This window comes from Eumetopias jubatus, unplaced genomic scaffold, assembly GCF_037043125.1.
Source record: "Eumetopias jubatus isolate StellerSeaLion01/CBP00866 unplaced genomic scaffold, mEumJub1_p1.0 scaffold_7, whole genome shotgun sequence".
Lineage (NCBI taxonomy): Eukaryota > Metazoa > Chordata > Mammalia > Carnivora > Otariidae > Eumetopias > Eumetopias jubatus.
The window spans coordinates 73783843-73908488 of record NW_028274813.1 but is presented as its reverse complement, the minus strand read 5'-3'; the positions used below and the strand labels follow the sequence as shown (position 1 = coordinate 73908488).

The following is a 124646-nucleotide window of genomic DNA, read 5'->3' as shown; positions in this document are numbered from 1 at the left end:
AATTGATACATTTTAACTGATATCCAAATATCACCTGGCTTTGAATATAGCCACAGTGGAAAAAGAAGGATAAAACAGGACAAGTGGCCTCAGAGGAAACAGGTACTTAAAAGTAGAAAAGAAAACAATCTTTAATTTTTCAAATTTGTATTAATAATATAATTTAAATTTTCATAAATCAAGAAAAAGTTGTTATAAAAATTAGATTCTAAGAAGCCAAGATTTCTTTAATTAATAATAGAATTATCAAAATTCACATAATATAAACATATACCAATTATAAAAGGGATTTGGCTGAAGACAATTTTCTACAACACAGAACTAAGATGAAATATGAGGGGAAATGTTAGGTGACATAAAGGTAGACAAGTATCTATGAAACAAATAGAGGGTGCAGGGGCCCCTGGGTGGCTCAGTCAGTTAAGCATCCGACTCTTGATCTTGGCTCATTTCATGATCTCTGGGTCGTGAGCTTCACCCTGGGTGCCTGGCTCCTTGCTCATTGCTCAGCGTGGAGTCTTCTTGAGATTCTCTCCCTCTCCCTCTTCCTCTCCCTCTGCTCCTCCCTCCACTTGCGTGTGCTCGCTCTAACATTCTCTCTCTCTAAAGTAAATAAATAAATCTTTAGAAAAAAAAGAATAGAGGGTGCAGAAGTAGACCCAAATATACATAGCCACTTGATTTTCAATAAGAGAAAAAGATTCACTGCAAAAAGTATAGTCTTTTCAACAAATGTTGCAGAAATATTTGGATATCCATATTCATAAAATGGACTTTGGTCTACACTTAGACCATATACAAAAGTTAAGCTAAAATGAATCATACACTTAAATGTAAAACTGAAAAATTTTAAACTTCTAAAAATAGAGAACAGAATCTCTGTGACTTTGATTTAGTCAGATTTCTTAGAAACTAAATCAATGCTCAGCCCACAAAAGAGAAAATGATAAACTGAACTTCATCAAAATTAGAAGTTTTCTGGGCGCCTGGGTGGCTCAGTTGGTTAAGCGACTGCCTTCGGCTCAGGTCATGATCCTGGAGTCCCGGGGCCGAGTCCCGCATCGGGCTCCCTGCTCAGCAGGGAGTCTGCTTCTCCCTCTGACCCTCTTCCCTCTCATGCTTTCTCTCTCTCATTCTTTCTCTCTCAAATAAATAAATAAAATCTTTAAAAAAAATTAGAAGTTTTCTTTCTCAAAAGAAGCCACTAAGACAATGAATAAACAAGCCACAGGCTGAGGAAAATATATTGAAATCATATATCTAATAAAGGACTTGGATCTAGACTCTATTTAAGAGCTCTAAAAACTCATTAATAAGAAAACCAACAACTAATTTTTTAAATGGAAAAAATATTTGAGCAGCTCTACAATAATAGTTGGAGACTTCAACACCCCACTCTCAAAAACGGATAGATTAAGTGGACAAAAGATGACGTCAGCACTGTAAACCAACTGGGCTTCCTAGAACACTCCACCCAACAACAGGTTCACATGGAACATTACCCGGAATAGACCATCTGTTAGTCTACAGAGCTAGTCACCATGAATTAAAACCTTGAAATTATATAAAGTGTCTTTTTTTATCACAATAGAATGAAACTACAAATCAGTAACAGAAGGAAATATGAAAAATTCACAAATGAGTGGAAATTAAACAACACACTCTTAAGCACCACTTGGGAAATTAGCTACCACAAGGGAAATTAGAAAACTGCCATTCCCCCTGCTTGTGCTCTCTGGCACACACACTCTCTCTCTCTCTCTCTCTCTCTGTCAAAAAAAAAAATCTCAAAGTAATCTACAGATTCAATGCAATCCTTATCAAAATCTCAACTGCATTTTTTTTCAGAAATGGACATGCTGATTTTAAATTCTTATGGGGTTGCCAAAGACCCCAATTATCCAAACTAGTATTGAAAAATAAAAATAAAGTTGGAGGATTCATATTTCCTGATTTTTAAAACCATCTACAAAGCTACAGTACTCAAAACAGTGTGGTATGGGCATAATCATAGATATATACACGAATGAAATAGAATTGAGTTTAAAAATGAATCCATACATCTGTAGTCAAGAGTGCCAAGACTACTCAATGAGGAAAGAAAAGTCTTTTCAACAAACAGTGCTGGAACAGATATCCAGTTGTTGCAAAAGAATGAAGAATGCAGGGGCACCTGGGTGGCTCAGTCGGTTAAGCATCTGCCTTCAGCTCAGGTCATGATCTCAGGGTCCTGGGATCGAGCACTGGGTCCTCTGCTCAGCAGAGAGTCTGCTTCTCCCTCTCCCTCTCCCCTTCCTGTGCTTGTGCTCTCTTTCTCCCTCAAATAAATGAATAACTTCTTTAAAAAAAAAATGAAGAATGAAGTTGGACTTTTAGCTCACACCATATGGAAAAATGAACTCAAAATGGATCAAAGACTCAAATGTAAGAGCTAAAACTTTAAAACGGTTAAAAGAAAACATGAGGGTAAATCTTCATGACCTTGGTTTGGCAATAGATTCTTAGACAAACACAAAAAACACCAGCATCAAAAATTTAAAACAAATAGATCTATTGTACTTCATCAAATATAAAGACCTTTTTTTTTTAAAGATTTTATTTTTAACTAATCTCTATACCCAACATGGGGCTTGAATTCACAACCCTGATATCATGAGTCATGTGCTCCACCAACTGAACCAGCCAGGTGCCCCCAAATAAAGAATTTTGAGTATCAAACAACACCATCAAGAAACTAATGCCCTTAAAATATGGTAAATTTTCATGGGTTATTTTTGCACTTTCTATGCCTCCACTTTTTCCTTCTCCTTTTTATTGATTGGAAATACAACTTCCTCTATTGATCCTCAAATGTTCTTACCTTTTCTATCCTATTTTCTATTAGTAATCATTTGCTTTAGTTGCCCTTACATTAGGCCATATATTGAAAATCTATCATATTTTTTTTAATTCATAAGAGCTCTTTTTTGTTCTCAGTGGATCTGTTTGTTTGGTTTTGCAATACCCCTTTTTGCCTTATGATTGCAAATATTATCATTGAGAACATTAATGACATTTTTTGAAAAATGAAATTATCAGGGTGCCTGGCTGGCTTAGTTGGTAAGACATGTGACTGTTGATCCTGGGGTTGTAAGTTAGAGCCCCAGGTTGGGTGTAGAGATTACTTAAAAATAAAACCTTTAAAAATTTTTTTAAGTAAAATTATCTTCTCCCTATAATAGTCACTGTTTCCTCCAAGTTACCTTCTCCTGCTTACTTGTTTCAGACAAATAAAATCACATTAGATGATTCTTTTCACAGCAATTGGCTGATCCTTGGTTAAATGTTTATATTTAAGAGAGGGAAACTAAGTAGCTGTTTGGAAGCTCTGAGTGCATGTGATGTGGGAAACAAAGGCAAAAGAAAAAAAAATTAACTTTCCTTACTGCCTACAGCCAAGTCCTTGAAACAGGTAGAGTGACCTTCCTCTGGGAGCTCAGCTGCCTCAATGTTGAGGCTTTGCTAAGGCAAAAGGCAATCTTAGCCTGACCTCCAGGATCTTGTAAGTCTTCTTTAAGATATAAATATTCATTGGAAACTCCTTTATCTCTACCCCCCAAGATACATGTTGGCAGTCATCCTCCAAGCATATGGTCCACTGATATACATCTGAAGGGTCTCATGACTGAGGGATTCTTGACAGTAATAAATGACCTTTTTCCTAACAATAGCTAGCTCCCTCAAGGTACTAGAAACTTGTTGCCAAAATACCTGGGAGGCTTATGCTGTATGTAACCCCTTCCCAACTTGAAAGTATATAATCAGTCACCCGTCACAACCCCAGGGCAACGCTGTCTGCCCACAGGTCCTGTCCCGTGCTTTAATAAAACCATCTTTTTGCCCTGAAGACATCTCAAAAATTCTTTCTTGGCCATCAGCTCTGAACCAACCTTCAAACAACATCATATGGATGGTACTTAATGATTCTGGGCCTCACTCTATGGTGATATGGCTGGCCTGTGTTTTACGAAGCACCAATGCTAGTATCCTCATACCTTTCCTTTTGGACTTGTCAGATAATGCAAAGAAAATTCTTCAGTTTCCTATCTAGCTGCCAAATATGTGGCATCAAAGTAGGCATCAGTAACCAGTATGCATAATTGATTTAATCCCTAGTTTCAAAAGTAAAAGACCCTATGCTCTACCTGTTCCAGAGACAAATCATCCAGTCTCTTGCTGGGAGTGGGAGAGGGACAACAATCAGCCTGGGTAATGAAGAAGGTATAGAGAATCAAACTGCTTCTTAAATGTTTTCCAGCCAATTCTTAATTTAGCCTTCCATTCTTTCTACTTCCAAATATGTAGAGACCTCTGAAACAAACTGAACTGATTCTTGGTTTTTCTCACTGCTTGCCTAAAATTCATCTTTTTCAGCCAATTATTCCATGTCATTTACTGCTAAATTATCTGCTTTTCATCTTCTGAAATTTTGTTGCTATTGCTTCCTTTTCCGTGCTATAGTTTTAGTGGGGCTTCAGGAAGAATTGGGTATAGATATATGTATTCAATCTACCAGATTTATGCCAATTAAATAAATTTTTTTTTACCAATTTCTTTGTTGACCTTTCCTTTTTGTATCTCAGTCTCTCTTTCAAGGCTCATTTTCATTTTTAAGGTAAACTTTTTTGGATGTTCCTTTAATAAAGATCTGCTGATCATTAACCCTTTCGGTTTTTATTTATTAGAAAATGTCTATCTTACCCTTGTTCTTGATAGTTTTTCTGCATACATGATTTTATGCAGTTGTACCAGGTCCTCTTCCCAGATTCTCTCCTCTGCCTCCCACTTCCCAGCCAGTGGCATGCATTATTAATTTTGCTGTACCGATCCAGTCCTTCCTCTCCATCTCCCTCACCAGTTCTCATCTGGTTTTAGCTGTCTGTGCTTCCGGTCAGACCCCCAAGCCTACTCTTTCATGCTGCTGAGAATAGCAAAAATTTGCCGATAGGCTGATTGGATCAGGTCAGGTTCCAGTTCTTTTTTTTTTTTCTTTTTTGGTAAATTTTTTAATTTTTATTTTTAAATTTAAATTCAGTTAATCAACATATAGTGTTTTATTAGTTTTGGAGGTAGAGTTCAGTGATTCAGATCTGGGTTCAACAGATCAGCCTTATGTAATACCCAGTGCTCATTACAGCACGTGCTTAATGTCCACACCCTCAGGTTTCAGTTCCAATTTAAAAGCCCAACTGTGGGGTAGCTCCATTTGCAAAGGACAAGATTGTATAAGTTTCTTCCAGTGGGACTCAAACCAATGACCTAAGGATTCCTACATAGATCAAACTATAGTCCTGCACTCTACCAGCGAAGGCACATCCTGAGAGTGTCTGGAAAATTCTTTGTTCACCACAGGCAGGAACCTTGTTTGGAAAGGATGCCTGGAAAGATCTACACACCCTCCTAGAGTGCCACAGTCACCTGTGCCCTTCGGGTCCCACTGGGCCACTTCTCTCAGTCCCTGGCTTAATGTTATGACCATCAGCCACCCAGAGAGGTGAAGAATGACTCTTTTAGAACAACTCTGGATTTGAAGAGCAACAGTGGTGAAAAAGGTCCAGAAGAGGCCAAATTCTGTAAGCTCAAGGCTAATGTCACCTTTGCCTAAGGTAGTGTCCCCTGGCAGTGTGTTTAATTGCAGTCATCCCTTCTCAATAGTCTCCACCAAGTGCTGCTTCCTCTCTTCCGTGCTTATTGTTCTGACTTGGTGAAAACGACTGAGAAAAGAAGTCTCTGCTCTGAAGGAGCAGGAGAGCTGTTTGCCAAGGCCAGGCCCTTGTCAGAGCCCCACTGCAGTCCTGCCCCTACCCTTCAGTCTCCTCAGGCACTCAATTTTCTACTGGAGGTGTCTGCTTCTTGCAGCAGGTCAAGGTTTAATAGCATGATTGAGATGGCAGTTTGGATTTCTAAGGTGAGAGGGTTACAGTGGCAGGATTTTTTGTTTGGTTCAGAAGACCTTTTGCAAAATCTCCTGGGGTTTAACCCTGGGTCTTAAGGCATTCCAAGCAAGAAACATACCCAGATCAATGACCACCTGACAGAGCTGCTGCATTAATCACTTTTAAGGCTTCTACTGACCCTGCCAGTCATGTCAGGAACCCACGGACCAGCAGAAGTTTCCCTAGGACCTCCAGTACTGCCTTCTCCTGGAGGACAATGGTGGGTTCTCTTAGCCCCTCCAAACTTACAAGTCAAAGCTCTCTGAGCTCTGAGGTTGCCTATAACGGTGTTTCTTCAGTGTTGCTTTCTCTTTCTGTTTTCCTTCAGTCGTAAAACTATGCTGACCCAGGATTTGACTTGGGCTCTTTCATATCCAATGCCAGAATTATTGACCATAAACCCACAAGGACAGAAATAGGCCGGCTCCTCCTGGGCATCAGATCATCCGCCCATGCACTCTGTACCCTACCCACCCTTTCTTCCACTTTTTGGTATTGCTCTCACTTTCACTGTTATTTATTCTTGAATCTATTTTGCTGGTCACTGAGGCCTCAGCTCCTTCTGAAGACCATATCTGACCTGTGTTCTACATCAATCACACCTGACAGGAGCAAGAAGCCCCCATCTCTTACCAGAAGGCTTCACATCTAGAAGTAATGATGTTTGTGAATATTCCACTGAGAGAGATTCATCTCTTTCATGAATGTGTGGACTCTCTCTTTGGTTCCCAGAGGCCAACAGGGTCTCTGTAGTCAAGGTTCAGCCTCCTTAGTCTCCCTCATAGGAACTATAATAGAAAAGTGAAGACTCTTCTGTCTGTTCCCCAAGCCAGTACACAGGAATCCAAGTGAGTGTATTTAGCAGGGATTCTAGGGGAAGGTTTGGTTGGTTCAAGGCAGTCTACCCCAGTGAGACTTACAAGGTTGCCACCTTATAGGTCTTGCATTCCCAGGGGAAAGAGTGATCACTGTGGCCTGCTGATTCCCAGTGTCATATGGGAGTCTTGCTTGGCAGGCCAGGGTTTCATTTGGACCCAGCTGTCTCTCTGTGCTCTAAATCTGGAGTTGCAATTGTTTGCACATGGTGGGCAAGTATTCAAGTTGGGTCTACTCTATCCTAATTTGTTCTGAAGCTCAATTTAGAACCTCTCTCAAATGGTGCTTGTAAAGAGGCTGTATGCTCAGAAGTTAGTGATGGCAGTGTAAATCAGGGCTCACAAGTTCAAATCTCAAGGGGGCCTTGGGGGCTGAACTGTGCATTAACTGCCAGATACTTTCAGCTTCTTAACTCTCCCCTGCTGCATTTGACAGAAAGGAGTAAGCTCCTTCTTTGCCGAAAAGGATTTTGCACGTTAGGATTTTGGCTAGAAAAAAAATCATTTTGGTGCTCTCTCCTTGCTGTACTGATGTAAGTTGATTTTGGTGGACCACATTCTGGGTCATGGGACACATGTTAACAATTCTAAAAGAATAGAAACTATATAATTCTATCAGATCACAATGGAATTAAACCAGAAATCAGTAACAGAAAGTTGGAAAATACCAAAATATTTGGAGATTAAACAATACACTTCTAAGTAACTCATGGGTCAAGAAAGAAACATAAAAGGACATTTTAAAATATTTTGAAATGAAAACAGCTTATCAAAATGTGTTGGATGCAACAAAAGCAGTGACTAGGGGAAAATTTATTACACTAAATACATATATTAGGAAAGAAGAAAGATCTAAAATCAATAATCTAGGCTTTTGCCTTAGGAAACTAGAAAAAGAAGAGGAAATTAGATCCAAATAAGCAGAAGAAAAGAAATAATAGAGCAAATATCAATGAAATTGGAAACAGGAAATTAATAGAGAAAATCAGTGAAAACAAAAGATGGTTCTTTGAAAAGATTAGTAACATTTATAACCCTCTAAATAGGCTAACCAAGAAAAAAATAGAAAAGACATAAATTACTAATATCAGAAATGAAATAGAGGTATCACTACTGATTTCATGGACATTAAAAGGATCATATGAACAACTCTATGCCTATAAATTTGATAACTTAGGTGAAATAGGCCAAATCCTTGAAAGACACATTTTACAAAAACGCACACAAGGAGAAGTATGTCATATGAATATGCCTTTATATATTAAAGAAATTGAATCAAGAATTTATAATCTTCTAAAAAAAAAAAGCACCATGGTTTCACTGGTATGTTCTGCCAGACATTTAAGAAAGAAAACAGAAACAGAAGGAATACTTTCTAGTTCATTCCATGAGGCCAAAATTACTCTAATATGAAAACCAGACAAAAACATTACAAGAAAGGAAAATTACAGATGAATATCTCTCATGAGCACAGATACAAAAATAATCAACACATATTAGCAAAACAAATCCAACAATGTATTATATACATCATGACCAAGTGGGATTTATTGTAGATATGAATGTTCAGCATTCAAAAACCAGTTAATGTAACCCATTACATTAGCAGGCTAAAGAGGAAAAATCATATAATCATATCAACTGATACAGAAAAAGGCATCTGACATATCCAACATTCATTCGTGATTAAAACTCTCAGTAAACTAGGAATAGAGGGGGACTTTACTGACTTGATAATGAACACCTACAAAACCTATAGCTAACATCATACCTAATTGTGAGGAACTAGATGCTTTTCCCCTAACATCAGGAACAAAAAACAGTGATAACCTCTTTCCTCACTCCTATTCAACATCATACTGGAAGTCCTAGTTAATTCAATCAGATGAGAAAATAAAGGTATACACATAGAGAAGGAAGAAATAAAACTGTCTTGGTTCACAGATGATATGATTGTTTATACAGAAATTCCCAAATGGACAAAAATAAATAAATAAATAAACTCTCCTGTAACTAACAAGCAATTATAGCAAGGTTACAGGATATGGATTTAATATCTAAAAAGTCAACTGCTTTCCTATATGCCAGTTAGTATATAGGAACAGGTGGAATTTGAAATTTAAAACACAGTATCATTTATATTAGCACAACAAAAGAGAGAAACCTTTAGGTATAATTCTAACAAAATATGTATAAGATCTATATGAGGAAAACTACAAAATGCTGATGAAAGAAATCAAAGAAGAACTAAATAAATGGAGTTATTCTTTTTTTATTTTTTATTGTTATGTTAATCACCATACATTACACCATTAGTTTTTGATGTAGTGTTCCATGATTCATTGTTTGTGCATAACACCCAGTGCTCCACACAGAATGTGCCCTCTTTAATACCCATCACCTGGCTGACCCATCCCCCCAACCTCCTCCCCTCTAGAACCCTCAGTTTGTTTTTCAGAGTCCATTGTCTCTCATGGTTCATCTAATGGAGAGTTATTCTATGTACATGGGTAGGAAGACTCAATATTGTTAAGATGTCAGTTCTTCCTAACTTGATCTATAGATTCAACACAATCCCAATAAAAATCCCAGCAATTTCTGTGATATCAACAAACTGTAAATTTTATGGAAAGGAAAGATCCACAATTCACATAGTACTGAAGAACAAAGTTGGAAGACTGACACTATCCAATTTTAAGACTTACTGTGCTGCTACAGTGATCAACCCACTAATGGTATTGACAACAGAGTAGACCAACAGGTCAGTGGGATAGAATGGAAAACTCAGAAATAGATCTACAGGAATATAGTGGACCTTGAAGAAGTGGCAAGGGCCATTCAATGGAAAAACAGGATAGTCTTTTCAACAAATGGTGCTGAAACAAGTAGACATCCACATGCCCCCCCCAAATGAATCTAGACACAGACCTTATACCTTTCACAAAAATTAACTAAAAATAGATCATAGATCTAAATGTAAAACACAAAACAAAATTTCTAGAAGATAACATAGGAGAAAATCTAAATTACCTTGCATTTGGCACTGACTCTTGATATAACACTGAAAGCACAATCCATTAAAAAAAATTGTTACAGTGGACTTCATTAAAATTGGAAGTTTCAGCTCTGTGAAAGACACTGTTAAAAGAATGAAAACACAAGCCACGGACTGGGAGAAAATATTTGCAAAACACCTATATGTGGTAAATAACTTGTATCCAAAGTAAAGAACTTATATCCAAACTAAAGAACTTGTATCCAAAATATAAAACGAACTCTTAAAACTCAACAATAAAATAACAAGAAGCCTAGTTTAAAAAAATGGATAAAAGATCTGAAGAAACGTCTCACCAAAGAAGACATACAGATGGCAAATAAGCATATGAAAAAGCATCATGTATCATTAGGAATTGCAAATTAAAATAATGAGATACCACCACATACCTATTAGAATGGCTAAAATCCAAAACACTGACAACACCAAATGTTGACCAGAATGTACAGTAACAGGAACCCTCATTCATTGCTGGTAGGAATGAAAAAAGGTACAGCCACTTTGGAAGACAGCTTGTCAGTTTCTTACAAAGCTCAACATGGACTTACCATATGATCTATGATCTAGCAATCATGCTCCTATGTATTTACCCAAATGAGTTGAAAACTGATTACACAAAAATCTGCACATGAATATTTATAAAAGCTTTATTCATAACTGCCAAAACTTAGAATCAACCAAGATATCTTTCAGTAGGTGAAGGGATAAATAAACTGGTACCTCCAGACAATGAAATACTATTCAGTGCTAAAAAGAAATGAGCTAGAGCGCCTGACTGGCTCAGTTGGTAGACTGTGTGACTCTTGATCTCGGAATTGTGAGTTCAAGCCCCACATTGGGTGTAGAGATTAAAAATAAAATCTTGAAAAAAAAAATAAAAAGAAATGAGCTATCAAGCCATGAAAAGACACAGAAGGAAAGTTAAATGTCTATTGCTAAGTAAAGGAAGCTACCCTGAAAAGGATACTGTGTGATTCCACTGTATGATATTCTAGAAAAGGCAAAACTATTGGGACAATAAAAAGACCAGTGGTTGGGGTGCCTGGCTGGCTCAGTCAGTGAAACATGCGACTCATGATCTCAGGGTTGTGAGTTTGAGCCCCACGTTGTGTGTAGAGATTACTTAAAAATAAAATCTTAAAAAAAAAGGTCAGAGGTTTGGAAGGGAGGAATGAATAGTGGAGCACAGGACATTTGGGGGGCAGCAAAACTATTCTATGTTACTACAGTGATAGATACATGAAATTATGCACTTCTTTTTTTTTTTAAGATTTTATTTATTTATTTGAGAGACAGAGAGAATGAGAGAGAAAGCACATGAGATGGGGGGAGGGTCAGAGGGAGAAGCAGACTCCCCGCCGAGCAGGGAGCCCGATGCGGGACTCGATCCAGGGACTTGATCTGGGCCGAAGGCAGTCGCTCAACCAACTGAGCCACCCAGGCGCCCTGAAATTATGCACTTCTTAAATCTATAAAACTACACAACACAAAGAGTAAACTCTAAACTATAGACTTTAGTTATATAATAATGTATCGATATTGGTTCATCAATTATAACAAATGTATTACATGAATGCATTTGGCACTGGCATTTTAATAATAGGGGAAACTGTGGGGAGTATAGTGACTCCTTGTAATTTCTGTGCAATTTTTCTGTAAACCTAAAAGTGCTCTAAAAAATAAAGTCTATTGAATTTTTAAGAGGTTAAGCCTCCAATACCTAATAATGTAAATTAAAGGTGAAGAAAAAACTAAGTTTCCAGACTTTATTAGTATGTGTTAGATTTTAAAAGTGATACTTTTTAATTGCCTGTCTTTACAATATCAAACGAATTATGTATGGGATATCAATGACCTCACATAACTTAAAATACTCTGCAAGCCATGCATTTCCTTCTGACTTTTTTTTTTAAGGTGTTATTTATTTATTTGACAGAGAGATTGACAGTGAGAGAGGAAACACAAGCAGGGGGAGTGGGAGAGGGAGAAGCAGGCTTCCTGCGGAGCAGGGAGCCCAATATGGGGCTCGACTCCAGGACCCTGGGATCATAACCTGAGCTGAAGGCAGACGCTTAACGACTGAGCCACCCAGGCGTCCCCCTTCTGACTTTTGAGTGACTAGAAACAGTGGCACTTATGTGTTATTGGCTTTTTGAGCTATTGAAAGCTATAAGGTAGTTCTTTAATTTGTGAAATCCGAGCACCTTTGGCCCCAGGGATAGTTGAAAAATGTGATTCATGTAATTTCAAGTTTTTAAACAGAAGTACTTTGAGAGTTTGTTACAGATAATGAAATAGTTTGTGTTTCTCTTAGGTAGAAGATGATAAAGAAAAGCACTTTTTTTTATGAACATTCATCTATCTTTAAAAATAATTAATTTTAGTATCCTGTTCTTTAGATATCAAAAGTTATTTTCCTGAAGAAGCTAAATATTTCACATAAAAACTCTTAAGAAAAATTTTAAGGCTTTTAAAATGCTTTTTTTAAAAACTTCAGGACGTAGATATATTATTTGCTGTTTTAGGAGAACCCATTTGTTACGAAACCTGGACTGGATTGCCCGACGGAAGAACCAAGCGGCACCCGGAAATCTTGGAGGATAGGAGGTTTATTTATCGCCCTCGGGCTCAGAGGAGAGTGGTCTCCAAAGGTCTGAGCCCTGAGCACAAACAAAGGGGGCAATTCATACACATCTACTTCTGCATACTTGGCACTTTTGGTGCCTGCGCGAAGCGGGGCAGGGAGAAGAACCCGGATTGGTCCACGCAGGAAGCAGAGCAGGGAGAAGAACCCGGAAGAGCCCCGGGGCAAGGACTGGGACACTCTCCCTGGCCCGGTCGACCATTTTAGGACACAGATTTTCCTTATCACATTTTTTCTAGATGAAATAAAAGCTTATCAAAAAATTATTTCAGGAATGACATTGCTTTAAAAACTGATGAAAGAAAAAGCATTTGGGATGGTTATCAATTGGTTTTCTTATAAACTTGTACGCATTCTTCATATATTTGGGATGTAAATCCTTTGTCGTATATACAAATACATTCTCTACTCTGTGGCAGGACTCTTCACTTAATGGAATTTTTAATTTAAATTTATTTTTCAATGAAATTTTTAAATGTGAAAATCTTACTTTTAATGTAGCCCAATTTATTAGTTTTATCTCTTTATATTTGTTTTTGTATATCTTGTTTAAGAAATATTTGCCTATCTCAAGGTCATCAAGGTATTCTCTTATGTTTTTTTTTAAATTTTTAAAGATTTTATTTATTTATTTGAGAGAGAGAGAATGAGAGATAGAGAGCACAAGAGGGAAGAGGGTCAGAGGGAGAAGCAGACTCCCTGCCGAGCAGGGAGCCCGATGCGGGACTCCAGGATCATGACCTGAGCCGAAGGCAGTCGCCCAACCAACCGAGCCACCCAGGCGCCCCTTCTCTTATGTTTTTTAAAATGAGCTTTACTGTTTTACATTTCACAGTTAGGTTTATCATTTATCATTTTACATGTAATATGTGCTTTGAATCAAGATTCATTTCCCCCATTGTGTTAAGTGAATGATCCACCACCATTTATTGAAGACATTTCTCTACCCGACTGCACTACAGTGTAAGCTTTGTCATAAATCAGTAGCTAACCATTCACCTATTTTTTTTCATTTTTTTAGAGAGAGTGAGGCAAGTTGGGGAGGGGCAGAGGGAAAGGGAGAAAGAGAATCTCAAGCAGACGCCACACCCAGTGTGGAGCCCGACACAGGGTTGGACATGGGGCTCAATCTCAGGACCCTGAGATCATGACCTGAGCCAAAATCACAAGACATACACTTAACCAACGGCGCCACCCAGGTGCCCCAACCATTCATCTATTTCTAAATTTTACTGTTTCATTGGTATATTTGCCTATCTTTATTACTACCGCGCTGACTAAATTGTGTTTTCACAGCAATTCTGATTATTATCTGATACAGCAAATCTTCTCTATTTGTTCTTTTCCAAGAGTCTATTAATTAGTTTTGGCCCTAGCATACCCATACGTACTTTAGAATTGTCAAGTTTCACTGCCAACTGTGGAATTTTTATTGAATTTTAAGATCATAGATGACTTTGAGAGATTTGACATTTTTATAGTATTGGTTTTCCAGTCCGTAAACATGGACTGCCTTTCCAATTTGTGTAGATTTTCTTTCATTGTCCAATAATAGATTTCTTTTTCTTTTCTTTTTTTGGGGGGGTTGCTTTATACAGTGAAGATTTTTTTTTTAAAGATTGTATTTGTTTGACAGAGAGAGACACAGTGAGAGAGGGAACACAAGCAGGGGGAGTGGGAGAGGGAGAAGCAGGCTTCCCACTGAGCAGGGAGCCTGATGCAGGGCTCGATCCCAGGACCCTGGGATCATGACCTGAGCCAAAGGCAGACACTTAACAACTGAGCCACCCAGACACCCCTATACAGTGAAAATTTATTTCTCACTCATATCACAGTCTTGTGGGCTGCAGCAGTGGCTTGGAGAGCCAGGCTTCTCAATGTGAGGTCTGCACAGTGACCAAGGATGAGGAAGAGGGGACAGAGTTGGAACAGTGGACACTTACATCACTTGTGCTCACACATTTCTGGCCAAGACTGCTCACCTGATCAGCTTAACTGCAAGGTATGGGGTGGGGGGGAAGGTGTATGTGAGCCCTCAGACCTCACTACCTCACCAGGGAGACTAGAAGGAAGAAAGAGGGGAGAAGGGAAGGTGCTTGAGACTAACTATCATCATCAAAAGCCATCCTACCCTCCAAGAGGGAGAAACACCTAGGAGGGAGTTCATTCATCAGTTGGCGCATCGTAAATCCTACAAATGGTGTCAACGGTATTGTTACTTTGTAGATTTCTTGAAATTTTCTTTTTACACAATCATTTCTTCATTTTCATTTCTTCTACTGAAAACTTTCAGTATAATGTTGAATAGGAGATTAGTGGACATCCTAATCTGGTTTCAGTCTCAAACAGAAATCTAACACCATTTCAGCATTAAATATGTTGTTAGATACAAGATATAATGAAATATTTTTTTGGAGATACACTTCATCAAACTAAGTAAATTGTCTTCTATTCCTAGTTTACTTATCATTTTTATCATGACAGATATTGAATTTTATTAAATGAATTTTCTGTATCTATTAAAAATAGTCATTATTTTTCTCCTTTGGTCTGTTAGTGTGGTGAAGTACATTGATTTTTCTAATGTTCAATCATTCCTACTTTTATCTAATAGCTCCTGTTCTGTCTTTATATATATGTCTATTTAGTGTGCTAATTTTTTGTTTAGGATTTTTATATCCATGTTTATGAATGAAATTGGCCTATAGTAATTCTCTTATGTCCTTGTCTGCTTTTGATATACAATTCACACTCGCTTCATAATATGAGTTATTTCCTTAAATGTGGGGATTTTCTAGTTATTTTCACTCTGAATTTTTACCTCTCTCATATTTTGGCTGAGTAACAATTCTCATCTTTGTGATTTCTCCAGTGCCATCAAGCAGATGTTTTTAACTTTCAGGTTTCCTCAGCAGTAGAGTTAATTTGAATATCTTACTGTGTAATTCCCAGACACTTCCTCTTTTGCTTTTCATCACAGAAAACCCTGGGCTCTTTACATGGGATATGTGTCATCTCTGGTTGTTATCTTAGAAGAAATTTGGGCTTTTTTTTGTCTTCCAATAAAGCAGGTCTCCTTACTTCAAGATGTAATGATTCACTCAGAACCCTAATCTTTCTTGAGCTGATGTTAAAATGCCTTAGACCAGTTAATAATTTCACATTAGCTGGGTGTCTGTCCTGTGCAAGGCACTGTGCAAGGTACTGATGATACTGGAAAGAATAGAGCATTGCCCCGGATTTCAAGGAGCTCAATCCTGAAGAGGATGTGAAAGTATACTATCAGTATTGTGTGATAGGTGGAAAGGCGAAAATAATCTAAGAGTACCAAAGAGACAAAGAGGAGGAGAACCAAATTGAGACTTGGGGAGCTAGGAAAAGATTCTGGTAAAAGATGATCCTGAAACGAGTAAGAGAGAATAGGAAAGAATTTGATGAAAGACAGGCAGAGGGATGAAAGCAGAGTGAGAACCTTGTCCTCACCTGGTGTTTATTTTTTTTAAAGATTTTATTTATTTACTTGAGAGAGAGAAAGCACGAGTGGGGTAGGGGGCAGAGGGAGAAAGAGACACCCTGCTGAGGAAGAAGCCTAACTCAGGGCTTGATCCCAGCACCCTGAGATCATGATCAGAGCACAAGGCAGACGCTTAATCGACTGAGCCACCAGGCACCCCCACCTGGTGTTTATAAGCCAGGAAACGTGGCACATTTTGACTGAGTCACAGAGTTTGGGTGCAGGTGGGAGTGGGGGGAATGGAATTAAGTTAGTTACTTCAGGGGCACCTGGGTGGCTCAGTCAGTTAAGTGTCTGCCCTTGGCTCTGGTCATGATCCCAGGGTCCTGGAATTGAGCTCTGAGTCAGGCTTCCTGCTCAGGGGGAGCCTGCTTCTCCCTCTCCCTCTGCTGCTCCCCTTGCTTCTGCGCTCTCTTTCTCTCAAATAAGTAAATAAAATCTTTTTTAAAAAAGTTAGTTACTTCAGACGTAGCCCTTTTGGGGCCTCCAATATTTTCAGTAAAATATTAAGATGAGAGGAAGAAACACCCACCTGTAAAAAGAGCAATACTTCCCATCTTCTGAGGCAGCATTGGCCTGCCGCTGAGGGTGGATCATGCTACAGGACAGAGAGGCAGGGACTTGGTCCCCCTTTTTGTGACTCAGATTCTTGCCCCATTATCTGACATACTGAGGGGGACAGTGAGGCTGCAGGGATGAGAAAAGCCCTGGGAAACCAAGCTTAGGAAGAAACTGCTTGTTTTTTAGGCGTTCATTTCAGGTGTGGCGCCTCAGAGCCTGTTCTTCTGCCTGGTCAAAAAGAGAGGGGAGGCTGCCTTCTGATCTTGAGTCACCATAATATTTTTCATGGCTACCAGCCTCCAGGACCATACCTTCCCCTATTTTAGAAAGTTCTATTTATTGGAAAGTGCTCAGTGACTTTAGGTGGAGGAAGCTCTGATTTTATCTGATATCTGACTTTTTTTTTTTTTTAAGTAGGCTCCTTGCCCAAGGTGGGGCTTGAACTCACAACTATGAGATCGAATCTGACACTCTAGGACGTTCTACCAATGAAGCCAGTCAGGCACCCCTCTGATATCTGATACTTAATTAAGGGAACTGTGCCACAAAATGCCCCAAGATATTTCAGTCTGTGTACAATATGGGACTTAGCAGGCAAAAGTGCACCTGAGAGGAAGATAGCCTTCATCCTCCATCATGAACATCATGATGCTGACATTTTTCCACTCTCCCTTTCACCGTTACTGATTGAAAATATATCCCACTTGAGGCTGGGTCTTATGTTTTCTCATTTATGGATTTTACATGCCAATAGTCACTCTTTTACCAGTCTTCGACTACAACCTTTTTTAAAAAATTTATTTATTTTAATGTAGGCTCCATGCCCAATGTGGGGCTTGAACTCATAGATCAAGAGTCATACACTCTATCAGCTGAGCCAGCCAGGCACCTCAGGCAATATCCTTCTTGATTGCTGGTATTAGCCTAGTGCAGAGATGGAGGAGAGTGACAAAAGCTTTGGTTTCTAATTAATTCCATTATTGAAAGGTAAACATTTTTATTTGTATCCTGTTTAGAGCCATTTAGTTGACACTGGGGATGGCTTGCATTAGAGGATTATATTGATCCAGGCATCAGGAACCCAGCTAGAGACAGTACTTGCTGAAAAAGTCTCCCCAGGTGGTAAAAAGATGGTGAGGTTTGAGGAGAGAAGACAATTTCAAGAGATCTTTTTTTGGGGGGGGGGAAGGTGGGGAGTACCTGTGTGGTTCAATCAGTTAAGCACCCAACTCTTGATCTCAGGGTCCTAAGTTCAAGCCCTGTGTCCTACTTAACAAAAAAAAAGGGGGATTCTTTTAAAATATTATTTTTAAGCAATCTCTACACCCAAACCAACATGAGGCTTGAATTCACAACCCTGAGATCAAGAGTCGCATTCTCAACTGACTGAGGCAGCCAGGAGCCCCTCTAGAGATCTTGAATGGAAATTTCTCGATTCCCTATTCTTGTCAAATCTAAAAAGAAGCAAACCCTTAATTTGACATAAGATTTTTCTCTCTTGGCATCTGCAATATTTCTGCCTTTATCTGTCAGCTGACCCAAGCCAGGCAGCGACAAAAAAAGTATGTGCAGAGAAAATGATAACGAGTGGAGGTGAATGTTGAAGTACACGGACATTATCCATTTTCTTCTGCTGGCCATTCTGGTAGAATAATATTCAGATCAAGTGATAAAGCCATGGTATCTTCTTTATGAAGACTTGAAAGAGAAATCTTCCCCTTGCTTCTGGGGTGGGCAGCAATTAGAACTGTAGGGATATGATGAGATTGGATAAAATTTCATGCATAATTATTGATATCTTCATTCCCTGCTAGTCCTGGGGTTCTATGTATGCTCTAGTGATACCATATATGGTAACACACAAAATCAACACTCTTCAAGTGTCTGTTTATTTTTCCTAAAACTGTTCTGCATCCAGTGAACTCACCTGATCACAGATCTACTCTCCTTTCCTAAAACTCAACTGAGTTCAGTGCACTGGAGCTACCAGGAGACCTCCCATATTTTCTACTCTGACCTCCACTCCAGCCTGAATTAAAACTTTCCAAGGTTGATTTTAGTTTTAGATTTGCATGGAATGTTCTATTTACCTCTATTGCAGTTTTCAGGACATTATATTGTAATTATCTGCTTCCATCTATCTGCCCCCTACAGACACTAAACAGTTTTAGGGCAATGCCTATATTTTAATCTCTATTTCCCTGGCACAATTACAGTACCTGAGGCAGATTAGGTGTTTATTAAAAAGCCTGTGAATAAAACATACCTGAACACCAGTCCTAAGGAGTGACAGCTCTTTTGAATCAATATGACATAGGTTCTTGAGCTAAGAGGATGCAGGACTTACTATGTACCCTTATTGAAGGATACCTGTCTCAGTTCATAATTCTCAGGGCACATTTCTTAGTAGACAAGAAAAAAAAATCTAAATGTAAATGTAATGGTGGAAACTCAGTGCATGATGAGGTAGAATTCTAGAATGTTGAAGAGAGGCCAAAGATTCCATCCTTGATTGCAAGACCCTAATTTTTGCATATGGTAACATTCAAACCTCAGGTCTCTTTGTGGAGAAAGAGCTATAAAATCCTCATGAAGATCACCTGTGTGTGCCAAATGGTGTGAACAGAGCAGGAAAGATTATTGCTCTTACAACAAGAGCCACAAGCCTCCAGAGGCAAAAAGTATGATACAAATAAAACCTGTGTCTCCCAGGAGCAACAGTTGAGACACGAGGCCAGCCACCTAAATAGGCCACTGACAGTTATAATCAGCCCTCTCAAACTGCATTGACAAAACTGCATTTGCATCCTATCAATGTCAGCTAAAGTGCAGTAGAGAATTGGCAATTACTTGAAAGTTCTCCAATGGCAATTCTGTACAAATACTAGGTTAAGCAGGAAAATGAGCAATTTCTGTCTCTCTAGGTCAAATATGTGTACAGTATCAGAGTCAGGAAGCAAAAACACACAGAGACAGAGAGAAGAGAACAGAGTACAACTGGTGGACAGATACAGAGTGAAAGAGTGAAGTCTTCAAGAAGGATGCCATGGTTGCCGGTGACCCCTGTGATGGCCTATATGCTTGTGTGCCTCCAGGGCTTGCCCTGGGCAGAGCCTGTTTGGCCACCTCTTTGGCAGGTAACTGTCCATTTGGGCAAATTGGTGCTGGTGGCAGAGTCCAGAGCACAAGTGGTGGGTGCATAAAACTGTAAAGTGCCCGGAATGATGCGGGAAGTGGCTGGTCTGGGCGGCTCCAAAAAGCAGGAGCAAGGTGGACTGTATTGTGCTGCAGGCCATGGGTCTGGTGACTGCGGGAAGACGGTATGGTGCAGGTGTGTTCCCCGGGGATAGCATACGCGTAGCTGTAGGAGTTCCGGAAAGTGTTTTCCTGGCTTCGGCTTGTGTTGCTGGCCCTTGGCACTAGCTGGCGGGGAGGTCTTCATGATGACCAGCAAAAGCATCAGGCACCTCCTTCGAGCCGGAGTCGAACCAGCGACCTAAGGATGTCCACATGTGTCTAGTCTACAGTCCTCCGCTCTACCAGCTGAGCTATCGAAGGGTGCACGACGCAGCGGCTGAGTCATTGCTCTTTCTGGAAATGACGGGGCCAAGACACCCGCCCGCCCCAGGTGCACGTTGCCTCGGATTGGTCGGAAGCCCCCTTTGAAGAGAGCCAAACACACGCTGAGACCGGACGGTAGCCAGGCACCCCGGGGCGGCGATTTTCAAGACAGCTGGGCCGGGCTCTCACCTGTTGCCGCATTTCTCCTCCCCGAGTTCCTTTCTTCAGTGGGGAGGGGAGTACGGCCGACCGTCGCGGGGCCAGAAATCGGATAAGAGAGGGAGGGGAAGGGGCGTCGGCGAAAGGGATGCGTGAGTTCGGGTGGGGCAGGGCTTGCGGAGGAAAGGAAAGGGGAAGGTCCCGCGTAGGCGGCCGCGAACCGCAGGACCTCAGGCTCAGGTGGAGGCCCCTCAAGGAACGCCCCCTCTCAGCGCCCTCGCGCCTGCCCCACCCCGGGTTCCGACGTGCCCGCACCCACCCCCATCCTCACCCCACCCACCCACCCACCACGCACCCGGCCCGGCTGTCCCCCAGGACCTCGGGTCACTTTCGGCGCGGGGACCCTTATTGGGAAGTGGTGGGGAAAGGCTCTGGGGCTAGGCGGGGAGACCACGCCCACAGGCCCCGGGAGTCGCCGCCAGCCTGGCTCCGCTCCTCTTGGAGCTCCCCTCCTTGGCTCCATACTCAAAAGTCCTAGATGGAGAAGCCCCCAGAAAGCTTGAACTTTCTTTTCATCATTCTTTTAAGGACACGGGCCACCTCCATTTCTTCACCCCCTCCTTGAAATGAAGTTTCCCCCTTTGCCCAAAGGATCTCTCTCCTTCACAACCTCTCTAAAGAGACACAGAGAGGTGTGGCTCTTAGACTCTAAATGGCTCTTAGACAACTCTTAGAATGAACTTGGGTTGCAGTGGACACCAAATTCCACCCATCCACTCTTTGGGGCTCCCAAACTACATGCACAGATCAGGAAGTTCTTACAATTCAAGAGGTGAAAATGTCTTATAGGAATTTGGATGTGGGGCTCTTTGAGAGCAAGCATGAGCTAATATTCCAAGTTGGTTGTCAAGGATCCCTGACTCAAGTCACAAGAATTGAAACACCTCCTTCCTCCCGTGGGTACCGCCTCCTTGCTGACAGCTTTACTCAGACCCTCTCCTTCCTTCTGGCTTCCAGGTACAGAAAGAAGACCTGGAGGGAAGGGGAGACACTGCATTGAGAGATCAGAAATGGGGCTTGGGTGTGGGGAGGCAGAAACGGGAGCAGGGAGGCTAGAGCTAACAGGTCAATGGGGACCTGAGGACCAAGGAGCCAGCTCTGAAGTTGCTGGTATGCGCCCGCAAGAGTACAGACCCATGGGTCTGAGCCCTGTGCTCTCGCCAAAGGAGTTGCCTCGTGAAGTTTGCTCATATAGGCTAGCTGCAAAGCCTCTGTGCGTTCCCATTTATGAGGGGGAAATGTAAAACAAAAGAAAAAGCATTCCCTGTCCCTTCCTAGCCCTTATATCAATCCTCCTATCAATCCGCGTGGGACAGCTACTTCTGTGGACACACCCACCACCGTGAATTCTTAAAATTTGTTTCTTCCCGACCCCTAACCTCCTGGTAAACTTGGTCTTTGAAGATTTATTTCAAGACATTGCCAAATGGCAAGGCTTTCCGGAGCGTTACCTGGTCAGAAAACAGGTGCCCTCTGCACTTGAACGGTTTGATCTGAAAAACTCACCCTCAATCCTCGTGTGTTCACCAACTCACCCGACACCCAGTCCAGCGCTACCCTATCAAGGCATCGGAGTGATTATTCATCATCTTTTGACCTCAGTTCCTCAACTGGCAAAAGTTACACTTGGCAGCGGTGGGATTCGAACCCACGCCCCCGAAGAGACTGGAGCCTTAATCCAGCGCCTTAGACCGCTCGGCCACGCTACCGCCGGTGGAGGCATGCTCTGCCTTTTTTTTCTGATAGTAACTACCTTTCTTTACATCTCAGCCCTATTGCATAGATTTGTGTTCTGAAGTCCTAACCTTAAGAGCAAGTGGAAGAAGGGTTTGGAGAACAGCAGGGCTCATCGAGAAAGCTTACTGTCCCCCATAGGCTGTGGATTGTTCATCCCCCCACCCAGGGCTTACAAGAGGAGTATTTTACTGAGTGAATGAAATTTGTAACACAGTAGAAGGCTGTGGGCCTTTTGAAGGTGCCGACTATGTTTTATTCCTGTTGGCTTCTTCTCAGTCTTGCTACAAATTTCTTAGGAAGATAAAGGAAGATTCAAGCTAATTAAGGCCACAAAATCCTACCCACGAGGGAGCATGACTTATCAAATGGAGATTTAGGGCATTTGCAAATGTGTGAACACCTACTTAGAGCTGGAATCTGACCAAAAACCTAAAGATGCCCGTGGAACTCTTCAGTCCTTCCTTTTACCAGATGAGATAGCAAAGAGTTCACAGTTGCGGCTCTGCTACATTATTTCTTCAGAGAAGGCGAAGCCCTTATATGGTTTTACACTCTATTCCTAAAACACTTGGAGATGTCCCCTTTCTGCTCTCAGAGAGAGAGAGAGCAAGAGCGCAGATGCTCATTCCTTTCGAATTTGATGGGTTTAGGACTTTAGGGGTCTTCCAGATCTCCATATTGGCATCTCAGCGTTGTAGTAGCGATCCCCTGAGACTTCTCTTGCTGCTCCAGAAGTTACGCTGGGAAGTGTCCAGGTGAACAGAGAGCAGCGCTCAAGTTCCCTGCAGACAAATTCTGCCTGTCTCAATGCACCCCTCAAAGCCATGGCCAGGGCCCCGGAAGGAACATCCTCTCGAGGCCTTCCTCCAAGCCCAGTGACACAATGTGCTCATTGTTCCGAGAAAGACGTTTTAGTGAGAAGTGACAGGAGAAAGTCCCCCAGTTGCGCAGACGCCAGACTGGGGCTTCCAATCCCTGCAGCTACCCTCTCCCATCAGGCAGATTTCATAGTCGCAGAATATTCTGACCCTGTTTACAAGTCGCCTTCATTTGCTAGCTGACGCCATTTTTCAAAAGCATTCGGGTTCCGTCCGGTTTTTGACCGGGCACGTCACGTCCAAAAGAATCACTATATTCCTAGATCGGTAGTTCTTAACTCTGTCTGTTCATGAGAAGCATGTGTGGAATTTTTAAAAATTCTCACATGGAGGCCGCGCTCTAGACCAATGACACCGTGATCTCTAGGGGTGGGATCCAAGCCTCGGTATTTTTTAGTTTCCCAAGTGCAGCCAACAGAGAAAAGCAGTGCCTGAGGAGATTTCAACAAGCTGTTCTATTCCTTTTAAGGACATCTCACTTGTCCTGCCGGTCACGTCAGACCGGCTGGAGCCAGAGACTGTTTCTGGGGACACCTGCTGTGACACAGCCAAGAAAGGTCTTCGCCGGGTTCAATGCCTGGGTTACAGTTGCCAAATGCTGCTTGGCTGCCATTACCAGACCACAAACCACAGCACGTGGATTGCAAAGGACCACAGATTACAATGAGAAGCCACGGATAAGAACGGCTCTTCCCCAGTCCCTCTAGGTTCCTCTATTTGTCTTTCAGTCTGGTATTTTTATGCATCTCGAGATGAACGAGGGCTTCTCACTCCCTTATCTCCTCCCGCACACCTGGGGGTGAGCCCTGGATCGAACACTTTAGTTCTAGGAGCAAATACATCCCTAAGTGACAGCTGAGAATGGGCTTTCCAGTACATGATTGCATGGATCTTAAATGGCTCATTTAATCCTTGGAGGCTATCAATATATTCTAAAGAATTCACTTTTCCGTGGCCTTTTACACAGTTTGTAGAAGAGGTGGGACAGAGAAGCCTCTCCCAACGTCACTGCGCTCTTCCCAAAGCTTCAGCCCAGGAATCTGGGAGACTGTCGGAGGCCGGGAAGCTTGAGGGAGAGTCTGGAGCCACTCTCGGAGCGGTCTGCACCGACACTTTAGAGATTTTCTAGGTTAGGAGAGACTAGAAGTTGTAGTGGGTATTGTGCTGGATAAATTCAAGGGGATGGGGGTGGGGGGGAGAGGGGCGCTGTAGCTGGGGCTGCCTCCAGACTCAGACACGAAGGCTGAATTTTCCCAGATTCTGTTACTCCCTTGCGGGGCGGGAGGCGGTGGCGGGGCGGGGGGGAGGGGGGGGGAGCGGTACGGGCAAAGCCCGGGGCTTTATTTTGGGGTGTGATTGCCTGGGGAGGGTGAGTTGCAATTACTTGAGCCAAGAACAAGTATCTGTTACTTCTTCCTTCTGCCAGTTTTGTTGATTGTGGATCAACAAATGAAGGTCTCTCTTAGAAGAATACAATAAGAAGCTATAACTCAGGAGTTAGTGCACCAGGCGGGGGCTAAAATGTGAAATCCAGTCCCCTCCCCACCTAGTTGAACAGCTTTAACAAGTTGAATCCACAATGTATAAAATAACAATACATCGGAATCGACTGGTATTTATCCCAGAAAAGCAAAGTTGGTTTAATATCAAAATCAATCAATGTAATTTATTGTTTCAACAGACTAAAAAGAAAAAGCATATGATTTTACTAAAAAATGCAGACAAAGAATTTGACAAAGTCCACTTTCATTCCTGACACAAACTCTCAGCAAATTAGGAAAAGAAGGAAACTTTCTCAACCTGATAAATGGAAACTATGAAGAACTTCACACTTAAATGATATAAGACTGAATGTTTTCCCTGTAAGATGGGGAGCAAATGTAGACATCTGCTTTCATCACTTTGTTCAACATTGTACTGGGGATTCTTGCCCAATCAATAATGGAAAAAAATTGAAATAGAAGGCATCTAGGTTTAAACAAACAAGTAAATCTATTTTTTATTCCAAGAAAATGTGAATGGCTATGTAAATCCCACAGAATCTACAGAAAGCTATAATAAGTGAATCTAGCAAAGTTGTTGGATACAAGGTAAATATTAAAATTAATTGCATATATTACTGTTTATACTCTATCTACATATGTATAATTGTACCTAGCAATGAACAATCAGAAATTGAAAATTTAAAAAACAATTCAATTTACAAAAGAATCATTAAATATGAAATACTTAGGGATAAAATATGTCCAAGATTTGTATACACACACACACAGAGACACACACAAATGCTGAGATGGGTGAAAGAAAACCTAAATACAAGGAAAATCATTTCACATTTGTGAATGAGAAGACAATATTGTTAAGATATAAATTATCCCTAAATTGATTTATAGATTCAGTGTAATTCTAATCAAAATAACAGTAAGACTTGGTTTTTATTTATTTTTAAGACAAGTTTTTTACTTTAAAGCATATTTATTTTTAGTAATCTCTACACCTAATGTGGGGCTTGAACTCACAACCCCAATATCAAGAGTCACTTGCTTTCCAACTGAGCCAGCCAGGCACCTCTGGCTTTGTTTTTAGAAATTGACCAGCTGATTCCAAAAATTCACATGGAAATTCAAAGACATAGCATGCCCAAAACAACTTTAAAAAGAACAGTAAAGTTGGAGGAAAGTAACTCTGCCATCAAGATGTATAAAAGTTACTATAATCAAAACTATAGCATTGGCGGGGCACCTGGGTGGCTCAGTCGTTAAGCGTCTGCCTTCGGCTCAGGTCATGATCCCAGGGTCCTGGAATCAAACCCCGCTTCGGGCTCCCTGCTTGTTGGGAAAACTGCTTCTTCCTCTCCCACTCCCTCTGCTTGTTTTCCCTCTCTCACTGTCAAGTAAAAAAATCTTAAAAAAAAAAAAAGACTATAGTATGGCATTAAAATATGAAAAATAGATTTATGGAACAGGAGTACAGAGATAGAACCACACATAATATTATCAATTGATGGCTGACAAAGTTTCAAAGGTAATTCGGTAGAGAAAGGTAGCCATTTTTAATTTTTTATTAAGTTTTTAATTTTAATTCCAGTATAGTTAACATACAGCATTATATTAGTTTCAGGTGTACAATATAGTGATTTAACAATTCTATACATCACTGAGTGCTCATGATAAATGTACCCTTTAGAAAGGTAGTCTTTTCAACAAATAATGTTAAAAAATAATTTTGATCCTTACTTCACACCACATAAAAAATTAACTCAAAATGGATCATAAACCCAAACCACAAAATATTTAGAATGAAATCTTTGTCACTTTGTATCGGGGAAAGATTTTTTTTAGATGCAACACCGCAAGCATGATCCATAAAAGAAAAATGTGATTAATTGTACTTCCTCAAAATTAGAAGACTTTGCCCTTCAAAAGGCACTCTTGAGGTACTGAGAAGACAAGCCACACAGTGGGACATAATAGTTGCACCCTCAGTCTTTAAGGATGATTTTGCCTCCGAGAGGACATTGATAATGTCTGGAAACATTTTTAGTTGTCATAACTGGGGCAACGTTACTGGGTAACGTTGGTTGGTGGGTAAAGACCAGTGATGCTACTAAACATCCTACAATACACACAACCCCCAATCCCCACAGTAGATTTATCCAGTCCAAAATGTCACTATTGTTGAGGTTTGGCTAGAGTAAGAAGCCACATGGACAATCTTTAACTCTTGCCTCCTTTAGGGCACAGGCCAGTCAGGTCCCAACACCATTTACTAGAATGAGCCCATAACTCCTTCTTGAAGTCTTGAGGAGGGGACAGTGCCTGGATTCAAATCTGTATGCAATAGGTATTCAAATCTGTATATATGTATCCTAATCATGCCCAGTGCACCCTTTGGGTACCCAGGGCTGTACACATACATGGGGCAGGAAAGGCATTGCCCTCAAAGGCCAGAAAGTGAGAATGTTTTTTTAAAGAGCCCTAATTCTGACTTCAAACCCATCCTAGGATTCTTCTCCAGCTAGGTGGGAGTCGGGGTGGTCTTCCTTGCCTGGCTAAGTCTGGTTGTTGAATCACTTCCCTGAGCCGGTGAGCAGCCACCTCCCTCAATGATTAACTCTCTGATTAACATATCCTTGCTGTCCTGTTGGTGCACTTGGAAGGAGAGACAGAAAGGGGGCTGGGGGTGGCGTAGTAGTGTGGTCCCCAGAGGCAAGTGGAAGGAGAAATAAGACAGAACACCCTATAGGTAACCCATTAGGGGTCCAAGAGGCAGCACCAGGGACCACAGGGACACTTTGGGCACTGTGTGCAACTGAATTTTTTACTTCGGCTCTGAGTGGGACTGCCGAATTTTTTCGAGTTAACTCTTAGGAGCAAATGATGAGACAAAGGCTCACTTCACTCCCTGCTCCCCTCTATGCCCCCGCTTACCGTTTACCGCATTTTCAAAGTTATGTCAGGGTTCCCAAACTACCTTTCCTCTCTAGAGTGCCCCAGGTTAAATGCCATCCCTTTGGCAAGCAAGGCCTTATTCCCTCCCTTCCGAACAGAGGGGGTATCGAGGATCCGGAGGAGTGTGTCTTTTAGTGATCTGCTTGACGTACGAGCTCCCTTCTGGTAAACTGAGTCATTCATTCACTAGTCGCTTTCCCTCAGTCTAGAGCCGTGTATTCAGAAAATTCATACGTTGGATATTGAGATTTGGTCAAAACCCGCAGGAACCTACACTTTTATTTGAAGTGAAGATGAAGGCTGTGACTACTTATGAATAGAAACAAAACCCTGGCAGCGGTGGGATTCGAACCCACGCCCCCGAAGAGACTGGAGCCTAAATCCAGCGCCTTAGACCGCTCGGCCACGCTACCAAACCTGTGCGGGAGTTTTGTCTACACTTCCTAGTTATATCTTTCTGCTCTTTTTTTTTTTCCCCCAGTGTTATCTTCTGAACTTCCAGCTGAGACCAAGACTGTAGATATTGCCAAAGGACCCTAAGGAAGAAATTTTTCTTCCCCCTCCAACCCCCCACCCCCCATCCCGGGACTCCAACCTGCATCCGCCCAGCCAGAACAGCTCTTCTCACTCCAGAAGCTGAAGGGAAAGATCTTTAAAACAAACTATCCGCTTGGGAAGCGAAGCTCTTGGGATCTAGAACGTACGAGCACTCCGAAGACAGGGGTCGGCGTCAACTTCCTCCCGGCGCCCAGTAAGCGCTCAAAAAGTATTTATTGAACGGAGGAACGAATCCCTTTTGACTCCAGGTCGCTTTGGGGTGGGAGTGAGGGGGTGCTGGTGGTGTAAAGAAGACCAAAGCTGCAGTTTGCTAAATTTTGAGTTTGGTGCTTTTCAGTTCTGAAGCCAGAAAAGAAGTCTTGGAGCCTCCAGGAAGCGTAGGACGTGAGTTAAAAGGACCGAGAAAAAAGCTTGACTCCTCGTCCCCTTTTGCGCCTTGAGACCCACCTGCAGACAGGCGGTGCCAGTCTAGGCCCGCTCGCTAGTCTTGGCGGAGCAGAGTCTGCAGAGGCTTCCTCCCCCAATTCTGCTTGCCGGCAGAGAAGAAGCCTGTCTCAGGGTGGGTGGATTCCTGCGGCTGGGAAGCTTTCAGTACCTTTCTTTAGAACCTGTAACTCTTCGTTTCCCAGAGAGGTCCCCTTTCCCCTGCGCAGTTGTAGCCGCGTGGCGGCTGTTATTACTGGCGACTGGGGAAGGAGTTGGCTGGAGACGCCCTTACCTGGGGACAGAGCGGATTCTGGGCACACACTGGGGCTCCTAGCACCCAGGATTCCTGAGAACTCAGCGTGCTCCCGCTCCTCATCCAACCCAGAAGCCCAAGCCTGCAGGCCCCGGGTGAGGAGCATACGAACAAGGCCAGATTCTCACCTCCTCTCCTCTTGATACAGGGGAGAGTAGCCACACCTCAGTTCTCCGTACTTTAGCGTTTCTGTCTTAGGGCTCACCAAACTTGGATTTCCATGCACCTTATGTGAAAAGAATTCTTGCTCTTTTTGACTGCAACCAAGTGGAGATTACAGAACGCCAATATGCTGATGTGTCTCTTTTGCTAGTGTGTGACAGTAGCAGAGAAATTAATTCACAATTACTGCCTAGACTTCAGAGAAAAACAGGTGCCTTTCTCAGCCAAAGGCTGGGGGATGTGGTTGGAGGATGTTTCAGCCAATCTGAAGGCAGAAATTGTGGCTCCCTGATGACATCCAATCACATTTGGATAAAATTATTTATTTGATAAAATTAAAGATATTTGGGGACAAATTTACACAAAGAGCTTTAAACAGAGAGGTTGTATATGTTTATGCTTTATATTTCCCTCTCTCTTACAAATATCCATTCTATGGCAGAGAAGAAGCACCCAGACCTGGCTTACTTTCTTAAAAATAGACAATAGTCATTGTCTATCTTAATCAATTATGCTTTCCAAGAGAAGGGAAAAATAATCCCATGGTGGTGTTGGGAGGTTCTCAGGACACATGAAAGGGATTTTCCCCCATATCCTCCTGTGTCCCTCCCTCTCTCCTCAAATACACAGAAGTCCTAATACCTCAAAATGTGAACTTATTTGGAAATAGGGTCTTTACAGAGGTAATCGAGTTAAAATGAGGTCTTTAGTGTGGGCTCTAATCCAATATGACTTGTGTCCTTAAAAAAGAAGAAATTTGGGCATAGAGACAGAGATCTCGTTCTCAAACCCCATAAATTTCAACATAAAAGTGAGGGGAGAGGGATGGGAGAGCAGTGCTAACTCTGAGATGTTCTGTGGGCTCTCAGAAAAAGAACTGCAATGCATTTTGAAGGGTATAGGTGTAGGTATATTGTGACCGAGGTTCCCTACTGGTGTGGAGACAAATAACTAAAGAGAGGGGGGAGGGTTTAAAGCATAGAGCAGTGGTTCTCAAACTTTAGTGTGCACCCCAATCACCTGAGGGCTTGTTAAAGATGTTGCTGGACTCAACCCCTGGAATCTCTGATTTAGTAAACCCAGGGCCTGAGAACTTGCATTTCTAATAGGTTGTTAGGTGATGCTGATGTTACTGAACCAGGGACCATGCTTTGAGAATCACTGCCATAGAGATCATTTTTGTATTTTAGACTTCTGATAGAAGTGAGGAAAAAGAATTGAGGAAGTCAAAAGATCTGCAGACCTCTTGGGAGCAGTGCCCAGGGAAGATGTGTGCTCGATGAGACAGCAGTGGGAATAAATGAGAAGCCTTATTTATAAGTGAGGGAGAAAAGCCTGGCAAAATAGGACATTCTCCCAATACTGGAGAATGGTAGTGGCCAGTTTACCACCCTTGGGATGCCGATAGAACTTTGACCTATGGATGCCCACCTCTAGAGATACTAGAGGTCTCAAATGAGCCACACAAAATGGATTCAAATGGTGCTATCTTCTGGCCATGTTTATTTGTCCTGCTGGGCATGACATAATGACAAGCAAGTGTGCAGGAGAAACTACGAGAAATGCTTTCAGCCTTACCCTCTCCTGGACCATTTGGAAAGCTCTGTACATGTCCAAAATCACCCGAGGCCCCCCCAGGTAACTTGCTGCTAAGGATCTTTCTCATCTGTGAAAGAAATTCAGAAACTTGAAGCCTGGGAAGCCTGAGGTCCCAGAACAATGCAACTTGCAAGATCTCAGCCCAAGAATACAGAATCTCATCCACCACTATGTGGTTTCTTTCTTGTTTGACTTTCAAGAGTAGAATATTTTGTCTCCCAGTTTCAAAGACTTAACACAGACCTCTGTATGACTATTGGGGCAGAGATCCTACAACTGTGCTCAGTATTCAAAGAAAACAACCAAATTACAAATACAGTTTATATTTACAATCTATTTCACTTGATTTTCTAAGTCCAAGTATCTATTTTTTTTTCATATCCACTGTATGGGCTTAGACAAGGTGGAGTCCACACCTCTGACAGTAGTATGCAGTACTTGCACTCTCCTTTGATCCTTGGTCAGAGACCTAAGGGTGTCTACCAGGATGTACATCCTACCGTCCTCCACTCTATCAACTGAGCTACCCAAAGATGCATAGTAAAATGTATGGAAAATTTCTTTAGGAATCTATTCAGTTACCTCTCACAATCACGTATTGGTTACTTACTGTGTTGATTAAATCTTTTAGGTCCTTACTGATTTTTTGGTCTACTTGTTTAACACCTCCTGAGAGAGGATTGTTAAAATACCCAATGATGACTGTGAAAAAAAAAATCCAATGATGATTGTGTATTTTTCTATTTCTCCTCTTAGTTCTGTCAACTTCTGCTTCTTATATATCTTATTCTTACAATGCTTTTTATATTTGCTTCTTATATTTTGTTTTTATCTTATAAAACATATCTTTTTATCTTTGTATCTTATAACAAGCTGTGTTATTAGATACAGAGAAATTCAGGAATATTGTGGGGTTTTTAAATGGAATTTATTTGTTAGGGCAGTTTCAGGTTCGTAGCAAAATTGAGTAGAAAGTACAAAGAATTCCTGTATACCTCCTGCCCCCACATATGCACAGCTTCCTCTGCTATTAACATCCCACACCAGAGTGGTGTATTTGTTACAATAGAGGAACCAACATTGACACATCATTCTTACACAAAACCATAGTTTACATTAGGAACTCTTGTGGTTTCATGTGAATTTTAGGATTGTTCATTTCTATCTCCGTAAAGAATGACATTGGGATTTTGATAGGGATTGCCTTGAATCTGTAGGTCACTTTGGGCAGTTTGGATATTTTAACAATTTTAATTCTTCCAATCCATGGACACCAGATGTCTATTTAACTGTGTCTTCTTTAGCTCCCTTCACTAACGTTTTATAATTTTCAGTTTATAAGTCTTTCACATCTTTACCTAAGTATGTGCGTATCTATATCTATCTCTAAATAACAATTTTCCTATAACTTAAGAGTTGGTTCTCTTTTATCACAAAGATTACTTCTATTTCCTCTTTCCTCATGGCAATATATCAAGTATTTGAGTGTGGTGATGCTGTCCCTCAAGTTTTCTCTTTTGCATATCTAAGATCTTCGGTTCCATTAAACATTCTTCTTCTAACGTACTAGCCAGCCAGCCAGCCAGCCAGTTAGTCCTCTGCATTCCTGGTGGCTTACCTGGCATATGCCTGAGAGCAGTGCTTACAAAATCAGCCTGATAGAAAGAAAGGTGGACAGTCGTGAGCTGTGTAAGGAGGAAGATATCAAAGTCAAAAGGACACTAGTGGGAAGTCTGAACAGAGGTAGCCAGAGAAAGCTTTTACAGAGACCAAAGTAATCTTCAGGTGACATTTAAAGGGGCTATGGAAGGCAGAATAAGTCAGCAAGAATTCCTGGGCACCGTGCAAGGGTTTATAGGGTAGGGCTTGACTTTTCAATTCTTAAAAGGTTTCCTTTAGAACACAAGCGATCAGCTTTCGTAGAGAGTCAGCTGAAACCCTTCCTTAGCCTATTGATGGAACCAGTGGCTCAAGGATAGCTACACAATAAGCACCACCGTCCCCCTCCTCTGGCTGAGCTACCTATGATCTAGGCCACATTTCCCCACTTCGTGTTTAGGATACCGCAAGGTTTGAGTCTCTTAATAGATGGGTCCGACAAGTCTGTTGGGTCCAAAATGGGAGTAGGGGGAACTAATGAAATGAAGAAATGAAGTCTTGGGAAGTCACTATTGTTTTTAGTGTCACAAGGTTGGATCTTACCGGTTTGAACCCTGGCCCTCTGGTGCCCAAAGTGAGAATCACGTGTGATGAGAATCCTATCATGAGCCAAAGGCCTGAACAGCCACATCCTTTGAAGGACATACATTTTCATTGAGACCCATCCCGGGCAGTTTCTGGTAAGTCTTGTGATGTCCCTTATACACTTTTATTACTCTGATCCCCTTATTACCCAGTCTTAGTTCCTTCACACTCTGTTAAAAACATGAAATCTCTTGCTCAAATCCTGCAATTAAGCTCACCCTGTTTGGGATTGAAGGCTATTCCATCCCGGCCTTAGAAAAGCAGAGTCTTCTAGAAGCTGTGAGTCCAAGAAACCTCCTTGTAGCCTCCCCATAGCCTGTCCTGTTTGCCAAGACCTGAGAGCATCCAGATGCAGCTCAGATCACACCCAGTGCCTCTCAGTCTAAAGATAAGCCAAAAGATGAGTGGCACTGGTCATCCACTTAGCAGGACAGAATGAGACTTCTCTTAGTGGACAGTGTGTTTCCTTGGGAGTATGAAACCATGCACTGGCTGGAGAAAGGAGGTTAGAAATTTTTCAGAGGAAACCTGCCCTAGCAGGGCTGAATGCACATGCCATGTTAAACTGATTCTACCTAGTGTTTGGCTGAGGACATTGCCTTAGAGATTCTCACTTTCAATAGGTAACCCTATGTTTATGTTTAGGTAACTCCTCCCCTTTTCTGTATAGATACTCTGTGTGCTGGTATCTGGCACACCATTTAGTGACCACATACATATAAGAATTGACACCTGAATTCAGATTGGTTTCCTAGACTTACACTGGATGAGAGTTGGAAGGCCCTTGAAGATTTTTAGTGCTAGTTTACCAAGAATTCCAGGAAGAGGAAAAGAAAAGATTCCATTGTATTCCAGATTTCTGTGGGTTGAAATCTCCTTTTTTTCCCTCTACACATGCCTCTGCATTTGTTTGCTCTCCATTTCAAATACTTATTAATGCCCTGATATGTGCTGATCACTTTGTTAGGTATGGAGACTCAGAAGTATGAATCATACAACCTTCCTCTCAAAGAGCTGAGGAATAAACTAATGCATATGATTCTTAAAACAAAATGAACTTGATAGTCTATAGCTAAGTGCACTAGAATCTCCTTCTCTTTTTCTTTGCCTTCTCATTTGTTCTTTCTTTGTGTCTTTTGTAGCATTTTCAAAAAGATGGACATAGGTGGAGTGCCTGGCTGGCTAGGTTGGAGGAACGTGTGACTCTTGATCTCAGGGCTGGGAGTTCAAGCCCCACATCTCTGGTGTAGAGATTACTTAAAAATAAAATCTTAAAAAAAAAAAAAAGATGGGCATAGCAATAGATAGGAAACCACAATTTAGAAGTAGTTCTGGAAAACTAAAAAATAAAATTAAAACGTGTGCTATCTTTTGACAGTCTTTCATATAAGATAAAGAAATTTGGGAAGGAGAACAGAAAAATTTGACAATTTCATAAACAATTGAATATATGTTGAAGGGGTAATGTCAATCTGGAAGCTTACTTCTAGGTGCCATGGGTCACCTACATTATATCTGTCCTGTTTGGTATCTTGAGAGTGGGAGTGAAGAGGAAGGAATGGTAAGGATTAAAAAAAAAGAAGTATCATGGGTTTCAGAGGAGAGAAGAGATGAAATCTACTCCGTAAACAGCAAAGGCATTGTGAATTTTATAAGAACATCGAGATGGGTTTTCCAGGATAAGTAGTGTTTGACAGGTATGGTGAAATGAGAAATCATTCTAGTTGATGAAGCAAATGGTCACAACTGAAAAAGGTGTGAGTTCTATTTGGGGAATTATAAGTGGATCAAGTTGACTGGAACAAAGATCTGTTGGCAATTTACAGCAGTCGTTTGGTAAATGTTGATCTAAATATTAGAAGTTAAAAGCAGTAAGGTAGAGAGACACATACTGAGAGTACTTTAGTGTAGTTGAGAGTCTTTAAGTTGAAAACAATTTTTGCTAAAATAAAAAAGGAGGATTTCTGTGATAATCCAGGAAAATCTCATAGATTCCTAAAGTGGAACACACTGAGGCTTCTGGAGTGGGCCATAGCCAGGGACTTAGAAGGTGTCCAGGCTCCCTTTCTTGCTATCAGCCCTCTCTGTGCTTTGGCATGCTCTCCCTTGTGCTCTTTCTATGGTAATGTTTTCTCTGCTTCTCAGTTCATGTGGTGGAATATGATTGATGTTACAACTCTTACAACTCTAATTTCCTTTCTAGTAATTGTGGGCTAATTAATTTGGACCAAACTCCTTGAAGAAAAATGATAAAAATGTTGGATAAGATTTTACCAAATCTTAAAAGCATCAAAGTACTAAAATGGTAGCAAGCAACTACTAGGCCAGAATCTAAGCAAAAGATGGAATCTGAGAGGTAAGGGAAGTACTGACCTTTGTAGCTCTGAAGACATTTGCAAATTGCTGCAAAATTGGGCTATACTTTTGGCGGACTCTTTGGATGGGAGAAACAAGAGGAACAGATGTCAAGACCCAGCACCTACCCAAAATGGAAAATCAAGTAAGACACTCTCCCCAAATATTAAGTTTAATATTAATTTAATATTAATATTAAAGAGCTATTCCCATAAGGCAAGGATGAACAAGAAGTAAACCTACCTCTATGCTCCCACTTCCAATAACTGTTATGGAACTCCGCAGCTGAGCTGAGCTTAGCAAGGAAAACTGGAAAGAATGAGCTTTCAACTTTTCCTGAGAAGCTGTGACTACAGGTCTCCATTCTCCCTGATTTGCAGCTTGGGTGTAACATCATCTTGAAGGCTCAGGAAATGTCCTGCCAATAACTTTTTTTAGGATCCTTTTGGGTTGACAGTGCTCTAGATGCCTGGGAGAAACAAAAGATATACATATATATGTATGTATTATAATATATATTTTTTTTCAGGAAAGCACCTTCATCTTTGCCTCAAAAATTCACTGCATATAATTTTCCCAAGACATTGAGCAGTGCACAAAGATGACCAATTATACAAGGAAAAAAGTGACATGAGTAAGAATCAACTAGAACAATAGAATAATATTGGGACTATCAGTTATACATATTAAAATGAATATAATTAATGTGTTTGAAGAAATAGAAGACAAGCTGGTAAATATCTGCAAGGAATAGGAAATCCAACAATTTGACTTAACTGTTGGTAGGATTATAAACTACCTACAGTTTAGGTTTATAGCTGAACATGCTGCTATAGCAAACGGTATGGAGGATCCTCAAAACAAAAACAAAACAAAAAACAAAACCAGAACTACCATAAGATCCAGCAATTCCACTTCTGGGAATACATCCAAAGGAAACAAAAACACTAACTTAAAAAAGATACTTGCATCTGCATGTTCGTGGCAGCATTATTTACAATAGCCAAGATATGAAAACAACCTAAGTTCCTCTGATGAATGAATGGATAAAGAAGTTGTGAGATATATATATCTATAGATATATATAATGGAATATTATTTAGCCATAAAAATGAAGAAATCTTGCCATTTGGGACAACATGGATGGAACTTGAGGGCATTACGCTAAGTGGAATAAGTCAGAGAGAGAAAGACAAATACTGGATAGTCTCACGTATATGTGGAATCTAAAAACAAAAACAAAAAACAAAATCATAGAAAAACAGATCAGATTTGTGATTACCAGAGGCAGGGGTTGGGGAAAGTGTATTGGAGAGAGGTTGTCAAAAGGTACAAACTACTTATTACAAGATAAATAAGAACTTAAGTACACATAATGGACAGCATGATGACTACAGTTAACATTTCTGCATGATATACATGAAAATTGTTCAAAGATTAAATCCTAAGAGTTCTCATCACAGGGAAAACTTTTTTCTTTTCTTTTTTTGATTTCTCTTTTTATTATATCTATATGAGATAATGGATGCTAACTAAGCTTATAGCAGTGATCATTTCACAATATATGGAAGTCAAACCATTAGGCTGTACACCTTATTTTTTTAAATTTTTTAAGATTTATTTATTCATTTGACAGAGAGAGGGAACACAAGCAGGGGGAGGAGCAGGTGGAGGGAGAAGCAGGCTCCCCGCTGAGCAGAGAGCCCCATGTGGGGCTGGATCCCAGGACCCTGGGATCATGACCTGAGCCAAACGCAGATGCTTAACTGACTGAGCCATCCAGGCGCCCCTAGGCTGTGCACCTTAAACTTATACAGGGATGTATGTCAATTATATCTCAATAAAACTGGAAAAAATGTTGGCTTCATAGTTTTGAAAAAGAATCAGAACTTCTAGAATTGAAAATTACAGTTTATAATTACATTGACTCAGTGGGTGGATTTAACAGCTGATTAAACATACCCGTAGCAAGCATTACTGGATTAAGAATATGTTATTCAGAATGCAGCATGGAGAGACAAAAAGAAAATACGGAAGAGAAGGTAAAAGAAATGAAGGGCAAGGTATGAAGGTTTAACTCCAGTTTCATAAATGGAGAAAGAAAAATAAAGCAAAACAACACTTGAAAAGCTGACCAAGAATTTTCCAGACCTGAAGAAAGACAATGATCTACAAATTTAAGAAATCCCATATCTCACCACTGAAAAAATATGGGATTTCCCTATGGTATCATTCACTCCTGTTTTATACATCCAAATTGAAATCTTCCCTGGATGAGTCTAACTGGTGGAACCTAGGTCACATGCCCACTCCCAGCTGCTAGCTGGGAAAGCAAATTTTCTAGGACAGACTTACTTATAATATGTGAAATTACCAAATGTGAGGACAATATTCAAAAAATATTGGACATCCACTCATAGGACAAATGCCCACAACAGAGCTATTCAGCTCATGTTCAGGCCTCAGCAGTTTTCCTTTTGTACTCTCTTCCTTCAAGCGCCCCTAACTCTTAGAGGCTCTACCTCAATGGATAATTTATGTAATTTGATCTAACCATGATTTACCAATCTTATGGACTTCTAGACACAAGAGTATTCTAGCTATTGCACAATTCCCATAAACTCCCCCAATCTCACTTCAAATCCAGCCTACCTAAGTCCTTGCACTTCATCTTCTGCCTTTTTCAGGTACCCATCTCTCCTTTAGACTTTCTTTTTTTTTTCCTGCAAACATCATCTTGCTTTTTCAAGGTATAATATTTGAGAGTCCTCCCTGACTCTTTCATCTTTATTTTCTCTTACTCTTTATTCATATCTAACTTCAGCCAAATCTGCCTTCCCTCTAGTTTCCTCATTCCTTCCTTCCTTTCCAGGCCCATAACTTGACCCTCTTGCAGCTTTATTTGAGCGTCTGCCCCATGGCTAATCTCTGATGTACCTCTGACTCTGGTTTCTCTTCCCTTCAATTCATTCTGCATATCCATGCCTGGTGAGTTTCCATTTTCAATTTTTTAAAAAATTTAAATTCAATTAGCCAACATAGAGTACATAGAGTTCCGATGTAGTGTTCAATGTCCAGTTGCAATTTTTTAAAGGGGTGCAACTTCATTCCAGAAATCTCTCAGTCCCCTATTAACCTGACCTCTTACCTTCCCTTATTTCCAGGAGGGCAGATATCTGCCCCAGCTGGTGTTCTGCCTCAGCTCCTTAAGCCTCGGTTTTTCTTTCAGACTCTGCTCATACATTTTCTTCTACCAGAGATCACTCGGCCCCCAAACTTGTGTCTTAACCTCTCAAGTGCAGCTCAAACCCCACCCCCACCTGAAGGACTGCCTCTGTGACGGCTCACATTGCAAATCTGCGAAGGTTGGCTCTGTCCACCAGCCGCTCACAGCAGGCACAGCTACTTTTCACTGTTCTCTTTCATAAAAACTAAAGTTCTCTTAGTCCACAAGACTATGACAGGGACTTCAAGTTAAAGACCGTATCTGATGCTTTGTTCCTAGTGTACAGCCCAGCACAGAATTGGGAGTTCAGTGTTTGTTGCATGAAAGAATGAATTAAATAACGAATTAACAAATGCTTGCTCTGGCGCAGACTCGAGCTGTAAGAAAGGTCCCTACACCTAAGGAACTTGAAAGTCGGTGGCAATCCTGAGTCAAGGAGAAAATCAGTGGGAAGGCCCAGTTTCAGCTGAGAGACCTGTGGTAGTCAGCTTCCTCTATGCCGCGTCTCTCCTCTTAATTTTTAGACGGCGGCCGGGGGCGGATGGAGGGGTGAGGTGGACTCTGTGTTATAACGTGTTGGGTTAGGCAGAGTTCTCCAATCTTAAAATAGTGGTGGCTGTTATCACTGGCCCTCATATTGCGTTATCCCTAGCAAGAGCCTGCAGACCAAATTCCAAGAATAAATAGATTGAAACAAAGTTCGGATTTTGTTTACTTCTTGCATTTAATTCCTCTAACAAAGGCGCAGCATAAAAACTTGCCTTTTCAAAGAAAGAAGCAAGGGAAACGCTCGCGAGGCCCTATAGCTCAGGGGTTAGAGCACTGGTCTTGTAAACCAGGGGTCGCGAGTTCAAATCTCGCTGGGGCCTTCCACCTATTTCTTACCGTTTTAAACCCTTACTGGACAACCCCCCTTCCAGTAACCCTAACCCCTGCGGTAATTCGGTTCAAGTATCGTCTCGCCGCAGTCCCGACTACCCGAATAAACCACGCTGAGCAGATCCGCTTCCTCTTACGCGCTACTGCGCAAGTGCGGCTCTGCTGCATGGATTGTGGCAGAGCCCATTACAAACTGCGGGAAGCGCCGCCTGCCTCCGCCGGCGCCCGGGCTGTGCCGACCCACCGCGAGAGCCCTTCCCGAGGGCCGCCGGAGCCCGAGCCGGGCCGAGGGCGGTGGGGGAAGACCATGGAGTCGAGCCCAGTACCCCTCTCCGCACAGGCTTGGAGCCCAGAACAAGCTCCACTCCCCAAAGGGGAGGAGGCGGTCGGGAGAGAGTAGGCTGTCTAGCAAGGTTTCCTTTTTCAGCGAGTTTTCGAACACTTCACTATCCCAGCGAGAAAACGAAAGTCGAGACTTGGGTCACTATGTTATTGACTCAGAAAAATTGCGGCTTCCTTTTTGAAAAACCTGAAGATATTTTCTCCAGAAGTCCTTTCTCTCAGAAACATTGGGATTACCCATATGTGCTATATTCCACATCCTCTCCCTCCCCGAGTCTGTGTACGTGTAAACGGAAGAGAGTTGCGGTTCGACTGTGCAGACGCGCCTGAATTCCGAGGCGAGCACAGGAAGTGAGGAAATGCGAAGAGGCGCGAGCCAGAGCCGGGAGGCCCGCCCTCTCTGCCTGCCGCGGGGCTGCGTGGGAGGAACTGTGTATCCCACCGCCGCACTCCCTAGTTCTTCGAGGCCCGGGTGGCGGCTTGCACTCCACACACATCACGTTGGGAGGTCCCCGGCCGCGCGCTCCTGAAGCCAACGGCTCCCGGGCGAGCAGATGCCCCCGCCCTGAGCGGCCTCGTGATGCACGGGGTCTCGGGGTGCCTGTGAGGAGCCCACGGATTGGCCCCCCTCCCCTCGGTGGAGTAGGGGAATCCAGCTCTAGAAGGGTTGTCCCTAAAACTGCGGGCGGGACTTTCTCACAAGCTGGCTTTGTGACTCTTCGATGTCCACCCGCCGCCAGAAGGTCGTTTCTCACACTCCTCTGTTTGTAGATGTCCTGAATAGGTGACTCTAGAGAGACACTTTCCGTGCCCCCTTCGATAGCTCAGCTGGTAGAGCGGAGGACTGTAGTGCGCTTCCTGTGTAGTCATCCTTAGGTCGCTGGTTCGATTCCGGCTCGAAGGAGGAGCTGCCGTTTTGGGGCTTGCAATCATCGAGGGAGCCGTTGCCCTCTTGTTTCCTCCGCGGCTCTTTGTCTTCTAGAGTCGACTTTTCCAGCCTCATTCCTGTCCCAAAGAAAACGTTTGAGCTCACCAAGCACGTGTGAACAAATGGATCCCATTGGGCACAGTTTCTTATATAGCGAGGAGGCGAGTGAGCACCAACTTTGTCAGCCAATTGGAAGAATTCTAAGTTATTCCCTCAGATGTTACTTTTGGCTTCTAGTTGATCCTCGATTGCTGCCTGAAGTCCGCGGTTCGGCGACCCGAAACCTCTCGTTGATAGAGAACGTTATGCATAAACGCTGTGGGCGCATGTCTGCGCCATGCGGCCTGGGGGCTCCAGTTTGCGGAAGAAATCGCCGAAACTGGGACCCTCGTCCCGAGCGTCCGCACCCCTCCGTACACACATCCATTATACGGCAGTTTTAGTTTATTTATCTTTATACACATATTTATAGTTCTACAAAAAAAGATTTTGAGACAGAACAGGAAAGGGCAACAGGATTTGACACGAGTTGGGCTGAGACTGGGAGAAAGAATTCCAGACCGAAGAAACAAGTGAAACAAAGGTGGGGAGATAGAACACTTGATTCTCCTTCAGGGGCCTGGACAATCCGAACACACGCCAGACTGGCGCAACCTCCAACCGATTCCGGCTCCCGGTATTTTGATGCCCACCATTTCCCGCCCCTAAGATGTTAGGCTCGCGCGACGTAGTAGCAGCCTGACACGCTTCCCGCGTGTCCAGCCTGGGGCTCAGGACCCTCCAGCCTCGCAAGCGAGCTCCGCTCGGGTCCTCGCACTTCCGCCGCCTTCCTGCCAGGCCCCCTCCAGGTCCCCGCCAGGCCCCGGCCAGGCCCCCGCCAGGTCCCCCTGGCCCCCAGCTAGGCTCGAGCTCGCGCCTAGAGTGGTCCGGAGGTGCGCGGTGGAGCTCACCCACGCGGCCTGCGGTCTGGAAACTGCCCCTCCTCACCCCATCCGGCCTCTGGAGGGGTTCAGGATGTGGATCGGGGAGAATAAGCGAGGCTAGGACCCGAGTCAGGCTTCAAAAGAGTGAGACTTCATGAAGATGGGAGAACGCGAAGCAAGGCAAGAAGTAAATGACACAACGTGAAACAGAGCTCCGGAGCAGTCTGGCGGCCAACCGCAAACGGGAAAGTACTGTTTAGAGGAAACACAGGCACATTTCATAACTGTGGCTCGTTGGTCTAGGGGTATGATTCTCGCTTTGGGTGCGAGAGGTCCCGGGTTCAAATCCCGGACGAGCCCTGGCTTTTGATTTTTTTTCCTTCCTTCGAAACTGTGCAAAAGTTCAATTCTGTACAAACTTTCTCGCTTTCCGACAGTTCTGCACAAGAGAGGTGCGCTGAACCAACGCGTGCCAGAGGGGGCTGATGAGCTGTGCGGGGAGAAACTGCCTGGACTCCGCCAGCGGACACCTCAGAGGGACCGCCACGCTCCCGGAAGCAGGGGCCGGTGTCCCAAGGCCCGAGGTCCCCGGAGGCTGTGTCCTCGCGGCCGCTGCGCGTGGGGCCTCGGGTCTGCAGGCCCTCTCCTTTCCCAGGCAGGGCCCGCCCGCGGCGCCCACTCCAGAGGCAGGTCCAGGCGGGAGGGGCCTCCCGGGAGAAACAGGGCGCGGTCCCAACTGCACAGAGGCTCCGGCGCCACCCTTCTCGCCCTGCTGCATCCCGCGTCCGTTCGTGTACACACACGCACGCCGACCCTACCCAGGATCCAAAGCAAGATTTAAAAGGACGTCTTTGCGTCTTCTACAGCTCCCTATCGTCTTACAAGGGGGAATTAGAAGCCGGGGAGAAAAACTTTCCACCGTCCTGCGCGTTTCTGCAGCCCTGTTCCCTGGCCGAGGTGGGTTCACGTCCTGCTCTCTCTCCTCCTCCTCCTTGTCAGTAGTTTTACCAAGAGCGTTTGGGCCCCTTCTTAGCAGAGGCAGTGTGGGGCTCCTCGGGGAGGTGTTTGCAGAACGGGGTTGGAGCCGCTGAGGAATGGGAAGAAGGGTGAAAGTCTTGTTCTTTTATGAGTTAGCGAAGTCTACATTCCCACCCTGAGATTTACTTCCCGCAGCTGAGCAGAGATGGCTGCGTGAAAGTCTAGTACCTAGAATGTAGGCTCAGAGGAGGGTGCAGAATTGGCGAACGGAATGGAGGCCCGGGAAGGCCTGCACTTGCTCACACCTAAGGATTCTTTACTTGGTACACAGGTTGATCGCCAAATTTATGAAGCAGGCCTTGTCCAGTTTTTGCCAACATAACTGCCTTTTGGGACTTGAGTTTTTGTTTTCTGGTGACTCACTTCTGTCTCCTCACCCTTAACCCACCCGCAGCCAGGGTTGCAAAATTCTGGGAGACACTGCCAACAACCTCCTCTCTAAGCTTTCTTACTAGAATGTTGGGATCCTCAACCTCTTTACTCTGAGACAGCGTGTCATGTGGTAACACATGGACAAAACAGAGCATCTTTATTTAGGAAGGACAGTAAAAACAGCTTCAGCATCATTCTGGGGACTAGGGAAATCTCAAATGAGGCAAGACCCTCCTTTTGTGTCCTTAAGAACCTTATAATCAAGTCATAAATGTAATCACTAGAAACTCAAGTGGCATAATTACCTGAACAGCACTGGCCAACTTCCCAGAAGCAGCCTCAGGTATTCAAGGAACTACTTAACTACACAGTTACTAACTAGCTCCTGCAGAAGGACAGTTTTGTTACACACACTTTATTTTAAGCAACTCTTTTTTACAGGTAAAATATTTTTGAAATTCATGGAAATATTTAGTAGGTTTCCTTAAACAGCAACTTTCAATGGCACCTTTAAAATTAGCTTTAATTTTCTAGAAATTGCTAGTGTGGAATATGAAAACCGTGTGGTACATTGGAAAGCTTCTAGTCCCTGGACACCAGATGTTCCTGGGTCAGTACAGGAACACCTCAGTTTCCTCATCTGTACAATGAGGGCTTGATAGATAGTCGTCCAGGTCTCCCTCTTTCTTACTCTATGACTTCATGGGGTGGCAGGGTGTTAGTAAGATGGCACTTAGAGAAAAGAAGGTACTCTAGTAATGTGGACAAGTGCTATGAAGTTTGGCAGAAAGGACGGGGAAAACCATTCCCGAAAAGAAGAGTGGCTCTGGCTATTGCTGAAAGAGCAGATGTCAGTTTACAAGCAGGCAAAGGTAAGAGATTAGTCAAGTTATTGTTGGAAGCATTTGCCCATGTGATTCAGAAATTAAAGTAGATGGCTAAGAAAGTGGACCAAAGCAGGCCAATGAAATCCCTCATTAGGAGTTCCCATTTAATCTGTATTTGAGCAAAGAGCAATCTTTGTTAAAGGTTATTCTCAGAAGAACACCGTGAGATATCTGGGAAGGGGAATGGGCACAAAGCCCAGAGTTTGTTGAAAAGTGAATGTGTAATTTTTGTCTTTGAAAATACACAGGCATGTCAACAAGACTTTGGCCCATTCTCCCTTAGTCATATTGTCGCCTCTTCCTGGAGACATGATCCTTCTTTTCATTGGATCTTCATCCTCTTTTAACATTACTTCTGTTAGTAAATTAGTTTCATGCCTAATAACCTAAAAAAAATGTTAGAGTTAAACCAAATTTAGAGATTAGTCACTTCTCTCCCTCACCTAATATTATGATTTGTCTTAAGGACAAAATTAAACACATATACTCTGTATAAAGGGTAAAGGACACCAGCACCTGAGTCCTTAGAAGGAGAACCCTAGGCTTCCTGTATCTATGTGCAAGGTGTAAAGAAGAGACAAAGGAAAATTTTCAGGAAAAAGGGAATGACTTTCAAGCTGAAACTGTCAAAACATTTAAAAGAATATGTGATTGGGCTTTTTTCAATTGACAATTGCTTCACACCTATTAAAATTGCTGAAAAGATATATATATAATTCCTTGTTGTATTTTGAAATACGAATGAGTAAGCACTTAGATGCGTTTTAATGAAATAGTCAAGCTTTTTATTTCCCCAAACCTTTATTTCCTGTTTCATCAAAACCTCATTGTGCCAAGCTGAAAAGAAAAGAAAAAAAGAAAGAAAAACAATTAGAATGAAAGCAACCATTCGCCATTCACCTAGCTGGCTTTTTCCTGGTCAACTATGTGGGGGAGGCTGTGAATTCTCCCCAAGTTGTCAAGTGAAATCCTAGAGGCATGGAAGGGACCTGGCTGTATTCAGAGGTGAAAGGCTGCTCCCCAGCACCACAGCATAAAGCTAACATCAGAGTCTGATCTGTTTGTGTGAGTTGGTGTTTGAACTGGTGTTTCAAGTCATGGGACTGTGTGTGTGTGTGTGTGTGTGTGTGTGTGTGTGTGTGTGTGATGTGGGAATGGAGTACCTTATCTCTGCCTTTAGGTGATTTATTAGAGAAGGATCCTGTTGATCAAGTCTTCTTGATCCCCATAGACTATGGGAGTTGGCAGCTTCTTCTGTAGTCTGGGATTGCTGAGGCCTTAGGGGTGTTGCACGGGCCTGGCAGTGTCCTCTCCACCAAATGACTGGCTTATAGCTCTTTAGAACTCACTTCTTCAGCATCTATTTAAAAAGTAATAAGTAATATATGATTCATTTAAAATAGGTACCACTCACATAGTGGGTTTGCCTACAAAAGGAAAGTCAGCATTAGGATACTCTGTTAGATACCGGTAGAGGCCCTACTCAGCGAGCCCCATGTCTTGTTGATTCTCTCTGTACCTAAAGGACTTTGAACTTTGGTATCTGGCGGAACAGTTGTGCGGGCAGAGACCCCTATCCCTTCCTTTCAGAGACTTCAGTGACTCTGAGGCACCAGGTACTGAGGGAGAGGCAGTTTGTGGCTGTGTGCTTGGTCCTTTTCTCACTTCCTTAGACTTTTTTCCTTTTAGCTCAGAATTTGGGTGGAGATGCAGGAAAGAGGGAAGAGGACAGGGGAAAAAAGTGAAGCTTACGCAGGACTGTGCCTCAACCACAGCTGAAAAGCCAGTGAAGTTTGTCTTTTTCAGGTTTGCCATGCTGCCCACTTTTCTCCCTCCTCAAATCCTCAGGCCATTCCAGTTACCAAAAGCTATTCTTCTTTTTTTAAGGTTTTGTTTACTTTCTTGCGGGGGGGTGGGGGGGAAGAGAGTATGTCAGTAGGGAGGGGCAGAAGCAGACTCCCCACCGAGCAGGGAGCCTGATGTGGAGCTCGATCCCAGGACCCCTGGATCATGGCCTGAGCTAAGGCAGATGCTTAACCGACTGAGCCACCCAGGCGCCCCCTACCAAAAACTATTCTTAAGATAGCCTCTAAAGCATAGGCGCAAGCGTGTGTGAATCACAGACAGCTGTTTAAGGAGCTAATCCTCCTAGGGATTTTTGCATGAGAATAGGGACCAACACCTAAGAAATGAAGGTCAGGGTTTACCAGTAATGCCAGAAGCAGAGTTTTCCTGGGAACCTTGAAAGCCTTCCTGCTCTACCTGGGAATTAGGCCTACCTCGTTTGGTAACTGGTACCAAACCCAGTTGTGTCTGTAAGTCTTACGAGAATCCAGGAGAGTGTGTATGGTTGGGATCTCCACAGTGAGATCAGGTGGTACATTTCTAGAAGCAATGAGGGATAACAAGAAGAACTTGGGGCCTAGGAGTCAGTCACTGACATACTAAGAACGCAGAGATGAATGACATAATTATTCTTCTCTCTAAGGGTTCCAGCTAATGGAGAGACAAGAAGACTAATTAATCATCAAAGGATGATGGCTAATGGCCTATTTGTCAACCTAAAGTAAAGCCAGATCCTTCCCACCCATGTTGTAAGAACTCCAGACCAGCTCACATTCTTCTCTGAGCAGTCCTGAAGTTCCCAGGGGGTGTAAACCTATTTGCAAACTAGTCCCTTTAACCTAGACAGTGAGGCTGCTATTTACTTCTTTCCTGCTCCACCTCCCTGGGTGAGGTCTCTCCCTGCCCTACAAAGGGGCCCATGCTGCTGAAAATGTCGAAAGATGCCAGCACGCAGTGTCCTTTTCCTTTTTGATAGAGCAAATGGTCTGACCTGTTGCTCTAGCTCTTGTCCAGACTTGCCTCAACTCTGTCCCAACGGGATCCTCATGTTGGGGAAGGTACTTTACCTCCCGCCCCCCACCCCCATAATACCTCCAGTCAACCATGGAGTGAACTTCTTCACGCTGACTTGCTGTGTGCTTTCTGAATCTTAGAGAGATTTAATGAAACAACCTTGATTTTTATGAAAGTTGTTACTGCAGTGCCCTCCTCGCTCTAGGCTCCAGGAGACCGGGTCAGAGGGGATGTGAACGGAGTACACTGTAGTCCTTGCCCACCACTGCTCCATGGCCTTGGCATCTTTCTCCCTCCTCTCGTCATGTCCTTCTCTATGGATGAATCCTTTCCTGGGACATCACAGACTTACACAGCTAGGCTTCACTCAGGCTGACTCACCAGCTTTTCACACACACCAGGACACATCTGAAGTCTAGAGTCAATGCAGCTTTAAGCTGTCAGCTTGGGATTGCTGCTCTATGCTTGCCTCAGCCCTGTGTGTACTGGGTACGGAGAAGCCCCAAAGGAAGATGTGGGCAATTTCTCCTGGGATGGGCTGGGGTTGAGGAGAGCCCGTCAGACTCAGAAGAGGTGTTGCTCAAGCCAAGTCTGGAAAGATGAGTAGTTCCCCTCCCTGAAGATAAGGAGTTTGAAGTCTGACAGCACCATCCCTCTGCTGTTTGATCAGGGAGTTTCCTTCATAAGAAAAACTGACTTACGTAACACCTACCTCACACAGTCCTGGTGACGGTCAAATATAATCATGTGTGTGAGAGATTCATAAAATCAAAGGCAAGGACTATTATTATGATGATAATTATTACGCTGATTTCAAGTGCAGTTATTTTATTGGCAGGCCACTGTCTTTATTGACACCTCAGAGACAGGTAGACTGAAAACTTGAAGGTGGATGGATGACAACCGAGGGTTGAGGATTTTTTAAAAATAGCACTGTTGAGAGATTCAGCACCAGCAGAGGTGGTTACTGAGGGTCCGTGAAACAGTTGGCATCCTGCCGCCGCCTGATATTTGAAACTATAGGATCTTTATTAAGCGATCCCAGTAAACTTTGACCCAGTTGGCTTGTTTCTATTTAATCAACAAATCCACTTTGTGAGTAGATGCAATATCAGTGTTGCATTGATGGTGGAGATAATCAATTTTGCAACTGTGTTACAGAGAACAGAAGATTGAGTGCTCAGGATTAATCTCTTGTGAACAGGTAAGGATGAAAGGAAGGAGAAGCCCTGGGAATACGGCAACGAGACTTCTGAGGGTTAGTGGCTGGAAGGTTGAGGTCAGGGGCAGGGTACCGTAAGACCTGTCACATAACCTGCTCTAGGAATGCTTTCTTGGTTCTGTGGAATCGATGAAAGAGCCTACTTAGCATCTTTTCATGAAACCAAATTATGTGGGTAAAAACAAAGGACAGTGGGACAGCATCCTGCTGAGAAGCCACATCTTACTCTGCAGGCTTCCTCCAATAGGATTCTTAGAGATGGCCGGTAAGATCAGAACCAGCATCTTCTGGATGTAGGTAAGACTTCCAGATCACTGCATGTCCTGTCATGGGCAAGAGTCGGACCCACAAACATCAGGAAAAGGCAACTGTGGGACAAAAGGCCATGTTTATCAAAGTTGGCCTCCCAGAACAAATCTCTAATTCATGTGGGTTAATGTTCAACCCAGTCACGCCCAGGGAAAAGGTGAATGACTCTCCTCGTTTGTCCAAGAGCAGTGTCCTTGGTTTTTATGTCTCTGCCAGTATCGGGGATCTTTAGACCTAGTCTTCCCTCCCCGTTCATCCAGTCACTATATAATCAGAACTGAGAGGGGCCTCTAGGTTCACACAGCTGGAACCCATCTCCAGGAACAAACAGCTGGAACCCATCTTCAGTTGGAGGGAAACTTGCAGACTTTTGTAAGACTCTTCCACCTGGGTAATCTATTTCTCTATTTGTTTATATGTATACTATTTCTAGACATCCATCCATTTCAATGAAACCGTTTTTTCCCTTTTAAAAACGCTTGGCCCAAGTTCATGAATTAAGAAGGGAACAAATTAGGTCCTAAAGTTTAAAATGCAAACAGATTTCTTCTGGGATAGCCTAAATATGGATAAAGGGAAATTAGTAAGACTGGGAGCAAGTGGTGATTTAGGAGGGATTCCTAAATTGTGATAAAGTCTCCAAAGATCCAGGAAAAGCATCTGTTGAAGGGTTATCTGGAGCCCCCTGCCCCAACATTATATGTGGCTTAACAAGGAAAGCAACAGTATACTTTTAGCTCTGTTTTCTCGTAAACTTTCCTGCTAATTTCTTTCCTTAAGAAAGTTTTGGATGCTCTTTGAAAGCACAATGGAACAACACATGCCAAGGTCAAAAAAAGGTGTACTGGCAGGTTGAAGAGAAGAAAGAAGGAAGGAGATAGAGAGAGGAATATACATTGGGTGGTAAGCTTCTAGTTTGAAGAATATTGCCCTAGAACATATAAAAGCGTGAAGCTATATTTATGGAAGTTGTAACTGTGGTTATGATCATAAACTGTTAACTCCCTGGTGCATAAAATGTGATGGATCTCTTGAATACAAAACATTGCCTGTGGGGAAAGAAAGAGTATATTAATTTTTGTGAAGACTAAGGGTTTGGTTTGAGACAGAAGGTGAAGTTAGTCTAAAAAACAAATTGTGGGACAAATTCCACTGACGAAAATATGACAGTTATGTGCTTGGGAACAGAAGGATATGTGTGAATGAGTTTGACCACCAGATGGGAGGCTCTGCACACTTGGCCTAGGCAGATTCACTTCTGCACCCCATATAATCTCTTACTTGTTTTCTCCCCATTCCATTTCAACCCCCATTTTGGGGAAATTTAGTATGGAATATATATATATATATATATATGGTGAGGAAGTTATGAGTGGGAGAGCAGATGTTGATACCCAAGTGTATACTTGCTAGGATTTAATTTCTGGTTGTCTTAGGGAATTAGGATTACAATAAGCCTGGGCAAACCTTAGCTGAGTTGTTACAGAATGAATGTGCAAATTCTGTAAATCAGAAACAAAGATATCCCTTAATCTCTGAGACTGAGACATGAGGGCCTTCAACCTCCAACAAGCAAATGATTTTTTAAGGATGTGAAGCACCTATGTAGTGTCAGTCCAATGTCTTAACTAGAGGAGGTCTGTGGGCTTGGCTTACCTGCTGAGCCTTAAGGAATGATGCATCTCAGTCAACCCGTTAGCTATTTCTTCCAGCTGGTGCCTTTTGCCACCAACTAAACTTACACACAAACTTGTCTCTGCAATTCCATTCTAGTGGAAGAAAAGGAAAGGAAAAGAAAAGGCTATTTTATGCTGTGGAATTTCAGGACTTAACGGTTAGCGACTCTCTCTTTTTACAGATGAACAAATTTAGGCCTGGAGAGGAAAGTGAAGTCAATCATTAAAAACATAATTATTGAGGGTCTACCATGAGGCAGGCACTGTGATTCAAGGTGACTAAGATTCAAGGTGACTCCTATTGATTACACACAAGTAGGAAACACTGACAAGTAAACAGGTCATTGTTTGCCCAAGACCACATAGATAACGGCTTGGAAATGGCACCAATGAAACCTGGCAACAGGTAAATCTTTATTTGATGATATCCTTGTGGACAGATCAGCTTTGTGACTTTTGTTTGCTTTGACACTTATATTTAGTAAATTGTCCTTGATCTTAATATCTAAAGCATAGAGTGTTTGGACAGAGACTCTAGGCAGACCCGCAGGCTCACACTGCTTTCTGTGAGCAGCAGTATCCCCACAATCTGTATAATACTGGCACTTCCTACAAGGACCCACGGTCTCTTCCTACCCTGGAATGGTTGGGAACATTCCTATACACCACTGCCACCTAGTGACTCTTTTGGGTACTACCAGCTCTGGTTTTACTTCCTGATTTTTTTTTTTTAACTCTGGGACTCTGACGCTGCCAGAGAGCTGTGACTGTGTGACCTCTAAGGTCCCTTCTACCTTGAGATCCTGTGATTCTACAATTACCTTTGACTTTAGAAGGCATTTTTTGTCCATTGCTGAGCAAGAAACTTAGTTGATTTCAAATCAATAAAACTTTGATGAGGTCTCCCAAAAAACTAAAAAAGGAAAGCACACCCAGGAGACTGAAAATCACAATATAATTTTTTAAAATTTTATTTATTTATTTGGCAGAGAGAGGGAACACAAGCAGGGGGAGTGGGGGAGGGAGCAGCAGGCTTCCCGCTGAGCGGTGAGCCCAATGTGGGGCTTGATCCCAGGACCCTGGGATCATGACCTGAGCCAAAGACAGATGCTTAATGCTTAACGACTGAGCCACCCAGGCGCCCCAAAAAGCACAATATAAATGTAAAGAGCTTGGCAAGTGGGTAGCGGAGCAGCACTGTGTAGGAATACCTGTTATTCTTTTAGGGGTGGCTCTCCCCTCTGCAGTTATGTACCATTTTCTTGCTAAACTCCCAAGAACGCAATTTCACTTGATTCTATTACAAATGATACTCTAAGTGCTTAATGGAAACCTTTTCAGCTGCTATTTATTTATTTATTTATTTTTATTTATTTCACAGAGAGATAGCGAGAGCAGGAACACAAGCAGGGGGAGTGGGAGAGGGAGAAGCAGGCTTCCCGCCGAGCAGGGAGCCCAATGTGGGGCTCAATCCTAGGACCCTGGGATCATGACCTGAGCCGAAGGCAGACGCTTAACGACTGAGCCACCCAGGCGCCCCTCAGCTGCTACTTATATCAGTATTGTGGAATAGTCAAAGATTTCTTAGCAGTGCACCAAATCTGTTTATAGTTATTATGAAACAGAGAAGGTGGATCAATGGCAAATGTTGATGAGAAAGAGAGGTCACTTTGCTTACTCTTGTCTTGTCTTTCCATGTAACCAGCAAAACGCCAGATTCCCTTGTTTTTCTGGATTCACAGTCATACCCCCAGGGCTGTTTAGCAACACTACAGGCTTAGTGTTTTGTTATAGTCTGTATTTGTTTAATTCAACACACTAGGACCTATGGCCTCTGTGAAGGCTACAAAATTATTTGATATGAAAATCATGTTTATGACTTACACACAAGAAAGCACAAAATAAAAATTAATAATTTAACGTCTTTGAAAATGTACCATTTATTTTTAAATTTAGTATTCATAGGAATTATATTACATTTAAGGATAATTTGAAGGTCAAATTTTTCTCCCATTGCAAGAATTTCTCACTATGTGTGGGGATGATTGCCAAAAAACACCCAACCCAGTCATGAATTAAATGAAGTACTCACAAACAATATGAGAAACAAAATTATAAAAATCAGTTCCTTTTTTTTTTTTTAATTTTTGAGAGGGAGAGAGGTGGGTAGGGGCAGAGGGAGAGACTCTTAAGCAGACTCCACACTTTGGGTGCCTGGGTGGCTCAGATGGTTAAGCGTCTGCCTTTGGCTCAGGTCATGATCCCAGGGTCCTGGGATCGAGTCCCGCATCAGGCTCCCTGCTCCTTGGGAGCCTGCTTCTCCCTCTGCTTCTCTCTCTCTCTCCTCTTCTCTCTCATGAATAAATAAATAAATAAAAATCTTTAAAAAAAAAAGAGCAGACTCCACACTTTGGGTGGAGCTGAGGCAACATGGGGACTCAGTCTCACAACCCTGAGATCATGACCTAAGCCAAAATCAAGGGTCTGACACTTAACTCACTGAGCCACCCAGGCATCCCATAACATCAGTTTCAAATTTACAGTGAAAATCATTTTTATTGTTGGATATGGGGGTATTCACATATATTTGATATAATGTGTAGGTCTATGGTGATATTCATCATTCCAATTTTAGTATATGTGCTGCCAAAGCGAGCATGGACTATAGTGGTTTTTAAAGGCTCTGAATATTCTTTACAATTTTCTCCAAAGAACTAAAGGTAGAATCAGAAACTACCTGCTGCAAACACCAAGTAGCTCTCAATTCTCAAATCTTCAGATTTCATAAGAAATACAATCTTAAAAGTTCATTAAAAATTGTTCTCTGTTTTGTTATAATCTATATTTGTTTAATTCTATTTTTAATTATCTATCACTGAGTTAAAATCATGTTCTGGGAAGAAGTACCATGTCTACCCTGTGGGTGTGCGTTTTGAGTGTCTGACACACCACCCCTGGGATGTGTGAGTTCTAGAGTTTGAGATTGACAGCTCTTTCTTGAGAGATAAAGGCAGCAATCCTCTTCTTCTTTTGAGAAAAATTTGAGAAATTATTGCAGCAAATTGTAAGGTCTTTGACTTGATGCAAAGATCTAAGGAGGGGGGCCAGGCTGGCTCAGTGGGTAGAGCGTGTGACTCTTGATCTCAGGGTTGTGAGTTTGAGCCCCATGTGTGGCATAGAGTTTACTTAAAAAAAAAAAGCCTTAAGGAGTTGTTTTGGGGTTTGTTTTTGTTTTTATCACATTGTAACATCATTTGCCTATGGTGTAACAGTCTAGTACATGTGCGGGGGGGGGGAATTAGACAATATTCTTTGAGAATAATCCAAAGTGTTTCCAGTGCAAGAAGCACCTAGGAAAAAGCTTTTATTCTTTCTCTAGTCCTCCGTAAGAGTTGACCCCAGACGGACCCACCCCCAGACGGACCCACTTCCAAGCATTACATGGGTTCTTCCATGTTCCTCCCTTGTCTTTCTAAATGGTACATCATAATTCCACCTTTGGCCATGAAACTCTTACTTCTTGGGGAACTAGGTCTGTCTCCCTTCACCTGAAGATCAAACTGCTCTCAAATGCTCTCCTCACAGCCAGCCAACTGACTGACTTGAGTACCTGGAATCCTGTCTTCAACAGTCCTCTGATTGACCCTTCCCTGGGCTCAGGGTTCCCTAAAAGTCCCCCTTCTTCATAGCTCTCACCTCCTATCTTACTGTATCATCTCAGGAAATTGGAGCTCCCAACCCTTCTCCATGGATGCTGCATTCTCTTTGAGGGAGGCATTTGGTGTGTCTTGATGGTCTTTGCATTCCAGGACCTAGCACAGTGGTCTGATACCTGCAGGGACGTGTGTAAAGTTTGTTATTATAGTAATTGATAAATGAATTACAGAGTGTGGATGGATTTTGTAATGATATGACTGACCGCAGGGCAGATAAATACTCAGCATTTCTGAGGGATAGGAAAGAATGGTTGGGTCAGGAAGTTGTGTTCAGAAAACTTTTTTTTTTTAAGATTTATTTATTTGTCAGAGAGAGAGAAAGAGGGAGATAGAGCATGAGCAGGGGGAGCGGCAGGCAGAGGGAGAGGGAGACGCAGGTTCCTCGCTGAGCAGGGAGCCCAACGCAGGACCCTGGGATCATAACCTGAGCCGAAGGCAGACCCTTAACCAACTGAGCCACCCAGGCGCCCCTCAGGAAACTTTTAAATAGACTTTCCAAAGAAAGGGATTGACAAAAAGTTTGGGATTTAATGAGGAAGGGAAAAGAAAAGATGTAATTAGCTGACTGAAGATAACTGATTCGTGTCAGAGAGGAAAGTCCCTGTCCCTTTAGCCTGATTGGGCAATGCTGTTCTTGTGCCCCTACCACACCTCCTTTTGCCCTTGGCAGGAGTCTTTGCTGGAAGAGATGGTGATGGGCCTGGGTCCCCTGTTGTTGGTCTTCATGCTGGGTCTGGGTCTGACCCCACCAGCCCTGACTCAGGATGACTCCAGGTACAAACACTTCCTGACCCAGCACTATGATGCCAAACCAAGGGGCCGGAATGACAGATACTGTGAAAGCATGATGGAGAGACGAGGCCTGACCGCACCCTGCAAAGACACCAACACCTTTATTCATGGCAACAAGGGCAGCATCAAGGCTATCTGTGGAAATGAAAATGGAAACCCTTACGGAGAAGCTTTAAGACTAAGCAAGTCTCCTTTCCAGATCACCACCTGCAGGCATGTAGGAGGGTCCCCTCGGCCTCCATGCCGGTACAGAGCTACCTCAGGGTTCAGACACATTGTTGTTGCCTGTGAACACGGCTTGCCTGTCCATTTTGATGAGTCCTTTTTCCGTCCATAATCGGAAGCCACAGCTGGCTTTTCTCTCCTTTTCTTGCATTTCCCTCCACATCCCAGAATGGCAACATTTATGGCCAGGGGCCCAGAGAATGAGCTGCCTGGATCTCTTGTTTTCCATTTTACAACATGTCTAATAAATAAAAGTGTCTCTGAAATCAGTAAGAATCACAGTCTTCCCACTAATTATTGGCCTATTAATCTTACCCCATTTTCTCTTTTCAACTGCTTCCTGAGAGGATTGGGTAGAATAGAAATGCCCTTTTCCTTATTGGTCAGTTCCTTATCAGTCAGTAAGGAGGTGGACTTTAGCTTTCTATAAAGGTAGGGTGGTTAGATTCATCTTACAGAGAGAATTAGGAAAATTCCAGGGCTCATGGCAACTAAACAGAATTTTCAGAAAGGGCAAATAATAAGGGAATATTACTTTTACAAATGTTAAACCTTGAGGAGAACAGTTTAGGACTAAATACCAACAGATTCATTCCACTTTCTCTCTTTCACACACATGTGCGTGAATGCCAAGGGGCAGCCACCTCTCGTCTTAAGCAGGAGGTAATTTTTTGATGTTGCTTTGAATGCAATGTTCCTAGGGTATTCTCATGGCAATTTTATATAAGGATCAAAAAGTGATTATTTTATTATTTACTTATTTATTCATTGTTACATTATTTTCTCCTTAATCTTTTACTTTATCGACCAATGTCTGGCTACTTTGAGATCTTAGGGAAGTCATAGAAAGATTCCAAACATTATCCCTTATTCTTCTTCAACTAGATTTGGTTTTCAAGTAAACATACACTTAGGTTGATGATACTCTCTTTGTAAAATATACTAATCGATCCACAGGTTAAGTGATTAGCTTCCTATTAACCTAATTTCTATCAACTGGTGCCTCAATATTTTATTTGGAAAGTAGTTAATAAGTTACAGTTATAAGTCACAGTTTTGCTATCTTGTGACTATGTAACTATTATGGTTACAGTATTCCCAACGGTGGTCTCCCCTGCTCCCCACATTGCCCTGATATGGGCCCAAAACCCTAGTTGCTCAATACTCAGGTTATAGACCAGTATCTAGGTTCCACCCAGGAGAGCCCGGCCTTGCTGAAAATATTCAGATTTGGGGAAGAAGTGATGGAGGAGTAGGTTACTGGTGTACACTCAGCTCATGAATCTGTGCACTTTGAGTTATCTATTTCAAAATTGAAAACACTGTCTGTAGTTAGGGAGAAGAGTTTTCCAAACCTCTCTTATTAGAAAATTTGCTTATTATAAAATCTCAAAAACCCCTTAAGGAGTAAGAAAATTCCAGTTTTTGGTAGACTATTTGGACCCTTTCTCAGGTTCTCCAACCAGTACTATCTCCCTGATATGAAGCAAAGTGACTTCCATACAGATCATTGCCCCACTCAAGCTCTTGATAGAGAAGGTCAAAGGTCTGGACCGTTATTACACTGATCACACCATATTTATGAAAACTGATGTCTTCTCCAAACATCTGCTTAGAGCATAAATCATTGCATACTCTGCTCTAGTGTTAAGGCAAATGACCGTTTCCTGGGAAATCGCATGGCAGTGGGATGGGGGTGCTTCCTGTCCTGCTGATGGAGCCAATCCTAGTACTTTTTGCTCTGGATCTCTTGTTCGCTCACCGTCAAAAGCTGTTTAGAATGAAATATCAAGTCACAGGCAGGTCATTTTATCTCGAGTGAATCATTTGAGGAATTGAAGTGCTGGTCGGCTATACTTTATTGACTTTGCAAGGAAAAGAGAAGAAAAACCTCAAAAATGTCAAGTCCTTCGAGGAATGGTGACATTCAAGGAAGAAAATTCCATGCAACTTGGAGAGAACAAATTTCTCTAGAGACACAGCAGAAATTCTAGTAGGCTTTTTTAGAAAAGCCTTATATGGGGCACCTGGGTGGCTCAGTTGGTTAAACATCTGCCTTTGGCTCAGGTCATGATCCCAGGGTCCTGGGAAGGATTGAGCCCCGCATCGGGCTCTCTGCTTGGCGGGGAGCCTGCTTCTCCCTCTCCCTGTAGCTCCCCCTGCTTGTGCTCGCTCTCTTGCTCTCTGTCAACTAAGTAAATAAAATCTTTTTTAAAAAGGCTTATAGTTTCTTGGGAATATAAGTACTCTACAAAATAAGGGGGAGGGGATCCAAAATATATGCAATTTGCTACAGTCATTCACTATTTTTATCAGACTGAAGGAAGGAAAGGAAACCAAGAAGAATGGAAATTGTGAAAAGATCATTGCCAGCACTTACTAAACACTTATCAGGGGCTAGGCATTGTGATAAGCACTTTACATTGATTTTATCATTTATTCTTCCTAACATCTCTAAGAGGTAGGGATTGTGATTATGCTCATTTTACTTATGAGAAAATATGCCGAGAGCTTAAGTAATTTCCCCAAGGTCACACAGTTAATGTGGCAAAGCTAGGTCTTTAGGATCACAATATCCAAATTAGTTCTTTTTGAGAGTCAATCTGGTGCAACAGAAAAAGCCTTTGGGACAAGCTCTGACCAAGAAGTATGTGTTGGGATGATTTGGGGATCATTTGATTTTCTGTTGTACCTAGAGCCTTGAGATGTACCCATTGATGTTTACATGGGATTTCTGGTGGCAAATATTTTCCCCTGTCTTGTTAAATCAATCAGTTGGTGTGGCTGAGGCCATGGGTTTGCTCTTGCATGAATAGTTACGTCTTCTCTGTAGCCAGTTATTTTGCTAAGCCATGATCTCAGTCACAAAGAAGCAGGATGAGAAAAAGTAGACAGAACTGTGCAAGATGAGAGGTACAAGATTAGATTTGGGGAAAACAACGCAAAGTACACCACTGTGATGAAACCATTACCCGAGGGCTAAGTGCACCTTCAGAAGTTATATGCATTGGTGCTGGGCTGAGGAGTAAATTGAACATCATTTCTCCCTGCCCCCTTCCTCTGGCAGCTCCTTCATTCCCTCTCTTCTTGACTCCATTTCTCATATCAGCTACAGGCACAAGCAATGACCTAGAACTTTACAACTTTCTGTGTAGAGGCAGAAGGCAGCTGTGAACCTAGGAGGCGGTATGGAAAAGAGAGTTGGTTCTGTTTCATCCTGGTCATTACCACTAACCAAAGTGTAGGCTTAGGTGGAACAGACTGCAAGTCCCTCATCAGCCATTTCAGTCCCTTACACGTGTGATCCGGCACCATGAAGCCGCTTCTCTGAAAATGAAGGACAGTAGTACTCAGAGATATCATCCCAGGAATTCAGCTGAGGCTGGACATGGACTGCATGTGTAGAAATGGGCCTGTCTGACTCAAAAAGTTGCCCTGGCTACTTTGGGTTGCTCACTCCCTGTTGAATTGAGATGATTTTTTTTTTTTTTTTTTTTTTTTTTTTTTTGCCCTAGTGAGGCAGCCCTGCCCCACAGCAAGAGTCAAGTAGTTCAAGGTTTGACTCCATGTCCGTCCCAGACTGACAGCCAGAAGGCAGCGTCTAGCTAGTTAGTGTTGGTGAGTGACTCGCATCTTTGCTCCCACCCTATTCCACCCCTGATTAAATTCTGTTGCTAGAAACAAGCAACTCTGAGCATAAATATCATTAGTACCTTGAATACTTAGGAAGTGGGATGGGAGAAGCAGTCAGAGGATGGTGGAAAGAGTACAGATTTTAGAGCCAGATAGACCTGGTTTCCTTTCTTTCTTTCTTTTTTTTAATTTTTTTATTCTTTTTTTAAGATTTTATTTATTTATTTAATTGACAGAGAGAGAGAGACAGTGAGAAAGGGAACACAAGCAGGGGGAGTCGGAGAGCTGGTTTCCTTTCTTTAATTAGTCAACCAAAGCAGTGTTGTAAAATCTTTATCACAGTGCTTTCTTTGTTGTTGCTCCAGAGGTTTCTGTTTGTTTGTTTTTTTAACTCTGTAAAACAAATGTTTATTTCCCACCATCAAGAGAGGTCAACCCAAAGATCTTGTAACCAGAGAATATGGATAATTACCAATAGCTGTGGACAAGACAGGCAGAGCATCAAGGATAGATGCATGACAATAGACTGTATCACCAGGGCCTAGTGTTTGGGGTTGTACATAGACACAGGGGAAAAAAAAAAAGACAACCCACATCCTTTTTTGTGGAGATTGTGCTGTTTAAATTCATTTTTTAAATGTTTCTTAGCTTAGTGATCAATTCCACAAGCCTGGAAAATACCTTCACTCACTTTATCCATTTCATTTCATTTGTTCACGAGCTCACTCATTTCATTTATTTATTCAGCCGGTATTCACTACCTTCAAAGCACGGTGGCTGGGTACTCTGCTTTTGTAGGGGTTCTTTACAGAGGATGAACAGGATTTCCAAAAGGACCTGATTTTAATACCACAGGAAGAATAGCCACAGGAGAGGAAAGGCTAACCCCAGTTCTACTCTGGCCTCTTTTCGGCACCCTCCTCAATTCCAGATGTAAGGAATGAAAATCAGTTCACAAACTTGCTCTGAAAAATCATGAGTCTATTCAAATTTTCGGGAATCAGAGTCTCTAGAGGACCAAAAACTCCAAAGATCTTATGACCAGAGAATAACCTCAAGAGATGGTCAACTCCAGTTTCACTTGGATCCGCCTTTTCTTCCCATTCCTTCTCCGACCATGGAGGCCGGGTGCCCTGGATGGCCACGTGGTCGGTGCCTGTCCTGAGGGGCTGTACTTTTGCTGCAGCAAGTTTTCTCCATAAAAGAGAATGGTGCTTGTTTTCAGAGAAAAGCATGTTTTGCAAACTGTTTGCTCTTGGGAAAGCAGACGGGAAAAGTTGTGAGCAGAGAAGAGTGGGGAACTGGTACAGATAAGGAGGAAAGAGGGGACTAGAGTCGAGGCAATGTCAACTCGCCCTTCCCAACATCTCTCCCCACAGTGCCCGCATCTCACCTTCCTTTCTCCTGCCCCTTGGGTTTCTGTCTAGGCATCTCCAAGGTAGTGATGGCTCTCCAGAGGACCCGTTCCCTGCTTCTGCTCTTGCTGCTGACCCTGCTGGGGTTGGGGCTGGTGCAGCCCTCCTATGGCCAGGATCGCATGTATCAACGATTCCTGCGGCAGCATGTGGACCCTGAGGAGACAGGTGGCAATGACACCTACTGCAACTTGATGATGCAAAGACGGAAGATGGTGCGTCAGTGCAAGCGCTTCAACACCTTCATCCACGAAGACATCTGGAACATTCGTAGTATCTGCAGTACCACCAATATCCAGTGCAAGAATGGCAAGATGAACTGCCATGAGGGTGTAGTGAAGGTCACAGACTGCAGGGAGACAGGAAGTTCCAGGGCCCCCAACTGCAGATACCGGGCATCGGCGAGCACTAGGCATGTGGTCATCGCCTGTGAGGGTGACCCGCAGTTGCCTGTGCACTTGGACAGATAGACGCCAGCTTGCGGGGCTTATGGCCGGTGGTTGGCCTTTAACTTACTCCTTGAATAGCAGTAATACATTTGAGCTGCCCCAGCCTCTATCTCCTCTATTTCTGACTCTTTTTCTCTTTATAACCCATTCTGGTAAGCACATTGTATCAAAGAGAAATGGAGACATAAACTTATAATGAGTCTGGGCCTTTCTGTAGTAAACTTTTTGGCTTTCTTTTATAATACTGGTCAGTTTAGCTCTCTCAGATCCTATCCTCTGGAATTTAGTCATTATATGGATTTATATAACATTTCAAGCATTTCAAAGTATTTTCATCTAAATCATGTCATTTCAATAGCACAGCAATTGTGCGATGTTGCTGATGTTGTTCTATGTAGGAGCCCAAAGTTCAGGGACTTGCTGAAAACCATGAAATTAGTGGAAAAGCTGATACAGAAATCCCGTTGAATTGGCTCCTAATCCAGGCCTTTTCCCACTTCATCACAAGGAGCGTTTTGTGAAAGTAACTGCTTTTGGTTATTCCCAAAAGTCAGCTGTTGGGAGAAGCGTTAGAAATTTGGAAATGCATGCTGGCAAAATGAGAGCTCGGTCTGGATAATCTGGCTCCCTTGTTGTGCTGGGGTCTAACAGCATCAAGAAATGATACAAGAGATTTACTTTCTCTCTTCCCAGACTTTTGAATTACTCTAATAAGTCAGAATATTAGAAATGTTCTAGATCATTTTAGACTCATTCACTCTTCCTGATGGAAACATCTTTCATGTTTTCTTTGTAATAAAGACCTTAAACTGCAGGTATCTGAGAAGGTTGTGCTAAGGTTCTTGTGGGGGTATTTTTTTTCCTCCTACCCTCTTTCAATTCTTCAGTTTCAATAAGCATGCACACACCTTAATATCCTCACACACTCTGGTCAAAGACTAATGCCCACCAGATCCATGACCACGGCACGGAAACCCTTGTCTCCTTTACTCCAGAGGGAACGAACCCTCTCAATGCTCACACCCTTCCTTCTCCCTTTGACTATTTTAAACAAACTGGGGAACAGAGATGTATGCAGATGCTGGCTGCTAAGGAAACGAAGTGTGTGTGTGTGTGTGTGTGTGTGTGTGTGTGTAAGGACTAAACTGAAATCATTTGAGTTACAGCAGATACAGAAAGAAATCTTTTTCTAAAAATTGATTTGGTGTACATATACATTGTGAAATTATCCCCACAATCATGCTAACAAATCCATCACTTCACATAGGTATCCCTTTGTGTGGGGTAAGAACACATAGGATTTATCATGTTAGCAAATTTCAAGTTTATAGTACTGTATTGCCACCTATTAAAAAAATTTTACTGAGTAAATTTTTAAAAAATAACCTTTTTAAAAAAAGTTTATATATTTTTAGTAATTTCTACACCCAACGTGGGGCTCGAAACCGCAACCCAAGATCAAGAGTCACACACTCCCTGACTGACCCAGCCAGGCGGCCCTTAACTGAGTAAATTTTTAAGATCTTATTGGCTTTATTCAATGATTCATGGATCAGGCAGCATCCAATCTAGCAGAGAGAAAGGAGCCCCAGGGCAGGAGAAAACAGGAACAAGGATGTTATGCTAGGAAAAAAAGCAGGTCAGTTATTGCAAAGTTACTTTCTTTTAGGGAATGGCAGGGATCTATCAGGCAGATTAACTAGTGCTGAACAAGCAGGTCCTGACTTCTGGCAGAGCCAAAACCGTAGTTAAGTCTCAATTTGGTGATGTGGAGCTTAGCAGAAGCAACTCCATTTTGAGTTTTAACATACTTACAGTCACTATGCTATACATCAGATCTCCAGAATTTATTCAGTTGCATAACTGAAATTGGACCAACATCTCCCTCCATTCCTGCTACTTCCCAAGCCCCTAGTAACCACCAGTGTACTCTGCTTCTATGAGTCTGACTATTGCAGATTCCACATATAAGTGGGATCATACAGTATCTGTCTTTCTGTGTCTGGTTTATTTCACTCAACATAATGTCCACCAGGTCCATCCGTGTTGTCAAAAATCACAGGATTTCCTCTCAAGTCTGAATAACATTCCATTGTCTGTTTATACCATATCTTCTTTATCCATTCACCGTCACTAACCATCAGGGAAATGCAAATCAAAACTGCAATGAGATATCACCACACATCTGATATAGGATGGCTATCATTAAAAAAAAAAAAGATAAGAAGTGGTGTAAGTGTTAAGTGCCTGACAATAAGCTTTTGATCGCCAAGACATCCGTTTCAAAGACATCCATCTCAAATACATACATTCCTAGCTGTACAGCTAGATAAGGAGCGATGGCATCCCACCCGTGAAATTCCCCCTTTAGCCCTGGGTGACCCTAGGTAACTGACCATTTGTGTGACCCTGCTTTTCCTTTCCCATGCTTTCATTCCCACGCTTATGTTTTAAATTCACCAATAAAAAGTGAAACCTCAAAATCCTGGGCATCCCGCCTTTGACTCCAATAAAGGCAGAGCCCCAAGTGTGTGCACTCTTTCTCTACACAAGACCTCGCTGTGTGGCTTTGGGTGTGCCAGGTACCTTCCAGAATATATGAGGCTTATTAGCCTCATTTTTTTTCAAAACTCCCTGAGGGTTGTTGCTGAGGTGTATCTTGCAATCATCATAAGAGCCACAAGGGTCAGTCCAGCTACAAGATTGGCTCTGGATGGGAAAATGTCTGTGGGGGCTGACCTCAAATAGTGCGGGCAGTGTACATACCTGCAGGCATCCCTCGTTGATGGCATCACTATCTAATAGCTGAGACCAACACAAGAGTGAGGATATGCAGAAAAGAGAACCCTGGTACACTATTGGTGGGAATGTCAACTGGTGCAGCCATTATGGAAAACAGTATGGAGAGTCCTCCAAAAATTAAACATAGAACTCCTAGGGGATCTGGGCAGCTCAGTCAGTTAAGATCTGACTTGACTTCAGGTCAAGTCATGATCTCCCCGCTCAGCGGAGTCTGCTCAGTATTTTCTCTCTCTCTCTCTCTCTCTCTCTCATCCCCTCCCCTCCCCCAAAATAAATAAATAAATCTTGTAAAAAAACTGAACTACCATAGGAACCAGCAATCCCACATCTAGGTGTTTATACAAAGGAATTGAAATCAAGATCTCAACCCCTGTGTTCACTGCGGCATTGTTCACAGTAGCAAGATAGGGAAACAACCAAAAGACCATCAACAGAAAGAAATCTTTTTTTTTTAAGTTGTGTTTATTTAAGTCACATCTACACCCAATGTGGGGCTCGAACTCACCACCCCGCGATCAAGAGTCGCATACTGTTCTGACTGAGCCAGCCAGGTGCCCCCAAGAGTGAAGGAATTGTTAAATTTCAGTGGCAGGTTAGTGAAAATAAAGATGTTAGTTTAAATAGTAAAAGGAGACCTGGTTTAGAATGGCTGTGGATACCAGCAGGGGGCGCTCTCATGCCCCACCACTCACACCAATTACAGGTCCAACAGGAAAGGACTACTTTGCAAAAAAAAAAAAAAAAAGACTACTTTGCAAGGCAAACCGCTTTACTAGCCCAGCAGGAAGATAGGCTTCCCCACCCTGCTCCTCAACACTCCAGCCAAAGCAAAGCTACATTTCCAACCTCCAGTTTACTCCAATGCACTTTGTGTTTGTAACAGCCTTCCAAACTTCTTCCTTTCCTCTAGAAAAAAGTGCTCCTCTCCTTTGTTCAAGGACTTGCCTATGGTTTAGCTGTAGTTTGCTTGTCCCTGATTACAATTCTCTGCTATTCCTGAATAAGCCCATTTTTGCTGGTAAAATAACTGGTAGTTTTATTTTTTGAGGTTAACATGCCATACCAGTTCATGACTCTATAAATTCCATCCCTGGAGTCCTTGGAAGCCCATGGACTCCAGGTTAGGACACCCTAAGACATTATCGTCATCTGCATGAGGAAATTTATTACTGATACGGTTTTGAGTAAGAGCTGTACCCAAACACTGAAAAACTGAATAACGGTTATCAAAAGGAAATATCAAGGAATTAATAGAAAGGAGTTAGAGTCAAGGAAAATGTTTAAAGAAAGAATATAATTAACAAATGATTTTAAATTTATATTCAAGGGATGATATCTCTTTAGGAACTCAAATTAGAAGCCACAACCCAAGCAGCTTCTGTTACAGAAGCTGGTAGACAGAACTCGAGGAAGCAGACCAACTAAAGAGCTCTCAGAAGCAGTGGTTAACTGACTTGCCTGGGCCGCTTTGGTAGTTGATTTCTGCAAATATAAAGGGACATGTTCCTACCGGTCAGTTTCCGGTGCTTCCTAACTGGCTTTATTTCAGAGAAAGCTTAGAGCTTGTGGCTTAGCTCGTAGCTGAACGTATGGATGTCTGGATGCTTTGGGTTCACAATAATTTCTCTTCCACTTCAAAAGTAGAATATCACACTTATTTCAGAAACACTGGATTAACTGGTTAAAACTGGCAGTGACCGGGGTAGAACAACCTTATGGTGATATTATCAACAATTTAGATCAACATTAACACTTTATTATTTAAAAAACTACTTTCACATGAATTACTTCCTATGATTCTCAAAATTCCTCACTGAAGTCCTATAATATACTGTAAAATAGGATGCCTTGGAAAACTGTGGCTCTCTCTCTGAAACTGCCCCTCCACACATCAGCCCTCCTAGCTTCTCCCTGCTGCCTCTTAGGTCTTCAGTGGATCACATGAACTTGTTAGGGAAGGCTATGGATATATGGCCAGGTGATGGCCATCTTAATTTTTCTCAGAGTCATCTTTCTTTTTTTTTTTAAGATTTTATTTTATTTTATTGTCCGAGAGAGAGCGAGCACGCGCACATGCAGGGGGAGTGGCAGGCAGAGGGAGATGCAGGCTCCCCAGTGAGCAGGGAGCCCGATGTGGTACTTGATCCCAGGACCCGGGGACCATGACTTGAGCAGACACTTAACCAACTGAGCCACCCAGGCGTCCCTCAGAGTCATCTTTCAAGCCCTCCAAACCCAAGTGCCCAGAATTCCTGTCTTTTTACTCTCCTTCTTCACCCAAAAATACTAGAGAGTAGTTGGATTTATGGAGTGTGATCTGAGACAACCTGTAGAGAGCAAAATGGACTCTCTCATGTCAAGTGGGACCCTGTTTCAAACAGGGGTCTCTGTCAAGTCATGACACAGTAGTTAAAGGTACCGCAGCTAGGAGATACTCCCTGGGACCACTGTCAGCTGACACCCCAGAACTGATAAGGAGCAGAACCAGAGGAGTTCTGTAGGGGCCTAAAACCACTTGAATCCCTTTAGAAAGGGGGGGATTTGGGCATCAAACTGTCAGACTCTTCAGACCTGACCCTTCTGTGTCTGATCACTTAAAAAGGCAACTGCCCCCCAAGGTTCTTTCTCATTGATCTCCAGACAGAACCGAAATCCTTCCCTTCTTGAACATAAGAAGCAGTGAGTGCCCAGAGCTGACCCGGATCTGACCGAGGCCTTATCTCAACTGTGCACAGACTGACTTCAAGTTTGGTTCGTTAACTTACTACATCTTCCTGCTATCTGCTTTGTTCTGTGGTTTGTCTTCTGCCCTGCTCTGTGTACTGTGTAAGAAGCCAAGTTGATCACATGGTGAAATGTCATCGAATTTGGAATCCTGAACCTGTTTTATAATTGTGATTTAACTTTACTTTATGATTGACTAAAACTGACATTGTGGAAAGACACAACTAGTGTGAGCGCCTTCATAGCGTGTTCATGAAGTTGGTGTAGAGGGCAGGATTCCATGTCATTGACTCATCGTGTGTTAGAAAATTTAGTAGAATCAGAAAAGACTCCTAAAGTCTTGAATTGACTCTAAAGGAACTAAAAATAATAAATTGTGGAATAATTTATGTGAATATAGACTTTCCAGGCATCTCACTGAGAGTGAAATCCTAAGTTATGGGCACTGGCAGGTGAAACAGAGACCGGCTCTGTACAAGGAGAGGTTGGCAGCAGAAGCTCATCCAGGGCTTACCCCCTGCATGCAGGGCATGAGATGGAACTAGCCAAAGCTGAGACCAGGGGAGATTGCCTCAGAAAGGCACTTGGAAGGCTAAGAAAAATTAAAGCATTGGGCACATTGCAATGATACATGCCACTATTGACCAAATTAATCTATGACTTGGCAGAAAGATGTGAACAAAAATTGTGGAAAAATCTGTACAAATATCACAGGTATAAGTGGGAAATAGAGCTCTACATAGTTAAGAAATTGTATATAGCAGCTGCTAGGTTGCAAAAAAGGAAAAAAGATGTGGCTATTAGGTAAATGCCTAAAAAGGATGGTGAAAAGGGCCAACAGGCCTGATGCCATACTTTGTATAGAAGACCCATGGTACCCCATGGGGTTAGAAGTTAGAAAGAAGCTCACAACCAGGACCCTGGGAAATGTCATCATGGATCTGAAGGATCCTAAAAATGTACAGCCCTTAGTGTCCTGAGCGCCCATTGTAGAGGTTCCCATCTTACTGATGAAACCATCTTGCAGCTAGACCAGGACAGGCAAAGGGGCAAAGAGCTAGCTAATAAAGTAATAAGGAAGGCCAAATCAATGAATAATTTAAGTTTAAAAAACAACACTCTCAGGACCCCAGGATCCCCAACCTGAGGTCCCAGGAGACTATGATAACCCCTGGGTGGGGGGATTATCACAGCAGACCTATAATTACAAGGAAGAAAATATTAGATTATAGTAATGGACAAGGAAAACCTGTGGAAGTAGTGGAGGATAGAGAATACACTCGTGCTGAGCTTCAGAAGATTAGAACACATTTTTGTCAAAAACATATATCTGATGTAGACTGGTTGCTCCATGTAGGGAGCTCAGTCATTGTACAAATCTCTAGTAATATCCTATACTGGTGACATAATAATGACAAATAATGACAAGGAGCAATTAAGACAGGAAAAGGAAAAGTTAATACAGCATTTAAGGGAACAGGGATGGACTATTAACAATGAAAAAAACATCAGACCCAGACACTCATTGCAAATTTCTAGGAATTCAGTGGTCTTCTGAAGGAAGTTACCAGATAAAGGAATAGATAAAATACAAGCAATAGGACTGCCTAAAGATAAAGACTTATAGGACTTTTTGGGTCTTGGAGACAGCACATACCATGCTTCAGTGTAATTTTAAAACCCATATACGAAATAACTAGAAAAGCACAGATTTTGAATAGACAGACAACAACAGGTTTTAAATACATTAAAGGATTTCATTAAGACATTTCAAACGATCCAGCACCGGGAAAACCATTAAGAATAGAAATATCAATGAGTAGAGACTATGGTACACGGTTCCTGTGGACAAAGAAAGAACACAAGCCTAATTTTCTACCAGTAGCATTTTGGACTACAAAGTTTCCATATTCAGAACCTAAATATTCAATATTTGAAAAACATATATGATTGCTCTATGAAGCTTTAAGACATACAGAACTCCTAATGGGAAACCAAAAATAATAGTGCAGAGTCATATACCTTTGCTCCATTGGATAAAACTGAGCCTGGAAGAATTGACAGGTATCCAGATTGATTTGAAATTACTAACGTGGAAATGGTATATCCAAGGAAGGGACACCTCTTTCCAGGGACAACCAGGACTCCTCACCGAGGAGATACACAATACTGAAACAGACTTGTGGGAATTCATTCTGAGGGAAGGACAAATCCATATTCGAAACCTAGGGAAATGGGGCCCACCCTGCTCTAAAGGTCTATCAAATGCCTGGTTTACAGATGGGTCGGCCTCCGTAATCTCTGGAAAAACAGAATGAACCCCTGCAGCATTGAGACCCCAGGACAAGCTGATCCGCAGAGAGAAAGGTAAGAATCGATGGGCACAACATGCAGAATTAATTACAGTAGTATTGGCTGTAAGAAAAGCAATAAAAGAGAATCAAGCACCATATATATTTTTATTGACTCACGGGCAGTAGCAAATGGAATAGCCCTACGGTCAGGAAAACGGAAAAGAAATGATTTTAGGAGTGCCTGGGTGGCTTGGTTGGTTAGGCGTCAGACTCTTGGTTTCCACTCAGGCCATGATCTCAGGGTCATGGAATTGAGCCCTGCGTGGGGTTCTTTGCTTAGCCAGGAGTCTGCCTGAGATTCTCTCCCTCTCCATCTGCACCCCCATCAAATATAAGTAAATCTTTTTTTTTTTAGAAAGAAATTTTTCTGCCATTTTAAAATAAATGGCAAAGACTATGGTCAAGTGAATAATGGGAAGAATTAGACATAGCCTCAGAGAGAATGAAACATATGTTACACACGTGTCAGCACATAAAAGATAACACAGAGGTCTCAAAATGTAATAATGAGGTTGATGCATTGACGAGAAATATTAAGGCAATAAAAACAAAAGAAGGGTTGAAATTAAAATTAAAAAGGGATAAGGACAGATGGAGACACACATTGCCACTAATAATATTAAACAGAGAGGGATAGAAAATGGGAGGGACCTCAAGTACCACCATTGAAATGAAAAAAGCAGGGAAATCGATATCACAGAAATGAGGAACAACAGAAAGACTAATAACCCCACATACAATTATGGAAACACATAGAAAGGACATATAGGAACACATGCCTTAGATAAATGGTTCCCTGAAAGAAATCTTAAGGTCATTTGGCAGGAAATAAAAAGAGCATTCCAAGGATGCCTCCCATGTAAACAGATGACAGATAAATGCAGGTACACTGCACCAACAGACACAGACAAGCCCACCGCGTTTAATTTCACTATACAAATAAACTTCTGTGGGACCATTACATCACAGCTATCAACAGAAATATGCCACTAGCATGGTAGACGCAGATATACAGGATTAGGGATAGCTATGGCTGCCTCTAGTCCTTCAGCTCATGCAACAATTAGGAGCTCTAGAGTCATGGGCAGTTCACTTTGGAGCACCAGGAATAGTAGAACATGATCAGGGAACTCATTTTACAGCCACCTCAGTTGAAAAGCTCTGTGATCTATAGGACTTAAGATGGAATTACCATCTAGTTAACCACCCTACAGATGCTGGATATATAGAGAGATTCAATGGATCATTAGGAAGAGAATTACGATTGATAGAAAAGCAAGGAAGTTTTCAACAGGCCCTGGGTGTAGCTTACTTTTTGCTAAGTCAAAGAGACAGATTAGGAAAAGGTAGTCCTTGTAAGATGTTAAACACCCTATTAACTTATCTTCTTTCTTTTTGACTTGATTTACTTCTTAGTAGATGTGACTTTGAGTTGGAGTCCTTTGACTTAAATCCTTACTTGAGTTTGCTTTCCCATCTTGTTTGGATATGATGTGATTTTTATCTTATATGGTTTGAATTTTATTGATTTGGCTTTATTTCTATTAAAAACTTGATTAAATAACCTAAATATGCCTTTTGTTATGTTACCAAACTAGTACTGCGATCCTGCTTTAAGATATATTTGATTCCTGCATGGCCCTTACAGATTTTGCCATGAGGAGTGAAATGTAGAGGACAAAATGGAGTCTCTCCTGTCAGGTGGGACCCTGTGTGAAGCAGCGGCCTGTGTCAAGCCATGACAAGTAGTTAAAGGTACTGCAGCTAGGAGATATTCCCTGGGACCAGTGTCAGCTGACACCCCAGAACTGATGAGGATCAGAACCGGAGGGTCTACAGGGGCCTAAGAGTGATTCAGAAAGGGGAGGAATTGGCAGCACAATGTCAGACTCTTCAGACCTGACCCCTCTATGTCTGACCACTTGAAAAGGCAACTGCCCCCGAAGGTTCTGCCCCATTGACCTCCAAAGAGAACCTTCCTTCCCTGCTGGAACATAAGAAGAAGTGAGTGCCCAGAGCTGACCCAGACTGACCAAGGCATTATCTCAACTGTGTGCCCACAGACTGACTTCGAGTTTGGTTCGTTAACTTACTACATCCTTCTGTTATCTGCTTTGTTCTGCGGTTTGTCTTGTATCCTGCTCTGTGTGCTCAGAAGAAGCCAAGTTTCATCACACGGTGAAATGTCATCAAGTTTGGAATCCTGAACCTGTTTTATAATTGTGATTTAACTTTGCTTTATGATTGACTAAAGCTGACATTGTGGAAAGACACAACTAACGTGAGCGCCTTCATAGCGTGCTCATGACACAATCCCCATTCGGTCTATCAGCATATGATTCCTTGTTATTCAAGGAATGCTTGACTTGAGCTGGGTTTTGAGATGCGCCAGAGTTTTTGTAAATCCCAATGTGTTTCTGTAAATACCAATATTTCTCTATCTAATCCTGTTGACATATTTCCCATTCAAAGAGAGAATCAAGAGACTATACGCCAAGATGCATTGCTACTAATATGCTTTGAAGAGAAGTTCTGGGTATAAAACAAACATTCTGACCAAAAAACAGAAAAGAAAAATTTGGTTCTACCCCCTGTGAAAGGTGAAAGAAAACAAAGTCACTTGTGGGGTATCTGACTGGCTCGGTTGGTAGAGCATGTGACTCTTGATCTTTGGGTCATGAGTTTGAGCCCCACATTGGGGGTAGAGTTTACTCCAAAATAAAAATAAAGGCAGTTATGTCAAGGGGGTTTAAAATGGAGCAGGGAGGTCATTAAGGAGGTGGCCCTTATGCACATCCTCACTGGGTGGAGTCATGAATTTTGGACCGGGCCAAAAAGACTCTAAAGACTGCAGAACACCTGCAACTTAATACAGTAGCTCCTGGCCTTTGCATAGTGATTGCCTTAGCAACTAAATTTGTTTAAACAAATTTAGCTAAACAAATTTGGGGTGAGGATTAGTTTTCTGGCACCAATACCAATCAAAATTCTTTGTAAACAGTGTATAAAAGCTTTCCCCTTGGGGCGCCTGGGTGGATCATTCAGTTAAGGGTCTGCCTTTGGGTCCTGGGATGGAGGCCCAAGTCGGGATCCCTACTCAGTGGTTTGTCTGCTTCTCCCTCTGCCCCTCACCCCCATTCAGACTGACTCTCTCTCTCTTAAATAAAGAAATAAAATCTTAAAAAAAAAAAAAAAGCATTCCTCTTTTCTGTCCAGAAACCCCTGTTCTTTGTTCTCTAGTGGGACACTATTTGGCTTGTGTAATCAATATGTACCAAAATACAATTCTTTTTTTTTTTTGCCTTAGCAATTTTAATTTAGAAATTTATCCTACAGGCTTTTGTTCATGGGTACAAACGTTGTTCACACTATTTGCAACAGCAAAAGATTAGAAAATTTTAACTGCCATTTAACAGGAGACTGGATATACAAATTATGGTTCGACTGAACACCAGTCCCACCCCATGTACCGCTGGGGGCAGGAACCACGGGGCTGCTTTGTGCCTCCTGAACTGGGTCATCGGCCACCTTCATCAGCTGTCCAAAGCAATAATGTTTTACAATTTGGCAACTTGGTAGGTAAAAAAGGGCATAATCTTGTTTTAATTGTTATTTCCTTCATTGCTACTGCGGTTGACGTTTTTCATGTTTATTGCCCCTTGTACATTTTGAGTTCTGTAAAAAGTTCACAAAACGTGTTTACAACATTTGTTGGTTTTTTTTTATTTTCACTCTGATATTGTGAATACAAAGAGGAGTAAAACACTGTTATTCTAGGTGCTTTTATTACCTCTGTAATAAAAAGAGATTGAGAAAAGTAAAACAAACAAAAGTTTAAGAGCATCTATCTCCCGTATATTGGAGATATCCAGAAAAGCTGAAAAATGCCCCAAAATGGCTCAAGCCAGCACCTTGAATACCATCTTCAGCTAAGGACAAAAGAAAGACGTTGGAATGCGGGTGGGGAGGCCAATTATGGGAGGTTACCAGGAAAAGCCCAGCAAATAATGGTCAAGTTTTGTTAGGCATATTTAAGTCAGTGCCTTCCCCATTAATGAGAATTTCTTTTCTTTTCTTTTTTTTACTGATAACACTTTCTTGTGATTTATAGATTCATCTTTCTCTTTCTGGTACTAAAGAGGGAGACACACTTAGAATGGAAATTTCCTTTATAAATGTAAATGTTCCTTTAAAAAGCCTAACTTCCACTCTGGCTTCAGAGCTTCTCCTGTGTTTGTGGTTTCTTAAAAATCACCAGCTCAAAATCATCCTTATGCCCAAGAGGTAACATTTGGAGTGCAAACTCTGCTACCCTTCTTGACTATCTCATAATAAGGTGGTCCAGTGAGAAACTCAACCAAGGTGGCTTAGCTAGAAGCAGCCTTTAAAGAAATGCATTGATAGGAAACACATTCAAGGATCTCACTTTATCCATAAATTGCACCTTTGACAACATACTCTCCCCTCTCGATGAAGATTCCACAGCTCACAACACCAGAGGCGGTGGTGGTGGTGGTGTTTTTCCCACTGAACTTCTCATTGAATATAGCCTAGTCATCTGGGGATATGGACCCAGATGTTTTTTCAGGAAGTGAATTTGGGAAATAGATTTCTGATTGTCCCCTGATAAGCTCAGATTACCCTTCTCCCATGTTACTCCTCCCCAGGCCCTTATCATTCCTCTGTACCCAGAAGCGAGTCTTTGCTATTGGTCCCCTTTGCTCCAGGCTATTCTCAGAGTGAACTTAAGTGTTCTAGATGAGAAGACACAGGAACAGGTTCACATTGGAAGGCTGTCCCCCACCCCTGCCAGGCTTCTAATCAGTTGGAGTGCTGTACCATTCCTTTCTTCACGGCTGCAGACTTCCTGGCTCTCTGCTCTTCAGATCCACGTATTGATTTCCTCGACCAGTGACACCTGAGTGTTGGATCTGAACAGGGTGAGTTTGAGTTAGGGTTGGTGCTGAGGACGCTTGCCGGGAAAGGCCCAGAAACACCGGAAAGGGCCTCACTGAATTCCTAGACCAAAGAGTTAAGATAGGAAAGTGATCGAATTTGTAAGAGGCAAAGACATGAATTCAACTCAGGATTAAGCCCAGCGATACTGTGTCTCCCCTCAACCCCCCCACCCCCACTCCCACTTCCTCCCCAATCTTCCCAAGCATAATGCTTGAAGCAGCTTGAATCCTGGTCTTCTATCCTGGTTAGGACCTTTGGGCCAGGTATAGGGTGGCCCAGATGTGAATGTGCCTACTCTGTCTTCTGTGCCTGATAGAGCACTTGACACGATAGAGGCCGAAAAAAATTTCCTCTATCCTTCAAAATTCTGCTAGCCAGTTTAAGATGGAAGGTGACACAGACAGATTCAATAGGAGAAAAGGAGCAAAGTTTTGTTATGTGCACACAGAGGCCCAAGAATGAAATTGAGATCTCAAAGAAATGACCGAGGCAGGTAGTTTTTATACATTTTAAACAATGAGACAATAGATTTGTGAGGAATTGATAGGACAGACAAAACAAATGTTTGGGAGTTTTAATTAGTAAGGAATTCCAAGCAGAATCTGGGCTGAGGTAGTAGATTAGCAAAAAGCAAGAAAGTTTGTTTATACAGCTTTCTTGGCTTTAAAATCCCTATCAGTGGCGGGGTGCCTGGCCAGCTCAGTTAGTGGCACATGTGACTCGATCTCAGGGTTATGAGTTCAAGCCCCATGTTGGGCATAGAACTTATTTAAAAAATACTAAAAAAATGAGTAAAAGCCCTATCTCTGGTGATAAGAATGTCTTCTTTTATTTCTTAACACAGGGAGGGAACCATATATAGGAGAGATTCCATTTCTGCTTTTACAGGGACAGAAGAGGATCTGAGTGTCCTTGCACTGGCTGTTTTCCAAGGAGCTTCAATTCAAAATAATCAATATGCCTGGGACACCTTCTGGGGTGGCCCGTCCTGGGTCCCTACAACATTCTCAGAAGTGCTTTCACTTACATATCACATTAGATTCTCCCAGGTCTCTGAGGCTGCTATTCTTTTTTTTTTAAATTTTTTAATTGTTATGTTAATCACCATACATTACATCATTAGTTTTTGATGTAGTGTTCCATGATTCATAGTTTGTGCATAACACCCAGTGCTCCACGCAGAACGTGCCCCTCTTTAATACCCATCACCAGGCTAACCCATCCCCCCACCCCCCTCCCCTCTAGAACCCTCAGTTTGTTTTTCAGAGTCCATCGTCTCTCATGGTTCGTCTCCCCCTCCGACTTACTCCCCTTCATTCTTCCCTTCCTGCTATCTTCCTCTTCTTTTTTTTTTCTTAATATATATTGCATTATTTGTTTCAGAAGTACAGATCTGTGATTCAACAGTCTTGCACAATTCACAGTGCTCACCATAGCACAGACCCTCCCCAATGTCTACCATCCAGCCACCCCATCCCTCCCACGCCCCACCACTCCAGCAACCCTCAGTTTGTTTCCTGAGGTTAAAAAGTCCTCATATCAGCGAGGTCATATGATACATGTCTTTCTCTGATTGTCTTATTTCACTCAGCATAACACCCTCCAGTTCCATCCATGTCGTTGCAAATGGCAAGATCTCATTCCTTTTTATGGCTGCATAATATTCCCTTGTGTATACATACCACATCTTCTTCATCCATTCATCTGTCGATGGACATCTTGGCTCTTTCCACAGTTTGGCTATCGTGGACACTGAGGCAGCTATTCTTTAACCCCATTTGTGGACACAGTGCTCAGAGAGTTGAGAAGAGGTTAGAGATTCCAGAGGACCAGCTGTACTCCTAGCAGTGAATGAGGACGGAGAGCTGGTTTAAAAGATTTTTTATTTATTTTTTGACAGAAAGAGACAGCGAGAGCAGGAACACAAGCAGGGGTAGTGGGAGAGGGAAAAGCAGGCTCTCCGCCGAGCAGGGAGCCCGATGCGGGGCTCGATCCCAGGACCATGGGATCATGACGTGAGCCGAAGGCAGACGCTTAATGACTGAGCCACCCAGGCGCCCCTGGAGAGCTGGTTTAAAGGGGAGACTTTTCCAAAGAACTCTATGCCCTAATTTTGACCAGAGTAGCTCCTGTGAGGGTAGTTTCAATCTGGTACTTGATTGATGAGAACAATCTTTCAAAACTGGAGTTCCTGTATGATTGCATTCTGAACAACAAATCAAGATGGTTTATAACGATGATAATGAAGTAAATGGCCTCTGAGAGTATGTGGGTTGTCAGAAGTGATAACAGGTTTCACACAGGCTTTGGGGAAGTGTTCTAAGGAAATCGGGATTAGAAAAACACCATTTTGCAGAATCATTGCAACTGTAGCCTGGGGTTTGAGGGAACCAAAGCCTTCTTGCTTGGAAAGTATCACCCAAGTCTTCACCTAACTTCCTCATTCCCTTAGAGGGTGACAACCCTTTCCACTTCACAGTCATAAAGCTTAAAATACCATTTTCTTTTAGAACCATGCTCTTCAGTGAACTGATCTGGACTGTCAAACAAACAGAGTTAGCTAGAGGATGATGGGTTCCTCAGTTTGGGTAGAAGAGAGGGCAGACAGCAGGTGCTTGAAATTCTCAAAATAAACTTCACCTATTTTTGACCATCTTGTGTTAGTCTCAGTCAGGTCCTGGCATATTTTCAGTTCTTGTAAAGTTTACTACCTAATGAGATTTATCCTCTTCAAGCCTGGGAACAAAATGGTAAAGTTGGGCCCGAGGGCCTACTTTGGCAAGAAAGGTATTTTAAGGTGCAGGTCAACTCTTAAGGCAGTGCTGAGATAATGCTTTCCTCTCTCTTCCCTGTGGGCCCGCAGGTGGCTCTGGCGACTGAGATGGCATCCCCTCTAAAGGGCCTAGGCCCTCTCTTGGCCCTGCTGTTTTCCCTAGGCGGGCTGCTTGTACACAGCCAGAACCTCTCCTGGAGGGAATTCATGAAACAGCACTACCTGAGCACAAGCTGGAAATTGAGCGACTACAAATGCAATGATCTCATGAGGGAGAGAGAAGCTCCACAAGACAGGAACTATCACATCTTCATCTATACCTTTTGGCACAAAATCGAGTATATTTGCCTCAGGAAGTGGAGAGACCGTTACAGAAATGTATATATATGGGCCCAGCACCCCTTCAAAATACTCAAGTGCTACCAGGAGGGTAACCAAAAGAGCTACAGGGAGCACAGCAGCTACAGCTATATTGAATTCCACTGTGGTGCAAACGGGTATGTCGATGGCATAGAGGACATCCAGCTGTTAGACATCAAAAAATAGAAAGTCTACCCACACCCCCAGGTTCGAGTAGCGTGTCCAGCACTTCCCAAGTGGGAGCCCCTGCCTACGTCAACAGCCCTTGCTACTCCTTCCTTTGCATTTATGTGCCAATGTTTTCCAATTACTTAGAGTTATGCGTCATCCCATGCTTTCTTCCTATCAAAACCACCTGCACGGTTTCTGTGCCCAGAATACCCTTGTGCCCTCATTTATCTGACTTGCTCTTACAGTTTTTTAAGATTAAGCTCATACGGTTTCTCTGTTTTACTGAACCAGGGACGTTCCTGATAGTGACTCTCCTTATACTGACCCAAGCTGAACGGTCTTCCCTTCCCTAAATAGAGTATGTCATTCCAACGTGTGTGACATTTATATATGTTACGGGTTGTATGATTGGAGGAGTGATACAGATTATGCTTGGATATGATGTGTGCAGAGTGTAAGTTTAAGGTGTGTGTCATTGGACTCATCCCTTAAACAAGTCTCTAAGGAAATGCATGCATTTTAGATAGGTTAAGGCATTATGTTTCTTGAGGAATAATAAATCAAGTAGAAGATAATGGCAGAAATGAGGTTATCTGATAAAAATCATTTTCACTAGGCAGACATATAGAGTGGGATATGGGACTTTAAAATGTAACCTTCAAGAATGGGTCTCAAGACTTAAATTTTGTCGGAGGAAAGAGGAAGTAAATTGCAGAAGGAACTGTTGAAGACACAAGTAAGTAACGTCCATGAGAATTCTGTTTGCTAAATGGGGAAGAGAGACACAGAGAAAGAAAAACCGTCACTTCATATAATTTTGCCTCGAACAGGTATGGGGAGGAGAAATGTGAAACATTAAAGTACTTTGTGATCTTTAGCCTCCTGCATTGTTGAATGAATGACTCTAGGCTTGAAACAATTGGAGAAAAGACCAAGGTCATAACATTTTCAGTTAGGTGGCTGCATTCCTAGTCCTAGACGTCTAGCCCCAATGAGTAGCCAAGGAATCTAGGTTGGTCGTCATGTTCCAAGAGCAGCTCCTCAGCTTTGCAATTTTCCAGTGCACCTGGGGATGAGCAGACACTGGGGAGATGATGACCTAGAGTAACCAAACTCACAAGAGATTAGTGTTAAACCAGTAGCTCTGTACCAATAATCAATTTGCAGATGAGGAATACTGGCTGTTTCTCTCAGCTGATAAAAGCTGCTTCAAACTGTAGGGCGTGGGGCACCTGGATGGCTCAGTCAGTTAGGCGTCGACTCTGGATTTCGGCTCGGGTCATGACCTCAGGGTCATGAGATCCAGCCCCACATCCAGCTCTGTGCTGAGTTTGGAGCCTGCTTGGGACTCTCTCTCTCCCTCTCCCCCTCCCTCTGCCACCTGCCCTATACTCTCACAAGCCATCTCTCTCTAAAACAATGAAAACAAAAACAGACAAACAAATAAAACAAAAATAAAATGTAGTGGCATATTTTGTGGTAGCATATTCTGGTTGCCTATACTTATATTCCAGAGTGGTCTATTCTGGTCTCCCACAGTAAGTTTTCACAAATACCTCACTCTAAAAACTCTAAAACTTCCTTTTATTAAAGGGTTAAAAGATGGTGGTTGAAACCACATGGAAAGAAAGTGGCTTTAAGCACAATTAATATAATAGTTTTGTGTTGTTGCTTGGTTTTTCCCACATCCACTTTCCCCCATTTGGATAGCTGCATATTCATTTCCTTTCTGGAACTATCCCTCCCCTGCTTGTGTGCAGTATTGGTGGGGTTATCCGTCAGGGTTTTGAATCCCCTCTACTGAGTCAAGTGACGGTCATGAGATGCAAACTAGGCCAACCAGACTCTTTCTTATAGGAGACCAGAATGTACTACCCGAAAAGATGGCTCTTTGGCACAAAGATGATTTTGAGCTGATTATTCTGAGAAACAGAAGACAGAGGAGAAGTTCTGAAAGCAGCCTATAAATCACCCATTTACAAATAAGGGACATTTATCATCATAGAGAAAATCTCTATCCCTAAGGGTGTTGCCCTATGTCTAGTAACAAGATACAGATGACTCTAAATCACAAGAAACTCTTACCAATGGAGAAAGCACAGGCTTAACTCTGCAAAACAAACTTTGTTTACTATACTTTCCCTGCCAGCTTCCTGGAGCCTGCCTTCCCCACACTCTTCTTCCTTTGTTTTAGCTGAAGATGGTCTGTTAGCCCAAGGTCTCACCACCTCTTGGAATGACCTTTCCTGATGTGAAGCACAAAGGCAAAAGAAATGTAGAAAGAAAATTAAATTTCCTTACAACTTGCAGCCCATTGACGACTACTTGGGACAGGCAGAGTGACCTTCTTCTAAGAGCACAGCTGCCTCAATGTTAATACTTTGTTAGAGGAAAAAGGTAACCCTAGCCTGACATTACCTCAACCCCCAGGATCCTGCAAGTCTCCTTTAACGTACAAAAATCCCTTTGGAGGGGCGCCTGGGTGGCTCAGTCGTTAAGCGTCTGCCTTCGGCTCAGGTCATGATCCCAGGGTCCTGGGATCGAGCCCCGCATCGGGCTCCCTGCTCGGCGGGAAACCTGCTTCTCCCTCTCCCACTCCCCCTGCTTGTGTTCCCTCGCTCACCTTGTGTCTCTCTGTCAAATAAATAAATAAAATCTTTGAAAAAAAAAACCCTTTGGAAACTTCCTTTATCTCTACCGCACCCAGGTTATATGTTAGCAATAATTCTCCAAGCGTATGTCCCACCGATAGACGTCTGAAGGGTATCATGACTCATGTTGTACTGGACGATAATAAATGACCTCATCTTAACAGCAGCTAGCCCCTCAAGGTCCTAAAACCCTTGCTTCCAAATTCCTTAGAGACTTTGGCTATCCCTACCCCAAACCCGACGTAATAGAATCAGCCACTACTCACAACCCCAGTGCCACTCTTCCTGCCCACGGGTCCTGTCCCCGTACATTAATAAAACCACCATTTTTGCACCAAAGATGACTCAAGAATTCTTTCTTGACCATTTGCTCCTGGACCTTAACATCACCACATTTCACACCAATCCCTTCATTTCTCCCATGTATATATGACATATCCATGCTAATAAACTTCTGTTTGTTTTTCTTTTGTTAATCCGTCTTATGTTATAAAGGCCATAGCTGAGAAGGAAGGAGAGAAGAGAAAGATTGCTTCTTCCTCTACACTATCTTCTGACACTGAATCCCTAATAGTGATGCAAGTAATGTGGGAAACAAAGGCAAAAGAAAAAGTTAAATTTCCTTACTTCCTACAGCCCATTGACTACTCCTTGAAACAGGTAGAGTTGATGAGGGAGCAGAAGGCTAGCTGAGGACAGGCAGAACCTGACACCTCACAACCACCGCCCCCCATGAGATATATGTGACATTCCTCAGGCACTTCTGGCCGCCCTAAAGGAAAAACAAATAGTTAACTTATAGAGATTACAATCCTGCAAGACATGAGTCTCCCTCAGTTTACAAAAGTCTTAGCAATTTACAAGAACAAAGCGTTTCTATCAATGTCTAGTTTCCAGCAGGGAATGTAGATACAATTAAATGTCCTTATAATCTGCAGTCCATTGACAGATACTTGAAGGGGGCAAAGTGTAATTTCCTCCAGGAAGTTCCCAACTATCCTACTGTCAATGCCTTACTAGAAGGAGAGACAATCTTAACAGGTAATGGCAAGGCCTCCGGTATCCTGTGAGTCTTCTTTCATATACAAAAATCCTTTTGAAACCTCCCTTTTCCATATCTCCCTCAGTTCCCAAGTATATAATCAGCCACACCTCACAAACCCGGGGCAGCTTTTCCTACCCATGGGTCCTGTCGCCTGCTTTCATAAAACCACTTTTTGCACCAAAGGTGTCTCAAGAATTCTTTCTTGGCTGTTGGTTTCAAACCTTAACATCTTTCCTATATCATCTACACGGGGAGGGTGATGCACCCCAACTCCATGAAGAAAGAAGCTCCTTCACTAGGGACCCTCCCACCTTACCCTTGGTGTCTCTTTATCTGGGTCTTCATCTGTCTCCTTTATCATATCCCTTAACAAACTGATAAACCATCACTGTTTCCTTGAGTTCTGTGAGCACCCCAAAAAAGTAGTGGAACAAATAAAGGGTTGGGGGAAGCTCAGATTTATAGCCAGGCAGTCAGAAGCACAGGTGACAAGCTGGACTTGCAATTGGCAACTGGACCGGGGGAGTCTTGTGTGTTTGTGGGGTGTTTTCTCCTAAAGAACTGAAATCAGGGAGCTCAAAACACTAAAGCTTCAGGGAAGGAAGCACTCGACGGATAACAGGAAGTCATCATTTCCTCACAACTTCTTTGAGGAAGTTATCACTTCTCCTTTGTTCCTTTAAGTAGGCTTGTTCTTCCTGTGTCTGCAGGGATACTGGCTTTAAACAGTGAGTTGGAGAGTGTGGGTCTCATCCACACTGTGCACAAGAAGTGCATCTTCCAAGCCCTACATTCCCTTTCCTCTTTCCTAGGGCTCGGAACCCTCCCCTGCTGCACGCAGACCGCGCTGGCACACCTGGCAGAGGAACAGCTGGCAAAAGCCTCTGAGCCTGGGACTAACCACTGCCTCTGATCTCAGCGGGAGCCCCAGCACAGAGACTGGTAAGAGGAGAACCCCGGGGGCTGGGAGAGTAGAGCCGTGAAGATGGCCAGAAGGTCCAGGTCACATAGATGGAGGAGAAACATTCCAGGAGGGAGGAGGGAAGAGACAAGGTTCTGGGCCAGTAAGTACAGGACAAAGAGAAGAATGGAACCTGCCAGTCAGAGGAAAAGTCATCTTACCTCACATTCCTCCTCCCTGGTCTTCAGGTCCTTCATAGAATGTGAGACTCAAGTCAGAAGGAAGATGGTTTTTAAAAAGTAATGGACAAATGAAATGTTGAAAGGCACACTAAAGAGCTAAATGGTTGTGAATAATAATTTTGCTCTTTTGGCTTCTACCACTATCATTCTCTCATTTTCTTCCCTCTTCTTACACAGAAGAGATGATGCTGGATCTTCTGGGACCCTTTCCTCTCCTCCTGTTGCTGCTGGGATCACGAGGGCCAGGACTTCCCCCTGGTGCTTGGGCTCAACGCACTGGGTTTCAAAAGTTTGTAATTCGGCATATACCTGTAGGTCCCGCACCTACGCAATGCAACAATGCAATGCGTGCCGTCAATACTCTTACTCGGAATTGTAAGCCTCAAAACACCTTTCTGCATGACTCCATCCAGAACGTGTCTAATACCTGTCTTTTGCCCAACATACGCTGCAGGAATAGGACGAATACCAACTGCCACCGGAGTGCAAATCCTATTAACACGACTTACTGCAATCTCACTAGAGGGAGGTATCCCAACTGCCAGTACAGTACTCGTCCCCAGACCCAGTTCTACGTTGTTGCCTGTAACCCTCCTCAGCGGGGTGACCCTCACTATCCTCTAGTTCCTGTACACTTAGACTAAGACAAAGGTTTCCATTATGTTCCCTCTCACTTGGTGCAGGTTCTTCCATTATCTCTTCTGCATTTTCTTTTTCTTTGTTGATTTGCATGGTTCCCATCGGAGAAGAAGGGGAGTGGGAGAATTAGAGTTCCAAGATGCCAGAGCAGAGTTGCGGACAAGAGTGATCAGATGATACTTTTCCTCTTTGGAGCTGTGTTTTGAAAGAAGGCAAAGGAAGAGGTCAAAGAAAGACCCAGGTCCCCTATGTTTAATCTTCGAAATTCTGCCAAGCTTTATTGCATTGTGTTCACAGCAATAAAATCACTTTCTGTTGCATTGTAATGACCTTGAGTGTGTGTGTTTGGAATGCCTTTCACATCATTGTCAGCCTGGGGTCATCTTGATTGCATTTGCCAACATTCTCAGGAGAACTATTTGGGCCCGAGGTGACTTTTGAGGTTATTCAGCAACCCAAGGCTTCTGCCACTCCCCCCACCCCTGTGTCTTTTGGACTTTGGAGCAAGAAAGTTCGTCATCCCTTTAAACTCTGCTCAAGGCTTTTACATATTTCCCTTGAAACCAAATAAACTATGTTTATTTGGAGGTGGCATGAATACCTACCTCATAGAGTGTCCATAGTACTTTCACAAACAGGTTCTAACCCTGACAACCAATGCATCCTACATCTTTACTATTGGATCCCGTATTTCATCAGATAATGTTTTGAATATAAGTAGTAGTAGGGATAATAATCCACTGTTGCCTTAGTCAAGTCTCCCATGATCTCTTAGAATGCATGAAGAGAAAGCATAGATCAAGAGGAAAAAAAAAAAAAAGCACTGGGGAACGAAAAACATTCTTCCCTTACCTAAATACTGAAATATCACAGAAGTAATGGTGTTTTGGAACAGATATTGGATTTAGACACTGAAAGACAGGAGTTAAGTATTTGGCTGGGATGCACCTGGGTGGCTCAGTGGGTTAAGCTGTTAAGTCTCTGCCTTGGGCTCAGGTCATGATCTCCAGGTCCTTGACTCGAGGCCCTTCTAGCTCCCTGCTCATAAGGGAGCTTGTTTCTCTGTCTCCCACTGTCCCTCCTCCACCCTTGTGCTCATTCTCTCTCTCTGTCTCTCTCAAATAAATAAAATCATTTAAAAAAAAAAGAATTTGGCTGGGATTAAGAATTTAGGTTCTAGGTGTAGGAGGGAAAATAATTTTCCCTTCACCATTCTAGGTTCTTGGATGAAACCCCCCTCCCAGATTAACAGGACAAATACTATTTTAATTATGTACCTACATATGCTAGCCCCATAAAAAATGAGACTAAAAGTCAGCTAGCCATCTGAGGCTTATGGATCTCTAGTCTGCTTTCAGAATTTCTCTTGGTCTACATTTTCTCAAAATAAGAAGCTTAATATAATTCTTATGCCAAAAAGGGATATTTTGCGTCAACATATTCTGTTACCTTTTATCAATCCCTCAGTGACTAGATCCTTATGAGATAGTAGAAAATATATATTGATTTCTCCCTCTGATTCTTGGCGCAGAGCTCCTGAAACCCTTGTATATTCCTAAGTGATAAGAGCACTGGGAACATCTTTGTTCTTGGCAGTCACCTGGGTGGTCCCTGGATGGGGGCGGATCACCAGGAAGATCCAGCCATGATTAAAAGCATGGCAATTTCAGCCTCACCCGCATCCTCCACAGAGGGGAGAAGGGATGGAAATGGAGGTAATAATTGATCCTGCCTGTGTGATGTAGCCTCTATAAAAATCACAAAGTATGGGGTTCAGGGAACTTCCAGGTTGGCAAACACATATGATGTGGGAAACAAAGGTGAAAGAAAAAATTAAATTTCCTTATTGCCTACAGCCCACTGACAGGTCCTTGATACAGGCAGAGTGACATTCCTTTAGGAACTCAGCTGCCTCAATGTTAATACATTACTAAGGCCAAAAGGCAATCTTAGCCTGATCCCCAAGATCCTGTAAAAATTCCTTTGGAAATTTCCTCTATTTTTACACAAGCCGCCCCCCCCCCCCCGGACCCAAGATATAGGATGGCAACCATCCCCTAAGCATATGGCCTACCAACATACATCTGAAGGGTCTCGTGACTAAGGTTTTACTAGACAGTAATAAATAACTTTTTCCTAACAATAGCTAGTCCCCTCAGGGTCCTGGAAACCTTGCTTCCAAATTCCTTAGAGACCTACCCTATCCCTAAACCCCTCCCAACTGGAAAGTATATCATGGGCCACTTCTCATGACCCCAGTGCCGCTCTTTCTGCCTAGGGATTCTGTCTTAGTGCTTTAATAAAATCAACTCTTTGTACCAAAGATGTCTCAAGAATTCTTTCTTGACCAGAGGCTCCAAACCCCAACTAATTCCTACATCACAAGGATTTTAAGAAAAAAAAAGTTAAAGTGGATTCATGACCTTTAGGCCCTATTTCCAAAGACTGATCCTTCTCTAGTTTTTCATAATGTAGTTTCTCCCAGATTCTTCCGAAGAAATCCCTACCCCATTTCCACCACCAAATTATAGTAACTCTATGAATACTCTTACACATATTTCCAACCCACCACAAAACTCGATTCATATCCATACTCCTGGTAGTGAGTGGGTATGTGGGGATACAGAGACAGAGAGCGCTTGCTACACCACCTTTGCTATTTGTTCTGTATTGAGAAATTTCTTATCCCATCTGCTTTTGTAAACTTTCCTCATTGTATAATTCTTAGATTTTTAAAAGGATTTTGTTTATTTATTTGTCAGAGAGAGACACAAGAATGCTTACCTCCAGAGTGTTTCAAGGACCTCCTAACAAAGTTCAAGAAACCCCTGCACAAGCAGGGGAGCGGCAGGCAGAGGGAGAAGGATGTGGACTCGATTCAAAGACCCTGGGATCATGACCTTTCTGAAGGCAGATGCTTAACCGATTTAGCACCCCCGGCATCCCTCCTAGGTTTTTGTTTTGTTTTGTTTTGTTTTGTTTTGTTTTAAGTGGGGCTTGAACTCAAGATCTAAGATCAAGACCTGAGCTGAGTTCAAGAGTCAGATGCTAAATTGACTATGCCACCATGGCTCTCCTGCATTTTATAATTCTTAAACCCTTCTACTCAAATCTTGAAGAATCCTGGTTTTACCAGCTACTGGAATGTCCTAGGTCAAACATTGGTACTGAACTCAAACTTGTCTGTGCCCCCACGTGCAGTAAGCCAACGTGTGAGACACTGGTTTGAAAGCAAAGAAAGCTTTTTTAGCATCAGAAGGGGGGCCCAACAAGAAGGCAGCAGATCATTCCCAAAGTTGCTTTGCCCCTTTGAGACTAGGAACAGCTGACATATGTTTGGAGAAGGAGGTGAACACCTGAGAGGAGGGTAAGGGCTTTCTTGAAAGCTTGATGGTGGTGGGGGCACCTTGAAACAATCTGGAGGTATGCATTCTGTCAGACAATGAGGTGGCACTGGGGACGTGGGGCATCAGGTAATTTTAAGGCAAAGGTTATCGTCTGTTTCCCGTCAGATTTTTATCATCAGTGTGCAAACAAATACCCTAAATTGGCCCTTCTCCTTCATGCCTATGGGTCTCTTTCTTACCAAACTCCAACTTGTCCATGCACCCAGTATGCAGTAAGCCAAATTCTGAGACACTGGATTTAAAGCAAAGAAAGGTTTATAGTCAAGGAGAAAGCAGGGATCATTCCTAAAGCTGCCTTGCCTGGTTGAGCTTAGGGACAACTTATATACATGAAAGGAAGATAAGGGGTTTCTTGAACTTTGTTAGGAGGTCCTTGAAACACTCTGGAGGTAAGCATTCTTGTGTAAAATGATGCGCTATGTGGGACCTGGGATCAGATACACCAAAACAGATGTTACTGTCTGGTTCCTGTTCTGTTTTTACAATCAGTGGGTAAACTCGGAGTAGGAGTAAAAAGGCAATGATTGATTGTGCATGGGGTTCAGAGGTAAGTAAATCAGGGGCACTTGGGTGGCTCAGTCAGTTGAGCTTCAGACTCTTGCTTTCAGTTCAGGTATGATGTCGCTGGTGGTGGGATGGAGCCTGAAACCAGCTACATGTTTGGTGGGGAGTCGGCCTGGGGATTCTCTCCCTATGCCCCTCCACCCAACTGTGCACTCTCTCTCAAATAAATAAATAAATAAGTAAATCTTTCAAAGAAAAAAGAGGTACGTAAAAACATAATTAAGTAGGGAACAAAACAACATAGACCTAAGTTAATAATAGTTTTGCTTATGCAAACACGTCTAGGAAGCATGTGTTCAGCCTTGTCTTCACACACTGTTCCCTCTTTGGGATGACCTTACCATCCTCTTCAACTAACTTCTAATTAATCCTCACAATCAGCTCTGGTGTTGTGGCCTTATCTCTACCAGCTCCTCGCAGACCCCTGGCATGTTCTCCACCAAAACCAAAAGAGCTATTTATAGTTATTAGCATACAATGTATTTATCTACTTATCTGACTGTCAGATAAATAGTGGAAAAGCTGAGACAAAAATCCGGTTGAACTGGCTCCTAATCCAGGCCTTTTTCCACTTCATCACAAGGAGCGTTTTGTGAAAGTAACTGCTTTTGGTTATTCCCAAAAGTCAGCTGTTAGGAGAAGCGTTAGAAATTTGGAAATGCATGCTGATAAAATGAGAGCTCGGTCTGGATAATCTGGCTCCCTTGTTGTGCTGGGGTCTAACGGTATCAAGAAATGATACAAGAGATTTACTTTCTCTCTTCCCAGACTTTTGAATTACTCTAGTAAGTCAGAATATTAGAAATGTTCTAGATCATTTTAGACTCATTCACTCTTCCTGATGGAAACATCTTTCATGTTTTACTTGTAATAAAGACCTTAAACTGCAGATATCTGAGAAGTTTGTGCTACAGTTCTTTGCGGGGGGGGATATTTTTTTCCTCCTACCCTCTTTTAATTCTTCAGTTTCAATAAGCATGCACACCCTTAATATCCTCACACATTCTGGTCAAAGACTAATGCCCACCAGATCCATGACCACGACACGGAAACCCTTGTCTCATTTACTCCAGAGGGAATGAATCCTCTCAATGCTCACACCCTTCCCTTCTCCCTTTGACTATTTTATTTATTTATTTATCTATTTATTTTTCTTTTTTTATTATTAACATATAATGTATTATTTGTTTCGGGGTACAGGTCTGTGATTCATCAGTCTTACACAATACACAGCACTCCCCACAACACATAGCCACCCCAATATCTATCACCCGGCCACCCCATCGCTCCCACTCCCCTCCACTCTAGCAACCCTCAGTTTGTTTCCTGATTAAGAGTCTCTTATGTTTGTCTCCCTCTCTGGTTTCATCTTGTTTATTTTTTCTCCTTTCCCCCCTCTGATCCTCTGCCTTGTTTCTCAAATTCCACATATTAGTGAGGTCATATGATAATCGTCTTTCTCTGATTACCTTATTTCACTTAGCATAAGACCCTCTAGTTCTGTCCATATCATTGCTATTGGCAAGATTTCATTTTTGATGGCTGCATAATATTCCTGTGTGTGTGTGTGTGTGTGTGTGTGTGTGTGTGTACACAAGAAGATGCGATATATATATATATAGATACATCTTCTTCATCCATTCATCTGTCAATGGACATCTGGGCTCTCTTCATAGTTTGGTTATTGTGGACATTGCTGCTATAAACATTGGGGTGCCGGTGTACCTTCGGATTACTATATTTGTATATTTGGGGTAAATACCCAGTAGTGCAATTGCTGGGTCATAGGGTAGCTCTATTTTCAACTTTTTGAGGAACCTCCATACTATTCTCCAGAGTGGCTGCACCAGCTTACATTCCCGCCAACAGTGTAGGAGGGTTCCCCTTTCTCCACATCCTCAGCAACATCTATCATTTCCTGACTTGTTAATTTTAGCCATTCTGACTGGCATGAGGTGGTATCTCATTGTGGTTTTGTTTTGTATTTCCCTGATGCCAAGTGTGTTGAGCACTTTTTCATGTGTCTGTTGGCCATTTGGATGTCTTCTTTGCAGAAATGTCTCTTCATGTCTTCTGCCCATTTATTGACTGGATTATTTGTTCCTTGGGTGTTGAGTTTGATAAGTTCCTTATAGATCTTGGATACCAGCCCTTTATCTGTAATGTCATTTGCAAATATCTGCTCCCATTCCATAGGATATCCCTTAGTTTTGCTGACTGTTTCCTTTGCTGTGCAAAAGCTTTTTATCTTGATGAAGTCCCCAAAGTTAATTTTTTGTTTCGGTTCCCCCTGCCTTCAGAGACATGTCTTGAAAGAGGTCATTGTGGCCAATGTCCAAGAGGTTACTGCCTATGTTCTCCTCTAGGATGTCTCACATTTAGGTCTTTCATCCATTTTGAGTTTATCTTTGTGTATGGTGTAAGAGAATGGTCCAGGTTCATTCTTCTGCATGTGGGTGTCCAGTTTTCCCAGCACCATATATTGAAGAGACTGTCTTTTTTCCGTTGGATATTCTTTCCTGATTTGTCAAGATTAGTTTACCATAGAGTTGAGGGTCCATTTCTGGGGTCTCTAATCTTTTCCACTGACCTATGGGTCGGTTTTTGTGCCAATACCATGCTGTCTTGATGATCACAGCTTTGTAATATAGCTTGAAGTCAGGCATTGTGATGCCCCAGCTTTGGTTTTCTTTTTCAACAATCCCCTGGTGATTCTGCTTTCAATTTCAGGATTCTTTGTTCCAGGTCTGTGAAAAATGTCGACGTTATTTTGATAGGGATTGCATTGAAAGTGTTGATTGCTCTGGGTAGCATAAACATTTTCACAATGTTTACTCTTCCAATCTATGAGCATGGAATATTTTTCCATCTCTTTGTGTCTTCTTCCATTTCTTTCATAAGTGTTCTGTAGTTTCTAGAGTATAGATCCTTTACCTCTTTGGTTAGGTTTATTCCTAGGTATCTTATGGTTTTTGGTGCTACTGTAAATGGAATTGATTCCTTAATTTCTCTTTCTTCGGTCACATTGTTAGTGTATAGAAATGCAACTGATTTCTATGCATTGGTTTTGTATCCTGTCACATTGCTGAATTGCTGTTTGAGTTCTAGTAATTTGGGGGTGGAGTCTTTTGGGTTTTCCACATGAAGTATCTTGTCATCTGTGAAGAGAGAGAGTTTGACTTCTTCTTTGCCAATTGGAATGCCTTTTACTTCTTTTTGTTGTCTGATTGCTGAGGCTAGGACTTCTAGTACTATGTTGAACAAAAGTGGTGAGAGTGAGCATCCCTGTTGTGTTCCTGACCTTAAGGGAAAACCTCTCAGTTTTTCCCCAAGGGAATGATATTCGCTGTGGGCTTATTGTAGATGGATTTTCGTGATATTGAGATATGTTCCCTCTCCCTTTGACTATTTTAAACAAATTGGGGAACAGAGATGTATGCAGACACTATCTGCAAAGGAAAGGAAGTGTGTGTGTGTGTTGTGTGTGTGTGTGTGTGTGTGCGCGCGTAAGGACTAAACTGATATCATTTGAGTTACAGCAGATACTAAAGAAATCTTTTTTAAAATTGATTTGGTATACGTATACATTGGGAAATTAACCCTACAATCAGGCTAGTTAACAAATTTATCACTTCACATAGGGATCTCTTTGTGTGTGTGGTAAGAACACTTAAGATTTACCCTAACAAATTGCAAGTTTATAGTACTGTATTGCCACCTGTTAAGAAAAATTAACTGAGTAAATTGTTTTAAAATAACTTTCTTTTTTTTAAGTTTATTTATTTTTAGTAAACTGTACACCCAAATGGGGCTCGAAACCACAACCCAAGATCAAGAGTCACACACTCCCTGACTGACCCAGCCAGGCGGCCCTTAACTGAGTAAATTTTTAAGATCTTATTGGCTTTATTCAATGATTCATGGATCAGGCAGCATCCAATCTAGCAGAGAGAAAGGAGCCCCAGGGCAGGAGAAAACAGGAACAAGGATGTTATGCTAGGAAAAAAAGCAGGTCAGTTATTGCAAAGTTACTTTCTTTTAGGGAATGGCAGGGATCTATCAGGCAGATTAACTAGTGCTGAACAAGCAGGTCCTGACTTCTGGCAGAGCCAAAACCGTAGTTAAGTCTCAATTTGGTGATGTGGGGCTTAGCAGAAGCAACTCCATTTTGAGTTTTAACATACTTACAGTCACTATGCTATACATCAGATCTCCAGAATTTATTCAGTTGCATAACTGAAATTGGACCAACATCTCCCTCCATTCCTGCTACTTCCCAAGCCCCTAGTAACCACCAGTGTACTCTGCTTCTATGAGTCTGACTATTGCAGATTCCACATATAAGTGGGATCATACAGTATCTGTCTTTCTGTGTCTGGTTTATTTCACTCAACATAATGTCCACCAGGTCCATCCGTGTTGTCAAAAATCACAGGATTTCCTCTCAAGTCTGAATAACATTCCATTGTCTGTTTATACCATATCTTCTTTATCCATTCACCGTCACTAACCATCAGGGAAATGCAAATCAAAACTGCAATGAGATATCGCCACACATCTGATATAGGATGGCTATCATTAAAAAAAAAAAAGATAAGAAGTGGTGTAAGTGTTAAGTGCCTGACAATAAGCTTTTGATCGCCAAGACATCCGTTTCAAAGACATCCATCTCAAATACATACATTCCTAGCTGTACAGCTAGATAAGGAGCGATGGCATCCCACCCGTGAAATTCCCCCTTTAGCCCTGGGTGACCCTAGGTAACTGACCATTTGTGTGACCCTGCTTTTCCTTTCCCATGCTTTCATTCCCACGCTTATGTTTTAAATTCACCAATAAAAAGTGAAACCTCAAAATCCTGGGCATCCCGCCTTTGACTCCAATAAAGGCAGAGCCCCAAGTGTGTGCACTCTTTCTCTACACAAGACCTCGCTGTGTGGCTTTGGGTGTGCCAGGTACCTTCCAGAATATATGAGGCTTATTAGCCTCATTTTTTTTCAAAACTCCCTGAGGGTTGTTGCTGAGGTGTATCTTGCAATCATCATAAGAGCCACAAGGGTCAGTCCAGCTACAAGATTGGCTCTGGATGGGAAAATGTCTGTGGGGGCTGACCTCAAATAGTGCGGGCAGTGTACATACCTGCAGGCATCCCTCGTTGATGGCATCACTATCTAATAGCTGAGACCAACACAAGAGTGAGGATATGCAGAAAAGAGAACCCTGGTACACTATTGGTGGGAATGTCAACTGGTGCAGCCATTATGGAAAACAGTATGGAGAGTCCTCCAAAAATTAAACATAGAACTCCTAGGGGATCTGGGCAGCTCAGTCAGTTAAGATCTGACTTGACTTCAGGTCAAGTCATGATCTCCCCGCTCAGCGGAGTCTGCTCAGTATTTTCTCTCTCTCTCTCTCTCTCTCTCTCATCCCCTCCCCTCCCCCAAAATAAATAAATAAATCTTGTAAAAAAACTGAACTACCATAGGAACCAGCAATCCCACATCTAGGTGTTTATACAAAGGAATTGAAATCAAGATCTCAACCCCTGTGTTCACTGCGGCATTGTTCACAGTAGCAAGATAGGGAAACAACCAAAAGACCATCAACAGAAAGAAATCTTTTTTTTTTAAGTTGTGTTTATTTAAGTCACATCTACACCCAATGTGGGGCTCGAACTCACCACCCCGCGATCAAGAGTCGCATACTGTTCTGACTGAGCCAGCCAGGTGCCCCCAAGAGTGAAGGAATTGTTAAATTTCAGTGGCAGGTTAGTGAAAATAAAGATGTTAGTTTAAATAGTAAAAGGAGACCTGGTTTAGAATGGCTGTGGATACCAGCAGGGGGCGCTCTCATGCCCCACCACTCACACCAATTACAGGTCCAACAGGAAAGGACTACTTTGCAAAAAAAAAAAAAAAAAGACTACTTTGCAAGGCAAACCGCTTTACTAGCCCAGCAGGAAGATAGGCTTCCCCACCCTGCTCCTCAACACTCCAGCCAAAGCAAAGCTACATTTCCAACCTCCAGTTTACTCCAATGCACTTTGTGTTTGTAACAGCCTTCCAAACTTCTTCCTTTCCTCTAGAAAAAAGTGCTCCTCTCCTTTGTTCAAGGACTTGCCTATGGTTTAGCTGTAGTTTGCTTGTCCCTGATTACAATTCTCTGCTATTCCTGAATAAGCCCATTTTTGCTGGTAAAATAACTGGTAGTTTTATTTTTTGAGGTTAACATGCCATACCAGTTCATGACTCTATAAATTCCATCCCTGGAGTCCTTGGAAGCCCATGGACTCCAGGTTAGGACACCCTAAGACATTATCGTCATCTGCATGAGGAAATTTATTACTGATACGGTTTTGAGTAAGAGCTGTACCCAAACACTGAAAAACTGAATAACGGTTATCAAAAGGAAATATCAAGGAATTAATAGAAAGGAGTTAGAGTCAAGGAAAATGTTTAAAGAAAGAATATAATTAACAAATGATTTTAAATTTATATTCAAGGGATGATATCTCTTTAGGAACTCAAATTAGAAGCCACAACCCAAGCAGCTTCTGTTACAGAAGCTGGTAGACAGAACTCGAGGAAGCAGACCAACTAAAGAGCTCTCAGAAGCAGTGGTTAACTGACTTGCCTGGGCCGCTTTGGTAGTTGATTTCTGCAAATATAAAGGGACATGTTCCTACCGGTCAGTTTCCGGTGCTTCCTAACTGGCTTTATTTCAGAGAAAGCTTAGAGCTTGTGGCTTAGCTCGTAGCTGAACGTATGGATGTCTGGATGCTTTGGGTTCACAATAATTTCTCTTCCACTTCAAAAGTAGAATATCACACTTATTTCAGAAACACTGGATTAACTGGTTAAAACTGGCAGTGACCGGGGTAGAACAACCTTATGGTGATATTATCAACAATTTAGATCAACATTAACACTTTATTATTTAAAAAACTACTTTCACATGAATTACTTCCTATGATTCTCAAAATTCCTCACTGAAGTCCTATAATATACTGTAAAATAGGATGCCTTGGAAAACTGTGGCTCTCTCTCTGAAACTGCCCCTCCACACATCAGCCCTCCTAGCTTCTCCCTCCTGCCTCTTAGGTCTTCAGTGGATCACATGAACTTGTTAGGGAAGGCTATGGATATATGGCCAGGTGATGGCCATCTTAATTTTTCTCAGAGTCATCTTTCTTTTTTTTTTTAAGATTTTATTTTATTTTATTGTCCGAGAGAGAGCGAGCACGCGCACATGCAGGGGGAGTGGCAGGCAGAGGGAGATGCAGGCTCCCCAGTGAGCAGGGAGCCCGATGTGGTACTTGATCCCAGGACCCGGGGACCATGACTTGAGCAGACACTTAACCAACTGAGCCACCCAGGCGTCCCTCAGAGTCATCTTTCAAGCCCTCCAAACCCAAGTGCCCAGAATTCCTGTCTTTTTACTCTCCTTCTTCACCCAAAAATACTAGAGAGTAGTTGGATTTATGGAGTGTGATCTGAGACAACCTGTAGAGAGCAAAATGGACTCTCTCATGTCAAGTGGGACCCTGTTTCAAACAGGGGTCTCTGTCAAGTCATGACACAGTAGTTAAAGGTACCGCAGCTAGGAGATACTCCCTGGGACCACTGTCAGCTGACACCCCAGAACTGATAAGGAGCAGAACCAGAGGAGTTCTGTAGGGGCCTAAAACCACTTGAATCCCTTTAGAAAGGGGGGGATTTGGGCATCAAACTGTCAGACTCTTCAGACCTGACCCTTCTGTGTCTGATCACTTAAAAAGGCAACTGCCCCCCAAGGTTCTTTCTCATTGATCTCCAGACAGAACCGAAATCCTTCCCTTCTTGAACATAAGAAGCAGTGAGTGCCCAGAGCTGACCCGGATCTGACCGAGGCCTTATCTCAACTGTGCACAGACTGACTTCAAGTTTGGTTCGTTAACTTACTACATCTTCCTGCTATCTGCTTTGTTCTGTGGTTTGTCTTCTGCCCTGCTCTGTGTACTGTGTAAGAAGCCAAGTTGATCACATGGTGAAATGTCATCGAATTTGGAATCCTGAACCTGTTTTATAATTGTGATTTAACTTTACTTTATGATTGACTAAAACTGACATTGTGGAAAGACACAACTAGTGTGAGCGCCTTCATAGCGTGTTCATGAAGTTGGTGTAGAGGGCAGGATTCCATGTCATTGACTCATCGTGTGTTAGAAAATTTAGTAGAATCAGAAAAGACTCCTAAAGTCTTGAATTGACTCTAAAGGAACTAAAAATAATAAATTGTGGAATAATTTATGTGAATATAGACTTTCCAGGCATCTCACTGAGAGTGAAATCCTAAGTTATGGGCACTGGCAGGTGAAACAGAGACCGGCTCTGTACAAGGAGAGGTTGGCAGCAGAAGCTCATCCAGGGCTTACCCCCTGCATGCAGGGCATGAGATGGAACTAGCCAAAGCTGAGACCAGGGGAGATTGCCTCAGAAAGGCACTTGGAAGGCTAAGAAAAATTAAAGCATTGGGCACATTGCAATGATACATGCCACTATTGACCAAATTAATCTATGACTTGGCAGAAAGATGTGAACAAAAATTGTGGAAAAATCTGTACAAATATCACAGGTATAAGTGGGAAATAGAGCTCTACATAGTTAAGAAATTGTATATAGCAGCTGCTAGGTTGCAAAAAAGGAAAAAAGATGTGGCTATTAGGTAAATGCCTAAAAAGGATGGTGAAAAGGGCCAACAGGCCTGATGCCATACTTTGTATAGAAGACCCATGGTACCCCATGGGGTTAGAAGTTAGAAAGAAGCTCACAACCAGGACCCTGGGAAATGTCATCATGGATCTGAAGGATCCTAAAAATGTACAGCCCTTAGTGTCCTGAGCGCCCATTGTAGAGGTTCCCATCTTACTGATGAAACCATCTTGCAGCTAGACCAGGACAGGCAAAGGGGCAAAGAGCTAGCTAATAAAGTAATAAGGAAGGCCAAATCAATGAATAATTTAAGTTTAAAAAACAACACTCTCAGGACCCCAGGATCCCCAACCTGAGGTCCCAGGAGACTATGATAACCCCTGGGTGGGGGGATTATCACAGCAGACCTATAATTACAAGGAAGAAAATATTAGATTATAGTAATGGACAAGGAAAACCTGTGGAAGTAGTGGAGGATAGAGAATACACTCGTGCTGAGCTTCAGAAGATTAGAACACATTTTTGTCAAAAACATATATCTGATGTAGACTGGTTGCTCCATGTAGGGAGCTCAGTCATTGTACAAATCTCTAGTAATATCCTATACTGGTGACATAATAATGACAAATAATGACAAGGAGCAATTAAGACAGGAAAAGGAAAAGTTAATACAGCATTTAAGGGAACAGGGATGGACTATTAACAATGAAAAAAACATCAGACCCAGACACTCATTGCAAATTTCTAGGAATTCAGTGGTCTTCTGAAGGAAGTTACCAGATAAAGGAATAGATAAAATACAAGCAATAGGACTGCCTAAAGATAAAGACTTATAGGACTTTTTGGGTCTTGGAGACAGCACATACCATGCTTCAGTGTAATTTTAAAACCCATATACGAAATAACTAGAAAAGCACAGATTTTGAATAGACAGACAACAACAGGTTTTAAATACATTAAAGGATTTCATTAAGACATTTCAAACGATCCAGCACCGGGAAAACCATTAAGAATAGAAATATCAATGAGTAGAGACTATGGTACACGGTTCCTGTGGACAAAGAAAGAACACAAGCCTAATTTTCTACCAGTAGCATTTTGGACTACAAAGTTTCCATATTCAGAACCTAAATATTCAATATTTGAAAAACATATATGATTGCTCTATGAAGCTTTAAGACATACAGAACTCCTAATGGGAAACCAAAAATAATAGTGCAGAGTCATATACCTTTGCTCCATTGGATAAAACTGAGCCTGGAGGAATTGACAGGTATCCAGATTGATTTGAAATTACTAACGTGGAAATGGTATATCCAAGGAAGGGACACCTCTTTCCAGGGACAACCAGGACTCCTCACCGAGGAGATACACAATACTGAAACAGACTTGTGGGAATTCATTCTGAGGGAAGGACAAATCCATATTCGAAACCTAGGGAAATGGGGCCCACCCTGCTCTAAAGGTCTATCAAATGCCTGGTTTACAGATGGGTCGGCCTCCGTAATCTCTGGAAAAACAGAATGAACCCCTGCAGCATTGAGACCCCAGGACAAGCTGATCCGCAGAGAGAAAGGTAAGAATCGATGGGCACAACATGCAGAATTAATTACAGTAGTATTGGCTGTAAGAAAAGCAATAAAAGAGAATCAAGCACCATATATATTTTTATTGACTCACGGGCAGTAGCAAATGGAATAGCCCTACGGTCAGGAAAACGGAAAAGAAATGATTTTAGGAGTGCCTGGGTGGCTTGGTTGGTTAGGCGTCAGACTCTTGGTTTCCACTCAGGCCATGATCTCAGGGTCATGGAATTGAGCCCTGCGTGGGGTTCTTTGCTTAGCCAGGAGTCTGCCTGAGATTCTCTCCCTCTCCATCTGCACCCCCATCAAATATAAGTAAATCTTTTTTTTTTTAGAAAGAAATTTTTCTGCCATTTTAAAATAAATGGCAAAGACTATGGTCAAGTGAATAATGGGAAGAATTAGACATAGCCTCAGAGAGAATGAAACATATGTTACACACGTGTCAGCACATAAAAGATAACACAGAGGTCTCAAAATGTAATAATGAGGTTGATGCATTGACGAGAAATATTAAGGCAATAAAAACAAAAGAAGGGTTGAAATTAAAATTAAAAAGGGATAAGGACAGATGGAGACACACATTGCCACTAATAATATTAAACAGAGAGGGATAGAAAATGGGAGGGACCTCAAGTACCACCATTGAAATGAAAAAAGCAGGGAAATCGATATCACAGAAATGAGGAACAACAGAAAGACTAATAACCCCACATACAATTATGGAAACACATAGAAAGGACATATAGGAACACATGCCTTAGATAAATGGTTCCCTGAAAGAAATCTTAAGGTCATTTGGCAGGAAATAAAAAGAGCATTCCAAGGATGCCTCCCATGTAAACAGATGACAGATAAATGCAGGTACACTGCACCAACAGACACAGACAAGCCCACCGCGTTTAATTTCACTATACAAATAAACTTCTGTGGGACCATTACATCACAGCTATCAACAGAAATATGCCACTAGCATGGTAGACGCAGATATACAGGATTAGGGATAGCTATGGCTGCCTCTAGTCCTTCAGCTCATGCAACAATTAGGAGCTCTAGAGTCATGGGCAGTTCACTTTGGAGCACCAGGAATAGTAGAACATGATCAGGGAACTCATTTTACAGCCACCTCAGTTGAAAAGCTCTGTGATCTATAGGACTTAAGATGGAATTACCATCTAGTTAACCACCCTACAGATGCTGGATATATAGAGAGATTCAATGGATCATTAGGAAGAGAATTACGATTGATAGAAAAGCAAGGAAGTTTTCAACAGGCCCTGGGTGTAGCTTACTTTTTGCTAAGTCAAAGAGACAGATTAGGAAAAGGTAGTCCTTGTAAGATGTTAAACACCCTATTAACTTATCTTCTTTCTTTTTGACTTGATTTACTTCTTAGTAGATGTGACTTTGAGTTGGAGTCCTTTGACTTAAATCCTTACTTGAGTTTGCTTTCCCATCTTGTTTGGATATGATGTGATTTTTATCTTATATGGTTTGAATTTTATTGATTTGGCTTTATTTCTATTAAAAACTTGATTAAATAACCTAAATATGCCTTTTGTTATGTTACCAAACTAGTACTGCGATCCTGCTTTAAGATATATTTGATTCCTGCATGGCCCTTACAGATTTTGCCATGAGGAGTGAAATGTAGAGGACAAAATGGAGTCTCTCCTGTCAGGTGGGACCCTGTGTGAAGCAGCGGCCTGTGTCAAGCCATGACAAGTAGTTAAAGGTACTGCAGCTAGGAGATATTCCCTGGGACCAGTGTCAGCTGACACCCCAGAACTGATGAGGATCAGAACCGGAGGGTCTACAGGGGCCTAAGAGTGATTCAGAAAGGGGAGGAATTGGCAGCACAATGTCAGACTCTTCAGACCTGACCCCTCTATGTCTGACCACTTGAAAAGGCAACTGCCCCCGAAGGTTCTGCCCCATTGACCTCCAAAGAGAACCTTCCTTCCCTGCTGGAACATAAGAAGAAGTGAGTGCCCAGAGCTGACCCAGACTGACCAAGGCATTATCTCAACTGTGTGCCCACAGACTGACTTCGAGTTTGGTTCGTTAACTTACTACATCCTTCTGTTATCTGCTTTGTTCTGCGGTTTGTCTTGTATCCTGCTCTGTGTGCTCAGAAGAAGCCAAGTTTCATCACACGGTGAAATGTCATCAAGTTTGGAATCCTGAACCTGTTTTATAATTGTGATTTAACTTTGCTTTATGATTGACTAAAGCTGACATTGTGGAAAGACACAACTAACGTGAGCGCCTTCATAGCGTGCTCATGACACAATCCCCATTCGGTCTATCAGCATATGATTCCTTGTTATTCAAGGAATGCTTGACTTGAGCTGGGTTTTGAGATGCGCCAGAGTTTTTGTAAATCCCAATGTGTTTCTGTAAATACCAATATTTCTCTATCTAATCCTGTTGACATATTTCCCATTCAAAGAGAGAATCAAGAGACTATACGCCAAGATGCATTGCTACTAATATGCTTTGAAGAGAAGTTCTGGGTATAAAACAAACATTCTGACCAAAAAACAGAAAAGAAAAATTTGGTTCTACCCCCTGTGAAAGGTGAAAGAAAACAAAGTCACTTGTGGGGTATCTGACTGGCTCGGTTGGTAGAGCATGTGACTCTTGATCTTTGGGTCATGAGTTTGAGCCCCACATTGGGGGTAGAGTTTACTCCAAAATAAAAATAAAGGCAGTTATGTCAAGGGGGTTTAAAATGGAGCAGGGAGGTCATTAAGGAGGTGGCCCTTATGCACATCCTCACTGGGTGGAGTCATGAATTTTGGACCGGGCCAAAAAGACTCTAAAGACTGCAGAACACCTGCAACTTAATACAGTAGCTCCTGGCCTTTGCATAGTGATTGCCTTAGCAACTAAATTTGTTTAAACAAATTTAGCTAAACAAATTTGGGGTGAGGATTAGTTTTCTGGCACCAATACCAATCAAAATTCTTTGTAAACAGTGTATAAAAGCTTTCCCCTTGGGGCGCCTGGGTGGATCATTCAGTTAAGGGTCTGCCTTTGGGTCCTGGGATGGAGGCCCAAGTCGGGATCCCTACTCAGTGGTTTGTCTGCTTCTCCCTCTGCCCCTCACCCCCATTCAGACTGACTCTCTCTCTCTTAAATAAAGAAATAAAATCTTAAAAAAAAAAAAAAAGCATTCCTCTTTTCTGTCCAGAAACCCCTGTTCTTTGTTCTCTAGTGGGACACTATTTGGCTTGTGTAATCAATATGTACCAAAATACAATTCTTTTTTTTTTTTGCCTTAGCAATTTTAATTTAGAAATTTATCCTACAGGCTTTTGTTCATGGGTACAAACGTTGTTCACACTATTTGCAACAGCAAAAGATTAGAAAATTTTAACTGCCATTTAACAGGAGACTGGATATACAAATTATGGTTCGACTGAACACCAGTCCCACCCCATGTACCGCTGGGGGCAGGAACCACGGGGCTGCTTTGTGCCTCCTGAACTGGGTCATCGGCCACCTTCATCAGCTGTCCAAAGCAATAATGTTTTACAATTTGGCAACTTGGTAGGTAAAAAAGGGCATAATCTTGTTTTAATTGTTATTTCCTTCATTGCTACTGCGGTTGACGTTTTTCATGTTTATTGCCCCTTGTACATTTTGAGTTCTGTAAAAAGTTCACAAAACGTGTTTACAACATTTGTTGGTTTTTTTTTATTTTCACTCTGATATTGTGAATACAAAGAGGAGTAAAACACTGTTATTCTAGGTGCTTTTATTACCTCTGTAATAAAAAGAGATTGAGAAAAGTAAAACAAACAAAAGTTTAAGAGCATCTATCTCCCGTATATTGGAGATATCCAGAAAAGCTGAAAAATGCCCCAAAATGGCTCAAGCCAGCACCTTGAATACCATCTTCAGCTAAGGACAAAAGAAAGACGTTGGAATGCGGGTGGGGAGGCCAATTATGGGAGGTTACCAGGAAAAGCCCAGCAAATAATGGTCAAGTTTTGTTAGGCATATTTAAGTCAGTGCCTTCCCCATTAATGAGAATTTCTTTTCTTTTCTTTTTTTTACTGATAACACTTTCTTGTGATTTATAGATTCATCTTTCTCTTTCTGGTACTAAAGAGGGAGACACACTTAGAATGGAAATTTCCTTTATAAATGTAAATGTTCCTTTAAAAAGCCTAACTTCCACTCTGGCTTCAGAGCTTCTCCTGTGTTTGTGGTTTCTTAAAAATCACCAGCTCAAAATCATCCTTATGCCCAAGAGGTAACATTTGGAGTGCAAACTCTGCTACCCTTCTTGACTATCTCATAATAAGGTGGTCCAGTGAGAAACTCAACCAAGGTGGCTTAGCTAGAAGCAGCCTTTAAAGAAATGCATTGATAGGAAACACATTCAAGGATCTCACTTTATCCATAAATTGCACCTTTGACAACATACTCTCCCCTCTCGATGAAGATTCCACAGCTCACAACACCAGAGGCGGTGGTGGTGGTGGTGTTTTTCCCACTGAACTTCTCATTGAATATAGCCTAGTCATCTGGGGATATGGACCCAGATGTTTTTTCAGGAAGTGAATTTGGGAAATAGATTTCTGATTGTCCCCTGATAAGCTCAGATTACCCTTCTCCCATGTTACTCCTCCCCAGGCCCTTATCATTCCTCTGTACCCAGAAGCGAGTCTTTGCTATTGGTCCCCTTTGCTCCAGGCTATTCTCAGAGTGAACTTAAGTGTTCTAGATGAGAAGACACAGGAACAGGTTCACATTGGAAGGCTGTCCCCCACCCCTGCCAGGCTTCTAATCAGTTGGAGTGCTGTACCATTCCTTTCTTCACGGCTGCAGACTTCCTGGCTCTCTGCTCTTCAGATCCACGTATTGATTTCCTCGACCAGTGACACCTGAGTGTTGGATCTGAACAGGGTGAGTTTGAGTTAGGGTTGGTGCTGAGGACGCTTGCCGGGAAAGGCCCAGAAACACCGGAAAGGGCCTCACTGAATTCCTAGACCAAAGAGTTAAGATAGGAAAGTGATCGAATTTGTAAGAGGCAAAGACATGAATTCAACTCAGGATTAAGCCCAGCGATACTGTGTCTCCCCTCAACCCCCCCACCCCCACTCCCACTTCCTCCCCAATCTTCCCAAGCATAATGCTTGAAGCAGCTTGAATCCTGGTCTTCTATCCTGGTTAGGACCTTTGGGCCAGGTATAGGGTGGCCCAGATGTGAATGTGCCTACTCTGTCTTCTGTGCCTGATAGAGCACTTGACACGATAGAGGCCGAAAAAAATTTCCTCTATCCTTCAAAATTCTGCTAGCCAGTTTAAGATGGAAGGTGACACAGACAGATTCAATAGGAGAAAAGGAGCAAAGTTTTGTTATGTGCACACAGAGGCCCAAGAATGAAATTGAGATCTCAAAGAAATGACCGAGGCAGGTAGTTTTTATACATTTTAAACAATGAGACAATAGATTTGTGAGGAATTGATAGGACAGACAAAACAAATGTTTGGGAGTTTTAATTAGTAAGGAATTCCAAGCAGAATCTGGGCTGAGGTAGTAGATTAGCAAAAAGCAAGAAAGTTTGTTTATACAGCTTTCTTGGCTTTAAAATCCCTATCAGTGGCGGGGTGCCTGGCCAGCTCAGTTAGTGGCACATGTGACTCGATCTCAGGGTTATGAGTTCAAGCCCCATGTTGGGCATAGAACTTATTTAAAAAATACTAAAAAAATGAGTAAAAGCCCTATCTCTGGTGATAAGAATGTCTTCTTTTATTTCTTAACACAGGGAGGGAACCATATATAGGAGAGATTCCATTTCTGCTTTTACAGGGACAGAAGAGGATCTGAGTGTCCTTGCACTGGCTGTTTTCCAAGGAGCTTCAATTCAAAATAATCAATATGCCTGGGACACCTTCTGGGGTGGCCCGTCCTGGGTCCCTACAACATTCTCAGAAGTGCTTTCACTTACATATCACATTAGATTCTCCCAGGTCTCTGAGGCTGCTATTCTTTTTTTTTTAAATTTTTTAATTGTTATGTTAATCACCATACATTACATCATTAGTTTTTGATGTAGTGTTCCATGATTCATAGTTTGTGCATAACACCCAGTGCTCCACGCAGAACGTGCCCCTCTTTAATACCCATCACCAGGCTAACCCATCCCCCCACCCCCCTCCCCTCTAGAACCCTCAGTTTGTTTTTCAGAGTCCATCGTCTCTCATGGTTCGTCTCCCCCTCCGACTTACTCCCCTTCATTCTTCCCTTCCTGCTATCTTCCTCTTCTTTTTTTTTTCTTAATATATATTGCATTATTTGTTTCAGAAGTACAGATCTGTGATTCAACAGTCTTGCACAATTCACAGTGCTCACCATAGCACAGACCCTCCCCAATGTCTACCATCCAGCCACCCCATCCCTCCCACGCCCCACCACTCCAGCAACCCTCAGTTTGTTTCCTGAGGTTAAAAAGTCCTCATATCAGCGAGGTCATATGATACATGTCTTTCTCTGATTGTCTTATTTCACTCAGCATAACACCCTCCAGTTCCATCCATGTCGTTGCAAATGGCAAGATCTCATTCCTTTTTATGGCTGCATAATATTCCCTTGTGTATACATACCACATCTTCTTCATCCATTCATCTGTCGATGGACATCTTGGCTCTTTCCACAGTTTGGCTATCGTGGACACTGAGGCAGCTATTCTTTAACCCCATTTGTGGACACAGTGCTCAGAGAGTTGAGAAGAGGTTAGAGATTCCAGAGGACCAGCTGTACTCCTAGCAGTGAATGAGGACGGAGAGCTGGTTTAAAAGATTTTTTATTTATTTTTTGACAGAAAGAGACAGCGAGAGCAGGAACACAAGCAGGGGTAGTGGGAGAGGGAAAAGCAGGCTCTCCGCCGAGCAGGGAGCCCGATGCGGGGCTCGATCCCAGGACCATGGGATCATGACGTGAGCCGAAGGCAGACGCTTAATGACTGAGCCACCCAGGCGCCCCTGGAGAGCTGGTTTAAAGGGGAGACTTTTCCAAAGAACTCTATGCCCTAATTTTGACCAGAGTAGCTCCTGTGAGGGTAGTTTCAATCTGGTACTTGATTGATGAGAACAATCTTTCAAAACTGGAGTTCCTGTATGATTGCATTCTGAACAACAAATCAAGATGGTTTATAACGATGATAATGAAGTAAATGGCCGCTGAGAGTATGTGGGTTGTCAGAAGTGATAACAGGTTTCACACAGGCTTTGGGGAAGTGTTCTAAGGAAATCGGGATTAGAAAAACACCATTTTGCAGAATCATTGCAACTGTAGCCTGGGGTTTGAGGGAACCAAAGCCTTCTTGCTTGGAAAGTATCACCCAAGTCTTCACCTAACTTCCTCATTCCCTTAGAGGGTGACAACCCTTTCCACTTCACAGTCATAAAGCTTAAAATACCATTTTCTTTTAGAACCATGCTCTTCAGTGAACTGATCTGGACTGTCAAACAAACAGAGTTAGCTAGAGGATGATGGGTTCCTCAGTTTGGGTAGAAGAGAGGGCAGACAGCAGGTGCTTGAAATTCTCAAAATAAACTTCACCTATTTTTGACCATCTTGTGTTAGTCTCAGTCAGGTCCTGGCATATTTTCAGTTCTTGTAAAGTTTACTACCTAATGAGATTTATCCTCTTCAAGCCTGGGAACAAAATGGTAAAGTTGGGCCCGAGGGCCTACTTTGGCAAGAAAGGTATTTTAAGGTGCAGGTCAACTCTTAAGGCAGTGCTGAGATAATGCTTTCCTCTCTCTTCCCTGTGGGCCCGCAGGTGGCTCTGGCGACTGAGATGGCATCCCCTCTAAAGGGCCTAGGCCCTCTCTTGGCCCTGCTGTTTTCCCTAGGCGGGCTGCTTGTACACAGCCAGAACCTCTCCTGGAGGGAATTCATGAAACAGCACTACCTGAGCACAAGCTGGAAATTGAGCGACTACAAATGCAATGATCTCATGAGGGAGAGAGAAGCTCCACAAGACAGGAACTATCACATCTTCATCTATACCTTTTGGCACAAAATCGAGTATATTTGCCTCAGGAAGTGGAGAGACCGTTACAGAAATGTATATATATGGGCCCAGCACCCCTTCAAAATACTCAAGTGCTACCAGGAGGGTAACCAAAAGAGCTACAGGGAGCACAGCAGCTACAGCTATATTGAATTCCACTGTGGTGCAAACGGGTATGTCGATGGCATAGAGGACATCCAGCTGTTAGACATCAAAAAATAGAAAGTCTACCCACACCCCCAGGTTCGAGTAGCGTGTCCAGCACTTCCCAAGTGGGAGCCCCTGCCTACGTCAACAGCCCTTGCTACTCCTTCCTTTGCATTTATGTGCCAATGTTTTCCAATTACTTAGAGTTATGCGTCATCCCATGCTTTCTTCCTATCAAAACCACCTGCACGGTTTCTGTGCCCAGAATACCCTTGTGCCCTCATTTATCTGACTTGCTCTTACAGTTTTTTAAGATTAAGCTCATACGGTTTCTCTGTTTTACTGAACCAGGGACGTTCCTGATAGTGACTCTCCTTATACTGACCCAAGCTGAACGGTCTTCCCTTCCCTAAATAGAGTATGTCATTCCAACGTGTGTGACATTTATATATGTTACGGGTTGTATGATTGGAGGAGTGATACAGATTATGCTTGGATATGATGTGTGCAGAGTGTAAGTTTAAGGTGTGTGTCATTGGACTCATCCCTTAAACAAGTCTCTAAGGAAATGCATGCATTTTAGATAGGTTAAGGCATTATGTTTCTTGAGGAATAATAAATCAAGTAGAAGATAATGGCAGAAATGAGGTTATCTGATAAAAATCATTTTCACTAGGCAGACATATAGAGTGGGATATGGGACTTTAAAATGTAACCTTCAAGAATGGGTCTCAAGACTTAAATTTTGTCGGAGGAAAGAGGAAGTAAATTGCAGAAGGAACTGTTGAAGACACAAGTAAGTAACGTCCATGAGAATTCTGTTTGCTAAATGGGGAAGAGAGACACAGAGAAAGAAAAACCGTCACTTCATATAATTTTGCCTCGAACAGGTATGGGGAGGAGAAATGTGAAACATTAAAGTACTTTGTGATCTTTAGCCTCCTGCATTGTTGAATGAATGACTCTAGGCTTGAAACAATTGGAGAAAAGACCAAGGTCATAACATTTTCAGTTAGGTGGCTGCATTCCTAGTCCTAGACGTCTAGCCCCAATGAGTAGCCAAGGAATCTAGGTTGGTCGTCATGTTCCAAGAGCAGCTCCTCAGCTTTGCAATTTTCCAGTGCACCTGGGGATGAGCAGACACTGGGGAGATGATGACCTAGAGTAACCAAACTCACAAGAGATTAGTGTTAAACCAGTAGCTCTGTACCAATAATCAATTTGCAGATGAGGAATACTGGCTGTTTCTCTCAGCTGATAAAAGCTGCTTCAAACTGTAGGGCGTGGGGCACCTGGATGGCTCAGTCAGTTAGGCGTCGACTCTGGATTTCGGCTCGGGTCATGACCTCAGGGTCATGAGATCCAGCCCCACATCCAGCTCTGTGCTGAGTTTGGAGCCTGCTTGGGACTCTCTCTCTCCCTCTCCCCCTCCCTCTGCCACCTGCCCTATACTCTCACAAGCCATCTCTCTCTAAAACAATGAAAACAAAAACAGACAAACAAATAAAACAAAAATAAAATGTAGTGGCATATTTTGTGGTAGCATATTCTGGTTGCCTATACTTATATTCCAGAGTGGTCTATTCTGGTCTCCCACAGTAAGTTTTCACAAATACCTCACTCTAAAAACTCTAAAACTTCCTTTTATTAAAGGGTTAAAAGATGGTGGTTGAAACCACATGGAAAGAAAGTGGCTTTAAGCACAATTAATATAATAGTTTTGTGTTGTTGCTTGGTTTTTCCCACATCCACTTTCCCCCATTTGGATAGCTGCATATTCATTTCCTTTCTGGAACTATCCCTCCCCTGCTTGTGTGCAGTATTGGTGGGGTTATCCGTCAGGGTTTTGAATCCCCTCTACTGAGTCAAGTGACGGTCATGAGATGCAAACTAGGCCAACCAGACTCTTTCTTATAGGAGACCAGAATGTACTACCCGAAAAGATGGCTCTTTGGCACAAAGATGATTTTGAGCTGATTATTCTGAGAAACAGAAGACAGAGGAGAAGTTCTGAAAGCAGCCTATAAATCACCCATTTACAAATAAGGGACATTTATCATCATAGAGAAAATCTCTATCCCTAAGGGTGTTGCCCTATGTCTAGTAACAAGATACAGATGACTCTAAATCACAAGAAACTCTTACCAATGGAGAAAGCACAGGCTTAACTCTGCAAAACAAACTTTGTTTACTATACTTTCCCTGCCAGCTTCCTGGAGCCTGCCTTCCCCACACTCTTCTTCCTTTGTTTTAGCTGAAGATGGTCTGTTAGCCCAAGGTCTCACCACCTCTTGGAATGACCTTTCCTGATGTGAAGCACAAAGGCAAAAGAAATGTAGAAAGAAAATTAAATTTCCTTACAACTTGCAGCCCATTGACGACTACTTGGGACAGGCAGAGTGACCTTCTTCTAAGAGCACAGCTGCCTCAATGTTAATACTTTGTTAGAGGAAAAAGGTAACCCTAGCCTGACATTACCTCAACCCCCAGGATCCTGCAAGTCTCCTTTAACGTACAAAAATCCCTTTGGAGGGGCGCCTGGGTGGCTCAGTCGTTAAGCGTCTGCCTTCGGCTCAGGTCATGATCCCAGGGTCCTGGGATCGAGCCCCGCATCGGGCTCCCTGCTCGGCGGGAAACCTGCTTCTCCCTCTCCCACTCCCCCTGCTTGTGTTCCCTCGCTCACCTTGTGTCTCTCTGTCAAATAAATAAATAAAATCTTTGAAAAAAAAAACCCTTTGGAAACTTCCTTTATCTCTACCGCACCCAGGTTATATGTTAGCAATAATTCTCCAAGCGTATGTCCCACCGATAGACGTCTGAAGGGTATCATGACTCATGTTGTACTGGACGATAATAAATGACCTCATCTTAACAGCAGCTAGCCCCTCAAGGTCCTAAAACCCTTGCTTCCAAATTCCTTAGAGACTTTGGCTATCCCTACCCCAAACCCGACGTAATAGAATCAGCCACTACTCACAACCCCAGTGCCACTCTTCCTGCCCACGGGTCCTGTCCCCGTACATTAATAAAACCACCATTTTTGCACCAAAGATGACTCAAGAATTCTTTCTTGACCATTTGCTCCTGGACCTTAACATCACCACATTTCACACCAATCCCTTCATTTCTCCCATGTATATATGACATATCCATGCTAATAAACTTCTGTTTGTTTTTCTTTTGTTAATCCGTCTTATGTTATAAAGGCCATAGCTGAGAAGGAAGGAGAGAAGAGAAAGATTGCTTCTTCCTCTACACTATCTTCTGACACTGAATCCCTAATAGTGATGCAAGTAATGTGGGAAACAAAGGCAAAAGAAAAAGTTAAATTTCCTTACTTCCTACAGCCCATTGACTACTCCTTGAAACAGGTAGAGTTGATGAGGGAGCAGAAGGCTAGCTGAGGACAGGCAGAACCTGACACCTCACAACCACCGCCCCCCATGAGATATATGTGACATTCCTCAGGCACTTCTGGCCGCCCTAAAGGAAAAACAAATAGTTAACTTATAGAGATTACAATCCTGCAAGACATGAGTCTCCCTCAGTTTACAAAAGTCTTAGCAATTTACAAGAACAAAGCGTTTCTATCAATGTCTAGTTTCCAGCAGGGAATGTAGATACAATTAAATGTCCTTATAATCTGCAGTCCATTGACAGATACTTGAAGGGGGCAAAGTGTAATTTCCTCCAGGAAGTTCCCAACTATCCTACTGTCAATGCCTTACTAGAAGGAGAGACAATCTTAACAGGTAATGGCAAGGCCTCCGGTATCCTGTGAGTCTTCTTTCATATACAAAAATCCTTTTGAAACCTCCCTTTTCCATATCTCCCTCAATTCCCAAGTATATAATCAGCCACACCTCACAAACCCGGGGCAGCTTTTCCTACCCATGGGTCCTGTCGCCTGCTTTCATAAAACCACTTTTTGCACCAAAGGTGTCTCAAGAATTCTTTCTTGGCTGTTGGTTTCAAACCTTAACATCTTTCCTATATCATCTACACGGGGAGGGTGATGCACCCCAACTCCATGAAGAAAGAAGCTCCTTCACTAGGGACCCTCCCACCTTACCCTTGGTATCTCTTTATCTGGGTCTTCATCTGTCTCCTTTATCATATCCCTTAACAAACTGATAAACCATCACTGTTTCCTTGAGTTCTGTGAGCACCCCAAAAAAGTAGTGGAACAAATAAAGGGTTGGGGGAAGCTCAGATTTATAGCCAGGCAGTCAGAAGCACAGGTGACAAGCTGGACTTGCAATTGGCAACTGGACCGGGGGAGTCTTGTGTGTTTGTGGGGTGTTTTCTCCTAAAGAACTGAAATCAGGGAGCTCAAAACACTAAAGCTTCAGGGAAGGAAGCACTCGACGGATAACAGGAAGTCATCATTTCCTCACAACTTCTTTGAGGAAGTTATCACTTCTCCTTTGTTCCTTTAAGTAGGCTTGTTCTTCCTGTGTCTGCAGGGATACTGGCTTTAAACAGTGAGTTGGAGAGTGTGGGTCTCATCCACACTGTGCACAAGAAGTGCATCTTCCAAGCCCTACATTCCCTTTCCTCTTTCCTAGGGCTCGGAACCCTCCCCTGCTGCACGCAGACCGCGCTGGCACACCTGGCAGAGGAACAGCTGGCAAAAGCCTCTGAGCCTGGGACTAACCACTGCCTCTGATCTCAGCGGGATCCCCAGCACAGAGATTGGTAAGAGGAGAACCCCGGGGGCTGGGAGAGTAGAGCCGTGAAGATGGCCAGAAGGTCCAGGTCACATAGATGGAGGAGTAACATTCCAGGAGGGAGGAGGGAAGAGACAAGGTTCTGGGACAGTACGTACAGGACAAAGAGAAGAATGGGATCTGCCAGTCAGAGGAAAAGTCATCTTACCTCACATTCCTCCTCCCTGGTCTTCAGGTCCTTCATAGAATTATGAGACTCAAGTCAGAAAGAAGATGGTTTTTAAAAAGTAATGGACAAATGAAATGTTGAAAGGCACACTAAAGAGCTAAATGGTTGTGAATAATAATTTTGCTCTTTTGGCTTCTACCACTATCATTCTCTCATTTTCTTCCCTCTTCTTACACAGAAGAGATGATGCTGGATCTTCTGGGACCCTTTCCTCTCCTCCTGTTGCTGCTGGGATCACGAGGGCCAGGACTTCCCCCTGGTGCTTGGGCTCAACTCACTGGGTTTCAAAAGTTTGTAATTCGGCATATACCTGTAGGTCCCGCACCTACGCAATGCAACAATGCAATGCGTACCGTCAATACTCTTACTCGGAATTGTAAGCCTCAAAACACCTTTCTGCATGACTCCATCCAGAACGTGTCTGATACCTGTCTTTTGCCCAACATACGCTGCAGGAATAGGACGAATACCAACTGCCACCGGAGTGCAAATCCTATTGACACGACTTACTGCAATCTCACTAGAGGGAGGTATCCCAACTGCCAGTACAGTACTCGTCCCCAGACCCAGTTCTACGTTGTTGCCTGTAACCCTCCTCAGCGGGGTGACCCTCGCTATACTCTAGTTCCTGTACACTTAGACTAAGACAAAGGTTTCCATTATGTTCCCTCTCACTTGGTGCAGGTTCTTCCATTATCTCTTCTGCATTTTCTTTTTCTTTGTTGATTTGCATGGTTCCCATCGGAGAAGAAGGGGAGTGGGAGAATTAGAGTCCCAAGATGCCAGAGCAGAGTTGCGGACAAGAGTGATCAGATGATACTTTTCCTCTTTGGAGCTGTGTTTTGAAAGAAGGCAAAGGAAGAGGTCAAAGAAAGACCCAGGCCCCCTATTTTTAATCTTCAAAATTCTGCCAAGCTTTATTGCATTGTGTTCACAGCAATAAAATCACTTTCTGTTGCATTGTAATGACCTTGAGTGTGTGTGTTTGGAATGCCTTTCACATCATTGTCAGCCTGGGGTCATCTTGATTGCATTTGCCAACATTCTCAGGAGAACTATTTGGGCCCGAGGTGACTTTTGAGGTTATTCAGCAACCCAAGGCTTCTGCCACTCCCCCCACCCCTGTGTCTTTTGGACTTTGGAGCAAGAAAGTTCATCATCCCTTCAAACTCTGCTCAAGGCTTTTACATATTTCCCTTGAAACCAAATAAACTATGTTTATTTGGAGGTGGCATGGATACCTACCTCATAGAGTGTCCATAGTACTTTCACAAACAGGTTCTAACCCTGACAACCGATGCATCCTACATCTTTACTATTGGATCCCGTATTTCATCAGATAATGTTTTGAATATAAGTAGTAGTAGGGATAATAATCCACTGTTGCCTTAGTCAAGTCTCCCATGATCTCTTAGAATGCATGAAGAGAAAGCATAGATCAAGAGGAAAAAAAAAAAGCACTGGGGAACGATAAACATTCTTCTCTTACTTAAATACTGAAATATCACAGAAGTAATGGTGTTTTGGAACAGATATTGGATTTCGACACTGAAAGACAGGAGTTAAGTATTTGGCTGGGATGCACCTGGGTGGCTCAGTGGGTTAAGCTGTTAAGTCTCTGCCTTGGGCTCAGGTCATGATCTCCAGGTCCTTGACTCGAGGCCCTTCTAGCTCCCTGCTCATAAGGGAGCTTGTTTCTCTGTCTCCCACTGTCCCTCCTCCACCCTTGTGCTCATTCTCTCCCTCTGTCTCTCTGAAATAAATAAAATCATTTAAAAAAAAAGAATTTGGCTGGGATTAAGAATTTAGGTTCTAGGTGTAGGAGGGAAAATAATTTTCCCTTCACCATTCTAGGTTCTTGGATGAAACCCCCCTCCCAGATTAACAGGACAAATACTATTTTAATTATGTACCTACATATGGTAGCCCCATAAAAAATGAGACTAAAAGTCAGCTAGCCATCTGAGGCTTATGGATCTCTAGTCTGCTTTCAGAATTTCTCTTGGTCTACATTTTCTCAAAATAAGAAGCTTAATATAATTCTTATGCCAAAAAGGGATATTTTGCGTCAACATATTCTGTTACCTTTTATCAATCCCTCAGTGACTAGATCCTTATGAGATAGTAGAAAATATATATTGATTTCTCCCTCTGATTCTTGGCGCAGAGCTCCTGAAACCCTTGTATATTCCTAAGTGATAAGAGCACTGGGAACATCTTTGTTCTTGGCAGTCACCTGGGTGGTCCCTGGATGGGGGCGGATCACCAGGAAGATCCAGCCATGATTAAAAGCATGGCAATTTCAGCCTCACCCGCATCCTCCACAGAGGGGAGAAGGGATGGAAATGGAGGTAATAATTGATCCTGCCTGTGTGATGTAGCCTCTATAAAAATCACAAAGTATGGGGTTCAGGGAACTTCCAGGTTGGCAAACACATATGATGTGGGAAACAAAGGTGAAAGAAAAAATTAAATTTCCTTATTGCCTACAGCCCACTGACAGGTCCTTGATACAGGCAGAGTGACATTCCCTTAGGAACTCAGCTGCCTCAATGTTAATACATTACTAAGGCCAAAAGGCAATCTTAGCCTGATCCCCAAGATCCTGTAAAAATTCCTTTGGAAATTTCCTCTATTTTTACACAAGCCGCTCCCCCCCCCCCCGACCCAAGATATAGGATGGCAACCATCCCCTAAGCATATGGCCTACCAACATACATCTGAAGGGTCTTGTGACTAAGGTTTTACTAGACAGTAATAAATAACTTTTTCCTAACAATAGCTAGTCCCCTCAGGGTCCTGGAAACCTTGCTTCCAAATTCCTTAGAGACCTACCCTATCCCTAAACCCCTCCCAACTGGAAAGTATATCATGGGCCACTTCTCATGACCCCAGTGCCGCTCTTTCTGCCTAGGGATTCTGTCTTAGTGCTTTAATAAAATCAACTCTTTGTACCAAAGATGTCTCAAGAATTCTTTCTTGACCAGAGGCTCCAAACCCCAACTAATTCCTACATCACAAGGATTTTAAGAAAAAAAAAGTTAAAGTGGATTCATGACCTTTAGGCCCTATTTCCAAAGACTGATCCTTCTCTAGTTTTTCATAATGTAGTTTCTCCCAGATTCTTCCGAAGAAATCCCTACCCCATTTCCACCACCAAAATTATAGTAACTCTATGAATACTCTTACACATATTTCCAACCCACCACAAAACTCGATTCATATCCATACTCCTGGTAGTGAGTGGGTATGTGGGGATACAGAGACAGAGAGCGCTTGCTACACCACCTTTGCTATTTGTTCTGTATTGAGAAATTTCTTATCCCATCTGCTTTTGTAAACTTTCCTCATTGTATAATTCTTAGATTTTTTAAAAGGATTTTGTTTATTTATTTGTCAGAGAGAGACAGAGCACAAGCAGGGGAGCGGCAGGCAGAGGGAGAAGGATGTGGACTCGATTCAAAGACCCTGGGATCATGACCTTTCTGAAGGCAGATGCTTAACCGATTTAGCACCCCTGGCATCCCTCCTAGGTTTTTGTTTTGTTTTGTTTTGTTTTGTTTTAAGTGGGGCTTGAACTCAAGATCTAAGATCAAGACCTGAGCTGAGTTCAAGAGTCAGATGCTAAATTGACTATGCCACCATGGCTCTCCTGCATTTTATAATTCTTAAACCCTTCTACTCAAATCTTGAAGAATCCTGGTTTTACCAGCTACTGGAATGTCCTAGGTCAAACATTGGTACTGAACTCAAACTTGTCTGTGCCCCCACGTGCAGTAAGCCAACGTGTGAGACACTGGTTTGAAAGCAAAGAAAGCTTTTTTAGCATCAGAAGGGGGGCCCAACAAGAAGGCAGCAGATCATTCCCAAAGTTGCTTTGCCCCTTTGAGACTAGGAACAGCTGACATATGTTTGGAGAAGGAGGTGAACACCTGAGAGGAGGGTAAGGGCTTTCTTGAAAGCTTGATGGTGGTGGGGGCACCTTGAAACAATCTGGAGGTATGCATTCTGTCAGACAATGAGGTGGCACTGGGGACGTGGGGCATCAGGTAATTTTAAGGCAAAGGTTATCGTCTGTTTCCCGTCAGATTTTTATCATCAGTGTGCAAACAAATACCCTAAATTGGCCCTTCTCCTTCATGCCTATGGGTCTCTTTCTTACCAAACTCCAACTTGTCCATGCACCCAGTATGCAGTAAGCCAAATTCTGAGACACTGGATTTAAAGCAAAGAAAGGTTTATAGTCAAGGAGAAAGCAGGGATCATTCCTAAAGCTGCCTTGCCTGGTTGAGCTTAGGGACAACTTATATACATGAAAGGAAGATAAGGGGTTTCTTGAACTTTGTTAGGAGGTCCTTGAAACACTCTGGAGGTAAGCATTCTTGTGTAAAATGATGCGCTATGTGGGACCTGGGATCAGATACACCAAAACAGATGTTACTGTCTGGTTCCTGTTCTGTTTTTACAATCAGTGGGTAAACTCGGAGTAGGAGTAAAAAGGCAATGATTGATTGTGCATGGGGTTCAGAGGTAAGTAAATCAGGGGCACTTGGGTGGCTCAGTCAGTTGAGCTTCAGACTCTTGCTTTCAGTTCAGGTATGATGTCGCTGGTGGTGGGATGGAGCCTGAAACCAGCTACATGTTTGGTGGGGAGTCGGCCTGGGGATTCTCTCCCTATGCCCCTCCACCCAACTGTGCACTCTCTCTCAAATAAATAAATAAATAAATAAATAAGTAAATCTTTCAAAGAAAAAAGAGGTACGTAAAAACATAATTAAGTAGGGAACAAAACAACATAGACCTAAGTTAATAATAGTTTTGCTTATGCAAACACGTCTAGGAAGCATGTGTTCAGCCTTGTCTTCACACACTGTTCCCTCTTTGGGATGACCTTACCATCCTCTTCAACTAACTTCTAATTAATCCTCACAATCAGCTCTGGTGTTGTGGCCTTATCTCTACCAGCTCCTCGCAGACCCCTGGCATGTTCTCCACCAAAACCAAAAGAGCTATTTATAGTTATTAGCATACAATGTATTTATCTACTTATCTGACTGTCAGATAAATAGTGGAAAAGCTGAGACAAAAATCCGGTTGAACTGGCTCCTAATCCAGGCCTTTTTCCACTTCATCACAAGGAGCGTTTTGTGAAAGTAACTGCTTTTGGTTATTCCCAAAAGTCAGCTGTTAGGAGAAGCGTTAGAAATTTGGAAATGCATGCTGATAAAATGAGAGCTCGGTCTGGATAATCTGGCTCCCTTGTTGTGCTGGGGTCTAACGGTATCAAGAAATGATACAAGAGATTTACTTTCTCTCTTCCCAGACTTTTGAATTACTCTAGTAAGTCAGAATATTAGAAATGTTCTAGATCATTTTAGACTCATTCACTCTTCCTGATGGAAACATCTTTCATGTTTTACTTGTAATAAAGACCTTAAACTGCAGATATCTGAGAAGTTTGTGCTACAGTTCTTTGCGGGGGGGGATATTTTTTTCCTCCTACCCTCTTTTAATTCTTCAGTTTCAATAAGCATGCACACCCTTAATATCCTCACACATTCTGGTCAAAGACTAATGCCCACCAGATCCATGACCACGACACGGAAACCCTTGTCTCATTTACTCCAGAGGGAATGAATCCTCTCAATGCTCACACCCTTCCCTTCTCCCTTTGACTATTTTATTTATTTATTTATCTATTTATTTTTCTTTTTTTATTATTAACATATAATGTATTATTTGTTTCGGGGTACAGGTCTGTGATTCATCAGTCTTACACAATACACAGCACTCCCCACAACACATAGCCACCCCAATATCTATCACCCGGCCACCCCATCGCTCCCACTCCCCTCCACTCTAGCAACCCTCAGTTTGTTTCCTGATTAAGAGTCTCTTATGTTTGTCTCCCTCTCTGGTTTCATCTTGTTTATTTTTTCTCCTTTCCCCCCTCTGATCCTCTGCCTTGTTTCTCAAATTCCACATATTAGTGAGGTCATATGATAATCGTCTTTCTCTGATTACCTTATTTCACTTAGCATAAGACCCTCTAGTTCTGTCCATATCATTGCTATTGGCAAGATTTCATTTTTGATGGCTGCATAATATTCCTGTGTGTGTGTGTGTGTGTGTGTGTGTGTGTGTGTGTGTGTGTGTGTGTACACAAGAAGATGCGATATATATATATATAGATACATCTTCTTCATCCATTCATCTGTCAATGGACATCTGGGCTCTCTTCATAGTTTGGTTATTGTGGACATTGCTGCTATAAACATTGGGGTGCCGGTGTACCTTCGGATTACTATATTTGTATATTTGGGGTAAATACCCAGTAGTGCAATTGCTGGGTCATAGGGTAGCTCTATTTTCAACTTTTTGAGGAACCTCCATACTATTCTCCAGAGTGGCTGCACCAGCTTACATTCCCGCCAACAGTGTAGGAGGGTTCCCCTTTCTCCACATCCTCAGCAACATCTATCATTTCCTGACTTGTTAATTTTAGCCATTCTGACTGGCATGAGGTGGTATCTCATTGTGGTTTTGTTTTGTATTTCCCTGATGCCAAGTGTGTTGAGCACTTTTTCATGTGTCTGTTGGCCATTTGGATGTCTTCTTTGCAGAAATGTCTCTTCATGTCTTCTGCCCATTTATTGACTGGATTATTTGTTCCTTGGGTGTTGAGTTTGATAAGTTCCTTATAGATCTTGGATACCAGCCCTTTATCTGTAATGTCATTTGCAAATATCTGCTCCCATTCCATAGGATATCCCTTAGTTTTGCTGACTGTTTCCTTTGCTGTGCAAAAGCTTTTTATCTTGATGAAGTCCCCAAAGTTAATTTTTTGTTTCGGTTCCCCCTGCCTTCAGAGACATGTCTTGAAAGAGGTCATTGTGGCCAATGTCCAAGAGGTTACTGCCTATGTTCTCCTCTAGGATGTCTCACATTTAGGTCTTTCATCCATTTTGAGTTTATCTTTGTGTATGGTGTAAGAGAATGGTCCAGGTTCATTCTTCTGCATGTGGGTGTCCAGTTTTCCCAGCACCATATATTGAAGAGACTGTCTTTTTTCCGTTGGACATTCTTTCCTGATTTGTCAAGATTAGTTTACCATAGAGTTGAGGGTCCATTTCTGGGGTCTCTAATCTTTTCCACTGACCTATGGGTCGGTTTTTGTGCCAATACCATGCTGTCTTGATGATCACAGCTTTGTAATATAGCTTGAAGTCAGGCATTGTGATGCCCCAGCTTTGGTTTTCTTTTTCAACAATCCCCTGGTGATTCTGCTTTCAATTTCAGGATTCTTTGTTCCAGGTCTGTGAAAAATGTCGACGTTATTTTGATAGGGATTGCATTGAAAGTGTTGATTGCTCTGGGTAGCATAAACATTTTCACAATGTTTACTCTTCCAATCTATGAGCATGGAATATTTTTCCATCTCTTTGTGTCTTCTTCCATTTCTTTCATAAGTGTTCTGTAGTTTCTAGAGTATAGATCCTTTACCTCTTTGGTTAGGTTTATTCCTAGGTATCTTATGGTTTTTGGTGCTACTGTAAATGGAATTGATTCCTTAATTTCTCTTTCTTCGGTCACATTGTTAGTGTATAGAAATGCAACTGATTTCTATGCATTGGTTTTGTATCCTGTCACATTGCTGAATTGCTGTTTGAGTTCTAGTAATTTGGGGGTGGAGTCTTTTGGGTTTTCCACATGAAGTATCTTGTCATCTGTGAAGAGAGAGAGTTTGACTTCTTCTTTGCCAATTGGAATGCCTTTTACTTCTTTTTGTTGTCTGATTGCTGAGGCTAGGACTTCTAGTACTATGTTGAACAAAAGTGGTGAGAGTGAGCATCCCTGTTGTGTTCCTGACCTTAAGGGAAAACCTCTCAGTTTTTCCCCAAGGGAATGATATTCGCTGTGGGCTTATTGTAGATGGATTTTCGTGATATTGAGATATGTTCCCTCTCCCTTTGACTATTTTAAACAAATTGGGGAACAGAGATGTATGCAGACACTATCTGCAAAGGAAAGGAAGTGTGTGTGTGTGTTGTGTGTGTGTGTGTGTGTGTGTGTGCGCGTAAGGACTAAACTGATATCATTTGAGTTACAGCAGATACTAAAGAAATCTTTTTTAAAATTGATTTGGTATACGTATACATTGGGAAATTAACCCTACAATCAGGCTAGTTAACAAATTTATCACTTCACATAGGGATCTCTTTGTGTGTGTGGTAAGAACACTTAAGATTTACCCTAACAAATTGCAAGTTTATAGTACTGTATTGCCACCTGTTAAGAAAAATTAACTGAGTAAATTGTTTTAAAATAACTTTCTTTTTTTTAAGTTTATTTATTTTTAGTAAACTGTACACCCAAATGGGGCTCGAAACCACAACCCAAGATCAAGAGTCACACACTCCCTGACTGACCCAGCCAGGCGGCCCTTAACTGAGTAAATTTTTAAGATCTTATTGGCTTTATTCAATGATTCATGGATCAGGCAGCATCCAATCTAGCAGAGAGAAAGGAGCCCCAGGGCAGGAGAAAACAGGAACAAGGATGTTATGCTAGGAAAAAAAGCAGGTCAGTTATTGCAAAGTTACTTTCTTTTAGGGAATGGCAGGGATCTATCAGGCAGATTAACTAGTGCTGAACAAGCAGGTCCTGACTTCTGGCAGAGCCAAAACCGTAGTTAAGTCTCAATTTGGTGATGTGGGGCTTAGCAGAAGCAACTCCATTTTGAGTTTTAACATACTTACAGTCACTATGCTATACATCAGATCTCCAGAATTTATTCAGTTGCATAACTGAAATTGGACCAACATCTCCCTCCATTCCTGCTACTTCCCAAGCCCCTAGTAACCACCAGTGTACTCTGCTTCTATGAGTCTGACTATTGCAGATTCCACATATAAGTGGGATCATACAGTATCTGTCTTTCTGTGTCTGGTTTATTTCACTCAACATAATGTCCACCAGGTCCATCCGTGTTGTCAAAAATCACAGGATTTCCTCTCAAGTCTGAATAACATTCCATTGTCTGTTTATACCATATCTTCTTTATCCATTCACCGTCACTAACCATCAGGGAAATGCAAATCAAAACTGCAATGAGATATCGCCACACATCTGATATAGGATGGCTATCATTAAAAAAAAAAAAAGATAAGAAGTGGTGTAAGTGTTAAGTGCCTGACAATAAGCTTTTGATCGCCAAGACATCCGTTTCAAAGACATCCATCTCAAATACATACAGTCCTAGCTGTACAGCTAGATAAGGAGCGATGGCATCCCACCCGTGAAATTCCCCCTTTAGCCCTGGGTGACCCTAGGTAACTGACCATTTGTGTGACCCTGCTTTTCCTTTCCCATGCTTTCATTCCCACGCTTATGTTTTAAATTCACCAATAAAAAGTGAAACCTCAAAATCCTGGGCATCCCGCCTTTGACTCCAATAAAGGCAGAGCCCCAAGTGTGTGCACTCTTTCTCTACACAAGACCTCGCTGTGTGGCTTTGGGTGTGCCAGGTACCTTCCAGAATATATGAGGCTTATTAGCCTCATTTTTTTTTCAAAACTCCCTGAGGGTTGTTGCTGAGGTGTATCTTGCAATCATCATAAGAGCCACAAGGGTCAGTCCAGCTACAAGATTGGCTCTGGATGGGAAAATGTCTGTGGGGGCTGACCTCAAATAGTGCGGGCAGTGTACATACCTGCAGGCATCCCTCGTTGATGGCATGACTATCTAATAGCTGAGACCAACACAAGAGTGAGGATATGCAGAAAAGAGAACCCTGGTACACTATTGGTGGGAATGTCAACTGGTGCAGCCATTATGGAAAACAGTATGGAGAGTCCTCCAAAAATTAAACATAGAACTCCTAGGGGATCTGGGCAGCTCAGTCGGTTAAGAGTGACTTGACATTACGCATCTGCGTTCGGCTCAGGTCATGATCCCGGGGTCCTGGGATGGAGCCCCACATCGGGCTCCCTGCTCGGCGGGAAGCCTGCTTCTCCCTCTCCCACTGCCCCTGCTTGTGTTCCCTCTCTCGCTGTGTCTGTATCAAATAAATAAAAAAATCTTTTAAAAAAAATCTGATTTGATTTCAGGTCAGGTCATGATCTCTCCGCTTAGTGGAGTCTGCTCAGTATTCTCTCTCTCTCTCTCTCCCTCATCCCCTCCCCTCCCCCAAAATAAATAAATCTTGTAAAAAAAATTGAACTACCATAGGATCCAGCAATCCCACATCTGGGTCTTTATACAAAGGAAATGAAATCAAGATCTCAAAGAGATACCTACACCCCTATGTTCATTGCGGCACTGTTCACTGTTGCAAGAGAGGGAAACAACGAAAAAGACCATCAACAGAAAGAAATCTTTTTTTTTTTTTAAGTTGTATTTATTTAAGTCACCTCTACACCCAATGTGGGGCTCTAACTCACGACCCTGCGATCAAGAGTTGCGTATTCTTCAGCTTGAGCCAGCCAGGTGCCCCAAAAAGTGAAGGAATTGTTAAATTTCAGTGGCAGGTTAGGAAAATAAAGATGTTAATTTTTTTCCCCTGTGAAAATTAATAAAAGGGAACCTCGTTTAGAATGGCTGTGGGGGCCAGCAGGGGGCGCTCTCATGCCCCACCACTCACACCAATTACAGGTCCAACAGGAAAAGACTACTTTGCAAAAAAAAAAACAAAAAAAAAACTACCTTGCAAGGCAACCTGCTCCACTAGGCCAGCAGGAAGATAGGTTTCCCCACCCTGCTCCTCAACAGTCCATCCGAGTTTGTCACAACCCAGCCAAAGCAAAGCTACTACACTTCCAACTCCCAGTTTACTCCAGTGCACTTTCTGTTTGTAACAGCCTTCCAAACTTCTTCCTTTCCTCTAGAAAAAAGTACGCCTCTCCTTTGTTCAAGGACTTGCCTATGGTTTAGCTGTAGTTTGTTTGTCCCTGATTCCAATTCCCTGCTATTCCTGAATAAGCCCATTTTTGCTGGTAAAATAACTGGTAGTTTTATTTTTTGAGGTTAACATGCTATACTGTTCATGACCCTATAAATTCCATCCCTGGAGTCCTTGGAAGCCCATGGATTCCAGGTTAAGACACCTTAAGACATCATCATCTGCATGAGGAAATTTATTACTGATACGGTTCTGAGTAAGAGCTGTACCCAAACACTGAAAAACTGAATAACGGTTATCAAAAGGAAATATTAAGGAATTAATAGAAAGGAGTTAGAGTCAAGGAAAATGTTTAAAGAAAGAATATAATTAACAAATGATTTTAAATTTATATTCAAGGGATGATATCTCTTTAGGAACTCAAATTAGAAGCCACAACCCAAGCAGCTTCTGTTACAGAAGCTGGTAGACAGAACTCGAGGAAGCAGACCAACTAAAGAGCTCTCAGAAGCAGTGGTTAACTGACTTGCCTGGGCCGCTTTGGTAGTTGATTTCTGCAAATATAAAGGGACATGTTCCTACCGGTCAGTTTCCGGTGCTTCCTAACTGGCTTTATTTCAGAGAAAGCTTAGAGTTTGTGGCTTAGCTCGTAGCTGAACGTATGGATGTCTGGATGCTTTGGGTTCACAATAATTTCTCTTCCACTTCAAAAGTAGAATATCACACTTATTTCAGAAACACTGGATTAACTGGTTAAAACTGGCAGTGACTGGGGTAGAACAACCTTATGGTGATATTATCAACAATTTAGATCAACATTAACACTTTATTATTTAAAAAACTACTTTCACATGAATTACTTCCTATGATTCTCAAAATTCCTCACTGAAGTCCTATAATATACTGTAAAATAGGATGCCTTGGAAAACTGTGGCTCTCTCTCTGAAACTGCCCCTCCACACATCAGCCCTCCTAGCTTCTCCCTGCTGCCTCTCTCTGCATTCACTGAGCCACTGCCTGATTTAGGTCTTCAGTGGATCACATGAACTTGTTAGGAAGTGCTGTGGATATACGGCCATATGATGGCCATCTTAATTTTTCTCAGTCATCTTTCAAGTACTTCAAAGCCAGGTGCCCAGAATTCCTGTCTTTTTACTCTCCTTCTTCACCCCCCAAATACCAGAGAGTAGTTGGATTTGCAGAATGCAATCTGAGACCACCTGTAGAAAGCAAAATGGAGTCACTCACATCAAGTGGGACCCTATGTCAAACAGGGAACTGTGTGAAGGCATGACAAGTAACGACACAGTAGTTAAAGGTACTGCAGCTGGGAGATATCGCTGGGAGCAACGTTAGCTGACACCCAGAACTGATAACGACCATAACCAGAGGAGGTCTACAGGGGCCGGAGACCAATTCAATGCTGAGAGCTGACCTGGACCTTATCTCAACTGTACGTCCACAGACTGAGTTCATGTTTGGTTCGTTAATTTACCACACCCTTCTGTTATCTGCTTTGTTCTGTGGCTTGTCTTTTGTCCTGCTCTGTGTGCTGTGTAAGAGGCCAACTGGAATCACATGGTGAAATGTTGTTGAGTTTGGAATCCTGAACCTGCTTTATAATTATGATTTGACTTTGCTTTATGATTCAATAAAGCTGACATTGTGGAAAGACACAACTAATGTGAGTGCCTTCACAGAGTGCTCATGACACAATCCCCGTTCGGTCTATCAGCATATGATTCCCTGTTATTCAAGAATTCTTGACTTGAGCTGGGTTTTGAGGTACACCAGAATTTTTGTAAAGCCCAATGTGTTTCTATAAATGCCAGTATTTCTCTATTTAATCTTGATGACATGTTTCCCATTCAAAGACAGAATCAAGGGACTATATGCCAGGATGCATTGCTACTAATATGTCTTTGAAGAGAAGTTCTGGGTATAAACTGATCATTCTGACTATAAAACAGAAAAGAAAAATTTCACTCTGCCCTCTGTGAAAGGTGAAACAAAATAAGGCACTGGGCGCCTGGGTGGTTCAGTCGGTTGAGCGGCTGCCTTCGGCTCAGGTCATGATCCCAGGGTCCTGGGATCGAGTCCCACATCGGGCTCCCTGCTCAGCGGGGAGGCTGCTTCTCCCTCTGCCTACCTCTCTGCCTACTAGTGCTTCTATCTCTCTGTCAAATAAATAAATAAAAAATCTTTAAAAAAAATAAGGCACTTATGGGGTATCTGGCTGGTTCAGTTGGTAGAGCATATGACTTGATCTTAGGGTCATGAGTTTGAGGCCCACATTGGGGGTAGAGTTTACTCCAAAATAAAAATAAATAAAGTCCTTATGTCAAGGGGGCTTAAGATGGAGCAAGGAGGTATTAAAGAGGTGGTCCTTATGCATACCCTAACTAAGTAGAGTCATGAATTTTGAACTGGACCCAACTAAAAGACTCTAAGGACTCTATGGAACATCTGCAACTTGCTACAGTATCTAGTGGACTTTTGCATAGTGATTGCCTTATCAAGCAATTATGTTTAGCCAAGATTAGTTTTCTGGCACCAACACCCATCAAAATTCTTTGTAAACAATATATAAAAGCAATCCCTTTAGGGCACCTGGGCGGTTTATTCAGTTAAGAGTCTGCCTTTGGATCCTGGGATGGAACCCCAAGTCGGGCTCCCTGCTCCATGGTTTGTCTGCTTCTCCCTCTGCCCCTCTCCCCCTACTTATGCTTGCCCACTCTTTCTCTCTCTGTGTTAAATAAATAAATAAATAAAAGCTTAAAAAAAATTCCCCTTTTGGGTCTGAAAACCCCTGATTTTTGCTCTCTAGTGGGACACTATTTGGCTTGTTTAATCAATTTACACCAAATTACAATTCTTGATCTCAAATAAATGCTTTTGCTTAATTATTGCCTCCTTACAATTTTTGGTGGACACTTTCTAGGTTCTTTTATTACCTCTGTAATAAAAAGAAACTGACAAAGGAAAAACAAAAAGAAGTTCAACAGCATGTGTATCTCCTATATATACATATACGGGAAATATCCAGAAAAACTGAGTAAAACACCCCAAAATTGCTCAAGTCACCACCTTGAATACCATCTTTAGCTAAAGACAAAAGAAAGATGTTGGAATGGGGCTGGGGAGGCCAATTATAGCAGGTTACCAGGAAAAGCCCAGCAAAAATGGGGTAAGGTTTGGGGTGCCTCGCTGGCTCAGTTAAGTGTCAGCCTAAGTCTCAGGTCATGAACCCAGAGTCCTAGGATAGAGCTCTGCATTAGGATCCCAGACTCAGAGTGCTTCTCCCTCTGACCCTCCCAGCTCTCATGCTCTCAGGCTCTCACTCTCTCTCTCAAACAAATAAATAACATCTTAAAAAAAAAAAGGTAAGGTTTGTTATGCATATTTAAGTCTGTGTCTTCATTGATAAGAGGTTTTTTTTTCTTTCATTGGTAAGAGTTTCTTGTGGACATTTCTCCAAGAAGGCATACAAATGGTCAACAGACACATGAAAAAATGCTCCACATCACTTGGCATCAGGGAAATACAAATCAAAACCACAATGAGGTACCACCTCACACCAGTCAGAGTAGCTAAAATTAACAAGTCAGGAAACAATATTGGTGAGGATGTGGAGAAAGGGGAACCCTCTTACACCGTTGGTGGGAAAGCAAGCTGGTGCAGCCACTCTGGAAAACAGTATGAAGTTTCCTCAAGAAGTTAAAAATAGAGCTACCCTGTGACCCAGAATTGCAGTACTGGGTATTTACCCCAAAGACACAAATGTAGGGATCTGAAGGGGCACCTGCACTCCAATATGTATGCCAGCAATGTCCCAATAGCCAAACTGTGGAAAGAGCCCAGATGTCCATCGACAGATGAATGGATAAAGAAGATATTATATATATATATATATAACAGAATACTACTCAGCCTTCAGAAAGGATGAAATCTTACCATTTACATGGACGTCGATGGAACTGGAGGGTATTGTGCTAGCAAAATAAGTCAATCAGAGGAAGACAATTATCAAATTGTTTCACTCATATGTGGAATATAAGATATAACACAGAGGATGACAGGGGAAGGGACAGAAAACTGAATGGGAAGAAATCAGAGAGGGACACAAACAATGAGACTCTTAACTATAGGAAGCAAACTGGGGGTTGCTGGAAGGAAGGTGGGGGCGGATGGGGTAACAAGGTGTCGGGCATTAAGGAGGGCATGTGATGTGATGAGTACTGGGTGTTATTTGCAACTGATGAATTACTGAACTCTACATCTGAAACTAATGATGTACTATATGTTGGTTAATTGAATTTAATATATAAAAAAAGAGTTTCTTGTGGTTTATAGTGTCATCTCTCTTTCTGGTACTAAGAGGGAGATACACTTACAATAAGTTACCTCTTCCTAACAGTAGCTAGCCCTCTGAAAGTCCTCGAATCCTTGCTTCCAAATTCCCTAGAGACTAATAGTATTTCTAACCTCCTTCCAACTTGAAAGTATATAATAGGCCACACCTCATGACCCCAGTGTAGCTGTTTCTGCCCATGGGTCCTGTCCCCATACTTTAATAAAACCACCTTTTTACACCAAAGACATCTCAAGAATTCTTCCTTGGTTGTTGGCTCTAAACCCCAACCAGTTGCTATGTCTCAAGGATTTTAAGGAAAAAAAAAAAAAGTTAAAGTGGATTCATGCCCATTAGGCCCTGGTCTCCAGCTCACCTAAGGATTCAGCTATTTTCAAAGACTGATCCTTCTCTATTTTTTCATAATGTA

General features: G+C 42.4%; 4 protein-coding genes, 1 long non-coding RNA gene, 6 other non-coding genes and 1 pseudogene across 15 annotated transcripts; 9 read left to right on the top strand and 3 right to left on the bottom strand.

The window, feature by feature from the left end:
* Positions 1-20092: 20092 nt before the first annotated feature.
* TRNAY-GUA (transfer RNA tyrosine (anticodon GUA)) lies at positions 20093-20182 on the bottom strand. Its single transcript is given in 2 exon segments — positions 20093-20128; positions 20146-20182. It is a non-coding gene; the product is annotated as a tRNA-Tyr (tRNA).
* Positions 20183-22031: 1849 nt separating this feature from the next.
* On the bottom strand, positions 22032-22113 carry TRNAL-AAG (transfer RNA leucine (anticodon AAG)). The gene has a single exon. It is a non-coding gene; the product is annotated as a tRNA-Leu (tRNA).
* A 5688-nt stretch (positions 22114-27801) lies between these two features.
* Positions 27802-27883, bottom strand: TRNAL-UAG (transfer RNA leucine (anticodon UAG)). Its single transcript has one exon. It is a non-coding gene; the product is annotated as a tRNA-Leu (tRNA).
* Positions 27884-39149: 11266 nt separating this feature from the next.
* Positions 39150-39222, top strand: TRNAT-UGU (transfer RNA threonine (anticodon UGU)). Its single transcript has one exon. It is a non-coding gene; the product is annotated as a tRNA-Thr (tRNA).
* Positions 39223-40387: 1165 nt separating this feature from the next.
* Positions 40388-40478, top strand: TRNAY-GUA (transfer RNA tyrosine (anticodon GUA)). The gene is given in 2 exon segments: positions 40388-40424; positions 40443-40478. It is a non-coding gene; the product is annotated as a tRNA-Tyr (tRNA).
* A 1235-nt stretch (positions 40479-41713) lies between these two features.
* On the top strand, positions 41714-41785 carry TRNAP-UGG (transfer RNA proline (anticodon UGG)). Its single transcript has one exon. It is a non-coding gene; the product is annotated as a tRNA-Pro (tRNA).
* Positions 41786-41824: 39 nt separating this feature from the next.
* On the top strand, positions 41825-60844 carry RNASE4 (ribonuclease A family member 4). 2 transcript variants are annotated; one of them, XM_028119551.2, is made up of 3 exons: positions 42297-42382; positions 58037-58139; positions 59582-60844. In XM_028119551.2, the coding sequence occupies exon 3, from the start codon at positions 59599-59601 to the stop codon at positions 60037-60039; it is 441 nt and encodes a 146-aa protein (XP_027975352.1). In that variant the 5' UTR covers positions 42297-42382; positions 58037-58139; positions 59582-59598; the 3' UTR covers positions 60040-60844. The 2 variants fall into 2 exon arrangements, with proteins under 2 accessions (XP_027975351.1, XP_027975352.1); XM_028119550.2 differs by lacking the exon at positions 58037-58139 and having other exon boundaries at positions 41825-42382.
* On the top strand, positions 42301-54772 carry ANG (angiogenin). The gene is made up of 2 exons (XM_028119553.2): positions 42301-42382; positions 54175-54772. Exon 2 carries the CDS (start codon positions 54193-54195, stop codon positions 54631-54633), a length of 441 nt encoding a protein of 146 aa, XP_027975354.1. The 5' UTR covers positions 42301-42382; positions 54175-54192; the 3' UTR covers positions 54634-54772.
* Positions 60845-69776: 8932 nt separating the features above from the next.
* Positions 69777-81319, top strand: LOC148163928 (epididymal secretory protein E3-beta-like). 4 transcript variants are annotated; one of them, XM_088024698.1, is made up of 5 exons: positions 69943-69977; positions 72761-72838; positions 75721-76127; positions 80670-80799; positions 81178-81319. In XM_088024698.1, exons 3-4 carry the CDS (start codon positions 75739-75741, stop codon positions 80743-80745), a joined length of 465 nt encoding a protein of 154 aa, XP_087880824.1. In that variant the 5' UTR covers positions 69943-69977; positions 72761-72838; positions 75721-75738; the 3' UTR covers positions 80746-80799; positions 81178-81319. The 4 variants fall into 4 exon arrangements, 3 of the variants coding, with proteins under 3 accessions (XP_087880825.1, XP_087880826.1, XP_087880824.1); XM_088024699.1 differs by lacking the exons at positions 80670-80799; positions 81178-81319 and adding an exon at positions 78019-78745 and having other exon boundaries at positions 69777-69977; XM_088024700.1 differs by lacking the exons at positions 80670-80799; positions 81178-81319 and adding an exon at positions 78356-78745 and having other exon boundaries at positions 69805-69977.
* A 14393-nt stretch (positions 81320-95712) lies between these two features.
* Positions 95713-102068, top strand: LOC148163927 (uncharacterized). Its single transcript, XR_015768538.1, has 4 exons — positions 95713-95876; positions 97512-97942; positions 100726-100803; positions 101711-102068. It is a non-coding gene; the product is annotated as an uncharacterized LOC148163927 (long non-coding RNA).
* Positions 102069-103444: 1376 nt separating this feature from the next.
* Positions 103445-105003, top strand: LOC148163926 (epididymal secretory protein E3-beta-like). Its single transcript, XM_088024696.1, has one exon. The coding sequence runs from the start codon at positions 103653-103655 to the stop codon at positions 104139-104141; it is 489 nt and encodes a 162-aa protein (XP_087880822.1). The 5' UTR covers positions 103445-103652; the 3' UTR covers positions 104142-105003.
* A 3865-nt stretch (positions 105004-108868) lies between these two features.
* Positions 108869-109931, top strand: LOC148163925 (ribonuclease K6-like; annotated as a pseudogene).
* The last annotated feature ends 14715 nt before the right edge of the window (positions 109932-124646 follow it).

Excerpts from the sequence above, each read along its gene's own strand:
- RNASE4 (XM_028119550.2), top strand. The coding sequence starts at position 41,911 with ATGAGCTGTGCGGGGAGAAACTGCCTGGACTCCGCCAGCGGACACCTC. Across the intron at positions 42,383-59,581 it reads AGCCCTGTTCCCTGGCCGAG|GCATCTCCAAGGTAGTGATG; the intron begins GTGGGTTCACGT and ends GTTTCTGTCTAG.
- LOC148163928 (XM_088024698.1), top strand. The coding sequence starts at position 75,739 with ATGGCATCCCCTCTAAAGGGCCTAGGCCCTCTCTTGGCCCTGCTGTTT. Across the intron at positions 76,128-80,669 it reads TTCCACTGTGGTGCAAACGG|GGCTCGGAACCCTCCCCTGC; the intron begins GTATGTCGATGG and ends CCTCTTTCCTAG.
- LOC148163926 (XM_088024696.1), top strand. The coding sequence starts at position 103,653 with ATGCTTTCCTCTCTCTTCCCTGTGGGCCCGCAGGTGGCTCTGGCGACT.
- ANG (XM_028119553.2), top strand. The coding sequence starts at position 54,193 with ATGGTGATGGGCCTGGGTCCCCTGTTGTTGGTCTTCATGCTGGGTCTG.